The 144,179-nt window shown below is 37.7% G+C and overlaps 2 protein-coding genes across 7 annotated transcripts; both read right to left on the reverse strand.

The window, feature by feature from the left end:
• Window positions 1–6,377: 6,377 nt before the first annotated feature.
• Window positions 6,378–6,900, reverse strand: LOC115564022 (enhancer of rudimentary homolog). The gene is made up of 2 exons (XM_030387834.2): window positions 6,794–6,900; window positions 6,378–6,737 (listed from the first exon to the last, which is right to left on the reverse strand). Exon 2 carries the CDS (start codon window positions 6,714–6,716, stop codon window positions 6,408–6,410), a length of 309 nt encoding a protein of 102 aa, XP_030243694.1. The 5' UTR covers window positions 6,717–6,737; window positions 6,794–6,900; the 3' UTR covers window positions 6,378–6,407.
• A 13,162-nt stretch (window positions 6,901–20,062) lies between these two features.
• On the reverse strand, window positions 20,063–110,550 carry bru1 (bruno 1). Of its 6 annotated transcripts, XR_016196403.1 has the most exons (12): window positions 109,695–110,550; window positions 70,082–70,590; window positions 62,788–62,870; window positions 59,070–59,118; window positions 38,553–38,734; window positions 38,190–38,487; window positions 37,610–37,798; window positions 36,797–36,835; window positions 30,310–30,459; window positions 21,770–22,338; window positions 20,293–20,387; window positions 20,063–20,219 (listed from the first exon to the last, which is right to left on the reverse strand). XR_016196403.1 is itself a non-coding variant. In XM_089257398.1 (10 exons), exons 1-10 carry the CDS (start codon window positions 110,489–110,491, stop codon window positions 22,067–22,069), a joined length of 2,565 nt encoding a protein of 854 aa, XP_089113524.1. In that variant the 5' UTR covers window positions 110,492–110,550; the 3' UTR covers window positions 20,976–22,066. The 6 variants fall into 6 exon arrangements, 5 of the variants coding, with proteins under 5 accessions (XP_089113524.1, XP_089113523.1, XP_089113526.1 ...); XM_089257398.1 differs by lacking the exons at window positions 20,063–20,219; window positions 20,293–20,387 and having other exon boundaries at window positions 20,976–22,338; window positions 36,797–36,832; XM_089257397.1 differs by lacking the exons at window positions 20,063–20,219; window positions 20,293–20,387 and having other exon boundaries at window positions 20,976–22,338.
• Window positions 110,551–144,179: the final 33,629 nt, after the last annotated feature.

The following is a 144,179-nucleotide window of genomic DNA, read 5'->3' on the forward strand; positions in this document are numbered from 1 at the left end:
CACAAAAGTTTACAAAAAAATTCTTCCTTTGTAAATGTTAATGAACCCGTATCTGATAATATTTAAATAACAATAACAACAACAATGATTTTATTAACTGATATTTTGCGAATTTTCAGTGATTTTTGCAATTGATGAAAAGGTAAATTAAATACCCTTAAATGCAGCTTTCGAGTCTCGATAATGTTATATGCTTGAAACACAACACTCTCGAACATGATTAAACCTTATCATTTAACCACACACTCGCAGCAGCCACTCACACACCCGCACACACACACACACACACACACAGCCAGACACACTCTTTGAGGGTGTGTTGTGCCATTGTCAACAGTAATGAAATTTTCCTGTACACGAAACGAAATTAAATCATTAACACCTGAAGCGTGCGCAGCCAGTGACAACGACATTGAAGTTGCCGTCCAGCAATGGACCAAATCGAACATGACAGTATGCATGTGAATATACCCTGTAAAAAAAGAAGATGTGGAAGTAGTTGGAATGGACATTTAGGAGAGAGAGAGAGAGAGAGCGGAAGAAGGAGATAAAATGAATTCATTGCCTGGAAGTCATGCCGATGCCAAAGGCAAATATAAAAGATAGATAGGTAGAATGTTGTATATTTATTATTTCTATTAAATTAAGATAAAGCCACTCTCCCATTTATGATAGTATATATAGTGATATACATATTAAAAGTATAGATTATTATATTATATATTATTATTATAGATTGTATAAGCATTCCATTTTAGTCCCACATCTATCCCATTTTGCTTGCGAATTAACAATGCTTTTGGTTTTCAGTTTTTGTGCTGCCGTCTGCCCTGGACCAACTGTCATTTTGAAGTCGTGTTCACTGCCATAAGAATCAGCTCTAAAGGCTCGCAGGGTATATACATATATTTACACTGTCTGCAGGGGCGACTTTCAATAACATTTAAAATACGCGAACACTTCAGAGGGTTGTTTGTTCTCAATACTACGCATGTATGCGTTTGTGTGTGTGTGGGTGTGTCTCGCTTTTATTGCGCCAATAATGCAATTTGTTGACATTGGCCAGGCCGTGTTAATAAGTCGCGCAACGCAACGGTAATGCAATTTCCAGCTAGCAGCAAAGAGGAAAATGCCTTTTCACGACAATTGAACTTGGCCCCAAAAGGCAATTGCAAAAGAACTTAATTAATTAGCTGCCAAAAACTTTGCTTTGCAAGTTTTTTGGCCACAATCTGATACACTTACCACAGCAGGAGCAGCAGCAGCAGTGGCAGCTGCACTACGTTCTCAATCTAGGATAAATGAAAAACCCCAATGCCCACCCAAGGCTAAAGAACTTTGCGTGTATTTACTGTTTTTCTTTGGGATTTTCGATTCGGGCTGCCGTTGCCGTTTTTCCTCTTTTTTTGTGCTTTTTGCCATTGTTGCTGCTCTTAAGTGCAGGACAAGGACAACAAGGACCTGCTGTAGGAAGCTTTTGTGTTTTAGTTACGCTGCCAGCCGGAAGCGGATGCGGCAGCCGCAGCGGCAGCGGCCCAAGCTCAGGCCCCGGCCAGGCCAGGCCAGACGAAGCCAAAGGCAAAAGGCGGCTCAACATTCGAGTTGAGCCTTGTCCAGCTCTGACCGCAATCGCATTGTGGCATTGTCCACATCAATGTTGTCGCCTTCTACTTTCTGTACCCGACTCTGGATTAATGGTCCCGCCCATATCCATCTCTGCTGCTCTGAAGGGCACAAGAATTGATTTTACTTTTTTGATTCATTGCAGCAGGGCAGGATCGACACCTTTTTTTAGGTAGCCAGCAACAGCTGCTGCTACGGCTTCTCCGACTCCTGCTGCAAGCTCCAACTTCAATAATTGCATTGACAAATCTTTGGCTTTTGGCACTCGCACAGTTTAGAAACTTAGCACAAACCAAGCCAAATGAAAACCAAAACTCACAAAACTTTTAAGCACGCAACTCTAAAGAACTTTGAGCACACACACACACACACGCACGCATTTAGATGGCTCTCAAATTAAATTAAAGTTATTAAATCATCAATTCAATCAGACAATTAAGAAAGTTGGCAGTTGGCAAGTTTTCGGCCACATAAACTTGACGACACATGTGGCAAACCAACAGCTAACCAACTCTTCATATCATTCTCTCTCTCTCGCCCTCCCTCTCACCCTCACTCTGTCAACACTTAGTGCCATTCAGTCAAAAATTTGTTCCAGCTCAAATTTAATTTAGTCGCAAAATTCAATTTGTGGCTGACAGCGAATAAAGTCGAAGTTTCAACACTTCATTACGCTGCATTCATATGGATTTTCAAAATATCAGAATATAAGTGCTTAATACTGAAGATTTTTAAGCTACAAAATATCCTGTAAATAACATTCGAGTTTATTTATGACTATAAAATGTTTATCCGATTTTAGAGAATTGATCAAAAGAAATACCGTTTCTTCTTATGCAATTTTTAGCATAGTATTTAATTGCATTTTAAATATAAGCTGCCCGCCTCTAACCATCGTTACAGGGTATATATAGAAACACGCGCAGTGGCCAACAGTTTATTAAAGTTTCTGTCAAATTCCACTCGGTTATTGGCTCGCTTTGATGTGCGTCTGTATGTGTGTTTGTGTAGATATGTGTATATATAAACATGTGTGTGTATGTACATTGTATATGTGCATGTATATATATTTTGTGTGTTTCACTTGTTATTGATTTAAATTTCATTAACGCTTTGACTTTTGTTTCCTTCGCTTATGCTTCGGCCCTGAGCACAACTGTCCAGCTGACAGTTTCGTCCGTTTGTCCTTCTGTCCGGCTGTCAGCCACTGCCGTTGTCAGAACAACTACCTCCGGGGCATATGCATTACAACATGTAATGAAAGTTAACAGCAAGCAATGCCCTATTCAATTAATGTAAATGTAGTTTAAGCCTGGGAAATGAGACACACCTGAAAGAGTAGCCAATATAATATTTATACCAGGCTCAAATTAAATTCTAAAGTCAAGTAATCAGTGCCAACTTCACCTTTAATCAAACTGCCAAGTCAATAAAAAGTTCACATAGAAATTCTTGGAACTATTTAGCTGAGCCTGAGTTAGTTCTAGCTCTCATTTACTAGAAAGCCGCGCGTGTGTGTGGGTGCTGCGCTTTTCGATTAGCTTAATTCGAAAATTCCAAAGTTCAGGCATTGATTGAACTTGTCTTGCGCCTGGCACTAATGAAAATAACGCAAATGTTTAGTGTTTTCCCTCGTCTTTATTTTATTTTACTTTCCTTCTTCCTTTTTGCTGGCTTCCGTTTGGCTGCCTGGCTTCGAGATGAGGTCAGGGCAGCTGACAGCAGCTGCCAACAGAAGCGTGTCCTGTCGGCGCCTGGCATGATTTTCAATTTGTGATCTTAATCAGCAGGTGTCCTGCATGGCTTGCGCTCTCTTTCATTGCTTTCCTTTGGCATTGCCATTCTTCTCGATTCTCATTTCATTATTTTTTTCGTTTTCGTTTTTTTTTTTCTTTTTCATTTTTGGTTTCCTATCAACATGAACGTCAGCATCATCGTCATCGTCATTGCCTTTTTATTATTATTTTTCATTCGGGTTTTGGCTGGCTGCCTACTAATAGCAGTTGTTGCTTTTCCTGCTTTTGCTGCTGCTGCTGCTGTTGCTGCTGTTGCTGGCCTTTGTTCGCTCTCAACGTTCGACGTTGCTAGGCATTAACTTTTGTCATTTTGAGCACCCCTCAGTCAGTGAACAATGCATTGTGAATGGCCAGGACCTGGCCGAGGACCTAAGGCCTCCGCTTGACCCCCTCCAGCAGCATCCCAAACTAAAGTCTAGACTGGGCTGGCCGGTGCTGCCAGTGCTGCCGGTGCTGGCAGAGGCTGCCCGCTGCTTTTGGTCTGCTGCTGTGTTCATTTAATTAAATTACACCAAATTGTTCGGGTCGTCCTTTCATTCAGCACACAGCAACAACAACAAATCGCATAAAATGTGTAGAAAATTACAAAATATGTTGGCCTGCAAAAATATTTGCTCAATGCCTGTTGCCAGTTGTTCTTAAAGTGTGCGTAATTGTTTTGCCTATACTGCTTCACCCCCACCTGTCTCTCTCTCTCTCGCTCTCTCTATCTATCACTCTCTGGACCTACTCGCCCGCCCACCCCTCAATTGGAAAACAATTTGGTTTTTAAATTATGTGAAAGACATGCAGAGAAAAATGAGCATAAGAAATGCCGCATAAATAATACAAAAATATTTATATTTTTGGCCAACATATTCGAAAGATATGCGTAACAGCTGTGCCAAATGTGTTTGTGTTTGTATTCGAAGTCAAATTGAAAGCACTGAATGTGTGTGTGCTGTGTCTCTGTTGGTGTTTGCGAGAATTGCCGTCAATTTGCTGTTATCAAAATGCAATAGACATTTGAATTGCGCTGCGCAAGTAAACATAAAACGTTTTCTCCTGCATTTCGCCAATGTAAATTTTAGAGAGTATAAATGATTTTACAACCTTTATTTTATATCTGCAATTGCTTAAGTGAATAAACATTAATCTGATCAAATTTGTACTATTTATGTTTCAATGTGTCTCTACTTCTACCTCATCTCTTTGCATTGGCGATTAGCTGTTGCTACGGATTTTTGGAATATTTGGTTATTACAGGCTGTTCCACTGCCAACTCATACGCACACAAATTCGCACGCCAAAGCTGGCGAAACTTTTATAACAGGCCCGACAAATACTTTTCCCTGTACTATGGTCGAGATTCAAAAAAATGTAAACACAATTCTGTTAATTCAAAGGAGAGGATTATTCTATACAAAATAGTCTTAATATGGTGATTGTCCATTCTATGTTAAATGAAATGATAATTCTTATTTTATTTTAATTTCAAATTTGGATTATAAAATAAGCACAGCTCATCTTAAATTTAATTTAATAATTTTACAAAATTTAGAATCGATTTGCAATAACCAAATTTGCATATACAACGTCTTTTAAGGTTTTTATTTTAAGTAAATAATTAGGTCAAGTCACATCGAATCATTATTATAATTGATTTATTATTATTGCTGATTTCAAAATTTCGGCCTCACTTCTTGAATATAAAATTTCCAACCCACAGTGCGTGGAGGGAGTACAGCTGGGCAAATGCTTTACGTTTTTCGTTGCCTACTTTTTGGGGCTGGTGCTTTGGGCACTCCGCAATGCTCGCAATCAAAATCATAAAATATAAGTTTGCACTGCGTAAATTTCGAGTGTTTGCCGCAGCTGCCTAAATATTTTTTAATTTGCATTGTTGTTGTTGCTGTTGCTGTTATTTTGGCGTTGGCATTTGGCAACTGTGCGCGTTAAAGCTCAAGTTATATTATTTTGGCAAAAGTTCTTCATCTGCCAACTGTTGCCCCAGCAGGCGGCGCATAGTGATTAATCATAAACAAAATTCACTTGAAACGCAGCTGCAGACGTAGCCCACAAACAACTGGCACACACACACACACACACACACACACATACCCATACCCATCTATATAAAGCTCTGTCATTCGAACAAGAGTTGACGAAAAAAAAAGAAGGTAAAAATGGATAGAAAAGAGATAAAGGCAGGTAACTGACGGTTTGGTAGCTGCGGCTCTCATATTGATCAATCAATGTCAGTTGGCTCCTGTTGCAAAATCTATAAGCAATATGATAACCATTTGGCAATAAACTCCAACGTCTGACTGTCTGGCTGGCTGGGCATCTGTGCCATTGTCTGCTGGCGTTGTCTTTGCAACACTTTGAGTGATTTGATATGGCGCATAACTGCAGACAGACACAAATACACACACACACACGCCCATTTGCTGCTAAACCTTTGATTGAAACAAATTTCCAATATAACCGAATGACAGATGCGACGAAAAGCGACATTTTGTTTTCGCCGACTCCTCCGGCTGCCTTTACCCTTCACTCGTTTACATCCCCATTTTTTTTTTTTATTTTGTTACTTTGACTACCTTTGGCTGCTGCGCCAAAATGTGTCACTTTTTATGAGCGATCATTTGTATTTGCCGCCCGACGCTGCCTCTCTCCCTCTGTCTCTTTCTACTTATTCTATGCCAATTCTGTTGCACCCCTTTGTGGCACTTGTATTTGTTGTCGCCTGTTTCCCTCTCCCTTTTAGTCTCTGTTCCTCTTTTTGTACTCTGTAATGTTATGTTTTTGACAAATTTACGTTCAAGTGTATTACTTTTTATTGCTGTACTTAATGCTCTTCTCTTGTTGCTGCTGATTAATTAATTGTTGTTTTTTTCTTCTGCTGCTTGTTCGCATCTGATTTGCTTCCCATAGCTGAGACTCAATTAATTCCCAATTGTTTTTTTTCTTGATGAGATCTTTATATATTTTATTCAATCACAATGTTTATTTACTTATAGCTGCGTTTCGAAATTGTTCGTAGATCCTGTCCTTGATCCATTCCCTGCCGTAGGGAGCATAGCTGCGCGTGCTCTTCTGATACACCAGACAGCTTATATCCACGAGGGAGTCGATGAAGTCGAACAGTTGCTTAATGTCATACGTTATGGATGGCATATTGGGGTATTTACGCTTCAGGTGCTCCTCATAGATATTGCAGACAGCCTCTAAGCAATCATCCAGCGTATTGAACTCGCTGTAGGTGCGCGTCTGTGGACTTTTCTTCGGGTGCACCAACAACACGGTGTGCGACATGGCAAACAATTTCAAAATAATCTAGGAGAAATGTATATTAATTAAATTATTTTATAGAAATATAAACACACGCGTACCTTTCGATATCAGATTAAACCACAAAGTGATTCGCTTGATATTTCCATTGAAACTAAATTATCTTTTAAATAATGGCCTACTCTTATTCCTTAGCAAATTTGACAGCGATGTTTAGAGCTGGCAATGAAACTAAAAATATATCGAATTGCAACTTAAAGACGAGTTATCGATAAATCAATAGAAAAGTCTATTTATATTTTACTTGTTTTTGTAAGCTTTGGCGAGATTGGCTCAGAGTGTATATATAGCTCATATAGTGTATTGAGCTGTGGGTGAGAGCGAGATAGCATTTTGGGCTCTTTACCGTGGTGTGTTTTGATTTTGTCAGACGAGCAGTCGGATAAGAACACAGAGAGAATTCTTTTTTGAAATCAGTTAAAAAATATTTATTGATATTGGAAGACAATTAAATTGATCATTGCAAATATATAAAAAAAAAATAAAAATATATAAATCATGTGAATGCTTAAAGCTAAAATAAGAAATATAATTTGTGCACTTTTATTATTTAATCTTTACAATATATTTTAAGTCTTTACAATATATATATATATGAATATTCCTTCAAGTCTTGCACAGATTATAATTGGATTATAAAAAGTCCCTATTAAATCTTTCCACTCAAAAATTCTCGAGGCCCAATTATTCGAATACCTCGTCATGAAATTGCATAACAATAGTTTGATTATTTTCCGATCAATTGGACATCAAAAGTTAAATAATTCCACACTTAACTGTACTTGACTTGATTTTATTGGATGGGCGGAGCGAAGCGGTCTGTGCCGTGCCTCACATTTCGGCTGGAAATCGTCCCAGGCGGACAATTAGAGGAAAGGGTTTTAACGTCATAAACACGTGCGTGCGCTTTCAATTTCATTTCCGTTCTGCTTGACGCTGTCTCTCTGCCCAAGCTCTCGTCACTGCGTCTTAGTCCGTAATATACTTAAGTATGGAGCTCATAAAAGATTTAAGCGTCGTTGCCATTACAAATGCAATTTGCAAAAACTTTTGATTTCGCCAGGAGACCCAGGCACTAGCACCGGCGCTGACTGCGGCACATTGGCAGAGGATCTGGGCTTCAGCCCAGAGGCTTTTATTGGTCTCATTAAACGAAAATGTTTGCGACCAAGGCGCGCTCAAGTTGGGTTCGTCCCCATGCCGAGTTAACCGAGTTCTTCTCCAAAGTTCGCCAAGTTCTACGAGCTCTCTCGCATCGTAGACGAGTTCTCAGTGTCGCTTTCGATTTCTCGCTTCTCGTTGCGCTGTCTGTCATTGGCAAGTCCACTCACGTTTCGCTACCTTTTCAAAAAGGTGCGCGGCGTTGATTTCGAAAAACTTTTTTCTTTTTCTTTCGTTTTTCATTTCACATTGCGAGCTGAGTGCGGCCAAAGATTTGAATGGTTTTTCACTTGACATTTTGTTGAAGTGGTTGTTGGTTGTGTTGCGGCCGACAACGTGATTCGATTTCAATTCGTTTTGGTTACTTGGCCACCGCCGACGCTGCCAAAGACTTTGATATACAACTTTGCAATTAAGCTGCCAATGAAGCGCAAACGAGCCCCGAAATTTTGCGACTCTCAACTTTCGACGTGGGTTTCGGGCCAACTTCAAATCAAATTAAATTTTACCAAATTATTTGCAATTTGTGCCACAGCTCGATTTGTCAAGAGCTCGAGCTGGTTGTAGGCATATTCATATTCATTGAGATTCAATTCAATTTTCACAAATTATGTGCTTGGTTAGTTTTGTGGCTTCCACAAAATTATTTGGCTCCGAGAATACGCAGAAATACATACATATGTATGTATGTGTGTCTGTGTGAGTGAGAGACTGTGCCTGAGGCTTCCTCTTCATTATCTGTGAAGCATTCGGGTAACCATAAAATGGTTTGTCTCTGTTGCCCCTGCCAGGGCGATGCTCGGCGAAACTATGCCCAGGCTACAATGCTCGAGCTCTGCTATTGAGTTTCCTTTATGACAGCCCATAGCAGTGTAATTGAATTGTTGAGCCCGAAATGACGATGACAATTTGGTTCCAGCAAAGAATCAACTTTGATATCAAACACTTCAATTTGCCTTGCATTAGGCCTAACAATTTAATGATAATTAACTTGGCCCAATTAGCATAAAAACTGTACAGAGAATTTGATTTTAATTTAAACTACATTTATGCTCAATTAAGTTGGTTTTAATAAAATAACAGCTTTGTCTAAATTATTAAACGAGTTTTTGATTTCTCTCTGCATATTTATTATCAATTAAATTTAGTTAGGTGCATAAACCAATTGAGCAGAAATTCGGATTCAATTTGCAATAATTATTTCATTGCATATTTGTCTGTTAAATCTTGCCTCAAAAGCTGACACGAATTCGCAAATTCATGCTGAGCAGCATTCGGGCGCATGTCACATTCTTTAAATCGCCAAATCGATTGTCAGTTGTGGGCTTTGTGGCAAATGTTGAGCGCTTTCTGAGCGATTAGGCGCCACATGAGCAGCAAAAATTTGTGGCGTGTGTGTCGATGTCGATAAGAACATGATAATGATGTCTAAGTCGCGCAATCCAATAATGAAAATTAATTTCACACACCGACAAAGTGAAAGAGAAAGACAGAGAGAGAGAGAGAGAGAGAAAGCGAGAGAGGGGAGCAGCTGTAAGCCACAAGGCCCTAAAGCAATTTATGCCAATTTTCACGCATTCACATACACACACACACACACACACACACACACACACACACACACACACACACACATCTATACATACTAATATATAGATACAGACAGAGGCATGCCTGAAATATTTTTGACACCTGCAGAATTCCTATTGACAGCTGCGCCGCAGCGGCGGCGGCGGCTGCGAAATACGCGTTTCAATTCGAAGCGTTTAGCATTTTGTTGGTTTTCAACATGGTGTGCGTGTGTGCCTCTGTGTGTGTGTGTGTGTGTGTGTGTATGAGTGAGTGCGTCTATGTATGTGCTAGTCTGTTCATGCGAGCCGCAGGCTTAGCGACTCTGTGTGCGAGTGTCTGGCATATGTGAAATTTTTGACAGTTATTTTAATGAAATTATGCAAGCGCACTTTCACACATTCAACGCCAAACGATCTGCCAGCTTAGCGCCGTGAGCAAAAAGCTTCAAGTTGTTGTTGTTGTTGTTGCTGTTACGCTGTGTACTTTGGCATCACGTATGTGGGTTAATTATATGCACTGACATTCAAAATTTTCGGTATTTAATTAGCTATATTGCAGTTTGGACTAGGTAAATAGTTTTGAGTTATAATATTGCTAATTTGGTAAGGCATGAAAAAAGACTCGAAATTTGAATACTCTATGGAATTTGAAAAAATAAAATAAAATTAGTATATGAAATTGGTTTAAAAAATATACAAATCTGTGTAGCAGCTCCAATCAGAGAAAGGGAAAAGCAAATGCATATTATTTGATGTCTGCTTGATTTATGCATAACTCAAATAACTTTAATATTTCTTTATTCTTTGTGGATCTATAGATAGCCGTACCGTAAAACCTTTTTAACTAACATCAAATAAATTCAAATCCTGCTCAAACGGAAAATCAGCTCTATGTAAGGTTCAGGCGATCTCCCAGACGTTTACTTTACGTTACGTTAATTTTTTTCAATTTAGCTTTAAAAATGGCTATTGTTCATATTACCTTCATTCTATAATATTGCTGCACCTGTTATCTTTATGATATGTTGCTCCACTTCCCCTTCAGCAACAAGAATTCATATCTCTCTGAAGGATCTACTTCTCTAATATTACACTCTATACGACCGTAAATACAAATATAAAATAAAATGAAAATCTCCTGAAATTTGTAGAAAGAAATCTCTTTACACATTATTTGCAGTAGTAAATAGAATTTTCATTGTTAAAGTGCTTCGAAACAGTAGTGTGACTGTTATCATATATTTATTCTAGCGCATTGTAGTGCCCGCGCTATTTGTTCAAATCTCAAATTGTGTATATGTTTGTGTGTGTGTGTATGTTGCAAGGTGCCCGTTGTGTCATCGGCGCCTCGTCAGCGTCTCGAACTTCAACTCGAAACTCCCGAGTGGCTAAGCAGCAGCACTCGAAAAATGTCGCATTCGCTGGAGCTGGACACGGAACTGCTGACAGCAGCACAGTAACAGCACAGCACATCCACATCAGCTGTACATACTCATCGCATCCACATGGGCTGCCAACACGGAGCAGGAGCGGGCATGGGGTCAGCTGGGCACGTGTTGAGTGCGCACAAAAGTATGCTATGGAGCACACGAGCAATCTTTTATTTGATACGTTTTTGATTTGAGAACTAAAAGTCGCCGCAGCAGACAATGTCAATGTGTGCACCCACATAGCCCACGCCCACCGCCAACGTCTGCTCTTGCTCAGACCCCTCTCCCTAGCGCGTTCGCAGCACACCCCAACAAATCCAAATTGCTGTCGAAAACAATGACAGCAGCCCAGCGGAGCACAGAGCAAAAGAGACAGCGAGAGAGAGTGAGAGTGAGAGATGAGCAGACAGTTGACTGCGCCCAGTCTCAAGTGCAGCATGACACGTGGATTTCTGTTCGTTTCTTTTTATTTTGCTTGTCGCATCCCCGGCAGCCAGCACTCCTGTGGGAGGTGTATGTTTTTGGTAATTTGATTTTCAGATTTTCTCTGATTTGTCAGAGACGCCAAGTTAACGCTACATTTGACGCCATTGGCCAACAAAACAAAAGAAGAAAACCGAGAAAAAAAACTGAAAATCGACAACGAAAAACGTGTGCTGAATTTTTAAATTCAAATTTTCCTCCGCCGCCCCTTTCGCTTTGTTGTTTAGCATGTTGTTTGCTCTCTAATAGAAAATCTTTTTGCAATTTGATTTTCACAATAATTGAGCAGGCTGGCAAAAGAACGCGACAATTTGTTACATCAGCTTTGGGCAGAGCTAAAAAAAATACAAAAAAAAGAGACAGAGCGGAGCTGCCAACTGCCACGCCCCCCGCTGTATGGCGTGGTGTTGATGAGGCACTTTCCGTTAAATTTACTGTCGCACAAATTTTTGTTTTGCCTCGCAGTTGCTGTAGTTGTGTTGTTGTTGTTGCTGCTGGGCACGTATTTGCCGTTTCTATTACAGTTTGTGCTGATTTTGATTTGCTGCCAGCTACATAGATCTAACCGGCCCCACCCACCCGTATGAAGCCTGCATACCCACCCTCTGCCCTGCCTATGCCTGTCATTCAATCTCAAATTCACTCAATCAGTCAGTCCGTCTGTCTGTCTGTCTGTCTGGTCGTCCATCCGTCCTTCCGTCCATTTCGCCAGCCTGGCTGTTTCAGTTAGTCATTGCGTCAACACTTTGACGCTGTAAAGGGCGTGTCACACACACACCCACACACACATTTTGGCCATACATATGCCGCTGGAGTCACGTTTATTGTTGGCAATTTTTTGCGCCGCTGCTGCTGCCGCTGCCGCTGCCTTTTCCACTGCCGACTTATGACTTTTGTGCGCGCATAGGCAATTTCTATGCAGCCCCTGCCACGGTCCCCGCCCCTGCGCGCCACGCCCCTTTCACTGACTCCTCCTGTGCAGGTTAGCACGTGTGCGTGGAACGCATTTGTCATACTCGAATTTAAAATTCAATTTACTTACGTCATAAATTTAATAGTCTAGCTGGCACAAATCAGAGTACACTTGATTTAGGCCATGTGCCCGCAGCTGGCTAACAGCAACATCAACAAAAGGGGTTTGAAAATGTCGGTGAGGCTTATATATACACATATTGATTGACAGCTTCTGGCTGCTTTAATACGAATTAGCTGGGTTGGAATTAAGGCATTTAAATACAAATATATTTTAGGAGGTTGTGTGAGAGAGAGAGAGAGAGAGAGAAAGAGAGAGGGAAGGAGAAAGGAATAAAGCGAGAGAGAGAGAGAGAAAGAGAGGAGATATAGAGGAGAGAGAGAGGGAAGGAGAAAGGAATAAAGCGAGAGAGATAGCTAGATAGAGAAAAATAAATACAGAAACAGAGAGATAGAGATTTAGAGATAAGGAAAAATAAATGCAGAAAAAGAAAGACAGATCAAGACAGCGATAGAGAAAGATATATGCAGAAAGAGAGAGAATAACAGAGAGTTACACATATATAAATTGAGATAAATTCATTTAATTTAATATTACAAATTGATTCTTAGGTTAATTATCAATCTAAAGGGGATTTTTTCCTTCAACAACTATTTTATATTCATAAATCTTTGGAAAATCCCAAAACAGAGTCAGGCCACATATTCATTTGTATTTTTATTTTTGTCTAGCATTTGGTAAATTTAAAGGGACAGTTGCAAAGCTAATTGCTGAGCTTGTTAGACATATGAAAGACTTTTGTGCCAGGACAAATTATCAATGTGTGTGTGTATGTGTGTGTGTGTATGAGTTTTGTGCTAAACAAAAGTGCGCCAATTAGTAGCAAAATTTAGTTTTTAAGCTCTCACAATTCCACACACACACACACACACACACACGCTCGCACTCAGACGACAGCCAAATGTGCGCCCAGCCGCAAAAGCCAGCAAAGTTGATTTCTTAACAACTCTGAGAAAGGAGACCACAGAACCGCAAAAATGTCAGAACGTCAGGCAAACAGGCGCTGAGAATATGGGCAACATTTTAAGCTCAACTCTGGGATGCCCAAAAAGTGTTCGGTACGAGGACCACAGTTTTGAGCTCGAATACGTTGAAGGTGTATGAGTGTGTACATGTGTGTGTGGGTGTGTGTATGTGTGTGTGTGTTGTTAGTAAGTTGTCTGTTAGTTGTCTCTATTTTGTGGCACATTTGGCCAGGATGCTCATCTGTAAATTCATGCACACACACACACACACACATACTTTTTGATATGGCTATGAAAAAGATAAATGCATTTAATATAAAGGCAGCAGAGACAGCTAAAAGAAGCCGCTTCAAGTGGGTAGCATAGCTATGTAGTCGATTATGAAACTGTAAATTAACTAAGCACAGAGTATTCCTTAAATAATTGTATAATTGTAATTTTTAATTGAGCTAAGATGAAAAAATCATTATCGCAATAGGCAATTCTACGAAGAACTAATTTATACTGCACAACCAGGAAAAAAAAATTAATTAAAATATTTGTACGATTTGTATTTAAATAAAGCAATTTTAGAAATTCAATTAAAATGATAATAATTAAATAATGTTTTAATAATTAAATAATAATAGTAAATTAATTTTAAGTAAAATATTAATATATTAATTATATTATAAATATTAATATTAAATATCAAATAAAATATAAAATACATATTAAACAAATGTATCCAGTAATTTTATTTTTATTTTAATATTTCTTCATTTTTACACAACTATATTTTGTTAGTGTATTAAAACTTCGTTTTAGCATTTGCATTGTTCTAAATGTTTTTTTTTTTTTATCAAAAGGAGTCCATATGAGTGTGTTGCCTGATTTGAGCAAGTGTCCAATTTTTTTATTTGCGCTTGGCATGCTGCAAAATTAAACTAAGTCCATTTTAATTGAGTTTTTCAGCATGTGTCGTCCGAGCTGCAGTTTTTAGTTTTATTTGTGACATGGATGTGATTTGATTTCCCATTCACAATTTACAATTCTTTATGCTGGCAATTTGGCAACATTGTCGTCAATGAATTGTGAATGAAATGCAAATTTCTGTGGTGCAATTTAATGGCTGCACGCCAAATCGAATAACCCACGATGAAAAATTAAATTCCACACTTGTTTTTCCCAATTTGTTTACCACTCCCCCCACCCTCCCTTTCCAGCTGCGTAAACAAGAAAAGAAAATAAAATTCGAAATGAGATACTTGAAATTGGGAAAAAGTTTTCGGCGTTATCAGAGGCAAGTATTTGCCGCAAGACTTTTCCGCTGCGTGACGCCTGCTCGTAATGTTTTTGTTTTTGTTTTTCCATATTATTTTTCTCGTCGCTCTACCTTATTTTTCTGTTTTCCTGTTGCTCGGTTACTTTTTACTTTTGCGTAATCGTCAATGTGGCCAGCAAAATAAGTTTTACCGCACAAAGTAAATAAAATTTGTGTTTGAAAATTTTAAACAGGAAATGCGGGCAACCAGTATTGGAAAACACCAACGCGCTTTGGCCAACGCCAGAAGGGAAAAATCGAGCGGTGGAGCGGAGAAGGTGCTGCTGTGGTCTTCACATAATTTAAATTTGATTGGCCCGGCTTGGACGGATGTGATTTAGCTAAACGTAATTTTCGCCCAGCGCCAAAGCTTGGAAAATATAAAAGCTTCCGGTTTGATTGGCTGTCTTAGGTGTTATCTTAGGTGGATGCAGAAGTTTAATATAGCTGACTAGAGGTAGTATTTTTGTTCTTTAATAAACTTCATGTCAATTTCTCTTGTCATAATTACACTTTGCTATTTACTATATAAACATTCAATAAATACATAAGTACTTTCAGCTATTTCCCCGGTTGTTTAGCCAAGCGGAGTGTTTTTCTCTGACAGCGGCGCCCAAGTGCATTGATCCAAATCAATATGCAATATTAACAATATTTGCCGTAGCCACAGGTAACAGATTTTAAAAACTGGCAACACGAAATGCCACTCATAAGAGCTGCACGGCCAAGCCACATAACAATTTTGTGTGTTTGTCTTCCACTATGGGAAGCAGCTCAACCGTAAAAAGCGCAAAACTGGGTTAGCTGTCGAGATTTGCCCAACACTGCGGCAACAACAACAACAACAACAACCGCCAGTTGAGGTATATATGGGAACGGGAATATTGACAGTCCATACCCATCACAGAATGAAGCATTTGGGATTGGCAATGCATTCGGAATTGAGCGGGCCAACAACTGCAACAAAAGGAAAGCTGAAAGAAAAAAAAAAATGAAAAGACAAGCTAAAAACTCACGAGCTGCAGCTGAACGCTGGCAGTGAAGCGTAAATGGCGGGCAATGCGAGCCGATGCTGCCACGCCCTGGCCGGCCCACCGCCCAGCCGAGCATGCTGCTGCATATATGTCAAGTGAACTGGAAGTGATATGGCAGCATAGCGCAGCAGGACGAGCCTGAAAGCGAAGGACGAGCGTGTTCACGTGCAAAATTGCAGCTATTCCCAAACGGTTTGCATCCGTTTCATTTTTTTTTTTTTTTTTTTTTTTTTGTACCCCCATCTTCTGCTTTTCTCTTTGTGCTCTGCTGCCGCTCAAAATCAAATTCACTTTGTGCATGTATGTGCGTGAGTGTGTGTGTGTGTGCGGGTGTGGGTTATTTGAGCGTCATTTTGAGTGTGATCGATGGTTGCGCTGGCTGGCGGGACATGCAGCCAATGGGCCTCGATTTTAATCAGCAACTGAAAGCCGATCGGTAGCCAAGCTGAGCTGTGCCCCGCGCTGCCGACAATGACAACGACTGATATCCTTGCGGCTTTGCATTGCGCCGTGGCAGGCATTTATCTCACGCACACACACACACACATTCGTATAGCCATGCAGCTGGTCATGCACTTCCGCTTCCGCTTGGCGGGCAAAGAAACACCACACTGGACACTGGCCCCATCTTCAACCTCAGCCAATGGGCGGCAAGTGTGCCTCAGACGTAGCGCTGATTGTTTGCCCACGTTGCAATGCCACTAAATTGTTTGTCTTGTGTGTGTATATATCGCTCTCTCTCTATCACTGTATGTGTGTGTGTGTGTGTGTGTGTGTGTTTGCATGCAATGCCATTAACAATACGCCCAATGCCAAAACTGGCAAACGCGCCAAAGCCATTGTTATTTCGGCGGTCGATTGTTGTTCTTCCGGCTTGCGTGAGCTTACCCCAAGCCCAGAGGCCCACCCCAGCCTCCCTCCTCCTCCTCCTCCTCTGCAGCCGCAAATTGTGCAAACAAGCGTGGGAACGAGTCAGAGCGAGTGAGTGAGAGAGAGAGGGAGAGATAACTAAGAGCTCAGCGCGAGGCAACATCGTTCGGGATGCTCCATGCAAAACTTGTGCCACAAATCGCTTCGAATTTTGTTGCGTGTTCGGTTTTTGGGCTTGTTGCTATTGTTGTTGTTGCTATTGTTGTTATCGTTGTTGCTCTATTTGATTGGGAGTCTGTTCTGGGCTAAAGTTGTTTTTTCAGCTCGGTTTGCTCTCGACTGCAATAATCTTATTAGCAGTTTGTTGTTCGAACCTAATCAATTACCAACGTAATTACAAACTTTGCTAATCTGCTTAGCGCCCAGCACATGCACGGCGAGCCGAGCACCAAGAGAATGAGCCACGGCATAATAACAGTTAGAGGAGAGAGCTATAGAGGGGCAGTTTGAGTGGCATCAAGACCCATTGAACCCTATGCCGCGAATATACGTTTATAAACACGATTGGCTACAGATGCCAGAGCTCTGCTGCTGCTGATGGCCAAATTGCTATTAAGCGAGCTGCCTAATGAAAGAATTTCGAAATTCAATTGGACTTTAGCATATCGTGGAATGTGAAACGTGATTGAATATGCAGTTCAATTTCATATAAACTGGGGTATGAAATTATAGGTTTGCAGTAATTTTGTGTATGTACTTATGTATGTGGTTTCGAGTGATTATTTCATGTTATTGCTAAAGTGCAGACTAACTATGGAAAATTCAACAGCTATGTTTACATCTCTGCTCTCCATAAAGCAACCTTCCCTACGTCTTACAAAACCGCTTAACCTCTTCAGGTGACTCAATAGATTTGCTAGTATAGAGATTGCTTTTGTCGTTCCTCTACTCTCTATTCACAACACTCGCTTATTCACAATGCTCGCAGTTCGAACATGGAAAGAGAAACTAACTAGCATTTGATTAGTGCTCTTGCTGTGGCATGAATATCTGCTCTGCTCTGCTAGTGCTCATTGACTCCCACCTCGCTCTCTCTATTACTGTCAGCAGAGCAAATGCATTGTTAAATTAAAACCAAACTCGATCAGTTGTACTCGAATATATTTTGTATATTTTCCTGAATTCTTGTTAGACATTCTGTTTTGCCGTTCAAGCATACTTAAGTTTTATAAACCCAAATCCCAAAGATTCCCATAGAATCTTACTCACCAGCATATAAAATTAATTTCCATCAATAAATAAAATACCAGCCAAGCCTGTCACTTACAATTTTCGAATACTCGATACACAGCGATTCGCATACAGACAGACGCCAGCAAGGGTTTTTGGGGTTTAGTTGGAGGCAAAAAATCAACTTGAATTTTTGGCTGCTCACCATGATTCAATAATTCTGCTTCTTCATCGGCTTTATTTTGTGTGCATTTAACGCTTATCTGACGCCGAAAAAAAATTCATTTGACAGGATAAGAGCAAGTCCTTCGGGTGCCTCTGCTGTTGTTGTTGTTGTTGTCGAACTAAGCATGGCAAAAATGCCAAAAACTTTTGTCGTAATCAAAAGCCAAAATATTTGAATACGCCAAGACAAAATTAATACCGTGTGCTGTGTTGTGCCTCTGTGCCCGCCTCGCCCCAATCCTATCTGTTAGTGGCAACTCCCAAGGCCCACATACGTTAGATTTTCGCCTTTTGCTGCCAACAACAGCAGCAGCAGCAGCAGCAGCAAACTTTTCCACGCATGATTTAAATGGAAATAAATCTTGCGTTAAGATTCGACTTTGGATTTGGATTATGCAACGACGGTGGAAACGTCTGGCCCACACACGCACACACACACATATCCAACCAGAGCTGTAGACGGCAAGTGAATGGATGGATGCTGTATGCAGATGGATCTCAATTCGTTGGCATTTCTTGGGGCGCTGCTGCGTCACGTAGTTGGTAAATTTGTTTACATGATGCCGTCGTCGGGCAATATACGCCTCGTAACTCCCACTGCATATAGACACCTTCTCCCTCGCCCCCACGTCTACAATTGGCATAAACTTTTTCATATGCAAATCGCAAGTTTAGCAAAATATTTCGTTTATTGTTGAAGTTTTCTTTAGTTGCTCGTCAACATTTTGTAGACACACACACATATGCCAAATTCATGTATGTGTATGTTTTCTTGGCAGTGCAAAAGTTAGCTAAAAAGTTTTTCAACTAACCAAAGAATTTGATAAATTGCGCTAGACTAGCGTCAGCAGCCAAATCTAGGTTTATCAGCCAGCAAACGATTCAGTTGGAAAATAATGCCATTTTTTTTTTTTTTTTTAGTATTTAATATCAAAAATTGATGACACCTTTTTATTGATTTAAGTTGTTGTGAGATGTGTGTGTGTGTGAGTGTTTGATTTATACACCAATATACAATAATGCATATATACATCTATATATATATTTATATTTATCCACTTAACTAACTGCGTTTTATCACTAGATTTTACGTTCTCGCTTTCGATTTCAATCGCTTAAATCGAAGTCAGCAAATTATTATTATTATAAATATTAATTTTTTTTTTTTATTTTGCGCACATACTTTTATATAGACTTAAATTTAATCAATTAGAACACACACAGCCTTGCTTTGTTTCTCTAAAAAATTACACTTACAATTTCTAGTTAATTACAATTAATTACACAACGACAAAAACGCTTAATCTTTAATTAAAATTTATATGCGTTTCAAATGTCACTGAAAAAAAGCATTTTCAATTTTTTTTTTTTTTTTTTTTTTTTTTAAAGCCACATTTAGATAGTTACACAAAATGCACACAGAGTTACACCTATAGCTTACAGTATAATATATATAATTAACTAATTACTACAATACTTGATGAAATAAATTAGCTAAATAAATAGTGCAGCCATATATGTAAATATACATCATAGAAATAATAGTATGCTACCTAAGAAGCCCGAATATTATTTCAGTGACTCAATTGGCTTTAGAGCTTGCCAGATGATTAGGCGGCAGCTCTAATGCGAGTGGTATGGCAACTCTGCTCAATTGATTTTCCAAAACTTTGATTTGTCAATGCTTTTTTCTGTATTGCTACAAAATTATAAACAAAACATAACATACACAATTTACGCTAGATTTAAATTACTTTTCTCGTCACGTCTTTTCTGTTTTTTTTCTCCGCTTTTTTTTCGTTTTTTTTTTTTGTTTTTGTTTTTTTTTCTTTTTTGTTTATTTCAATATATATAATAAAAGTTTTTGCTTTGCAAGCTTTATTAAAATGGCATAATGCTGCGCTATCTTACAATTATCCTCTATATAAGTTGTTATCTGATGTGTTTTTCATGCTCATTGTTCAACTTTTTTTTTTTTTTTTTCATTTTTGTGTGTGTGTGGTACTTTTTGTTTTTGTTTTTTTTTACAAACAGTTCGTGTATACAAGGCTATAAAAATTTACACTTGTTGCGAATTTCTATGTATGACAGCAATTTGATGGGCAGCATAGTATGTACAATATAAATGGGACCAAAGTGCTATACAGAACGACGGCAAACAACTGAAAGAAAAGAGGAAATATATAGAATATTCGAATATATATAAATTTATTTTATTTTTTGATCGTCGCTCACCTTTTGACTCGTTAGCAGCATCACTTTACTTGGCCTTCGAAATTGGTTTAAATTAGTCATATTCTAGGCAACTCGAAGAAACGTTTACTTAGATTCTGAATAGAACAGGGAAAATAAAATACATCATTAATAAGAAAAACATTTAAATATGATTTACACCAGATAAACAAATAAAGACACCAAATTGCGTTCATGTGCATTTTGAAACAGAAAACAAAACTTTATTTGTATATTTAAATAAGCATGGGTTATGTGTTCTGCGTGTACATATGTGAGTGTGTAGTGTATGTGTGTGTAAAGTGTAAGTGTGTAAATATTTTACATAAACAAAGCTATGCTCTACATAAACTAATGCAAAATATATCAATTTACTCAATTCAACTACAAAATGTTTAATGCATGAGAAAGAATTTAAGCATTATGAAAATGGAAACATTTTGAAATGAGTACAGACAAAATACACTGATCGAAAAAAAAGTGGGTTTACTATTATAATCATAAGTGAATCAAAATAAATGTGAATTTTAAAAATTTAAATCGCTGAAATTAAAAAAAAAAAAAAAAATCTATGTATATATTGTATTTTTTTATTCTCTCACATTAACACTAAACAATTTTGTAGTTCAGTAAATAAAAATTAAAGCTAAACGAAATATATAATAATAATGATTGAGTAATGATAATTAAGTATAACAAAAACATTGTTTTTTCCATTCAGTACAAATAAAAATGTTGGATAATTTTTGTTTGTTTTAACAATTCAGTTTTGGCATTAAAAACTAAAATATTCATATACGCATTTGCATATAAAAAGATAATCCATTTAACAAAACAAAGAAACCAATATATTAATATATATTTTATATAGTATATATATATAATAATGTTTAGTTGAGAACTTCAGATATTCAACAAACATTCAAAACAACTTGTGACTTGCAACATCATGAGATGAACAAATGAAACAGAGACAAGTATGAATTGTTCAAAATTGATTTAAGTTTAAAGTTTTTTTTTTTTTTGATTTTTTGATTTTTTGTTTTGTTTCTTCATTGTTGTGAAACTTAAAAGCTAACAGTTGAAACAGTTTAAATATATATATTTATGTATGTCATATTTTCGAAAAAGAAAAAGAAGAGAGTGTACAAAAAAATGAATTGTTAAAATTTGTTTTAACTGTGCGACAACAGCTTAAAAAATTAAGATATTGAAATGTGTCGTTAAATTTGTTGCGAAAATAACTTCAAAGCGTAACAAACAGAAAGTGTTTCGACAGAACTAAACGCTAAATTATAGGGTATCTTTAGGTGTAGTAGGTTTTCTTTTTTTTTTTTTGTTTGACTTCAACATTTAACGTGCTAAATATATATTTACTGTCTTTTTTTTTTGGCACAAATTCATGTCTTTTTCCAATTGTTGTTTTTTTTTTTTAGTTTTTGTATATTTTTTGTTTGGATTTTTCATAGGGTATACGTACAACGTAAGGTTCTTGACTTTTTGGTTTACTTTAAACGCGCGCGCTCCACACGGGTAACTCTTCATTGGACTACTCCATTTGACAATTTAGTTCGAGTTGATCTATTTTTTTCAAGGGTAAACATTTCTTATTGTTGCTCTTTTAGCTATAGTTGTTGTTGTTGTTAATATAAGTTTGTTAAGTTTGTTCCTTCAGCGGGATTCTTTTCCATTCTAGTTTTTCTCTTGATCTCCCACACTCTCTCATTCTAAGCTTTATTTTCTGTTCTTATTGAAGCGCTCCTGCATTTCTTCCTCCTTAGTACGGTTTGGATGCATCCTTGGGCTTCTTCAGTTGCACCTTCAAGCGCTTCGTGCCCACCTGGAAGCCGTTCATTGACTTAATGGCCATCTGTGCGGACTCCGGATTATCGAAGGAAACGAAACCGAAACATTTCGAGAGACTCGTCTGCTTATCAATGAACACCTTTGCCGAGATAACGTTCCCGAATGGCAAGAAAGTTGAAGCCAAATCGGTGTCGGTAAACTCCTGTGGCAAGTGATAGATAAACAGATTGCAGCCTTCAGGACCTGGAAAACAGATTAAGCATGAAATAAAGGCAATGAGCAAATGAATAATATATGTTCTCAAACCAAAATTAAATATTACGCAAAAGTCTCATTCAAAAATCTATATATTTTAATATTTTCTACAAAGTAAACTCTAAAGCTACACACAAATATGGAATGCTATAGCTGCAAGCCATCAGGCATGTCTAATTTGGCACTCTATCTAGCCCCAACTTAAAGGCCATTTCATCGCTTGTCCACTGGCTCAATCAACAGTCGTTTTTAGGGGTCTTCATCTCAGGGTCTTATCTTTGCAATGAGCAATTAATTTACCTAACACACGTCTGACTGTCCACACACACACACATGCCAGTCCTCCTCCCTTTGAACACACACACACACACGTAAAGCTCTGGCATAATGACAGATGCTCAAATGAGCTGAAATTTGAGCAGACAAAAGCTAAAATTATATGTACTCAGTGGGCAAGACGAGACCCGGACGAAGGGTGGCGAGCGCACGAGAGGCTGATTGCCAAAGCGGATGCGGAAATGATGCGCCCAAGTGCTGACTGTGTGAGAGTGTATGTGTGTGTGGTGTGTGTGTGTGTGTGTGTGTGTGGAGGCGTGTCACATTTTGTTTAGCAGCACGTGCCGCCAACTGTCGCTGGCATCGCATATTAACAGCTGCGCTCTCGTCAACGGCTTCGTCCTGCTGCGGTTTGCACTTTTCGTGCAAATTACTGTCAATGTCCGCTGCAGCCAGCCAGCCAGACAGCAGCCAGTAGTTGCAGTAGCAGTAGCAGTAGCAGTAGCAGTAATAAGACTCCATGTTGCTGTTGTTGTTGTTGTTGTTGTTGTTGTAGACGCTGCCATTAGGTTTTCACTTTCGAGCTGCTTTTAATGACGCTTTAAGTAGCAGTTGGCAGTTGACATTTTGCGGTCTGTCAATTTGCCAGGGCGCATTACTTCCGCTAATAGCCAAACAATTTGTCAAGAAGTTGCAGTTAAGATCGGCAATGACTTTTAAAGATATATGTATGACCTTATATATTATTCTAAGAACTAAGATTAGCTAACTTACAGTAGATTTAGATTGATAGAAAATTTACTGCAATTTTCTAAAAATTTCCAATAATTTCCAATACCTAAAACTGCATAGAATCGATATTTGTGTATACTTTGACAGGATAGGAATTCTTAATAAAGTTCTTAATTATTAATTATATTTTTAATATAATCTTAGCATTTCATTATTAAATTCTAGCCATAATCTCCTCGTTTACCATATTTTGCCAAAGTTTCAGTAAATAATCAAAAAATATATTTGCTTTCAATAAAATGAAGTAATTATTCTATGCTAAACCTATCATTTAATTATTAAGCATTACCATAAGCTCCTCGTTTAGCATCTATCCATCTCTCTCAATTAAGTTAATCGTCTTAATTTCAATCTTTAAACAATTGTTATTGCAAATTTCTTTAGCTGGCTTTTGTGATATTCTAGAGATAGGCAACCCATGCGGCACCCGTGTCGTATACGTAATTAATCTGCAAAGCCTGCACATCAACGCTATCATAAATGCATGGCCAAGGATAATAACAACAGCTACAACAACAACAACAACAACAATTTGCAATTTATGTACATGCCGACTTGATGCATGTGCCACGCCCACAATGCCCATAGTGGTGTATGGCGCATTGTAATCAAATAACTTTGTATGCCTCCTCCATCCCAGCTGCTCTTGTTGCCGTTGCTATTGTTGTTGTTGTTGTAGCTGCTGTTGTTGTTGTTGTTGCTGTTGAGCCTGTCAGCTTCATCATCGTTTGCCAGCAGCACTATTAATAACATAGATACATCTTTTGTCATCTTTGCCGCGACTAGCAGTGCATCATGCACATGCCAAGCCCAACGTGCCACACCCCAAACACCCGGACGCCTACACGCCCCAAACATCCAACGCCCGAATGCCTACTCCGCTTAGTTTGGTTGAATTTCCAGGCACAAATCAAAGGACTTCGCTTTCGGCCGCCTGTTGACGAGCCACAGCTCAAGTGAGTGACTGATGCGATTATAAAATGAAAGCACAAATTAAGAGGCGTTCGCGCCCGCTCCAACCCCCACTGGGCATATGCATAGGTGGGGCGGGGAGCGAGGGCTTGCTCATTGTTCACATTATATTGCCTGCAGATATGCCCATTCAAATGCTGCTCTATATGCATTAATTGACTTGGCTTGTCTGTGTGCGTGTGCGTGTGCATGTGTGTGTGTGTGTGTGTACTGTTGCTTTGCCATTTTGCACATACTCTGCAATTAATTTGATACACACTCACTTGCCCATTGTTGTTAATTAAAGAGTGCTAAGTAATGCTTAAAAATGCTCCGCTTGCTCCTCATTTAATTAAGCGACTAATGACCTACACGTGTGAGCCTCAAGTGGAATGATACAAAAAGAAAAAGAGAAAATCCACAGCCGAAAACAGAGCACAAATATATACTTAGCAAAAGCTTCAAATTGTCGCTAGGACGACGACGGCAAAAAGTCAGAGCATGGCGAGTGTCAATGTACCGAGAGTGATATAAAATTAAATTTTTATAGCATACTTCTGTGAACGCAAGTAAAACTGCGGAATCCAAGAAAATTTGATTTTAATGTGAAATTTTTGGGCAAATATTTAGATTTTAATGTTATTTAATTTTCTGCACTTGGATTTACAGAATTTATAAATCAGCTTTAGCTCGATTTTATCTTGGACCGGATATTTTATGGGACATCATGGTCTTCTACATTTTCTTTATAATATAATGAATAATCATATAAAAAGTTACTACTATATATCTGCTCACATTTAACTGCTTGTCTGCAACAACTTAACCCTAACGTCTTTAAATGCTTTCTTTTTGCCTTTCCTAAACAACTCTAGCAGCAACAATAGCAACAAGATTTTTCCAACATTTTTCATAGTTGGAAAAATCTGAAATCGAAGTTAAGGCTAGACGAACAAAAAAAAAACATAAATAAATAAATGCTGCAGATTTGTGCAATCTGTGCGTGGAGACGGCAACTGCAGCTGCGGGTGGCACAACAATGTCTGGGGGCAGATAAATTCTCAGCATGTGGAATTTATCAAATGACGACATGAGCATAAGCAGCAGCAGCATAAGCAGCAGCAGGAGCAGCAGGAGCACGAGTAGCGGCAACAAAAGAGAATAACAGAAGGGGAAGCACTGGCAGAAGAAGCAACAGTAACGGAGTAACAACAACAGGAAACAAGTTATAAGCATGTAGACAGGCGCAGACGACAGGCGCAAAATTAAGCAGGAAGCGTGCAAAAGGATGTGAGAGAAATAAAAATAAGAAGAAAATACAAAATAAAATAAAATGCTGCAACTAACCGGCTAAAGCAGTGGGTAGCGGGTGCAACTAGCACTAGTGCATGTAGTAAATAAATATGCTTTAAATGCGAGGCCGTTGCAAAAGACAGCCGAATATGGCACTGACAGAGCGGGGCGCCAAGCGGGGGTGGCGGCTTGCCCCCAGAGGGCGTAAAAGATGGCAACAGCAAGACAAACCCCCAAACGGATGCAGCCGGCTTAAAGTCATGTGCATAAGCCGGAAGTTGGAATATAAAATAAGCAAGTGCAGGCATCCACGGCACACACAGGAGAGAGAGACAGAGACAGAGCGAGAGTGGAACTGGGAAGCTCGAAAGATTTGCGACAAGCTTGACTTTAACTGCGGATTGTCCAGCCGAATGCCACACAGTGAGTTATTATGAGCATAGGCATAGGACACAAGCCAAACCACTAAGAAATATATACGTAAATATATATTATAAATAATATTCAACTTAACCAAGATCAAGCAAGATCTCTTTAAAAGAATTATTTTCTTTTGAATATTTTAAGAATCTTTGCTTTAATAAAGCAGTTTCTTTACCTTTCATTTCACATAAGACATAAATTTCTAAGCAAAATTTAATTATAATTATCTAAGTGACAATGCTTTAAATGAAATTGGAGCAACATTTCTCAACCAGTGCTAATACTAGTGTATGTGTATGTGTCTGTGTCTGTGTGTGTGCGTGGCAATAAAATCAATAAAACTGTGTGCAAGCCAGATGTTATGTTGCCATATAAATTCCATTTGGCTGGGCCATGCCCTTGAGAACCGAATTGAAACGCGGGCAAAAAATGTAAAAAAAAATTGGCAAAAAAGAGAAAATGGAAAAAAAAATTCTTTGCCTTCTGCTTGTTAGCAAACATGTTGGCAGTAGAAAGCGGGAGCATAAAGATATATACACTCCACATATACATATATATACACATATATCTAGTGTGTGACTGTGTGTGCATCAATAGGAAGCATAAGCTGGAGTAGACATGGAGACAAGAACTCGTAACGGATGCGGCATCTTTGCTCAGCGGAAGAGGAAAATGCAATATAGGAAATCGTTTTTCGCACACACATAAAACTACCGCCACACATACACATTCAAACCAAACACAACACAACAAGAACAAAACAGGAAGTTTATTTGTGTATGTGGGTAAAAGGAAGAAGAAGAAAAACTGCTGTAGGCAAAATTTGTTACATATATAATAGGTTTTTTTTTTATTCTATATTTTTGCAGCGGGTTTTTCTGCGGCTTGCAGCGAGCTGCATTGGGGAATAATGTGCCCAACGTAATGATAATGATACCGAGCCAACTGCAGTTTTAAGCCAAAGACGCGACGCTATAATGCATGCAGCAGTTAACGAGCTGCTTAACTCTATAGAGAATAAGGCGAGCGTGAATAATACAAGAGATACAAATTAGAAGCATGTAAACGAGCTAACTAAGGATAGCAAAGCAGAAGGAGAGAAACAATCATAACGTATATTATATACACATATATTCATTAGTATTTAATGAAAGGCAGCGGGGAAAATGATAATATATGCAAAAATAAAACAGATTTAAAATCCTTTTAAAACTGGTAAATTTTTACTTAAGCTAAGCTATTTTGAATGGAGATATATTGAATACACGAAGAGCATGAATGCATAAATCTAAAAAACATTAATTTCAATAAAGGAATTTCTTTCAAAGTTCATCATTTCATTTCTGATAATCTGCAAAAATTTCGTAAATGAAATTTCCACACATTTGGCATACTTTTCTCTCACCCAAATCTCATTCGACATGTCAAAAATTGAAACTTTGTCCACATGATAAAGATATGAATGATACCATATAAATAGAAGAAGCCTTCAAAGTTTGCCCATATCTATAGTATATAATGCTAAATCAATAGCCCAAAACTAAACTTTAACTCAATTAATTTCCGCTTAGTGATACGCACACACACACACACACACACACACGCATGCACACATCGACAACGCTCTCCCACCTGCTGAAAAACTAATATGAGACTAATTATCCCCGCAAGTCCAACTTTTTGCACACTTTATGGGATCAGGGCAAAAAAAAAAAAGCAAAAAAAAATGAATATATAGATATAATGCTCGAGTCGAGGGGTCACATGATGGCATGAGGTGGGCAGTTTGTGCAGGGGGGGCGTAAACATGGCAGCTCGCATGTCGCATAACATGCGCAATTTGTTTGAATGTGGACGACTGATGCTACAGTCATGTCTCTCTGTATGTGTGCTGCGCTTGTTGTGTATTTTTGTTGGCCACGAGGGAATTTTTCGGGCAACATCATGAGTCAGCAAAGCAAACAAGTCACACAGACACGTACACACACACAGAGAGAAAGAGAGATGAAGACGCAGCAGCGGCGGTGGCGGCGGCGGCGGCGGCGGCATCCACAAAAGTCAGTCAACTGCAAAAATATATACATATACATATTGCTCAAATACATATACATATCAATATACATATACATATGTATGTATAGGTATATGCATCGTATATATTTTATTTGGCATGGCGAATGCCGCCAGACGCCAAGCCCAGCGACCTCTGCCCCCTCGTTCGCTCACTCTCTCTCTCTCTCTCTCTCTCTCTCTTTCCATTTCCCTTGTCTCTTTCACTCACGTCTCACATTCTGACGACTGTTGCTTATGTAACCGGAAATATGGCAAAAAGCGCAACGCCAAAACATTTTCCGTTGCATTTTCCCCGAGCAGCAGCAGTGGCATTAGCAGCGGCATCAGCAGCATCAGCGTCGTCATCGTCTTCGTCTTCGTTTTTGCTATCTGCTTAGCAGGGAGTGCCCCTACTCTATTCACACACACACAGCTCCCCCCTTTTCCGCATATCACATGCAACTTTAATGTTATGTGTGCCAAAGCGCAATTCGCTGTTGGCGCTGCAGTTGATCTGTGTGTGGGTGTCAGAGAGAGTGTATGTGTGTATGTGTGTTTTCGTGTGCTTAGAGGGTGGTGTCGAACACATTGCAATATTTTCTGATATCGACATTCACGTCTGACTAATGGAATTGTGTGTCAAGTGTGTAATATTTACACTGTGTCAAAAGCTGATAAAAATTTAAGCTGCAGCAAAATGCCGTTCATATAAATTCGCATTACTGCATGAGCGTGTGTGTGTGTGTCTGTGTGTGTATGTGTGGAAAGTTGGAAAATGTCTAAGTTGATTGATCCTATTGATTTTTCCTATCTTCTCCAACACTTTGGAGTTGAAAAGCGAATAAGGATTTGTATCAGCAAACAGCCTTAAATCTGCTTTTGCCAATCGAAAATGTGAATTGAAAAAATAAGGAGCACAGGCAAGAGGAAAAGAAGACGACGTTGTGTTATATAGGGCTTTTTTTCTCTCTCTCTCTCTCTCTCACTCCTTTTGTTCTAGTTGCTTTCGATGTAAAGTTCATTTTTGGATTTCGTGCAATTGAAAGTTATTTGCTCGTGCATATGCAAGCAGCCTATCCAGACAGCTTTGCTTGGTCTCAATATTCATCTTGGATGAGATGACCAAAATAGCAAATCTCTGGTTCAATTGTAGAGGAATTTTTTCATTTTGACTGTGAGACAAAGACAACGAGAGCTTTTGCATAAAATTAAGCAAATCTATTCAATACGTATGGAAAATTGACAAAGGATTACAGTTTGATGTGTTTACAGCATGAATACAGGATATTTATATCTATTCTGATACAGCATTTGTTAGGGCGTATTAATATATTATAATATTTATTTATTAATTTTATTTTTACCACTCAGCTGGTAAGAATATCAAATATCAATTCTTTAACTCTAATAACTTTGTTTAATATATTATTCTTTATCTGTTTTCTTTTACAAGACCTCTATTCCTCATCATTACCAATCTATGTATATAACTTTTTTCAATAACTTTCCCATAAAAATTTATTGCCAAAGTACGTAAAAATCTACATTTCGTGTGTGCTTTGCATTTGGAGAAACACAAGTTGCATAACATCTGCCTCTTCACTCACCACAACACAGAGAGTACACCCAGTAGTTCACACACATCTATCCACATCCATATCCACCCACATACAGACTAATGAAAGATTAATCCAGCAGCAAATAACTAAGTAGATTGACAACCAAACGGGCTGCATGACAGGCACAAAGGCAGCGAGCAAAACCGCAAAATGGATGCGAATGCGAATGACGCGGACAGCGATGAGCGGGTTAATGCATTTGATGTTGCAACACCAGCAGCAGCAGCAGCAGCAGGAATAGTAGCATCAACGGCAGTGATGGCCAGCAAAAACGGCAACATTTAGTTTTATGTAATGCCAGAGCGAGCGACTGACTGTCCGTCCCTCTGTCTCGCCGACTGACTGACAGAACCGCAGTCGGACATTTTAGAGCATTTATCAAAATGCCTGGCGTTTAGACATTTCTATTTGTGTGCAGCGAGAGCTTCAAACCAAACTCCCCAATGAACCCAATTCATATTCCCCAATAGCCACCCTCCCCCTCCCGCCCTTCTACCGATACCCCTAACCCGACACCTTACCCCTCCCTTTCTCCCAGTCCCCAATTACTCACCTTCAATCTGCTTGCCCGCAGCAGCGGCCGCAGCGGCGCTCAGCGCAACGCTGGCTAACGGTGAGGTGGACAGTGCGGTGGTGTTTCCAAATTGCGGTAAACCAGCGGCTGTTGACATATACGCCGATGCCAATGGATTTGGATCAGACCCTGCAATAAAAAAAAGACACACATACATATAAATATATATATATACCTATACATATATATAGTTGGGTATCCATGCACTTATAGACAGACACACATCTGTATCAGTTGCGTGCTACTGCTGCAGCCCAAAGTAAATTACATTTTGGATAACCAAAAATTATATAACGAAATTAAAATCGCGCTGCTTTCAAATTTTGTGCGTCGAGTGAGATGTGTGTGTGTGTGCGTGTGGGTTTGAGTGTGCATTAGCCAGATTTAGCTAGCGGTTGCCAATAAAACGTTTATGTCGCTCAAAATGCCAGCCTGTTGGATCTATATATTAAGCTGCTGTAAAAGTTAATGTTGCAAATCCTTTGGAGGGGATTATGAGATGAACAAGTTCCTCACTTATATCTATTGCCCTCTAATTCAATTTGTTTGTAAACTATTTATATTTAGTTATAATATTCAAGTAAAAGGCACTCATTCAGCTCCATTCTCTGAATCCCTGAAAATTTTTCTCTGCCTTTACAGCTTTCAATCCGCTTTATATGTCAGCTAAGTAGTTAATCATATTATTATTATTATTATTATCATATTTTGTTTTGCCCTGCAGTAGTTGTTCATTCAACCTCTCTCCGCTGCCAGACGTAATTAATCATTGAGCATAACACGCCGCGAGGGCAACATTTGATTATATTTAACACAAAACACAATAATATTTACAATTAGTTATATGTCTGTGTGTGAGTTGCATTTTCTATATAAATCTAAATTTAATTTGTTGTTCATACGCCATGTGTGGCATGTGTGTGAGGCTGTGGCTGCGCCTGTGTGTGTGTGGGTGTGTGCAAAGTCTGGTTTGTGTTTTGTGTAATTTGACGCCTGTTGTTTGTTATTTAGTTGTTTTACGTCGCCCGCCGTCATGCAATGCAATTTTGCGGTTTTCAGTTGCGCGAATTCTTCTCTTTCCCAGCCCCCTTCTCTCTCTCTTTCTCTGTCTCGCCCTGCTGGTTGTTATTAATGAGTTTTGCAACTGTAAGAGTGCGCACGTGTATGTGTGTGTGGTTGTTGCATGTTGACAATGAGCGTCCAGTGCATTTGATAACTAATTTGGCTAATAACAAAATATGATGTCAGTTCGTCATGGCGACTATCGAGTTAGATTCAGACCAAAAACAGTTTGAGCTAGCGAGAGAGATAGAGGGAGAATGAGAGAGCGAGAGAAATGGCTAGCGACAGAGGGCAAAAACTTTGCATTTTCAGTCAAGTTAAAATTATTTCTATGCCATATAAAATTATACGAAAACTTCTTCAAAGAACTGAGCTGAACTGAACTGCTACTACCATACAAACAGAGAGACACACAGACACACACACATACGCGCACTGCCAAACTTTTGTGAGATTTTACAGATTTAATTTCAAAAGTTTTTACCCATGTGCTGCAAGAGTAGCAACAGAATCTCCCCGAAACCAGCCCACGTCGCTCAATTGTCACGCCCACCTTATGCACTCCACCTTAGGTGTTGCAATCAATTGTCCAAGGGGGCTGGGACGAGGCAGCTGGCAACATTTTTAATTTAACAGCTTGAAATGTGAAGAGCAAAGTCTTGGCAACTTTTCAGTCTGTGTGTGAATGTGTGTGTGTGTGTGGCATAAACAATACACAGGTAATAAGGTTGCTGAGCAAAAACAGAATCGACTGCTAGATACTCTGGTTGAAACAGGGACTGCATGAATATGCAGTGAGTGTGGGATTTATTATACCTTGCTCTATATATTATCTAAGAGCTCAAGGTAGAATTCTCAAATGTTTTTACTCACAATGATGTATTGAAATACTGATTCAAATAATGACTGGATTGAAGCTGTGACTTGCGAAGCATATGTAATACCTGAAGAGCTTTGGGTTTTTAGCCTTGAATAATTTTATTAATTTGACTTAAATGAATGAAAAATAAATATCAATTTATAGACTTTGACTTCTACATTTTCATTAAATATAAATTATTAACTTTATATTAAATTTCTATGTTTATATCAACATATTTTTACACATAGAAATGAGAAATGACAAATACCCAAACATTAATAAATAGTAAACCTCTGATACTATGAGCTTCATTGCCCTTAAAAATTATAAAAATATATATTACCTAAGTCAATAATCTACCTTTATCCCACTAAAAACCAGAGTATTAAAACTGACAAAAAATAAAGAAAAATACAAATAAAATACAGGCATATGTGAAGGCAAAAGCTAAAAGGCAACTCTAACTTCAAAAAAGTTTTGCATATTTGCCAAGAAATTGAAGAAATTGTTTTAATTGTTCGCTCTTCCCTCCCCCTCCTCGGACAGAGAACAGACGCACATGAGCATTGGTTCGACAAACTGCAAACAGTAAGCAAAATATTGTATGCAACATGTTATGGCTAAGGGCTAAAGCTAAAGCTCTTGACCAGGCCAATAATAACAAAGCAGGCATAACAAATTCACACACACGCACACACAGATGAAGGCAGCAACTATTTGGTATTTTTGTTTGTCTGCTTGGCCCCCCTCTCCCCCTCGACCCATGCATGTTGGACTTTTTAGCTGGCAAATTTGTGCAAAATTTGAGGCAAGTTTTTGTATTTTTTTCTGGGATTCTTTTTTTTTTATTTATTTGTTATTTTTGCTATTTCTGTTGTTGGGCAAAGACTTTGCCACTTGCAGGCACTTCAAGACTTTTGGCAGCTGATGTTGTTGTTGTTGTTGCCGCTTCTGCTGCTGCTGCTGTTGATTTTGAAGTGCAAAGAGCGAAAAAGCGTATAAACAAACGTAATGGAGAGCCATGTTGAGAACAGAGCTGAAAACGTGTTTGTTAGCAGAGGGAGGGATAGAGCGTGGGCATGGACAGGAAACGCAACTCTCCCCCAAATGAGAAAAAAGAGAAAGAGGCAGAGGCAGAGGAAGAAAAATGAAACTGTATGCAGCAGTTGAGGGTTTATAAACTACATAGTTTACAGCACTTTACAAAACTTTGATTAAGATTTTCGTTTGTTGCTTTTCTCTTTTCCCTTTTGATTTTGTTCTCTTTTCAACTTTTTGTTTCAATTTCGTTTGCCCAAAAAAAAAAGAAGAAAACTTTGAATTGGTTGCGCTTGAGATTGTAGCGGGATTTTGTTAGATTCCATTGTTTTGATGGGGTCTCTTGAATGCGGGGTTAGGATAATGGTTAATAAAGACCAGCCATGGCGCGTGTTGAAAATGTTGCAACAGCACACAAAAACGGATTAGGTTCACGGTTAAAACTCGAATGCAACGTGAAGATGTTGAAAAAGGGGCAAGGTAAACGAACTAAATAGTTGATTTTTGATTCGGCAAATGCTGCACACCTATGTATGATGTATATTATTAGATAAATATTTTTATTAGTTCTATTATAGTCTGTTTTCAATCCTATCCTCTAATGCGATTTTGCCTGTCAGACCTTTCGATATCGAATATATAAATTCAAACTTCATTTAATCTAGCTTCAGAGTTGGTTAACGCTGAGCTAATAACTATTGTTCTGAGGGTAATAAACTGCAACAATATTATAATAAGTTTTTATCGCTTTCCGCTTTGGGAACAACAGACACAATATATCCAACAAATACCCACATATATCTCTATCAATATCCCACTTGTCGTTTCCCCCCTTTATATATTTTTCTATTTTTAGCTGCAAAAATATCTATAGTCTTTCATTTCAAAATCAATATTACAAGCGTTATCAAAATTTTCGGCTATCTACCAATTACACAAACTTCAATTGTCAATCTACACACACACACACACACACACACACAAATTTTCGCCCATTTATCGATGCTATCGCAATGTGCGCCTAAAACTGTACAATACCAATTTTCACACAGCCAAACAACCACACATACGCATGCCACATAGACGCACACAGACACACAGTATGAGAGCTGGCAACAATTATGAGCCAATCTGTGCGCACATATTGATATTTTGCAACGAGTTTTGCGTTGCGTTTGCGTTTGCGTTTGCCATAAACAATTTGCAGCAAACAAAAGCCTCGGGCGCAATTTGTTTGGCCACTTTATTACAACAACAAAACGATTTCATACAGACACATCGAAACAACAACAACTACGCCAGTTTAATATAGAGACTTCGAGCAGCAACAGAAAAATTTGATTCTCATGTCGAGCTTATGTTGCAGTTGGTTGCAAATGAAAAACAAAAAAAAAAAACCCAAAATTTCTAGCAAATTTTCTTGTACATTACTTTCTTTATTTACGGCAAAGCAGAAGTTGACTTGATGCTGGGCATAAGATTGTGGAGAAGCCGTGGAGAAACTCTCCAAGGAGCGTAGGCGCATCCCAAGAACTAGAAACTTAAGATTTTGCTGCCTTCTCGACCGACGCTCGACAAGAATTTTTAATATTTCATTAAATTAAGTGCCCCGGAAATCGTTCAAGTGGCACACAATGAGCACGCACAAGTGCACAGCAGCGGAGGGGGCGTGGCTGGGCAAACAGAACTGTATTTGTAGTTTAGGCAGACACGAAAAATCCGCTTAAATATCCCTCTGTATGTGTGTGTTGTTTTGTTGGCATTTCTCTGGTTAAGTCAGGCACTTTTTTCCTTTCACGGTTCGTAGCTTCTCATGAAATTAACTTGGTAATGCGCAGCTTAGCCAGCTAAATTCGGTTGGCCAGCCTTGCCAAGTAGATGGGGAAAGGGATTGAAATTGGGCGCGGATTTCCTCTTTTGGGGTTTTCTTGTTTCGTATTAAAAAATTTAACAATAGCTGCGTCAGGCAGCATCTCAAGCCAAAAGCAAATGCGATAACAGAACGAAATTGTGGAGAGCGAGCGAATGGCTAATGACATTTTTGTGTTCAAAGAGGTTTAAAGTACGATTCAAAAGAGGCACTGAACAAGTACAGCTTGTTATCGAATTCAATTGTTATCAAAAGATTGAGAGCAGCAAGAATCTAAAGAGATACGTTTGCTAATTAGGCATTCATGGCTAAAGAGTTTTAAGTATTATTATCGATAAATATCGATACTGTTAACATTGAACTTGAGATAGGTTCTAGCTCTTTAATTTAGTAGAACTATATTTAAGATATTTTACATATCCTATAAGTCTACACGTGAGACAACACTTTTAGAGCTGTATTGAATCTATTACAGCGTCGAATAATATACGTACGACTATGCAATTAGTACTATTATATTCATGAAGACAGTTGTTGTCTGCTATCTCGATTTTAGTTTTATCTATCAAGCAATCAATCAAACGTTTATAGCCGAATATTGAACATTTATTAATTATTGTAAACTATTTTCTACCTTTCCTGTCGCTATCTATACTTTTATGATAAATGATCCACAAACAAAAGAATTTCGAATATTTATATATTCCATATTCTATATTCTTTATATCTACTTTCTTTATTCATAACATACATCTGTAGTGGAGCTAAAGTTATACACAATAAATTTTAAAATGCCTGTCAGCTCCTACAATTGCAACAATTCCTAATTGGTTTTATAACTGTCTGGGCCAGCATTTTCTTAGGAGCCATATTTTCATGGCTGTCCATTGAAAAATCCAGTTGTTGGCCATAATTCTTTCTGCAACTTGTAGTGCAGCCACATTCGTTTTTATTGCGCTGCCCTGTTGAGGGAGCTGTTGCTGCTACTTTATACTGTCGGTCTGTCTCTGGTTGAGTCTGTTCTGGTCTGGTCTATAAGCCTGCGCCACGTGACAGATAGAAAATTCTTAACTGGGGAGTCGCACAAGTGATGCTGAAGCATTGCAATTTGCTCTAAAGCGAAACGCGGCTAAAAGTCAATAAGGCCAAAGTTCTTGATGCGCCCCACTACCCGCTCAAGTCCTGCTGCTGCTACTGCTGCTGCCGCTACTCTGTTGCAATAAGTTCCGTGTTGTTAATTTCTGAAGAGAGTGTAACTTGTAATTTTGTACGCTCCACGTTCTACGGCTTCGCGCTTGGCTGTTGCAGCAACTGCTCCCAGCTCCTGCTGCTGCTGCTTCTGCTGCTGTTTTACAGCCATCAACTACAGCGCGTGACGTAAACGACGACGTAAAACAGCAGCCACGTGAGCGCTGCAGAGCGTAAGTGACGCTTCGTTTGCTTTAAATGTCAAGTAAAATAACCATTATTAATATGATTCTTTTTCATTTCATATAACGATAAAAACGTAAAAAAAGAAGAAGAGAAAATCTACAAAGTTCACAACCGAAAATGGCAAGCGAAAAGCGTAACTGAAGTATGTCAAAATCAGGCAACAGAAAAACGTTTTCATGATAAACAGCTCTCTCTCTCACCTGTTGTTTTAGCAGCCGCCTTTTTTCGTATCAGAGCTGCTGTATATATAATATGCGCATATATTTTATCATACAATATCCCACATAAATTTGTTAGCGTGTTAAAACAAGAATAGGAATAATATATTATTAGTTTTAACGGTATTATTTTAAAGTCTAAGCTGCTTTGGCTTACAGCACAAGCAATTAATTAATCGGCTTCACTCAACTGAAATAATTATGGGAATATTTGAAGCTGTTGAAACCAGAAGAAGAATAAATAATAATCTTTTCAATTAAAATTCCATAATTAAAAGTAAAATAAGCTTACTTATCTGGGGTAGGAGAGAAAAGTAAATCAATGTTCTGCATTTCTAAGAAATCAATGTATATATAGATATATCAAAAATTCAAGAACCCATTAAGTCTTTGTAAAAATAAACCATGAAGCCCCAATATCAACTGTCAACAAAATAAAACAGAAGAGCTGAATGTAATTAGCCCAGTCATTAAACCCGATTACCAAGACAACAAGAAACGGAACTCAACAAATTAGGGGAGTGGGAACAAAAATAATTGGTAATCGAAAGAGAAACAGTGTTGAAAAGAGCTTCAAAGCGAAGCGTAAAAATTGAGCCTCAAGTGGAAAGATTTCCACGGAAATTTTTACTTGGCAGCTGTCAAAATTCAGACACAAATCCATTCCCTGAGTGGGGTGCAATTAGAGCAGCTCAATTCCGTTTAAAAAATAACGAATTCAGCTGATTAGTGAAGGGTTTCTTCCAAGTCTGTGTGTGTGGGTGTGTATATGTGTGTATGTATTAGTAGACTTACATAAAAGTGCCGCTGTATTTGTCAACTGTGCGCTGCCTGGCGAAGTTGCCGCATTGGTCAGGCTCGGTTGCGTCATGGCGGCAATGGCTGCCAAGTTCTGTACAGAAAGCGGATTCAATAGACCAGCAGCGGCGTTCGTTGTGTCCTGCGATGAATTATTTTGCTGAGCGGCACCCAGGCCTGTCAGAGCTGCAAAGGATTAGAAGAGATATGAGTTTGTTATTAAATTAATTATAGATATTAATATAAATTTATATTTTATTATATTATATTATATTATATTATATTATATTATATTATATTATATTATATTATATTATATTATATTATATTATATTGCTTTTAGCATAGATTGTAGGGTTTTCCATTTTACTCAATTTTATATAGATTGGTGTTAAAATTGTGACTAACACTTCTAGATACTGATAATGATTGTTTGATAACAAATTTCGCACATTTAGAACTTGTAGTTCCGAATCTAGTATACCTCGTACACAGCCTTTTTGACAATTTAACACCATAAACAATAACTAACTAATAACTCGTAGCCACAAGCTAAAATATTATTAGAGATATTCACCTTGAAGCAGCTGTTGCTGCAGTCCAACTGTTTGCAGCTGCTGCAGCAACTGAATGCTGGCGGGAGTCAGAGCATCGGCGCCCATTACCGGCGACGGTTGTTGCGGTGGGTTCGGCAGTATCGGTGTGGAAACTGTGGTGGGCGTCTGGCCGAGTGGTATATTAATATTGGTAGCCAGATTCCATAGATTCGCCTGTATCTGCTGTATCTTCTTCTGCTCCTTCTCCTTTTGTGTATCGGCAAATTTAACAACCAGCGGCGATGTGCAGCCCTCCATGATTTTGTTCTGACTCAAGGTCTGCAACAGAGTAGGTAGTGTATGTAATTAGGGATATTCTACCAGTTTATAAAGCTTAGGCTTACCACTTTAATGGCTGAAATGGCAGCGTGTTTGGTCGCAAATGTGACAAAGGCACAACCCTTGCTCTGGCCGTTCTGATCGCGCAGCACTGTGCACTCTTCAATGGCGCCGTGAACTTCGAATAACTTACGCACGTCGTTCTCGTTCAGCTTCTTATTTAGCATGCCAACGAACAGTTTGCGTTCTGCAAGAATTGTAAAAGAGATAAAAGTGCGTAAATTATTAGTGAATGACGGATTATGTTTTACTGTAATTAATTACATCAATATATAGAGTGGGAAAAGTGAAATTTGTAATTAGAAAAGCGATATAATTATGTTTGAAAAGGCGATAAACAATTTAACTTTCATATTTGGAAAAACAAAAAGTACACAAAATCTGTATAGAATTTAAGCCGTGAGTAAACATACAATTTAATTTAAAATGTAATTCAAATTGAGTTCGAAAAGATAACTAGATTGAGACTTTACAAATCAAAATGAAATTCGAAATTCGTGAATGGCAACAAGGTGGAGGAGTGCGAGAAATATGCATCTTAAAGTCCAACTCTTACATCATTATTATTATTACTATCATAATTATGTTAACCTCGACCTTGGTAACATAATCGCAGCATGAAGCGGAATGCATGCGGAAGCGCTAACCACAGCCTTCAAATAGAGCACACACACACGTACACTCACACCCACAGCCACACACACACAGGCAGCACCCGACACACACTCAAGGCGTAATTGAAAACCTCAGTTCAAGTCTGTGTCTGAAGACCGCGAAGCTATCAAATGACAAGGCTTGGGGTTTGTGATATTGTCAGCGTCATGCGCAGAGCAGTCAGCAGTCGGCAGCCAGTTGACCGTCAGTTGGTTAACCCAGTTTCAGTTCGAAACGGAGATCAACGATGCAGAGCAGCGCGGACAGCGAGGCTCGCGTTTACGCAAATTTAACAATGCTCAATTAATTTGGCATAAATTAAAATTCGCTGGGCTGCTGATAAAACTAATTGCTGCACATTTAACATGCAGCCAAATATTTGCTAAGGACACACAGTGTGGGCGTGGCGACGAGCAAACTAGCCAGGCGCCCCTGCAACGTAAAATTGTCAGCTAATTTATTTGCACAAATACAAAAGAGCGCAACTGGCCAAATTAATTGTTATCAAATATGCAATTGGCTGGGACAATTGCAGTTGCAGTTGCAGCAACAATTGCCACTGCTGCTATTGCTGCTGCTAAATAATGAATTTAGCCTAAATGCAGTTCATTAAAATGCAATTTTTTCACACCCTACAATCGGCATTAAAGTTAACAAATTAGCTGTTGGCTAAAATCGACTGAACTTTTAGTCAGGGCAGAGATAAAAGTCTATTAGAGTAGAAAATTGAATAGAATTTATATGTACATATATGCAATTAGATACGATAGCCCATATGCTAGAATCTATTATATAGTAAATGCCATTTCTATGATAGTTATTAGAGTAAACTTGAAATTCATATAGTAGAGAATAGGATAATTCGAATCGATGGCTGCTTATTAGAATACAACTGAAGGAGTATGTATAACATTGAATTCGTATTTTTATTTTTATTTTTTTTTATAATTACCAAAGCTTCAAATTAAGTTACGAAATTGATAGTTTTTTTTTCTACCGATAAATTTAATATTTTTAATGACTTTAAATATCCGGCTACCCTTCTAAAGCTGAAGGTTATTTATAATAATAATTTATTGGTATATTATTTAAATTTAAAATTGCTTAATTCCTCTTTATAACACTTAAATACCATTTTTAATTTTTCAAATCAGTTTCTATTGCTCTAGAATTTTATGCACAAACACTTCAGCCTTATCGTACTCGAAGCCAATACTCTATTTATAATATTTAAAAACTAGCAATACAATTAATTTTCTATAGATAACTCTTGCCTCAACATGTTTCATATTAAATGATGAAACTCTAAACCTTCTTTCTCGATATTCATTTTTAAGCCCCATTTATGTGCGATCTAAAATTTTGCAATTATTTTTGCACACTGCCAGCAAATTTTCAATTGTTTTATCGCTTGGCTAGCACAATACAATTTTTCGGCCAACCAAAATTCCAATTTGATTGTTTATAATTGCCGCAACCAAAAACCAACAACAAAAAACTAAAAATGGCGAAATTATGAATATTATAATAATTATGCACATTTATTGCAACCGAAATCTGTTTTGGCAAATCAATTAAAATTTTCAATTCCTATTGATTATTATTTGCTCACAAATTATGGTGGAAAATAGTTTTCGCTTTTTGCTGCATTTAAACATCTCATCAGCATTAGATATTCAGTTAACAATCTAAGCACCACAATAGTTATGCAATGGTGCATTATATTTGTACTTCAATGCTATGGCACAATTATAATGAGGTGAGCTACAATTTCGTATCTGAAAACAGGGGAACTCGCCACACGCTTTTCTCGTATTACGTGCTGCAATGCAGCAGCCGTAACTGCAGCATCATCATCTATGTGTATATAGAGACGCAACCCCTATCAGCGCTGCCCAACAGCAATTCCTTTCGGCACTTGCTACTCGAATTGCCATTCCGAGAGCTGCTGCATCATCATCGTTATCAAATGCAAACCGCCGACTTTGCGCCCCCAACCAGCAGCAGCAGCAGCAGCAACACCACTTGCATTATTATTATGATTATTGCAGCTGCAATAGCGAAAGCTAACTGCACTTCAGCTATATTATCATAATCCCAGTTGTAGCCAACAACAGCAGCAACAGCATCAAGCGCACGCTTAGAAAAAAAATTTCAAATTCATTGAATTTGATGCGTTTCGATGTTGTGGGAGGGGGGCGGAGGGTTGGGTAGGGGATGGAATGCGGCATAAACTGTAACTGCCAGCAGTTGGCTTAAAAGTGAAGCTCCACCACAGACCCTTATGCCACATTTTGTTGCAATCGAAATAAAATTTGCTGCGGCAATGACTTTTGCGCTTGTACTTTTACTTATGGTGTAAGTATAAAAAGCAAAAAGCCAGATAAGTTAGCTGAAAAAACTGCAAAGCTATAGAAGAATTATAATATGATCTCATATATATATATAGTATATATGCACACTTTATAAACATGGTTGACAAATATTTTGCAAAATTGAAATCTTATTCCACTCAAAGAGAGCTTTGAAAATCTCTTTACGATTTAATCTATCTAATATATACATATATAAGCCCATCCACATCTACATTCAATCATAACTCTCTCTCTCCCTCTCCTTCCCTCTCTACTTTCCATTAAATTTGACCAACTCCTTTGGTAATTTTCCTATCTAAAGCCAACTTTACAAACTCCAATTTAATTTCATATTTAATACTTGGAAAATAGTTTACTCCAACTTTAAGCCGTGTGTCCGGCTGCATATGACCGCCCACCTGCCCACCTGCCACTCGCCACCCACGCTACCTTTGCAACGTGCTTCTAGCATCTTTGGCGCTTCTATTTTAAATATTAATATTGCCATGGGCTATGGCCGGTGGCGTTGCCTCGTCTGGGTCCAAGACTGCGCCAGCGCACCTTAATGCAACTAATCTGCTTCTAGTGGCGCACATTAAGTGTTGCCACGCTTTCGACTTTAATTTGAAAACATAAAGCATGACGCTGCAGCTGCACCTGCAATAGAGCCAGTGGCAGCAGCTAAAGTGCGGCCACTTGTGCACACACACACACACACACACACCCATATAGTCAACCATTTTTTTTTCCTTGCTACCATTTTGCATGCAACTCAACTAACCGAGCGACCACTCAAACCAAACAAAACCCAACCGAACCGTAGAAAAACCAAACGCATTGCGCGCCATGACATCGACTGAGATGATGCTGCTGGATGACGATGCAGGATACGGTGTAAAAAGTATTATAGGATATTACAAAATTTTAAAAAATCCATGCAATACACAAAACTTTGGTTTCAATTGCCATTTTAGTTAAATTTAAATTAGGGAAAAAACAACATATAAAAAAAAAACAATAAAGTTTATAGTTACAGCTCCAAGACAAAAAAAAAATAAAAATAAAAAAATTAAATATATATATATAATATAATAATAAAAAATTGAAAATATAAAAATTAAAAAAATGTATACACTTTATTTTGATTCTCTAAGTTAACAACTTTTTGATTTCTTTATCCATATTCAAATCCTATTTGTTTTACTTTGTCTGAGAAGATCAATTCAATAATCAATATAAATTAATTTTATGAAAATAAATCATTTATTAAGTTGAATTTGAATAATGAATGATTCGGAATCTAGACAAGATTTTCTGAAATTTTCAATATCAATAAATAAATCGCTACTCTATAAATTTTCGCAATATTTTCCCCAGAAGCTTTCCCACAATTTTTATGCACGATTATGGAAAATGTTGCCACTGTGCGGCAGGTGCGACTCTATTCGCAATTGTTGATTCCGTATGTAAGCGGGTCATATTTGCCCGTTGTCGAGGCAAGAGGCTGGGCCCGTATGGACGGAAGGGGGGTCGAATGAGTAGGTTCCGGAACCGGGGCTTAGCTTATTTATGTCACAAATATGAGCAGCGAGCTGCAAAGCGAGCGAGTGAGCGCGTCGTACGCAATGCCACGGCTGGTTAGCCTCGGCTTGGCTGCGTTTTTGCCTCTGGTTGGATGATTTCGGGCTGGATGCTGTTGGGGGAGTGCTCCAAATGAAAAACTTAAGGGTGAAATGAGGGCGAGCGAGCGAGAGAAAAGAGAGAGAGAGAGAGTGGGAGAGCGATGAAGGTTGAATGGTTGGCCTGGCTGGTTGGCCACTTTGCATGCATCGCTGCGTGTTTGGCATATTTAACAAATTTTCACAAAAATAATGTAACGCCCGATGCCACCACGCCCACATGCCCACTACTTGTTGTCGTTGTGGTTGCTGCTGCTGTTGTTGTTGTTGTTGCTCGGGCTGTGGTTTTCATTTCTCACATATGGAGTGCAACTACGTAGAACTGGTTAGCTGGCTAAAATCTAATCAAGCGCTGCGGGCAGCAGCCAGCAAACTTATCAATAAACCACACACATACATGCACACACACACAGTCAACAGCAGCCCTCAGCCATCCCCGATAAATTTGCTAGCAATTCAGGTCTGGACGACCAAAAAAAATAAAAATATATATATATATACATATATATCACCTTGCTACCTAATGAAATTTCAGCGTTTCGGTTTGCATTATTAAATTTAATTTTGAAACAAGCGCGAATGAGCGCGCTTGCCATAGAAATTATGGCAATATTCTTATACTCTCATTTCATTTCAACTTTTGCCTCGTCTCTAACGTTCGTCGTATATAAAATTTAAATTTTAATCGCAGGCAACAATTTTTTTATTGGATTTAGCTTGATGTGTGCGAGTGTCTGTGTGTGTGTGTGTGTGTGTGTGCACATGTTAAGTGCGGGTCTTGGAATCTGGAGTGCGAGGGACAGGCTCTCTCTGTGAAGTGGGTCGAGCAGTGAGCCAACCTTTTGATTGAGGGTTCTGAGAATTCGCTGGGATAACAAGCCAACCAAGTGGTTGAGGAACAGCTGCTGTAGGAAAACTTGAACCACAACAGATAAAGGAGCTGCTGGTTTGGAAATTTCATATAGTTTCAATAGACTATGCTGTGCTGGTAACTATAGTTCCCATAATCTAAACGTTTACTTTATATGCAGAGGAGTTTCAAGTACGATAATTCCTTAACAGTGTATAAGCAAACAGGCACACATACACTCTCTAATAACTCTAGAGTTATTAAAATGTAACAAAACTTTGCATAAATAGTGCCAGAGTCTCTGTTAAGCTATGCAAAGCCACACAAATTGATGTTCAATGCAAAATTTCTATCTAAAGGCGAGCAAAGAGAAGCCATACTAAAAATAATATTCGCGCGCTATCTAATGCGAATTTCCTCTCCATATATATAGGGTTATATGTACTTCGATTCGCGCAGCTTTCGCAAATTCCTAACCCAGTCTTCTACTATCCCATACCCGTTCACCCCTCGGGCTCTACAACAGTTTTGCCAATGCCATCTTTTGTGTAAATTTCTATTTTTTCAAGCGTTTTGGCTGCCGCTCGACACTCGATTTGGCTACACAGCGCACGATGGTGGGGGACGAGGCTAAAAGAAAGCATCCTTAGCATATCCTTTGGCCATGGTTTCGTTACGCTGTTCGCTCTGTTTCTCCAGTTCTTTCGATTGCATAAACTTTGGAGCGGCAAAATTTACATTTTAATTGCATTGAAATTTGTTTTTTGTCTCTGCATTTAATCTATTTCCAAAATATTGAATATCAAGTGGTGCAAAAGGTTTTGCTTGCTTCACTACACACACACACACACACATACAGTTCGCCAATATATATCCAGTATAATTGCAAGGGTTGCAAGTTTTGGCATAAATTTCCATTATGCCATAACTGCCAACACTTTGGGCGTCGTCTCCGAAGGACATCATATCACACACCAGAAGAAAAGAAATAAATTCAAACACTAAACCGAAAACGAGCAATTTCAAGGAACTAAAACACATTTATCACTGGCAGAAAGTCCCAAACGAATCAGAGAGAGGGGCGAGAGAAAGAGAGAGAGATAGACATACAGAGAGTGAGGCAGATAGAGGGAGTTACTATAATAGAAACAAGACAATAGTTCACACAGGTTAATAAATCGATATGACATTTTGAGCCCTCCAGCTACCAAAATTGTATATATATACTGTATGTGTGTGTGTGTGTGTGAGTGTGTATGTGTGTTCTTCTGCAACTACAACTAATACAAGCAACAACAAGCCAATAAAATGAGCCATTCTTTTTCCTCCAACATGCACAAAAAACCATTCCATGCTCATGTGGATGGAGGAGGTTCTCTCTTACAAGTATACACAACTACATACATAAATTTCCATGTAAAGGCAATAAAAAGGACATGTTTTCATACTTTACTTGCCTTCATATAAGGCATTGCACACACAGAAAGACAACAACATAATCAAGAGCATAACAATAACGAGGCGAGTCCAAAAATTATTTGCATTTTTACACATTTTGAGGGTCAGCCAAAGGACAACACAAACACATCCGAGTAAGACGGGGGCGAAAAAAAAAAAGGAGAAATAAATGTCCTGCACGCTGTCCATTATGTGAGGGGTTAAAAGTTTTGCCCAATGATCGGACAATGCGTGCGTATGCGTGTGTCCGTGTGTGTAACTGTGATAATGGGTTTCTGTGTCGGAACTTTCAACTTCCTTTTATTGCATTTTATGGGCTCTGCTCATGGTGGTGGGGTTACTCTTTTTGTGGACTTCGCTTAAGGATATTAGGATGTCGGACGACTACTGCCCGGCCCGGCTCTAGGTTATGATTATGACATCGACTGACGATAAGGTCGAACTTTTTTTATTATACCAAAAAATTGAATTATGCGTCGCATTCTCAATGCGTAAACATGTGACATTTATGCAAATAGAGTTTGCTTTATGGCCAATGTGAGGGTTCCGCATGCCAATGGGTATGCTGGATAAAAAAGACTTCAATTTTTTATTAAAATTGATGTTATGTGAAAATATTTCAGTAGTTCAGTTGAGTGGCAGTTGAACTAATATAAAAGAATTGCTAAAGCCCTTAAATGATTTACTATAAATGTTAAATGGATGAGTTTTATTGACGAGAGAGAGAGAGAGAGAGCTAAAAGGGGAGAACGAGGGAATGAAAGAATGAGAGTAATTTAGGGACGAACTTCCAAGGGACAAGCCCAAAATTTAGGCAGTGCAAATCAGAGACGGAACTATAGATAAGTGACAGATCGTAAGAGATAAGATCATTTAAAGAGAGAAGAGAAAATGTTGAAAAATGAGATTGTTAAATATCAAAAAAGCTGAAATTATTATGGTAGCTATAAAGAGCCAATTTGCTTAACATAAAAATGAATATCAGGCCTCGAAAAAGAGCAGCCATTAAAGGAAATCTCAGCCTCTATATCAAATATTTCAGACCTCGTGTAAGAGTAGCCAATTCATTCAACATAGCAAGGAATTATATAATATTTAATTCAACAAAACTATAGAACACTTAAAATTTTCATGAAAGAGAGAATGAAAGAGTCTGCTCTTCTGGTTATTCTACAATTTGTTTTCCCTAAACAACACAAAACCTAAACATTTGCTGACTGGTCACACTGCAAACAAAGCTGACAGACAGGCCAAAGATAACGGCGAGTGGAGCCATGTGGCAGCAAACAGACGCCACTCAGTTAGTGAGTGAGTGAATCAGTCAGTCAGTTGGCCAAACGTCAGTCAGGCTGTGGGCCAGGGCTGTGAGTCATCCAGTGCTTCGGTGAGTGCCACAATCATTCACTCAGACTTGCGCCGTCTGCCACTCAAAGCCAGATGCCAGGCGTTCAGTTGCCGTTTCTGTGGTCTCTTCTAGTGTCACGCTGTAGCCCCAGCGGGCCAGCGGGCCAACGGGGGCGAAGAAGTGCATGGCTAAGGCGAGGCAAGTCGCGCGCTGGCTGCACGCGTTGTGCCAAACAAAGTGTGAAGTATTTCCAGTGTAAAAACCAATTCATTTGCATAAAATGGCAACTAGCCGGGACTGGAAATGCAAACGGAACCAGGAGCACTGTCCGCGTCGTCGTGAATTAGAAATGGGACATGGCAGGCGCCGCCACACAACTATCTCAGATACACACACACACACACACATGGCTACTTGTATATGGGTAAATGGCACACGCGCGCGCCCAATGTGAATGTGAAAGTGCATTAGGCAACTGCAACAACAACAACAAACACAAAAAACAATATTAAAGAGACGAGTTGTGTTTTTGGGGTTAAAAACTTTATGCAGGCCATAGGCAATGTGGCTTTTGTGGCCAGGGCGCGCGCACTGCTGCATGGCCCATAACCCAGAATCAGGCAACCAAATCCAATGAATGCCACGCCCCTCCAACTGCAGCTGCACTAGCCATGTCGCCCGCCTGCTGCGTTTTTGGGTCAAAGCAATTAAAGGTTATAAATTTGTGTGTGTGCGAAAAATTACATTTTTTATACGCCTCACACAAACAGCAAGAGGGAGAGAGAGAGAGAGAGAGAGAGAGAGAGAGAGAGAGAGGCAGAGAGCTCGTTTAAATAGCACGAGAGATCGGCTCCTGGTAATAGTTTGGCATATATATATATGTGTATATATATAGTAGGGATGCCTGTCACGTGCTGGTTACGTGGCCAGTTCATTTGCCGTTTAATTTAGCAGAAAATTAAAGTCCAGTTAAAAATTTGCATGCCAGTTTGCCAGCGAAATTTATGAAGTGCATGCGCGCCAGTTGCAGCTGAGAGAAATGAGTAACTATGTATGTATATGTTATAATAAATACAACCCGCGACCCGTCAACTGATTAATTGGCAAATTTATGGGCGCAAAATGGTAAGCAGTGCGATAAGAAGTGCTGATAGATGCCGTTAAAATAGCGATAAGTAGAACTAGAGTAGCCTAGAAATAGCAAAAGAGCAACTAGCAATAGAAATGAGTACAAGTTAGTGAGGGAATACCACTAGTGTACTCGTAATTCGACTTCCTAATAAAGGGACTTTAGGTAATGGATTGACGGAGAATTCAATTAACATAACGATATAAACAATTATCATCTCGAATTAATAATATCCACAATATTGGTACGTTAGCTCCAAGGTGTTACAATATCATTATGTTATGGTTCTAGGGGTTAGTTAAAAAAGAAATCAACAAAAAAACAAAAACAAAAAAAAAAAAAAAAAAAAAAAAAAAGAGAATTTGGAACTCTATGTCTAGAATTGGAATTATCAAAAATTTTATTAATTAAACTTTTTAATAATTGACCAAATGTTTATAAACATTTTTCTCTAATTTAATCATGGATTATTCCTCTGCTAATTTTAGCTACAATTCAATCCGTTTATAGCCAATTTCACATCAGAATCATAGAGCTATATACCACACACAAGTGCAATAACTTGCTGTTATAAAAAACTTGAGTTGACTTCACTTCAACCGTCACGCACTTTACTTCACCCGCCTTATTATAACATTTTCATGCACTTATCTCCTGCACGGCCATTGTGTCAACATGCTTCCGGCTCTGTTTAAAATTTTAATGTCAATTACCCGGGAGCGTTTTTTTATGTACTATACGAGTTGATGACATACTTTTGCCAAATGACCCTCGCAGAGCACATGTGTGACGACTGTGTGCAACCTCTGCCTGCTTCCTCACCACCTGTTCATCTGTTCTCCTGCAATGTTTATCAGTTTTTCACCTTTCCGCATTTAAAGACAAAAGAAACAGATGCCAAACATATTAAAAACCATGTCAATGGTATTCGCTTGCCCGCACCTGACATGACGGTACACGCAACGTGCCACGCCCACAATTTACACTTGACTTTAACGTCATTAACACACACACACACAGACACACTTATCAGCCTGCTGCAGTTGTATTTTACTTCCACTTTTGTTGGTTTATGTCAACAGAAAAAACAATCTGCGTGCGAGCGAGAGCTAAATAGTGAATAGTGTGTGTGTGTGAATGTGTGCGTGTGTTTGTGTATGTGTGCATTGACATGTGCGTGTGGCTGGCATGACACTTTGGCTGTTTGAAATACTCAGGATCAGAGGCGCCAAACAGCTCAGATTCCTCACTCAGGCTGAAGCTCAAAAATTCAACTCAATTTTCAACTCCTGTCGCAGTGTCAACATCCTTGCCATTTGCTGTTGCTGCTAGCAAAAGTGAGTGCTTATACATTTTACTCTTAATGTTGTGTGAAACAATGCGTGAAATATTCTTTCAAGTGGCATACCACACTCGATAAACCTCTGTGTGCGTGTGTGTATGTGTGGGAGAGTTAAGAAGCAAATGAAATGAATTTAAGACGTGAGAAATGTTCGTATAAGAAGCGAGAGAGTCAAATGCAGAGCATTATTATTATGTGAAAAAGAAAAATATTTGAGAAAAAATATTGAAATAAGTGTTATTAAAATTCTATCAAACAAAAATATATATTCACAATATACAGAGTTAACTTTTCAGCGATATTCCTCAGCCTGTCGAGAGTCTTTCCCGTTTTTCCAATCAACTATTTAAATGCCATTCCCATGATGACATATACCTGTGCAATCATTTAGGCCCTAGCCAAAAGCCCATCCGAGAGCCCATTTGCAACTTATTTGGCAAGCGAGAGCTCAACTCAACTCAACTCAACTCAACACTGCGCGCAGTTTTGGCCAATTTACTTAATGACAACTGCTTGGCAGTTTTGGAGGCCAATAAATTGCTTTAATTACCCCATTTTAAAGACCAATTCAATGAGCGAGCAGAGCCAGTGGCAGAGGCAGACGCGGAGCAGGAGGAGGCACAGCAGGAGGAAGTGTTGGGATTGTAATGTGCAATGTAAGTTGGCGCCAGAGCAATTTGGACAGATGCTGCTCCTGTCCCTGGGCACTGAAACACGGTAGATAACACTCAACATCAACAGACCATCAATAAGAGGGATGGTAGGTGGGGTGTGGGGGGGATGTAAGGGGACACTGATGGACAGACAGAAGAGAAGAGTTGAATGAAGATGGACAGCGGCTGTATAAGGCTTATATATAGAGTTGGAGAAAGGAGTAGGACAAGCAGGAGGACCCGACCCTCTTGCTCCCTGGCTGCTGGCAATTGAGCGACTGTTGCATACCTGGCACTGTGTACGGTGATGGATGCGACGATGGCAGCCAATATGCTGAATTTATTGGCGGATAGGATTTATGCGTGGCATGCAACCTGGAGTTGGTTGCCAGCAACGATGACGACAACGAGAACGACGACGACGACGGTGACGATGACGATGACGATGACGATAACGATGTCGCAGCCGATGCTGATGCTGCTGCTGATGCCGATGCCGCTGCCGATGCCAATGATGTGGAGGACAATGCCGCGATGTCGCTATTATTGGATAAATTCTCAATTATTGACGATAATTGACTGCTGCTGCTGGCGTTGATGTTGCTGGTGTGAATGTTGTTGTTATTGCTGCTGCTGTTGCTGCTGGCAATGCCATTCTCTGTAGCGCCGCCTTCGCTATTTACGAAACCAATTGCAGTTGAATTATTTATCATGTCAGTTGGCGGAGATGGCAACGACGAAGAAGAGAAAATTCTTGAAAATACTTTACACTTATTTACACACACACACATACACACAGATATAGAGAAAGAGTGAGAACACACACACACACACACACACAGTGACAAGGGAAACACAACAATTGTAGTGCTCGAAATGTCTTTTGTGCAGTAGTAAAAAGAAGTGCGTATAAAAGTATCTCGAGCGAGTGGAAAATTCGTTAAGTAAATATCATAAATATTAAAGACGACTGCGTTGACTCTCAAACAATTAGCGTCAGGTTAACACTTCTTGCTGTTTATTGGTTTTTCCTTAGACTCGATTCGATTCGATTCGATTCTTGATTATTATTTATTTATATATATATATATTTGTTTGATTAAAAACACGCAACGATTTTGCTCAACTTTTGATCAATTTTTAGCCACGCACAATAACAACTTTTTTGTTCGACTTGTTCATTCGAATATGACGTTTAACGTTTAACAATTAAAGAGCAACAAATAATAGATATATTTTGTTTTTTAACTTTTTGGTTTGCTATTTAACAACAATTAACATTTAGTTTTTGCTTTTGCTTCTTTGTCAGAATTGCACTGCGTTCGCACTTTTTGCGTGTGATGTTCTTTCTTTTTTGTGGCTTTTTGCTCTTGCTGTCTGTCTGTGGCTCTAGACAGGCGCTGGCATCGAGTTTTCCTTCGGTTTGCAGGCCAATCGCTAGTCATGGGCTGCTTTTATAGATCGAATAGATCGATTTGACTTGCAGCTATATATAGGTAGATACGCAGACTGGCAGATAGACAGACAGAGAGACAGCAGGCCGGCTGGCTGGCAGTCAGGCAGACAGATGTCAGAGCAGGCGACAAAAGGCGCTCGAGGAATTAAAAGAATTGATTTGTAAACTGAATAAATGAAATCAAATGAGGCATTCGGCATTTAATTGCAGAGAGCCAGAGTGAGAAAGAGCGAGCATTTTAGAGACTTTTGGCTTGGTTTTTCATTGAATAGGATGGGTCATGGTTTCAGTTTGCAGCCACAGCCTCAATTGCCAAAGTTCGGAGAGAGAGACAGAATAGGCAAGAGCCACACGTAAAAATAATAAAAAATATATATAAAACAAAAACTTGTATCAGAAATGTTTCGAATAAAAACGAAAAATATACCTTGACTACATTTTGCCTGTAATAAATAATTTAAAGGAAAATCTCTTGAACTTTGACTTCAAATAGCTAATTAAGAACATGGAGGGAGGCAATAATATCCAATTAGACGTTGCTTCTGCATATAACAAGAAAATTCTTATGTGAAATGAATTTATAATGAATAATTAGTCAAATTCTCTTTGGAATATAAAAGAAAAATGTGTTTTTAAATATTTTCCATAATGAACAATTCTAGAAAAACTGTACAAATATCAAAATGCGAGTCTCTAAAAATTTTTATCATAAATAAAATACTACAAAATTAAATACCAAATTATATATAGCTAAAGTACATAAAGTACACCAGAACTAAATAGTATATATTATATAGATAACGTACATAAAAGTACAGCTTTATCGCTAAACTTGTCTCTCATGCTATTGCAATCATAAACTGAAATCTTAATTGGTTTGCTAGGTCTAAAGTTCGGTAGAGCACATAGACTTTGTGCACTTAGTGTAGCATAGTCACCGAGACTCGGCAATCAATTGCTAGTTTCAACTATCCATACTTAGGTCTATAAATATTAATAGTCTCTAGACTATCAACTCACATGGGGGGTTCAGCTCGCCCTTCCAATCACGCAAACGCTTAATTGCTTTTGCATTCAAAGTTCTTTGCACGAGTCACCCTGTTGATTGGGTTTGCTTTTGTGTTTGGCTTCACTTTTGTGGCATGCGTCGTTGCACAGCGATTAAAATTTAATTTCAGACTAAATCGATTTATTTTTGATTTCTCTTCTCTTCTTTTTTTTTTTCAATGTATATATCTACATATACTATATACGACACATTGTTTTGCACTTTTACCCAGCGGCCGACGAGCACACAACAATGCAGTCGATGAGCATAAAAAACGCGTAGTATTGGCAAAAATCAAATGGCTAAAAATAAATTGACATCCATCAGCGGCACGAGGGGGTCGAGCGGGGCGGGCGAGCGGCGAGCATTGGCAGCAATGCAACTAATTAAGCGACGTCACATGCAACACAAACAACAACAACAACAACGACTATGACAACAACGAGAACGACAATTGAAACATCGAATGGCTACCGTCGCGTATTTTTGGTATTTAAATATCAAACAAACCCGGCGTAAAAAACAAATGTGGAAAAGAAATGGAATTTATTGCGTGATGCGGCGATTTGAACCGTTCGACGCTTTGGCTGCAACTAACGAAACAGAGCGTTTTATCATCGACTTTGCTCAGCTGAAATGCAAACGCAAACAAAACAGCTCATCTTGGCTCAAAGCTCAACTCATCTCGCAGCTAAATCTCAATATGAACATCATCTGCTGTTGCGGCTAGATGTCAAAAAGGTTCTGGGCGGACTTAACTGGAAAAACTTGATTTGCAACTTGTTGTCTCTAGTATTGCTGTTGTTGTTGTTGTTGTTGTTGTTGTGAAATTGTTGCGCTCTTTTTTAAATGACTTTTAATGTTAGTTTCTTGCTTTGATGTATTCTTTTTCGTTCATTTGCAAGTCTCTCTGTTGTTGTTGTTATTGCTGGTGTTGCTGCTAATAAGTTGATTAACACATTTGGCTAGGCTATTGCTTAAGGTGAACTTCGTAACAGTTGTTGCGTTGCGTGTGCGCTAATTATGATTAGAATCAAAATGCGAGAATGCGCACAAGAAAGATTCAGATCAATATAATAATATATAAGCGGAGCTTAAGAAATATATTTGGGTGTTGCCTTAGATTAAATAGGTAAAAGACATTTTTGCAGATTTAGATGGAAATCTAATAATAATAATGTGAGAGTATAGCCAAAATAGACAAGATTGAAAAGGGGAAAATAAATTTACTCTCTTATTCTATGCTTAAATTATAGAAACCAGCTGAGCTTTGGATTATATGGGTAAAATTAGATGAAATGGGTATCTCTTGACTGGAAAGCCTTTTTACAAAAGTTGATAGAAATATATCAGAAGGTCGTTGATACTATTGAACCAATTTACTATGTATATTCTTTTAGGCTATACAGATTTATTTTTAGTGTACCTAAATTGTTTTGCCAATATATGATAAACAAAAAAACAGATATTGTGGAGTTCAATTAGAGATGCTTCAACTCAGCACGAGTGCGAACTAGATTGACTAACTACTTACAACACAGCTCATAATGAACATGAATACATAACACTGTATCTGTCAGCAATTAAGAAATTAAGAAATAGAGATCTATCATTAGATACAAATAGAAAGTCAGGTCTTCAATCTACATCTGCTACTTAATCTAGTCTCATTTCAATCATTAACGATTGTCATCAACATTTGCTTTAATTTAGCCTTTGTTATTAACTTTAGCGCTCTTCCTCTCTCTTCTCTTACATATTTCATTGATTTCCGTAGAATATTAAAAAAATAAGGAAGCGACACAACCAAGTAAAAATGGCAATGAAATATGCAAATAAACATTTTATACAAAGTTGGCTCAAGGTTTCTGAAACGTTGACGGCTTCTTCTCTTCTTTTTCGTCCTCTTCACAATTGCCTTCCGGTAATTTCTAGCCACATTTTACATTTCAACGCGACAACACACTCACACACTCACACTCGCTCATTTATATGTACTTGACTTGCCATAATGGCTAATTTGAATTTTTATCATGTTTACAAGCAAACAATACGTGCATCATCATCGCAGAGGAAGTCAAGAGACGTTCCTTCCTCCCAACCCATTCCTACCCCCTGTGTCGCGCACTGTTATTCAGTTTCACTACTCGACAACATTTGCATATCGATTTCATATGCGGCAATATACCCCACTCTACGTCAAATGCAAATACAATCCATTTTGAATATTTTCTTGGGAACGCGCGAGCGACAGAGAAAGAGATAGAGCTACAAACAGAGAGGCAGAGAGAGAGAGAGCGTGCGCGCCTTCTCAAATTGTGTGGAAAAACCATGAAAATGTTAACATGTCTGCCTTTTTGCTCGTTTTCCAGTTGCTTACTGCATTTCTGGCGCGCCCTCAAGTATGCAGCGCCAAAATTCAACAAGATCCAACAAAAAAGCACATTTGACATTACGTATTTGCAAATTTAATAACACCCAACCAAAATGAATGGATGTTTAGAAAATGGGCAAGGGAAATCTAGCTGACTAAGACAATACGCTGTTTAAAATGGTTATAGGGAAGGTTATTAAGTGGAGGTTTGTTGAGGACTTAAAGTCGATGTAGTAAATGGGTTTCAGGATTAGCAGGAGAAATTAATTAGATATAATATATAACTATTGTTATTATATTATGTATTAAATAAAAAAATAAATCTTACATATGAATAACTTACATATGTATATAATATAGATATTTAAAATGTTCTAATTTAATTTATAATATTTATGTATATATAAACATAGCATACAAAAAGTATATTAAAAGCTGTTTACCAAAAATATGAAGAATTAATATTCAAATAATCAAAAAAAGAAACTAATTATAATCTAACCTAACCAATCTTGATCAATTTTTTGTATATCCTAAATTTTCTTTAGACAACTATCTATCTCTTTCCCTTATTTCACAGATTCACTCAAAATATACCACAAATTCAATCCACCCTCTGTCACAGTCCGTACAGCGTATACAAAAACTGACGCCAGCAACTTGACATCGTCTCTCTGGTGGCGCTTCGTCGTTGTCTGTTTGAAGTTTGCTCGCATGCAAATTGCACTGATTACCGCGTTGCACTTTTCTTCAGTTCCCCATTTACTGCTGTTCCTCCCATTCCCCTATTTCCCCCATTTCTCTACTGTTCTTTGCTTACACATTTGATTTGGTTGCATTTTGTCTGGCACTTTTCATGTTTTCTACTTAAGTAAACCTAACGCAAATCGCCTTCATTGCAGACACTTTTTCTTCACTCTATCGTTCAGCTCTGCTCTTGCACCCTCCTGCCCAGCCATTATATTTTGGCCAGTCCGCGCTTTTAACACTTGATGTATTTATGTTAGCCTGTCCCTAGCTACAATCGAGCGTTCTTTGTTTTGCTTTGCACTTTATGGGGCAGGGTCAGCGTCATAAAATTTAACTGCATTTATACTGCAATTCAAGTGGAAATGAGGCGTCATTTGTTGGGCCCCATAGAATACTAACAGAAATTTGTAGTAGCGTGTTGCCGCTGCGTCTTATTACAAGAGGGTGCTTCGCATTGTACTTGACTATAATAGTTTTCACATGGAGGGCGGTTGATAATGATCTACATACAATTTTTGATAGCTTTATGGCCCAGAGTGAAAATAGAATGTTTTAAGTACAGAGAGTGCAAATTGCAAACGGTTAAAAATGGAAATGAAATATAAATATAGTAATTATAGTAGTTAGAAGTGCATAAAAGTTATATATAATTGTGTATCGAATAACTTTGTCATATTATCTTTTATCAGTAATCAATTTTGCAATTCAGACAGCTTGAACTCTTGCCTCGTCGCTCTGCTCTATATATACAGACATACATACATATATGTATATATATATATATATCCACTTTTCAAACTGCAAAGCTCTTCAGTGGAGCCCTTAGCCCGTGCTCAAACTGAGAACAACAACAAGCATTGCACACAAAACCCAAAAACCAATCAAAGGTTGCTGCTGCCTTGCCGCCTGCTGCTTTTGCGACGACTGCCAAAAAGTATGCTACACTTTCAGCGACAGGAGCAGGACTAGGAGCAGCAGCAGCACCAGCACCAGCAGCAGGATCCACAGCAGGAAACAAAACTCGGCGACTCACTCAAGCATTTTATTAAATTGCCACCTTCCGCTTGTTGTTACGTTGGCTCCAACAACTGTTGTCTGCAACTGTCTTTTATTTTCGATTTCTAGGCATAAACCAACACACAGTTACCCGTCCCTTCCTTGGCCCACCCAAAAAACAGAAAAGGAAAGCAAAGAGAGGAAATACCAGAGGAATATTTCTGCCATCTTTTTCTATTATATCGTTTCCGCTGTTTGGCATAAATTTCTGCGCGGCGGTGGCCAAAGTAAAACTTTTTTTTTGTTTGTTATTTTTTATGCTTATTGCAAGTTTTCCTTCACTTTTTTCCCATCATTTCCATCTATCTGTTATTTTTGAGGTTGAAGTGCCAAAGCACACGAATACCAAATACAAAATACTAAAAACAATAAAAAATCAACTTCAAGGCAAGCGGAAAAAATATAAATAAAACAACAAAAATCGTCTAGTTTTTGGCTTTGCGGCGATATTGAAATGCGATTGCGGCAGAGACTTAGTATATGCACAAATACATACACATATATACCAATATATAGCTATGTATAACTGTATATATATGTATATACATGTCTATAATGCGGCAATTGTTGGAGTTAGTCCAAAATGCATTTGCATTGCCATCGCTTTAGGCGCATTGCGGGCGTTTTGCCTTTTAAGCTTATCTAAAATTGAAATTCAAACACGACATAGCAATCAGAAAAAAAGCTTTTAGTTCGGCTAATTATATAGCCGCAGGAAGTCAAGCTTAAAGCGGATCAACTTAGCAATGCATTAGCAGGAAACTATTCATTAAATACACACTCGCTTCTTTAGGTATCATAATAACAATTCAAATTTAATCATATATTCATTCCATCTACATCATGAGAATTCATTTTGCCAATTGGCATTCGCTCTATAAATTATTCTAAATCTAATTAGTTAAACTTTTCGCGCTTATATTCATTAAAAATCTACACAAACTGGTATCAAAAGCAGCCAAATAATATAACGATATTTTGGGACGAAAGAATTAAGCATACGCCATGCTGAACAAGCGTAATTACACGCATAGCAGCAGAGTGAGGGAGAAAGAGAGAAGGGGAAAAGAGCAAAGCGGATGCAGCTGGCAGAAGCCGCATGTCAAAGTTTCTTTGCGCTTTTCATTTTCATTTTTTTCACTCTCTCGTTCAGCTGGCAGCAAACGCTACAACTTGTTAACAATACGCGCCGCTAGAGGTCGCCAATTAAAAAATTTGCCAGCGCCCATTGCATGCAACATGCTTCACTGTATGTGTGCGTGGGTGTGCGAGTGTGTGAGTGTGTCGAAAAGTCAACATTTTTGTGGTCACTTAAGCAGATTAATTTCATGGGTATAATTAAAAGAAGAAGCCGCTACAAGCGAGATGAATGGAGAGCGTACGAGAGAGAGGGAGAGAGGGAGGTATATATATATATATATATATAGAGAGAGAGAGAGAGAGAGAGAGCGCGCGGTTAAGCTGGCAACGAAAAAAAATTAACATATATTAAATTTTTGTGCACAAAACTTTTCTTTTTTTGCCATGTTAAACAATTTTGCAACGCGGCGCACATAATTGATGGTTTTTAATTAACTGCCAAGTGACCGACACGCAACTGACAGAAGGCCAAAAAAAAAAAAAGAGTGAAAAGACTAAAGTGGCATTAAAAAAAAAAATCCGCTGAAATGTTTAAACTGTGGCCCGTCCATCGAGCCAGACACATGAGTGGGGAGTGGGGAGTGGGATCAGGATGCTCGTGGCATGCCACGCCATGCCCCCATACATTGACTGCTGCAAACAAAAGCTGTCAAATACAGCTGCAGTTGCAGTTGCAGCCGCTTTTAGGCCGAGTCAAACATTTGACATACAGTTTTGGAGCAACTGCAGACGCACAATTCGAAGAATTACATATACATATGAAGCATATTTAAATATTAATCCAACCCTCTGACAGCTGAAACTGATGAAGTTCGCATTGAAATGCCTGTTTCAAAGTTCAAAGTTGCCGTCAAAGTTAAAATGCGTTGACAGGCGCACACAAGCTGAGCGTCTAATAATAACGAAAACACTTGACGTCAATTAAAAGTCATGAGCATTGTCTGTTAACTAATTTAGCTCGTAATGTCAACATTTTTCATTGACTATTATAACATTTATACATTTAACTTTCAGTCAAAGTGCTTGTTAAATATCAAGAGAGAATTATTCGAATTTTTTCGGCTTGACATTTAACTTCCAGTCAAAGTGATTGCTAATTATAATCGAATATCGATTTCCCTGCCAGGAAACCCAATACACATAAAAATCTTTTCGTTGACATGCAGTCAAAGTGCTTGTTAAATATACACGGCCTTATAGTATTTTACTTTGATAAAATATATCTTGAACTTACCATTGCGATTTTCACTATCGGCGGGCTTCATCTGTATGGGATGATACATCTGTAAATAAAGAGAGAACGAGTAAGAATATAAGTATGTACAAAAACTTCAAAGAAATTACAAACAATTTTTATTTTTAGCATATTTAAATTACTTATTCTTCATTTCTAAGCTCCCCTAAGCTCACATATTACTTATTTCGACTTCATTTATATTTGATTTTTTCTTTTGTGCCATCCTTTTGGGGCTTTTGCCTTTTACGCTTTGGCGAGCTGCTAACAAAATTCCAAGGATTTGGCCAACCTAATTTGCCGTGTTAATCACATTTGATATATTGTGGCGCTATATAAACGACGCAGTCTGCGATTAATTTGGCCGGCTCTTTGGCGCAGTGCAACCAGCCAAAATTGGACAACTTAGTCCCAACAGACGCGCGCTCTACACAAACACACACACAAACACACACACATACATATAGATGTATATATGTTTGTGTGCGTGTAAGTAAAGTCCATTTAGTTGGCGCTGCAGCAGCGTATGCCCCTCGCTTCACTTTTTTTCCCCCTCTCTCTCTCTTTTTTTTTGCTTTTGATAGGCGCTTAAGCTGCATAATGAATGAATGCAGTAAAGAGCCGACAAGCTGCTTCTAACTGGCCGCCAAATCCTCGACTAAAGCCAAACACATTTATTCAGCGGTCGCCGAGAAGCAGCAGCAACAGCAACAACAACTTTTACTCTTTTTCGCACTCTCTCTCTCACTCCTCTGTGTATCTCAGTTGTTGCCGTGAAAATCCTAAAATATGCGTTCGCATTTCCCTATTTTACGCCAAGTTGCAGCAACGTTTTAAATGTAATTTTTCGCACAGCGTCTTCTAATTAAAACAAGCTTAAAGCGCCCGCAAAACGTGCCGCAGCACGAGGTCAGGGGTCAAGCAGTATGGTCGAGGGAGCCCAAACGAGGCCGCATGCCCGAGCACTTCCGTCGCCAAGTCTGCGCGGCTAATGGCCCGTGATTTATTGGCAACGACAACAGTTCACGTTTATAAGGCGTGCGGCGCGTCCTTGTACGCAACACCCTTTCTCGCATTTCTCTCTACCTATCTCTCTCTCTCTCTCTGCTCTTTCACTCGGTTGCCTAAGCCTCCTAGGCGCTCATAAATAATACACGCAACGCGACTTCTTACAAATTGCAGTCCAAGTCAACCTGTTCCCAGCCATGCTGCTCCGGCTCCTGCTTTGGCTTGCCCCTTTTACCATTTTTTATGTCCCTGCCACGCCCCCTTTTATTTTTACCAATTCCTTTATTTTCACTCAGGAAGTACCAATTACCAGGTCAAGTCAAACCCTCTAAAAACTCCTTTGGGCATTAGACCTCAGACACAGTGCAATTTTGGCTAATTAGTTCGAGTATAAATTGTGGTTGCTATATTTATCTTGATATTCAACACTAGTAACACTTGCCGAAGTCAATTCAAGCTTATACGTATAATGCATAGTATTCATAAATTAGCTAAAGAGAATACAAAATTTGATATCATATCTAAGCTTAACTATCAGTTCTCGGGAGTATTTTTATCCTACACTAGCAGTGTTGGAAAATCTGTTGGTTATTCCATTGACTGTCAATGTTGTATAACTCCATTATTCAGCAAATATGCTCTATCTATCTATACACGTAGTAGAAGTATAAGGTAAAATTTAAATCTTGCCTACTGTGTAGTGTTGTAAAGCACAATATACATAGCTAAATGCTGTGCTTTATACTGAATATTTTCTTTGTCTATCCTAATAAACATTCTAGCTTTAAACTAAACTAATTAAAATAAACTTGCTGCTAAATTTACTTATTATATAGTTAGACAGACTAAAGAAACCAATGCAGTGTTGTTAAATGTTAAAAATATCCATAATACCTATATGTGTTTTATTCCACATGCGAAATACTTTTTAAAAGCGTCGTAAGAAATGTTCGAATCTAGTTTTAACGTCTGTCAATTTGGTAAATTTCCATGGAAAAATTGTCAATTGCTGCACATGCAGAAATGTTCACAAACCAAATCGAAGCCTCTGCCAATTTCTGTGCAGTTGTTTAGCTTCCTGCAACCCGTATAATTCTCTAACCTTTCCGTACTTTTAGGATTTCAGCTGTGCCTTTCAATAACAATTTTGTAAAATAAATATCGTCGCGCAGCTGCACAATTTCTTGTGCTTCTCATCGGTTTCTTTTTTTTTGGCAGCGCCAACGACATGCACAAGTTATGTCAGATTTTGAGCGCCCGACACAAAGCATTGTTATGTGTAGCTTTGCATAACCTAGCTCAACATACGTACCCCATTTTTCTTCTTATCCAGCCCCTTTGCCCCTTGGAGCTCCTACATGACATACCAAATAATAATATTCATGCTGATTTGATGGCGCAATAGAAAATGCGAGAAAAAAACGCAGCAACTCGAAATGTTGTACGTTTTTCGCTGACGTTGTCTATTCTAGCCCTCTATGCACTCTACCACTACCCCTAACCGCACCCTTACCCTATCTCTATTGTTGCTTTAGCTTGCAGCTCCCAAGCGCAAATTGACATTTTTGTGCCTGTGGCTTTGGTTTCTTTCCTTAGCATAAACTTTCGACGCGTGCTAACAATTTTTTCCCCTTTTTCTTCATTTTTGCTATTATCTTTTTTTTTCGCAATTTTTTGTTGCATACTTTTAAGCAGCCAGGAGGACACAGGGCTAAACTTGGAAATTACTTGCATTTTATATTGATTGAAAGAGGAGCTGAAAGGGGGCTGGAAACTTAGATAGTATTGCAAAAGAAAAAAACTGCATTGCAAAATCGCAAAACAAGTGCAATGATTTGGCTATGCCCTGTAAATGAGAAAAGGGGTGTATGCATAGTATGGGCTCGTTTGATATTTTATAGAGTTACTATTTATGTATTCAACTATTCGTTTAAAGATATTAATACGAAGACTTTATTGGATCATAGAATAAATCTAAGGAAAGGCGTCGTCTACTTCACTGACTAATTCCTGATTATTGCACAGTTCAAAGTTTTAAATAGGTGAGGAACTAAAATAAATGGCAAATATATGTTTCATTTTATTTTAAAAAATTATAAATAAGTTCTTATGTGTCTAAGCGAAGCTACTTAATTCTCTTAGCTCAACACATCTCCCAAACTGCCCCTCTTCTTTCAACTTTATTTGCCAAAAATATTCTAGAGTTAAATTAACAGGGTATTACGTCAGTTCTACCTTTCCATTAACAGCTATTTTTTCTTTCTATTTTTGCTTCGAATTTTTTGTGCCGCGTCATGACTGTGCTTCAGTCTGAGCGCCAGTCAATCTGTCAGTCACGCAGTCTGTTAGCCATAATGAAGGCAATGCGATGCTGAAATTCCAGCCAGTTTTATTTCACAGTTGTTTTTGTTGTTGTGTTGCTGTCGCTGTCGCTGTTGTTGCTGATGTTGCTTTGTTGCATGAATGCGTTTATGATAAGTTGATGTGGCAGCCGATTTTTCGTGTTGCAGCGTCAGCACGAAAAAAAAAAAAAATGAATAAAAATGTTTTCCAATTAAACCTAAAATGCCGTCTAAAATATAAAAATAGCTCTCGACTCCCTTTTGCCCTGCTTCTACTCTTCTTCTGGCTTCAACTAATCGCTAGCAATAAATGTTGCAAAATGTAAAAAATATGCTAAAAATAAAGCTGGGAAACACATTCAACTTACCCCACTCAGCGTTTTCACATTGTGCAGTGCGTCCTGAGCTTTCAGTGCGGCGCGACGCGTATAAAATGTCACAAAGCAGCAGCCTGCAAGAGAAAGAAAGAGAAAGACGGAACGAGAGTGAGTGAGCGAAATATTGGGATTAGCATAAGGGTTAAATTGGAGTTTATTTTCAACGACGTCAGAAAAAGGTGGCGAAGAAATTATGAAAATTATTATTATTAGCAGGCAGGCAAAATAGCAGCAAGCGAGCAGGAAGCAGCTGTAGAAGGAAGGTCGGTGAGAGGTGCGGGGGGCAGTTGGCACAAATGTGGCAACATGGCAACACTAAATTAAACATTATGACCAAAGCCCCTCGACCGTTCGTACGCCTTTCCCCGCTCGCCGAGCAACAAATCTGTCGCGGTGGAAGCGTTGGGTTAGGGTTGTGTGTGTGTGTGTGTGCGTGGGTATTAGTGGGTGGGGTCTGGGGCAAGTGGTTTAGGTGTTGAAGTTTATGTGGGGTTCGTTCCGGATTGCAAGCATATTTGAGCAGCCATGCGATACCTACTAAGCCAAGCCACAATTTGTAGCGCTAACAAACGCAACAATTAAAATATTTTTGGGCTTACGAAAAAAAATGTATATTTTTTTTATTGGCCCTAAAAATTAATGAATTATTAAATTTATGCTAATACACACATAATTTTAATAGAAATTAATTTTTCATTTGTAATTTAATTTAAAAAGCATTTTTTAATAAATTTGCTTTTATTAAGGGTACTTCAAAATTTTAATATTTTAATATATTTTGATTTTTAATTTTAAAAGCATACTTAAATAAATTTAGTTTATTAATGTCTTAAAATACAAATATACAAACTACGTTTTTATATATTTATTAAGGATTTTTTTTTTAAAGCAGGCGACAAATTTTAATCAATATTTATTTATTTTTTATTTAAAGACCCCGTGTTTCCATTGCCTTTTTATATGTCACATTCACTATTCATCTATAATCGAACCACTTTTGTTTTCCTCAATTTTCTTTCTTTTTTTGCGATTCCCACTAAAATCTGTGGCCCAGACTATAGAAAAGTAAAATAAAACCCTAAGCGTCAGTTGAATTTCATTTCCGGCTCGCGCTTTCGCACACATACACATATTCCATTTAACGTGGCTTGTTTTGCAGACCCGCCCCTAGTAGCCAGGCCTCCAGCCAGCCCCTTTGTAATGGAGTCCATTTGATATTCTGGCCGTTGGATTCTGGGATTTTGGCCAAGCCGCCAAACTGTGAGTGGAAAACTTAATATGGCAATAGTTGCATAATGCAATTACCGGCCATATCGACTCGACGTTCGGCTTTACCCAAGCGTAATGCGTTGCGGTGGACATGGCTCGCGCAGCCCCAACTCTCTCCCTCTCTTTCTCTCTCGATTTGCATGTGGGTGGGTATTTGTCGCAGCATACATTCATGCACACACACATAGACACCTGCACCAACACTTGGGTAATTCAATCTGTCGCAGTTTTTATGCCGTCGCCGTCGTCGTCCTCGTTGTCGCCACACACGGCCGTTTTTCAGAATTTTTCACATATTCGCAAATATTTTCATTTCTCGTTTTGCGTTTTTTATATCCGGTGTAGGTTTAGAGAATGAGAAACAGAGGAAGGCAGAGCAAATGCCGACGCCAACGGCGCCGCAGCGGATGTGTGAGAATTATGTGTTTTTCTTTTTTTTTTTCTGAAACTGCACTGAAAGTTTAAAGCTTTTAAAGTGTGTGTAATGCAAATGCGAATTTCGTATTACTGCGATCTATTAAGCTGATGTATGGAAGCTTTTAAGAGCGAAAGCTTACAAGATGCTCAAAAGCTCTGTCTGTTATGCATTAGTGATCAGCTTTGAACTTTTTATAACATTTCAGACATGATTACATATGAATGTCAGCGCAGCTCAACAGCTATAGCAAAAGAATGTCGCTAAAGCTTAAAAAAAGCTCTTTTAATTAATTTATATTCCGGCTCTCTATGATTTAGTTAAGTATTTGTTAATTAAAACTCATAAATTTGTTTATTAAACGTCAATACTATTAATAGAAGCTAGCCATTATGAAAGCTTTTTACTAGTCTTAGTCTTACTATAGACTATAAATACTAATTTTACTCTGTACATAACAAATTTAGTTAGATTCATTTCCTATCATTTCATTCAAGTCCACTACACCTAAACTTAAAAGCTCACTTGATGATTAAATTGCAGGAAAAGCAACAAAACTAATTAAAACTAAACTAACTCAAATAAACGCTTGGTATTTCTTTTGCTTTTTAATCTTCTAAGTTTTCTGCGCTAAATCAAACAAATATCGCATTTCACTTAGCTCCAAACGAAATGAAATCAAAGGCAACAGAAAAGTGGAGAGGTAAGAGAGACAGACAGAGACAGAGAGAGAGAGAGAGAGAGAGAGACGAAGAAATGTAACTTGTGCAATCGCAGATTAAATATCACTTAAAATTAAACTAGCGTTAAATGTAACAAATGAAAGAAAATCGAAACGATTTCCAAATGCAATAAAATATTGTGCAAGCGAAACCAAAGACGAAAACCAATCGCGCGATAACGAAGAAGCAGAGAATAAGAGGAAGACGACCGTCAGGCTAGGCAAGTCAGCTAAAGCTGAGCAGAGAAGAGAAGCGAAATCTCTCAATTCCCATTATGTGCATGTCAACTGCAGTTAGCATCAAAGCGCCAAAACAAGACGCAAGCAGTGCGAGGGAGAGCACACGACGAAGAAGCAGAAGAAGAGGCAGAGAGCAGTTGAGCTTTCGCTTGCTTGAGGGAACAATGCGATAAAGTAACAACAAAACCGGCGGCAGAAGCTGAAAACGACATCCAGTCACGTTTTTGGACAAAAACTTAATCCAGGGCCGTGTGTTAAGGGGGCGGGGGGAGGGGCGTGCGTGCGTGTGTGTGTGTGTGAGAAAGTGGGTTGGATTGGATTTTAAGATGTGAAATCGAGAGCCGTCGCTGCCGCTTGGCCCAGACACACAACGTGCCAAAGTCCAGAAAGGGGGAATATATACATAAAGGATGTGCCGGTCGCACACACGTAGACACCGAGAGACAGAGACAGAGCGAGACAGAGACTGGGACATGGACAGAGCCAACAGGAAACGAATTAATCGAAGTTAAATAAATCAATGTCATTAAACTTTGCTGCAGAGATTTACTAGCTGAGTTGGCATGCTCACTAAACTGAGAGAGAAGGCAACACACCCAACCAACTGCACAATACACAACAACAACAACAACAACAACAGCAGCAAAAGGAGTAAAAGCTGCAGCCAACTGCAATTGCAATCGAATTTAGTTTATGGCTCTCCTCTCTATGCTCTATGGTCTCTCTCTCTCTCTCTCTTGCCCTCGCCTTTCTCTCACTTCTTCTTCTTCTTCATACAGATAAAGCTCGACGTAGCGAAAGTGACAAACGTTTAGCAATAGTTCAGTGGGCGCCAAAAGTCATGACCAAAAACCACAAAAAGGCTGCAAGGATAAGTAACAGTGTATGGTCTAGAGTGAGTAGTCGACTAGCAAATACCCTGTATAGGCATAAGAAAAATATTTTAAGAAATATGGAAACCAATTTTTTTTCTAAACTTTTCATTTTTATTGACTTTTTATATTTATAACCAACTTTGCTGACTTTTGCTTTCTGTTCCATCACTGCCTAAATTTTTAAAATTCACAGGGTATCTAAACACAAAACGGTTCCTTGAAATTGAAATGCTCTTTGAAAATTAAGTGAAATTTTATGCATTTTTCACGCTCCGCAAGCCGCTAAATAAAAATGTCAAGCACACAAAGTAGGCGAGCATTAGGGGAGAGAGAGAGAGAAAGAGAGAGAATTGAGAGGAAGACAGACACAGCAAGTCGGATGAAGTCGGCAGATAAGTGCGTTTCTTTTTCTATTTTAGGTGACAGCGGACAGCTGGCCAAGCACAGTTAGACGCAAAGCTTTACACTGGCAGCCCCGTGAGTGTGAGTGAGAAGGCGAGCTTTACAAAATGAAGTTCTCAAGCGCAGTAGGCGGAATCAAAAAAGAAAAAAAAAAATATCAAATGGCCAAGAAGAGCATATTTTCTCACTGCGGCTGAATTATATTATTTCCTGCTTTTTTGTGTGATTTGGTCAGCGTTATGGTCATAAATCAAACTTATAGAAAAAGATATTCAAGGACTGAATGTAGAGAGAGATAATAAAATCACTTTAAAGTGAATGCGAAGTAGTCTTAAAAAAAATTGTAGAATAGTTGGTGTTACATAAAATTATATTTAAATTATTTATAATCATATTAAATATATATCTATCAATTAAATTACATCAATTAATTACAGTAATTTCCTTTGGGCTTTCTAATTGAGTTATATTCCCCAAAAAATTAAAGTTTAATTTATTTCCAATGTGCATAGTTTGTCATTCATTGACTAATTTATGGCTGACCCTTTTTCAGAATGCCTCTCGACCCACTCGAGAAACTTCACCTAAAAACCCACAAATTTTAAACAACTTGTGAAGGTAGGCCCAAAGTAGAAAGAGAGAGAGAGAGAGAAAAGGCCCATCAAATTAAACGCTTTGGCCAAACAAAGCTGTAAAAGCGCTTTACACCTGAACAAACAGAGAGGAGCGAGCACATAGCAGTTAGTCTATCCCTCACTCCCTCTCTCTCTCTCTTGCTCTCACACTCTTCCAATAGCTGCGTTTACCGCAAGCGCTAATAAATTATGAGTGGAGAGCTTAAACCTTTGCACAAACCCACCCTTCGCGCTCGCGTTAGCTCTCTCTCTGTCTCTCTAACGCACAGCGAGTGGAGAGGAACCACAGCATAACCGCAATAACAACACCCGCAAACAACATAGAAAATCCACTCGAAAAAGTAACTGGCCGCTAACGAAATTTAGTGTGAAAGAAAAACAAGTTTTTAGCCAAAAGGCATTAGCCCAGAAATAATAAAAGCCGAGTCCAAACTTTTGCCCAAACGAAAAGGAAATTTCCTTTTTTTTTTCCCCAGTTTGTTGTTGCTTTTTTTCTTCTTTAGCGGGTGAGGTTATTTACGACTTTCTGGTTCAGAGGTCATCGTCGCGCTTAAAAGTGTCATTTCCCATTTTTGGTAGCTGCAGCATGGCCAAGTCCTCTGCGCTCTGGCTTTTTGGCCAAGCGCTTCGCCATCAAAATGCAACAGCAAAATCCAAATTTGAAGCCATTGGCAGCAGTGCAGGACTGAGAATGGATGGAGGGGGCGGGGGTCGGCGGATGGGATAGGGGAACTCCACTGCCAACTTTTTGTCGCAGCACAAAGGACCAAGGTACGAAACTAAAACTGGCCAAAACTAGGTTACAAGTCAGGCTAAATGGAAATGTTGTAGCAGGAAGTTGAAGCCAAAATAAAACTGCACATGAAAAAAAAAAGGAAACGACTAAACAACGAAACATTCTGCAAGTGGCAAAGAAAGTACAAAAAACTTTGTCCCCTTGGCTTACAAATATACCCTACTATAAACGAGTAGAAGGTACATATATTATGATCTGACTTGAGTTATGAAGGTCATCATATTAAATTGGTAGAAGGTCTATCAGTCATGATATGATTGCTTGAAACGTTTTTTTTTTAACATAAAACCTTCAAATCTAATAATTTTATTTCACTTTTACTTATTCTTCTTTTGAGCATATTTGATGGGAAGTTTTTTAGCACTTAAACCTGAATTCTATATACTTCTCCGTTTTAAATATTTTGAATTTTAAATATCAATATATATATATACATATTTTTTTTTTTTTAAATAAATAAATAAATATTAATTTAAAATTTTATTTTTTAAAAAACTTTTTACGTGAGAATATACCAATTTCAATTCGAATCTACAGAGTATTTCCTCGCCGTTATATCGTTTCTCTTGCTCTTTTCTTTTGGGTCATCGTATGCCCCTCTCTCTATTTTTGTTTGCTAGCATTTGACAGTTGCCTGGCATAAATAATAACTTTCAAATGCAATTTGTGTCGATTTGTGTTTGTGGCATGGCGCGCTGCTTTTAAGCTCAAGTGATAAACAGCAGGACACACACACTCACACACAGATATACACACATATGTAGGCAGGCACTTAGCCGAAAGCTTCTACTTCCATTCACACTCTCAATTCCAGTCGCTCTCGCGCTGTCTCATTGTCATAAATCATCAACACAACGCGCCACTTAAGTGCGTCCTAAAACTGTTTGCGCTTTTACTTTGTCACACATACACACACACCCACAGCTCCATACACATATACAGACAAGCACGACAAACATAACAGCCACGCCCATCGATGACAAGCTGACCATGCACACGCCCACATTTCCAAGCAGCGGACGCCTGTCAAATGCAGCCCTAACAAAATGATATAGAGAGCTGGCATGTAAGAGAAAGAGGGAGCAAGAGAGAGAAGGCAGAATAAGATATGATACAAAAGCAAACAAAAAGTACAATAGGCGGTGCCTAAATAAACAAATGTATAAATATATATTTATATATAAATAGAAAAAGAAATGAACATAAAAATATGACTTGACAAAAGGCCATCACAATTGAAAGTGCCGCTGTGAATGAGAAGAAGCCGCACTGTGGTGCATCAATAGAAATGTGTTTGGCTGCCGTTGAGAGGCTTTTAAATTGCCTGCAAATGACAAAAGCAACAATAGAGAGCAAAGTGAGCAATCGGCCAATCATCAAGAGAGTCGAAATCAACCTCTTCAATTTAAGAGCTGCTTTAATACAAAAAGAAACTCGAGATCACATACTGAGTTCTCTTTTTTTTTTCTTCATATCTTCCTTCGTTGACTATTCAAAGTTTCCGTCTCAAATGGCAGCTCCCAGGCAAATGGCGAACAAAAAGCAATTTGCTGATGAAATGAAATGGCAAGCGCTTGACATGCAATTAAAATACACGCACACACACACACACACACTCAAAGCACACAATATGCAAAAGCAATGTAGATTGAGAGAATATCTGATATTTCTGTGTGTGTTTATGTGCATTGAATGGCTAATTTTATCTTATTTACTTTAAGCAGTTATTCGTGCAGAGAAAGAGCGAGAGAGAGCGTGTGTGGGAGTGTGAGCTAGCTTCAGCATTTACCGTTGAGTGTAGGGTATTTAGTATTTGAAAGGACATTATGCAATTGTCATGCATTTTGTAACATATTAAATAGATGGTACGAATAATTTTTGATATTGTAAGGAATTAAATAATATAATATTTTTTTTCTCTTTCGCACTTACCTTTGCTTATGCCTGTGGCCTTGTCACGCAGCACATTTATCGAGTGCACTGGGCCATATTCCTCAAACATTTCGCGTAACTGCGCCTCGTCCATCGATTTGGGCACCTGGCCCACAAACATCTTAATGTTATCCGGGTCGGGCTCCTTTTCGCCGTAGGTGACAACGGCTGTGTCTGGATCCAGGCGATAGCATGAATCGTCATCCATGCTAACAACAACATTGCGATTAGCGCTGCACGAATTGTTGTTGTTGTTCATCAAGCTGCTTGACATGATGTTGTTGTTGTTGCTGCTGCTGTTGTTGTTGTTGGTATTGTTGGTGTTATTGCCGTTACCAAAGGGGGTGCCTGCTAGCGAGTTATTGCTGGCCACCAAGTTGGCGTTGTTATTGCTGTTGCTGCTGTTGTTGTTGTTATTGAGCAGCGACGAATTGTTATTGTTGCTATGTATAGGACTATTCGGTAGACTATTGGTGGCGCTGCTACTCTTATCGCTCATACCAAATGCACTGTAAAAGACAAAGAGAGGGAGAGAGAGAGAATGAGAATATGTTGAAAATGAGTAAAATTACAGTTATAACAGTTTTCTGTATATGCGCAGCGCATAAGAAGGAATTATTTTACAGTTCATTAGATATTTTAAGAAAGTTCATTTTAATTATATTTTTATCTTCATACTCACTCCAAATACAGCTCGTTGTTTTTCTCAGAGAAATCAAAAATCATGCAACGATTGCCCAAAAACGAAGTGCGATTGCTAAACATTGTTTTTCCTTTTTTTTTTGTAACTTTTTTTATCCAACACTTTCGAATCGATTTACAACAAAGAGAATCGTGCACTAGAGGCAAACAAACGCACACGGACAATTGTCAATTGTAAAAAATAAACTTGGTAATTGTAATATTTGGAAAATCAAATTGGTTATTAAAATATTTCCATGTAAACACTGCAAACACTGCGACTACAAAATGCACTAATTAAAATTTGGGCACAAAATTTATCACGCACAGCGTCTTCCCACTTCCTTTATTGACAATCGTCGAAGAGCAAATGAACGATCCAAATTTTTGTGAACTGCGAGGAACCACAGTGTAAAGCGGTGAAACAGGCCATAAAGGACTAATGGAGTAAGAGTGTAATAGAAAAGGAATCGCAACATAGCGTGAGTAGTCGAAAGAAGAACTAGAAGGAGAGAGCGAGAGCAGATCTGAGGCCAATATGCAATGCACGAAGAGAGCGCGAGCAAGACATTCATGCGGTGCTCGGATATAATGTATTGGGGTACTGGCAGGAGAGAGAGCCAGCCGAGCTTAAACATATGTATGTATATATGTATGCAGGTCAAAGAGTAAAGAAGACACAAAAAAAGAAGAGAGCGCGAGCCTAGCTTTGGCATAGACTGCGAGCAGAGCTTTTAAGCTCTAATTGTCTACATCAACACAGAGCGCCCACCGTGAGCAGAGCAGCAGGTATAGCGATCTTAGCGTGTGGGAGGAGTTGGGCTATATTTAACATCGCCTGTTGCTGCGCGCTTCCTCTCTATCTCTCATGACTGGTGCGCCTGATGAGAGGCAACAGAAACAAAAACGAGACGAAGCCCTACATATACATAACTGTAGTTGCTTATATTTTGGCTGCTATTCGCCGTAGAATTTAAGTGAAATTAAGTGTATTCTTAATTTTACGTTCAATGTTCAACTTTCAATTCAAGCACGCAAATAACTTCAAAGCTTTCCTAACTACGTTGCAAAAATAAACAGCCTTGCACACGCCCAGTTATCAATTTAACTGCGCAGGTGCCCACCAGCCTTTAATCTAGCTGCTTTGCCTTAATTGACCCATTTGTCGCTGTCTATTTACGAATGGCCGTTGAGCAAATGCCGTTTGTGGTTTGCTCGAGCTGAAAGTTCACTCAACTCCAACTGTTTTTAAATTTCCACAAAGGTCTCTGCTTAAGCGCATTAGCAGCTTAAGAGATGACACCTGAACCGGAATGGCCATAATCAAAGTTAAATAAACCATAACTATCATAAAATATCATGTTATACTTGTAATTAAACAAAACAAAAGGCGAACCCCATATACACACATATTTTGATATCCATATTCATCTAACGCTATAATTACTCCAACTGTTGTTTGCTCACTCTCTCTCTCTCTCTCTCTCTCTCTCTCTCTCTCTCTCTCACACACACTCTCGCATTGCAAGTGCAATTTTCTGCTCATTTCATTTTGACTTCTAACTTCCTTACAAGTTTCACTTTTGTGTAGCAAATTCTTTGTCTTTATTGTTGTTGCTCCTGCACCCCTCGACTTGTGCTGGATTTCTTTGTTGCATTTCGTAATTTGAACTTTTTTGTTGTTTTTGCTTTCGCATTTTATGCACAATGAGACAAACTTGGCGAAACTTCCTCTCTCTCTCCCTCTCTCAAGCTCAAACTGTCTCATTTAACCCGCTCTTAGCTTTTGCACTTTCCTTTGTGCTGTATTTAGTTACGGTTTGGTATTGTTCTCTCTCTATTTAAATGTGCCGTAGAGGGAATGGTAGCAACATTAAGAGCGTACGCCCATTTGACACAATTATTGCATTTCCTTTGACATGTTTCGCCCCAATAAAACATTAAATTGCAACAATTTTATTAAAAACTTTGCAGCAACTTTTGCTTCAACTGCAGCGAAAACAACAAAAACAACCAACTTGAGAGAGAAGCAAAAAATAAACTACACAAAGCTTGTTGTGCATTTCTATCAAAGTTCAAACTGCAATTCATCTTCATCATCATCAAGAAGTAGAAAATGAAGAACAAGAGCAACAAGCAACAAAATTGAGATCAACAACAGCTAAAACTGTGTGTGTGCACATACAGAAAGTTTTTAGTTCGACTATCGTTTTATAACAAGACTATCGCATTTATTTCGATACGAGTTACAGTTTACAAGTTTAATACCCTGTAAACAAATTTCATTCAAAAGGTAGATCGCTTTCAGCAAACATGGGAATGATTTGTATAAGAGAACGAAAGTAAAATGAAAAATCAAAATTTTTGGTTCAGTTTAAAATTTTAAACAAAATTACATAGATAATATTTTTTAATTTAAATTTTAACAAATATATATGTATTTTATTGAAACTACAAAATTAAATGTATTTATTTACTTTATAGTAAATAATACAAATTTATTGCAAAGTCTCAACTACCCCAGCTGAAACTTTTCGCCTTTAAATTTCGATAACTTGTGCATAGGAAATTTTTAAAAAACTTTTTGCCCGTTGCTCAGTGCACATTTATCTTCATTTGTCTACGCAGCAAAATGGCCAAAAAAACAAAAAAAGAGGACAGAGGAGGAAAAAATATATAACTGTAACCCAAAGCTGTCAACAATTTACAGCTCAAATTATCCTGGGAGTCAGCCCAAAGGCCAAGTCAAAAGTTGGCATCCAATTCGGATTTGGGTCTCGCGCGCTCTCCCTTCATCTTTCCCTCCCACTCTCTTTCTGTTTCCCTTTGGCTCCTTTGCTATTGAGCACTAATTTGCTTGATTACTCTAGAGATTATAAGAGTGGGATGCGGGCAAAAATTTGAAATCTATTAAAAAAGTTTCAAGTTGTATGGGAAATACGAATTGCGCTATCGGGCAGAGAAATCACTTGTCACTCGTCGCTCGCCCTCGCCCTCGCCCTCTTCTACACTCTGTCTCTTTCATTGTCCTTCTGACAGACAAAACAGAACTGAACAAAAGTCAAAGTAAGAGACAACCACTAAAAGGTAGTAATAAAAGTGGAGTAGGTTGTTTGTGTGTAAAAGTAGTAGAAAATTTGTTGCACAACTTTTTTGTCTGTCTCTGCTCTCCTTCTCCGTCGCTCTCTTCTTTTCCATCTTTCATACTTTTTGTTTAGCCAGGAGGTAACTAAAGGTAAATTTGAAGCGTCTGCTACACAAATCAAGTGAAAAACTGAACAAAAAAAAATGTAGTCAAGTAGCAGCTGCATTGTTGCTGCTGCTGCTGCTTGAAAGAACTTGATTCTTCTGATTTTGTTTTGTGTCTGTTTCTACCTCTCTTCTTTTTTGATCTTTATTATTGGGACGCATGCTTCATAATATCAATTTGTAAGTGAACTTGAAAGCTATGAGTGAAGAGAGGGCGGACGGAGAAGAGAAAAATTGCAAATCAATGGAGCAACTTGCTTAAAAGCTTTAAGTGCAGATTTAGTGCACTTTAAGAGAGGCAGCGATGAGCTTGCGGTGGTATAAGAGTTGCCCATCACTCTTTCAAGCAATATAAGAGTAGTGGAAAGATTGGTATTTTAATTTTTTTTATTAACTTATAAATATAAGAGCTTTTCAGCAGAAATGATAATTAATAAGCACTCTTCACTCATATTTAAGCAAACGCCCGATAAGTTCTTTATTACCCTAGTGTATGACTAGGGGTATTTACTTTTGTCCAATTAGTTCACCTTTAACACTAATGAGACCTGCCTTGCCTTTCCCAGCGACAATTTATTTTGTCTGCCTTTGCTAAATAAGCTTTCGGTAAGCCGCTTAAACTTTGACCCTAACCAAGTTCGACTGCGGCGACGGCGACGATGACAAGGACTTTGATCTCAAGGACCTCTTGAGTAGGCGCAAAAGCGTTTGCCTATAAATTACTCAGCAGTAAGCAGCATTGCGCCGCGCTTATCAAAGATAATTTTAAGCCGCATTTAAAATGATTTCTTTGCCTTCCACTTTTTCCCTGTTTTGCTTTCTGCATCGAAAATTTACGCTGACTGTGCGTTGTCTGGCAACGCTCGGGCAAAAAGTGCAAGTTGGCGCGGCTGAGGGCTGGGAGAGTGGGGAAGTCGGATCTACGGCGAAAAAGGGCGCCAGCCATGTTGACAGTCAGTGAACCCCGAAACCAGTTCGCCGCCTCCTGCTTCGCCGCCTGCGCTGCGCTTTTTGTCAATGATAAGCTACGTCCAACGGATGAGCTGCAAAAGGGTAACGGCAAAAGAGAGCGTGCGAGCGAGAGAGAGAGAGCAAAGAGGGCTGCTTGGACTTTGTGCAAATATTTGACATGGACACAAAATGGAGACCGGCAAAGGGAAACGAAGAGAGAAGGGGGCAGAGGGGAAGGGGAAAACGAGAGTCAGCAGCAGCGCAGCTCATTTTTTGGCTGGCAAAGTCAAAGCGAGACAGTGAAACGGGAATTCGGGAATTTTTGGCTAGGATTTAGAGAAGGGACAGGAGGTGGACGGAGGCTTGGGGCATAGACGGCGCTGCAACTTGTGTGTAATTAAGCAAAAATGTAAAATTGTTTGTTGTTTTTGTTGCTGTTGCTGTTGTTGTTGTTGTTGTTGTGTTAATAATTGCTTGTAAATAGATCAAAGTTGGCATTTGTTTGGTTTTCGAGCCAGAGGCGGCGGCTGCAGACGACAAGGGGGTGCGGCTGCCGCTTAGTTGGATTATGTTGACTAATTAGAGGTTGTTTGACATGCTCCATTGACAAAAGTAGTTGAATGTGCGCTCATTTCATAGAGACAGAGACAGAGAGAGAGGGAGAGTAGGAGAGTTAGGGTAAGCCCCAATGGGTAACTCCTTCAAAGTTATTCGAGTGGAACAAGCGAATGCTATCTCCTTTTTCGTCTGGCATATTACAACATAATTAATTATGGGACATGGACTGTGCTTAGGAGTGGTTTGCAGTGAGGTTACTGAAATATATCAAACAGAATGGGTTGACTTTTTTCAGAGAAAAATTTATGTTATATAAAATTGTAAAAAGCTAAAGGCGAATTCTGATAAAAACCAAACTGGGTTTACATTCGGTATAGCAAGGCAACCGCAATGAAATGAGAATGAATGAAACACACACACACACATACATTCTGTCACACACACACATTTGCGCAGTGTAAAAGACCACCTTTTTGGCTGTCCTGCATGGGGCATTTTGATCAATAGAGAGTTGCCAGACCCACAAAAAAGTAATGGCAATTTGAATATAACGCGTGTCGCCAAGTATTCAAAAAGAAAAAAAAACATTCTGAACAAAGACATTAAAACAGCAGGAAATTTGCACATGGAGAGGGAGTGGAATACCCTTTCTGAAAATATTCATTAATATCTACAAATAAAGTTAAATATAAATATATATTAAAAAAAAAATTTGGGAAAATGAAAATTAAATAATAATTTTATAAACATTTTAAATGTCAAAATAATTTTTATAAAAAAAAATATATTAATATTAATAAAAAAAACAAATTTACAAAATATAAATGTAAACAAGTAAGAAAGCTCTAGTCGAGACTGCTCGACTACGAGATCCCCTGAACCCTACAAGCAACTGATATTTCAATAATAATTAGCACCCACACACGCACTCATGCAAACAAATACACGCACACACACACACACACACACATATACAGGCGATTGCGCTTGGGTTGCGCTACAGTGTAGGCGATATTATGAGAACTTATTTGTGGAATAATTTAATTTCTAGACGTACGATCGTAATGAAACTTTCAGAACGTAATCATGATGTATAAATGTATGTGTATACCGAAGCTCAAGTCTCTAGTATTTGATATACGACTTTTACAAAGATTAGGGTGAGGGGGTGGATTTGGGGGTGGGGGTAAATTTTAACAAAAACCGAAATTGTATAAAATTCATCTTAATATACATTTTAAATTTGGAGACTCTAGATTGAAAGATGTAGGAGATATAATTTATTAAGTGATCTTCGATAAGGTTTTTTATCGATAAAAAAGTATCGGAATGAGTTATCGTTTTTTAGTGATAAACTCGATATCCGCGTGATATATACGGACATTTTAAAAAAAAGTTGAAGTCTCTAGCTCTTATATCTTCTGAGATCGACGCGTTCATACATACGGACGGACGGACGGACGGACGGACGGACAGACAGACGGACAGGGCCAAATCGACTCAGCTTGTCGCCCTGATCAAGAATATATATACTTTGTGGGGTCTGCCACGCCTCCTTCTGCCTGTTACATACATTTTAACAAAACCATTATACCCTGATTTCCCATTTTCAATGGGTTCAGGGTATAAAAACAAATAAACATTTAATTATATATTACGATTTTATTTACAATTTAATAACTTATATATATACATATATATGCTATATGTTGATTTAAAAATATCTAAGCCCTAATACAAACTCCCGAACTTCCACTTAGGGTATTCCCTCAAAAAAAAAAGAAGAGAAAGGGTCGCACAATAAAAGCCGAAAAAAAAATGGAAAAGAATTTTGGTTAAACTTCTTTTGCAAGGACTAAAGAATTTATTGATTCATTTTGAAAAAACCAACGACAAGGACAATGCCGGAGAGTGTGCACAGGACGTCACTTCGTTTGTGTGTGTGTGTGTGTGTGGTGCCCCCGGGTACAAAAAGGAAAAATGATTTGCATGGCTTTTGCAGTTGTGTGCGGAGGAACAGGAGCTCCGCTAAAGCCTGCTGCCACACCAGCGCGACTCGGCCCGGCCAGCCAGTGTAAAATTGAATCAAATGATTTTCATATACGCACACACACACACACATACATATGTATTTCGTTTTTTAATGTGGCTTTTTCGGCGCATAAGTCCTCCAACTGCCAGACAAAATAGTAAAAAAATAAAAATAAAATAACGGCAAAGATATATGTATATAAAGAAAATTATAAATGAAAATTCCAGAGCGTCGGGCATGCATGAGATTCCGGCGACTCGGCAGAATTGTCGCCACTTTTGCGCAAATTGTTGTTTGCCAAGCGAAATTGAAACAATTCACGCCAGGGTTGCCACCCCGCTGCAATTCAGACACTCACGCACACACATACACAGTAGTGTGAGTCCTTGTGCGAAAACTCCTTTACTATTCGATGCAACTGGCGCATAAATTTCATTGGTTTGATGCGCATTTCGCGTTAAGTGTGGAGCTGAAGGGGAATCGGAGAAGTTCAGGGGGGTTGGCCGAACTGTTAGGGGTAGCAGGGTAAGCCCACACGTAGCTGCCCATTTGCGCCTTTTCATTTTATTGAATTTTCTGCAGTGCAAAGACTTTGCTTTCTCAATGCTTTTCGTAATACGAATGGACATGGACAGTTCCATAAGTTCCATAATTATTTATTGATTCACTTTAAGATGACTATGAGGGGAAATTAATGAACAGAAAGGTCAATCAATCTTACAAAAAAATATGATAAATATGTATGCGAAACACGTGTGAATATAAGGAAATAAATATGTAAAAAGTTTTGTGAATCGATTAAACGATTTTCATAAGGCGGCAGCACTACTACTGCTAAAGATTGGATAGAATGTATTTGATAGTGATTTAGACAGAGAGGCTTAAAGCATATGCAAGAGGCTCCCAAGTTTCTTTAAGGTGCATTGATAATTTTACAATATCTGAATAATATATAAAAATTGTTAAGAAGTTACGAGACCACCAAAGAAATATTTAATACTTTTCTAATATCTAGCAAATATCTATTAATTGTTTTTCCTACACATCTACCTATTAATTCTAATTTTTCAATAAACTCGCAAATTCTTCAAAATTGTTCCACACAAAATTTATCGCTGAATTGCCGTTAGGAGCAACAACGACGACGACAACGTCGTAACGCCATCTTAGATTGTTTTTCAATAAATTGATGTCTTGGCCGAGCGCCTTATCATTATCCTGGCCGCTGGCGTTGCACCTGCCACAAACTGTGGCGTCTTGATACGACAGAAAGGTCGACTGTTGCTCAGTTCCCTGTGTTTTCTGTTTTCTGTTTTCCGTTTCTGTTTGTTTTTGTTTTTGTTTTTGTCTTGGGCAATTAGATACTGAGACCCGGTTTCCTGCCGGAGGGGCGTGTCCCTAGGGCGTCGTTGGCAGAGGCCCATTATAATGATTATCGTTGCTCGTTTGTGGCTTGTATGTGTGTGTGTTTGTTGCTGTTGTTGTTTGTTATCCTTTTGCTTTCGCAGCTCGTTTGGCCCGTTTGCCGAGTTGACAAAATCATAAAAATGTAGTCGACACAACAAATTATACAAATGTCTCCCGCATGCCAAGCCAAATGCTGAATTTAAACTGAATTTATAATGGGCTTTCCCTCTCACTCTCCATCTATCTCTGTCTCTCTCTTTCGCTCTTGCAACCTTTTTGTCACCATTTCTCGTAATGTGCCCCAAGTGATACGAACTGGAGCTCGGCTCGAGTCGGTAAATGCTTTAAAATATCATCCATTCACTGTGCCTTGAGATGCTGTCGCAGTTGTGTCTAGGCAATAATTTTTTTATAGGCTTTACGGGAATTGAAATAACAAATTAAAAAAAAAAATGTGAAAATGTGAGAAAGTAATGCCAGAAGCTAAAAATTTATTATATGTTAATTCTGTGCTTAAGAGTTCTGAAAAAATTGCATAAAAGATCACACGGAAGGCTGATCTGGATCTACGAAATCCAAGAAATGGCGTTATAGGTGGGGGAGTGAAAATCCCTAATTTAAATTTATTTAAACATTAATTATTAAAACTTTCAGAGAATTTGTGGCAATAAAAGTTAAAAAAAAAAAGAAGTAACAAGATAATTTTGATTATCTAATAATAAGATTATAACAATAAAGATTTTATATATTTCACATATTGTACTTTTATCCAACCCTACTCCAAGCACAATCAAAAGACTGTCATTCTAACAAATCGCAAATATATCAACATTATATAACACTACACCAGGCACACACTCTCACACACACACACAACCTCAGAGTCACACACAAAACGCAAACAATTTAAAGTGAAGCCGAGTCAAGGAAAAAGCCACGTGTAAGAGACGTTGTCTTAACGCCTCGCTGCAATCGCACACAAAGCGAGACGTGAATCTAAAAGACAGAGCAACAACAGCAGCAACAACAACAACAATAATAACAGTAACGTGGTACATGTATTTAGACAAGTTGGCAGCCTCGTCGCGTAGTTTGCCTTTTGAGGACGAAAAAAATAAAATAAATAAAAAACTCGTAAAAGTCACCCGAAACACACACGAAAGCAAAACTGGCAATAAATATTTAGACAAAATTCGCATGTCAAACACAACACACGACCAAGACGCGAGAAGAGTGTAGTGCGGGGAAGCAAGAAAAAAGAAGGGAAACCAAAGAGAGGAACGCAGCCAAGTCACGTAAATAATTAAACACGTGACATGCGTGGGGCGTCATTTTTATGGGCTGAGCGCGCGCGACGGCAGTGCGAGCGAGAGCGCAAAAAAAAACAGGCCAAAAACCGTCGCGGCTTTTAGTTGTGTGCAAAGCCGGTCACAGCTGCGCGCAAGCGAGACAGCAGGTAAGAGAGTGCTGCTGCTGCTGCTGTGGTGGTGGTGTGAGCGTGCGAGCTTTGATGTCTCGACGACTTGTCCGTTTGCATAAGTGTGTGTGCGTGATTTCGCACAGTAGGTGAAGAGCAACGGTACCAACACATTTCTCTTTCTTTCTGCTGCTAAAAATAGAATTTTAGTGCGAGAAATTGCACAAGCATAAATTGGTGAGAGTGAAGTGTCTCTCTTTGAAGCAGGCAAACTAATTAGGATGTTTTGTTGTGGCGAGCAATTTGTTGTTGTGTTGCGTAAGGCGCACAGTGTTGGCAGAGCTTGTCAGAAAATAAAATGACATTATTTATATACGATGTTATGTGTTATTATGTTACGTTACGTTATGTTACATTTATTAAATTATTAAACAACACATAGCCAAACAATGCTAATTGTGACAGCATGCAGATTGCCCTGTCAAGAGCTCTGCCAGCTTGTCAAGAAAAGCGTTGCAATTTTAACGTTTTCGGCAATTTGATTGAATTTCAATTTATTTAGCTGTCAATCACATACGAGGTATGTATGCATGCATGCAGTCGGCAGCATTTTAATATTGATTAGAAATTGCTTTGCTAATTGTTTCGATTAATAATTAATAAAGAGAAATACATGGGTATGTTTGCATTTGCAACGCATTTTGCAGCCTAACCACAGGCAACTTAACAAGCTGCGCCAAAAGCACAATTGAAAAGCACAAAAGTAAACACAAACGCCGTCAGAGCGGGTAAGTGAGAGCAAGAGAGAGAGGGAGAGAACGCAGGCAAATGCCAGGCACACAATTAAAAACACAAGCAAAGTCATTAAAAATTTAAGCAGCTTTTAGGCTTACACACGAGACACCCAGTCCTTCTCCCTCACACACACACACACACACACACTCATTTGTTGGTTGAAGCAACAAAATCAAATATAAAAACAAATTTGTCTGAGTCGTTTGCCTTTTCCAGGGTTGCCCTACGCCTGATTAACATGCGTAAACAGACCAACACAATGTGGTGTTGCGTGTGTGTGTGAGCGAGACAGAGAGAGAGGGACGATGGTGTTAGCGTGGGTCGTCGACTTGATCAAATTTCATGATTTAAATGAACACGGGCAGAGTAATAAGCAAACATTACAACATTTTAATTAATTGAGTGTGATAAAATGAAGAAAAATAAAAACGAAATTCAATATAATAACAAACTGTATTAGGTTGGATCAGTTGATAGGGTTTAGAGTCTTGAAGTCATCAATTCAAGAATTAGAAGAGGTCTTAATATGGCTATATAAGTTATGACTATCGGATATTGTTATTTCATTATATCTATTAGTATAGACTACATATATTATAAGGTTTTCAGATCAGTATAAAACTAAGCATGGGTTTAATCATTTTACGTCTATGGTAATAAAAGGGGAAAATTGTCAAAATCGTAGAAATTACATGGATAATAAATTATATATTATATTATATTTTGTAAAATGTCATCGGATTCGTGCATTTTAGAAAACCTGCTTTTCATTTGAAATATATAATTTCGAGCCCGCAAACACAAACCTTTAATTAAAATTTCATTTAATTGCGCCACATTTCAGCATCGAAAATATGTCATATATCAATGGAATAAACTTCAAAGTTCAATCAAAATTTGTGCACAAAGTGAAATCCTTTTTTTTTTTTAACTATTTGTTATTGACATTTCAGCCTTAAACATTTTTCGACCACTTGACATGTGCTTTGGCACATCCCAAAGCGAAATTTTATTGTTTGGACATGTCAAATGCATATTAAAATTTTGTATATCAAATGATACGACAAGTCGCCCTCTCTCAACTGTCACTCAATCTATTTACACGCCCATTTTAATAACAAATAAAAAATAAGAAATACTAAAAATATTGTTGATGTAAATAAATATTTTTACTCATATTGTTCAAAGAGTGAATGGAATATAAAAACTAGACAGGACGATGTGATCGGGCATGACTGACTGGCTGATACTCGTTAGAGGATATAACAAGGGGCAGAACTTTTATAGATATAGCAGGGAAATAGTGATCCATTTGAGAAATGTGTTTTAAGAAGTAGAGAGTCCCTCTATTACCCATTCCAATTTACCAGGAATTTCAAAAAAACGCAGTAGCATGAATATTGCCAAAAACCAATATACTCTCTCTTTACTCTCTTCATACGCATAAAAAATTCAGTGTAAAAAAATTTTAGTTTGCAAATGTATTTTGTTGTTTTTGTTATTGCTGCTGCTATTGGTCTTAAAATATGCAACGTTTTGCAACACGCAGGCCGAAAGCCCATGTTGTCCTGCATCCTGTGGCATTATGTGGGCTCAAATGCGATTGACATGGCACTAAAAACAACAACAAAAGAGCGCGAATAACCAAAAATACTTGTATTTTATTTTATTGAATATTTGTTGATATTTTTTCTTAGAACTTTACCGATGATCCATAAAAAAGTGACCCACATTTCGTATTAAATCCACAAATTTATATTTTACGTTTGCTTAACCCGCGCGTTTTGCCAAAGTGAAAGCCTCTTTGCATGAATAATACACAATTTTGATTTGCTCTGATACACACACACACACATATTAATATTTATTAATATTTATATTTTTCCCCGTTTTTTTTTTTTATTCACTTTTACATGCGATTTATTTTATTTTTTTATTTATCAAATTTAATATGGCTACAATTCTAGCTGACAATTCAATGTGCATAAATTTATGCAACAATCTATGGGCTACAATGCGATTCGAGCAGCAAAATTGATGCCATTCTTATGAATACCCTAGGTGGGTATAGGGTAATGGGTATATAAATGAAGGTGTTGAGCCTATGAAATATGAATATACGTTTTGCTACGAAGGAAATACAATGAAAGACATGAAAATGATATTTGGTATAGTCATTTTAAACTTAATTATAATATATATTATTATTTATTATCTGATTTTATATTGCATTTTAGAATTCGAATATTTTATAATATACTAATACTCATTAGCAAACGTATCAATATTTTAAAACATCCCAAGTTCAAAGCTAAGCAGAGTTGTTAGTTTTAGTCGCTTAGGATGTCAAATATAATGTAATTGCTTGAGATCAGTTGAGTTGATCTCTACTGCTTCCATTTAAAATCATATTAAAATATCTAAACATAGTTTCTGCTCAGGTTTTCCTAAGTTTACAGGATATCTCTTAGTCAGCTCACTCTCACTGACTTTTCCGTTTTTTATTACAATATTTGGCCGAATTACGTATACGCCAGTTGGGCCGCAGGCTTGGCAAATGGTAAAAACTGGCAACAAGGTGAGCGATAAAAGCTTTCCCACAATATCTGTATACCACTGCATGCTCTCTCTATCTGTGTATGTGTGTGTGTGTGTGTGTGTGTGTGAGTGACACACTTATTGATGTAATAACATGTGCATTAAATATTTATTGTATTGGCAGACGACATGGCACTTTCCTTCTTTTCCATGTATATATGTATATAAATATATGTGTGTACGTATGTGTGTATACAGGATGGCGAGCAGCAAGTGCCTGGCGCCTCTGGATTGTCAAGATTGGCTTGGTTCGAGTTTGGAATCGAGCAGAGTTCCACAGTTCGGCATTGTGAAAGGCTGTGGGAAACTGTGTCACAGCCAAACGGAAGCAATTGCCTTGGAATTGTCTATGACAGCACACACACACACACACACACACACACAGCTTCTATCTACACATCCTTTGAGTGGGTAACAAGAGCAGTTGAGTGCGTGTGTGTGTGTAAATATGAGAAACTAAACCAGAGGGAGAGAGAAAAAGAGAGGCTGAGCATTTTAAACTACGTTTAACTTTTTAGAACTAAATTAAGTTTTCATTTTCTAGCATAATATAGTAAATATAAATATGAAATTCAATCAATGGAAAAGGTGAACGATAACAGAGTTCTTGAAGTTTGAAGATCTAATATATTGACTGTAATATTTATTACACTACACACACAAATATAGAGATTAACGGCTAAAACGAATATATATTATATAGATAATAGATCTAGATGAAGTCCTTCAAATTCATTGGCTTTCATATCTTAACAAACCATTGATATATAACAATATCCCATCCCAATCATTGATATATAACAATATCCCTATCATCGATTCCCGAACCACATTGAATAGTTACAAATAAATCTTAGTTTTGTATCCATCAATCTTTTCAATCAATGATCAATTAAATAGAGAATCAAAGAGAGAATGATAGAATGAAAGAGATATTGATAGAGACATAAGCTAGAGCGAATGGATAATGCCTTCCCACTCTTACCACGCTCAGCAAACCAACAACATGACTTAAAATCACATTAGGTTTCTCTATCAACTATCCGTTTGCTCAATCATAATACAATCAAACAGATTTCGTTCAACTTACCTAAATATATCGAAGCAGCGCACATGAAAAGAGAAGAAAAACAATAGAAAATGCATTAGTTTCAGCTGAATTTCGGGAAGAGAAGTCGTACAGAACTATTAATTCTAAATAACAGAGAAACATTGAAACAGAAATACAAGAAAACCATTTAGATTTGCGAGTCATGCTAAAGTAATTTACAGCTAATGTTTTAGGGATAGCTGAAAATGCAGTTTCGACTTGCATAACTCGAGCAATTTCTGTGTAATTAGACTTGCACTTAAATGGTCAACAAGGAGCAATGGATGGTTGGCTAAGTACTTGCTGGCAAAGGCGGCGGCAGCAGCAGCAACAACAGCTGGCAGATTAAAGAGTGGAGCAGTGAGAGGCGGGTGGGGGGACAAACTAGCGCTGCTCAACATAAAAAGTACGACAGAACCGCAAATAAAATGGCTGGCAAATTGGTCGACTCTTTGGCTGGACGAGACAGAGTTAAGAGTGTGAGAAAGAGAGCGAGAGGGGTAGAGTGAGGCAAGCTACAGCTGAGGTAAAGCACAAGTGAAATTATGTGTGTGTGTGTATAAATGCTTGAGACATGTGTATGTGTGTGTGTGTAGACGCCTTTAAACGCCTTTTAACCCAAACAACAACTTCATAACTTTTATGCCACAGCCCAAGCGCAAAATGTTTCATGCTGTTGTTGTTGTTGTCGTTGTTGTTGCTGTTTTTTCTTTGTTGCAACAGCTCGTTTTGACTTTGTTTAAATATTTGTTGCTGGCTGCGGCTGCTGCTGCTGCTGTTGTTTGCCTTGTGAATATATGAGTATTTGCCTTAACGCCGTCGCCTGTCGAATTATATTTTATAAGCGCCGCGCAAAAGAAATAAGTAGCGCATAGCTAGGCGCAGTGTGTGAACGACTAGCAGATACTCAGTAACAGTAACAGAACAATTTGTATTGAAAAACAAAAAAACATTTATATATTTAAATCAAAAGATATTAAGACAAAGATATTTATATGAAAAATATATAAAGATCTTTAACGTAAACATAGATATTTTTATTTTCACCACGAATTTTAATATATTTTCTATTTCAGTTTTACCATCTTATACGCCACTGCATACACCCTCTTCATGTGCCTGCTTTTGCAGGGTATTTAAACGCAGTCAAGCCGCCGCACGCGCTGCAAAACTTTTGTAGCGCAGACATTTTTTATGCGCTCGCCTAAAAGCGCGCCAGGCGCTGCTGCCACACATACATATATACACACATATAGGTGTGTGCGTGTGTGTGTGTCGCTTTGCTTGTATGCGGTTTTGGTCGCAGGTGCCACTTATGTGGCAACAAAGACAACAACAAAAAAGCAACAACGGCGACGTTTGCGCTTTTTGCCAACTTCGCCGCAGCAGTTGCCGCCGCTTATTATAACGGTACCCCCAACGCTTTTTATTACTTTGAGAAAAAGCGAGCAAGCGAGTGTGTGTGTGAGTGAGATGGCCAGAGCAAATGAAAACTTTTTTATGCTGCCCAGACTCTCAGGCGAGTCAGTTCTGCAGGCTCCAAGTGCCAGACGTCGCTGCTTTTAAGCATCTTAAAAAAAGTAACTGCGACTGGAATATAACTAGAGAGAGAGAGAGAGAGAGAGAGAGAGAGAGAGAGAGAGAGAGAGACAGCGGGCATGCTGGATAAGGGCAGTTGGGCTGTTGTCCTTGTCTGCCGCTGGCTAAATTTATTTTCGTAGCCGCTTTAATAATTCATCTAGCACTATTTATGTGACAGGCGATAGCAGCTGAGGGTCCTGCCCACCTGGCCAGAGTCCGGCAAATTCTTGGCTGCTTTGTCTAGACTCGGCGAGTTCAACTGAATAATTGCTGAATTGCTTTTTATATATATTTGTGTGTGTGTGTGTGTGTGTGGGTGAGCTCCACTTAAGTCCTCTGGAATGACATGGCCCTTAGGCATTTTATTTCTTTTTTTTTTCGTATACAGGCGCATTATAATGTGACAGCTATTTTGACATGTTGAGGTCTCAAATTCATAGTAAAGGATGTTTTTTCATTCCCCTTCATAACTTAAACTTTAGTAAAGAGATTCATAGCCCAAAATTGGTTGACTAAACTAATTTAAAGTAGATAAGTATTTCATGTGGATAGATGATAAAGCATATACATATATTTTACTATATATACATATAAGTCTTTCATAAGAAGACAGGGCCTATAGACATTATGTGGGTGGATAGATATTATAACAATCATAGGCCTTGATCTCTACATAAATTCACTGTTTTCTCTTCTTAAATTTTGAAAAATAAAATGTTATTTTTGATGCATAATGAGAATCCACTAACTAAAACGAAAACTACATACAATATAAAAGATCCCCTCTGTTTGTGCCGATCTCTATCTCAACATCCATGCAGTTGAGCAAGTGTTTAGGCAAATTTGAGTGCTAGTAAAACGCCGCTGACATCAATAATGAATTTTAATGATCCATTTTTTCTCACTTTTTGCGTTGTTTTCGGGTGAGATTGGAATGTGCCTGAACTCAATTTTCGTACACTTGACTGGGCTCATTTACTTTCTCTTTTTTTTTCGTACTGGCTTGAAATCGTGCTGCCATTTTTTTTTTTTTTCTCATTGAATATTCAAACAGCTCCGCTGCGAACTAACCCAATCAAGTGCTCATTAATTTTTCCTGCCATAAGGCAACGCTCCACGCTACGCCACGGCACGGCACGCCCCTCCCACGCCCACACAGCCTCTGTCAGCCACGAAAAACTTGATGAAGCACCGCAAAATTTGCTCATATGCAAATTTTTAAGGCTCTACCCAAGAAGTTCAACAACCAAACACCCACAGCAGCAATTGTTGTTGTTGTTGTTGTTGTTGTGGTTCGTGTTGGGTTTCATTGTGGCTGTGTGAGAGCTGCCGCCGCCCACATTGTTCGACTCACCCACCCCCACCCACTCTCATTGCCGCTTCATTAGACGCGCTCTCTGCCTATCAACAGAAGCTTGCCCCAGAAAAAAAAAGGAAAATTTGTTGCAAGGATATGAGTTGTTAGTTAATGTTATGGTGCCACATTTCCGGCAGCGTTGACGAACATTTCAGACCGGTTTTCCTTTTTTGGCACGTCCTTGTCCATTCTACGTTCATCTTTTTCGCCTTATTTTTTTTTTCTTTTTGGCTCTTGGCAAACGCTTAAACTGTCGTTTAGTTAATGATGTAGCATGTAGTTGTTGTGCTTTGGCTGTCCGCCAACCGCCAACCACCTAGTATCAGCCTCACATGCCTCATCTGGCACAATTTCCACTTTCTTTGAGACGTCGACTAAACTTGCCTCTGGCCAACAACAACAACAACTACAATAACCACAACGGCCAAAATGTTAGCTGCCTGGCAGCGCACAACTTGTCGCCACATGATTTTCGTTTGCTTTCTCACATTTTACTTTTTAATTTTCTCAAGCGTATCACATTTTTCTTTCTTTTTTTTTTCGACTCGGCCTCGTGTATTAAATACGGCGCAAATAAATGTTGTAAACATGTCAGCGTGCTAGATATATTAAAATTATATTTTGAAATATTTTTAACAATGGAGCTTGAACAGAGCTGGAGGAATGTAGCTAAATCTGATAAGAATGGCGTGGAAAATGACATAAAAAATATACTAAATTTTCTTTTTATTTATATTATTTTTTATACCTAAGAATCAGTATAAGTTTACTGCATTTCGCCCTGACAATCTACCGTAAGTTATTTAAAAATAGATACTAAGTTGTAGCATGTAAAAATATTCAGTAAAAATTAAATATAAATTTCAACTGCAAATCATTTAAATTCTTAGTCAAAATATAAATCTTAAAGCCAAAGTTGATCAATAAAATGTGAATTATATACATATGTATATATATATCAACTGAAATATGTATAAAATTTCGATGTTACGAGCACAATTTAAGGCCATCAAGAGAGCAACAAAAGTTCATTTGAATAGCTCGATGGCTGCGAAGCATGCAACAGTGTTGCAATTGGCAGCAACAAAATGGGGCAACAACAGCAAAGCCAACAGAGAACTGGAAATTTTAATTGTCACATTTCAAGAACCGCAAAGGCACATGAGACCAAGGGGAGGCGAGTAGGGGAGGCGAGACACGAAGCGTTGCCTAATTTTGTGCTAGACAATAAAACGAGCAGACAGAAATTATGAAGGCAAGAGGGGGCAGGGGTGGGGGCAAAGACAATGCCCAGCCAAATGTCTTCAGCCACATTTATTTGCTGTTTGTATGTACGTGTGTGTGTGTGTGTGTTTGTGTGTTTGTATATTATTCCTTGCTGCGCACTTTTATGGTCATTTTAATTGTCGTCTGTGTTTAGAGGCTGCAGCTGTGATAAAATATGCTGGCTGCCTTGCAAATTAGTTTCATTGATGGCCACCTGATGCAGACATACATATATATATATATATATACATACACACACACAAATACATCTACTCCAGACAATGGGCAAACTATAGTAGTAAGACGACGCTACCCCTTTGTGGCAGCATCATTAAGAATTATGATTATGACAAGCGGGGCGGGCAAACAATTAAAAGGCATCAAGTGCAGCTGCACGAAGGACACAGCTGATGATAATTATGTCGAAACAAAGGAGCAAACAACAACAAGAAATGCAAACACACTAAAATTCTTTTGCTTTTGCTTCTGTTCTCTTCCTTTCCCTATTTTTGTTTTTTGGTTGTTTTTTTTTTTCGTCAAATTGAATGCATGTCCTTGCACAGGCCAGGCTTGGCTCGGCCACAATGAATGGCAAAATAAAGAGGCCACGCCCACAATAGAGCAACGCAGAACAATTAACAAAACGTAGGAAGCACATGATTATGATTATGAGTTCACTCTCGTCATCGTCCTTTCGCCTGTCCGTCCCGCTCATTGCAGGACGAACGACTCCTTCCTTTCTTTGCCATTCGCATTCACTTCAAAAATGGCAACTCGGTTGTTTTAATTGTTGTTGTGGCTGCACTTGCCAACTCTGCTCGCCTGTGCGAGTGTGCGTGTGTGTGTATGTGTGTGTAGCTGTAATTATGCTTGCATTATTGTTGTTCCTTTGGCTGTTGCTTGTTTTAAGTGTTTGGGTGGCATGAGCGCCTGTTGATTACGTCTGCAATGCGACGCAGCGCAGCAGTTGAGCATTTACTATTGCATACTTCTGTGGGCAGGCTCTTTAAATGAGAACTGAAGTCTAAGTGTAGCTAAGGTGAGACGGTTTCTACGGTTTCTAAAAGAAACTTTAAAGAACAAATTGATTACAGGCACAGCTAGTAAAGGTGTCGAGCACTTGAATCTTTAGACTATAAATTAAAACATATATTAAAAAACATAAATACTTTTGGTTCACCCAAGATTTTTAGCGAGAAAATTATGCCCCAGGGACTTTAAAAATAATTTTATATGCAGAAATACACAAATACTAATAAATAAATTAGGAGTTGAGGCTAAAATTTCGTCAGTTTCATTAATTTTTGGAAACAAATTTGAATACTGACAATTTTAATAGCTTTTGTAAAGCATTTTATTATATTTTTACTTAAGTTTTTTATTATTATATAGTATAAGCTTCTATATGAATAATTTGTATAATTAAATTAACAGTTGAAGCTTAAATTTCTAGAGTTTAATACATTTTTGAAAGCCTAATTGATTATAAAATATTAAAAATTAATTGTAAAATAATATATTAATATATTTACACGATTGCCAATATTTTTATAAAAATAATCATATTTTTTATTACTTATTTTAATTTTTTTTAATTTGTTTTTATAATTACTTTATATAAACTTTTCATATCTAGCCAATATTCAAGGAATTTATCTATGTATATATAAAAAAAATATTTTTACTTTTATAATATAAAACGCTTGTCAAACTTAACCTACATATCGAAAAAAAATAAATAAATAAAAAATTCAATTTTGCATAAACTTGTCTAAAAACTCATTTGCTCAGTGCGCCCAATATAAAGCGAAAAAATAACTGGTTTAATTATCACATCAAGCGGATTATTTGGGTTAGCTAGAACAAAAAAACAAAAAATCACACACACATACTCACACACGAACTCCCACACACCCGCATTGACAGAGCTGGCATGGCTAAATGCATTTGAAAAGGATTCTTTTTTCTCATTTCGGCTTTTTCAGCTGCTTTATGAAAGCAAACTTTTCTCTTTTACTGTTCTGTGAGCCACAAATAATTCTCTCTTTATTCTTTTTGCGTGTAAAATGTAATTAAAGTGCTACACAGACTACTTGGCTGGGAGGGCGGGAGGCGCGGCTTGGCCACAAATGATGCCATACAAACAACAAATAAGTACCAGGCCAAGTAATTTCACTCGAGGATTAAATAAAATGTGGCTAAAAGTGGTCAGAGTGCCAGGCCAAAAACCTCTATACCTATCTCTACTAGAGGTGTTGCACAGCTGCAGCTAACCATGTTTGACTTTAACTTTACATGTGTGTATGTGTGTGTGTGTGTGAGTTGGCTAAAAACCAACAAAAAAAATATGTCAAGAGAGCGTTTGCACACGCACACACACACGCGTGTAATTAGGAAACTTGCCACGCACTTGACTCGCTTCGGCTTATTTAGGGGCGTGTTAGTTGTGGTTTGGGGCGTGGCATAGATCAACTTAAAAAGTAAAACAGAAATGCGAAAAGTCTCCCCTCAACGGCCGCGGCTAATCTAGTGCAGGTGTTCAGGCATGTGCATAAATGGAAACTAGGTTAATGTAAGTAGAGGCGGGGGCACAGCTGCCAGGATAAGAGGCATAAAAGAGAAGCTAAATATTTTATGTATATTTCAATATTGAAGAATTTAAATACAGATTTCAAATGTATTTAAATAAATGTTAAATTAAATGCATTTGCTTAACAGAATTTACAAAATATTAGATTTTTTTTTGTCAAGAATTTTATAACATTTTTTTATAATGCAATAAAATAAAATTTATATATTAAAAAATTTGTTTTATAAACATAAAATTAAAACCAAAAACAAAATTATTATACTCTTAACATGAAAACCCAGACAATCAGTGAGCTCGCTAGCGTGCCATTATATTTAAATCCTTTTACATTGAGCTGAAGGACCTTTCCCTTGAAAGGGTTGCGAGAGCGTCGCCGTTATTTTCCATTAAACGCTGCTGCTCTCAGTAACAACGGGGCCAAAAAACCCGAACAGCATAATTGATGCCTCTCGGGAGCTGCGATAAAAACAAATCAGCGAAGCAAACACACACACACACACAGATACACTAACACCAACACACACGCGCACACGTAAACAGCATTTAATGTGTGTGCGTTGGCTTGGCACACACACACACAGACATATCAGGCGAGCCATCAGTGCATGCCCCTTAACGCAGCTGTCTCGTCTAACATACACAATCACACTCTCGCTCACTCACACACTCCCTCATTCTCACTCCCTCTCTCTCTCTCTCCCTCACTCTTACACAATTGTTGTTGGCAACGCGTCGCTTAATATAATTCACACCATTAAACCAAGAGCTGCGGCATTTGCCCGGTTAGACATAAATTTTTATAGACAACACCCCTTTTGTGCAGGGCGTAGGAGGGGGTCGGGGCAGCAACAACCCCAGCATGAGCAAACGAAATATGTTAAGTGTATATGTGTGTGTGTTTTTTTCTTTTTTGGGAGCAACGCACAGGGCAAGCGACTGACTCGCTTATCAGCGTTGTTTTGGCATTTTAGACAGTTCATTTTTTGCCTTTTTTATGCAAGCACTCACACACACACACACACACACACACACACATGCACACATACACACCTAGCCAAGTTTCGCCTGCATATGTGTGCGCTCGCTTAGCCTTTTAGCTTATCAACGCGTTATGGCTAGGCAGCGTCGTCGCCGCTTGAGTTTCAGTTCAGGCATATCCCTAGGTAGGCGCGCCCGAGAGCTTTGCTCAGGGGCTGATTATTGTGGTTCGGGTTTAGTGTTTGGCTGCGTCTGAGAGAAGGGGGTGGGGCGGGCGTTTCGGCATGTGCGGCGCTACTTAGCCTAATGTAAACCGTGTGCATGCCTCGCTGCGCAACGCCGGCGTCGGCGACAGCGACAGCGACAGCCAAAGCAAGAACAAGCAACTGAGATAGCACCAAAATGGGGTGGTTTGATCTGGCAGACACCCTGTAACGGCAGAAATATGCTTGAAGTTGAAGTAGAATATAAGTATTTTGAATGCATCTCAACATTTATGTGTTTGTTTTACAAGTAAATGCAAATTTTTGAGAATATCTGCTTCGTTTATTCATTTTCTTCATATGTGCTTATGCATTAATTTATTTTATTTTTTGTTTGTGTAAATATTTTTGTATTTATTTATTGTTTTTATTATTTTTTTTTAAATTAATTTTTTTTTATTAATTTATTTATTTATTCTTATATATCATTATTATTATTATTTTTTCTTTAAATCCGCTTGATTGATAATCAATTTAATTTTTATTTGTTCATTTATCTATTTAGTTTTTATTTTATTTTTATTGTTTATATTTATTCAATGATCAATTTTTTATTTACGAATTAATTTATTTTTATTATTTTTGTTATTAAATTGTGTTTTTAAAATTAATTTTGTTGTACATACATTTCGTTATTATTACTATTTCTTTTTTATTGAGCTCCATAAATTGAGCATTAAAAACTCGTCTATATCCTTTCTACCTATCATGCCCTTCTCCTGCTGCTGTCTGCTACAGGGTATCTCAAACAGTTGACTGTGCAGCGGTGCTTGGCCTCGTCGGTAGCAACTCTAAACATACTTTGACATAGAAATTCTGCGAAGGCTGGCGTGAAGTTAAAGCTTTAGCCTTAGACAAAACTTTAACCCCTTTTAAGCACCTATAAATTCATCAGAAAATGAGCACAAACAGTAGACGACTGAAGGGCGGGGCAGTCAAAATAGGTGATGAAGAAAAGAGCAGTTGGCTTATTAGTAAAGTGCAAATGCTGCACGTGCCTTCATTTAAAGAGTTTCTATACATAGATATATATATTATATATACATATGTATCATCTGGGCTCACCTCGTCTGGCTTCAGTTGCATATTTTAAACTTGTTGAGCGAAAATTAAATTTTTAATGAATTTTGTGCGCAAAGTTTTCACGTGAGCTCCAAAAACTGTTGCAGCTAGTTTCCAGCTTGAGCTCTGGCACCGAAGGGTTTTCATTTTCTGATTTTTTTTTATACTCTCTCTGCTCCTTTTTTCGCTTTTTTGATTTAATTAAAACATTCTTTGAGCTGGGCTAAAAGTGTTGAAAATGCTGTAAGCGCTTGCCCAGGCAGAGTTAATGCAACAAAGCTATTAAAAAGTTCACCTTGATTTTTCGGCAGTTTTATTTTTTGCATAGGAAAACTATTTAAGCTGCAGCAGAAGACGGCATTTAAATTTTCTAGGAGGCGCTCAAATGTAGGCAATAGATTTTTGGCAATTTTTCGGCTAGGAGTAACAAAAGCTGCGCCTCCTGGTCCATTTATCAAAGGCGTTGCCAAGCCATTGCCTGATGCAGAGCGTTCGCTTAAGCACACACAAAACAAGCACAGAAAGAGAAGGGGAGAGAGAGCGAGAGAAAGGGAGAGAGAGAGACTGGCTCCAGCTGCGATGGCACTTCAGCCCTATTGATTTTCAATTAAAAATGCACAAACTCCCAGCCAATTAGCCCAGTTCTGTGTAGGGCCATTGCCGACGTCAGCGGCGTCGACAGACAACCTGGCAAGCGCCAGCCTAAAATGTTGCAACGGAAATTGCTAACAACAACAATTACCAGCACAACAATGGGCATGGCGCGACCTGACAGCCCAAAGGATATGCAGAGTTACCAAGTGAATGGAACGTGAAGCGGCATGAATAACTAGGCAAGATTTTCTACTTGAGTTAATTCAAAGGTGAGTGAAGCAGTAGCAAAGAGATTGATTGTTGGCATGAAGTAAAAGTAGCTTGATATATTTTATTACAATTATATATATGTATATGATGTATATGTAATAAATAACATGTATCATATATCATGTTCAGTGTGTTAAATATAAATGAATAATATACAAGTTTTGTATGCATAGAATACTAAAAGAACTTTTTACAATACAAAAAAAAAAAAAAAAAAAAAAAAAAAAAAAAAAAAAAACATTATGATAAAAACTAAGTTTACTCTATATAAAATATTAATTATTATTTCTGAGTAAATTCTGTGATATAGCAGCATATAAGAAAGACCACCATGATTTAAAATCCTTATAGTTCGCTTAAGTGCTTTAAGATCAATAACATATGTATGTATGTATGTGCATATTGAAAAATATCAAAATAAAGCTATTAAATACCAAATTATAATTAAAATATATATATACTTGATAAATAGAATATTTATATGTATATTTTAAAAAAATATAAAAGAAAATAGTGTTTCTAACTAATTGGTTAAAATTTGTATTAGACATTCAGTCAGTCATTGCAGGGTATTCAACAGTTCATCAACTTGCAGTCACGTTTACTGTCGGCTTCCACCTCTCACACACACTGGCTAAAAACTTTTTTGGCAGCAAAGGTGTTGACATTGTTGACGAGTCAGCAGCGCAGCGCCACTTCAGCTGGCCACGCCTCTTAGCCGTTGGCTTAAGCCTTAGCCCATAATTGCAAGCAGCTGCTAATTCACACAGACCAACCAGACGACATTTTGACAGGCATATGAGAGGAGTGAGAGAGGGCGTGCGACGCAAGCGTGTTGGCGTGAGGTGAGCCATTCAAATGAGTCGCTGATTGCTGAGCGCGGGTTGCAGATGTTTGATGGACGGAATGACGCGACTCGACTCGACTCGACTCCACTCGACTCGACTGGCTCGAGTAACTTAATGGGGGGAGGGAAGGGCGGGTGAGCTATGCAGTTGGTTTGGTTTGCGCCGTCTATTAGCTGCAGCACTCGAAGCAGCAACAGTAGCAGTGGCAGCAGCTGCCATAAATGTTGCTAACGATACTTTGGCTGGGCCCAGACGACGCCTGTCAGCGTCTAGGCATGGAATTTCGAATGCAATTTTCGTTTTTAGCGCTCCTGTGTGTTGTCTGTGCGTGCAGCAAAGAATGACAGCTTTAAGGCTGGGGCACGACCGGGGCATGGGGGTTAAATTCTATGTGGCTGACTGTTTATGTCTAGTTTGTACCCCACGCCACCATTCCCCACACTCTCCAGTTGTCAGCCATTTTGCAAACGCATTTGCCCGGAAATGATATACGTTGCGCGTGTTGAGCTCGCCGCTGCTGTTGCTGTTGTTGTTGTCAAGTCGTGTCGTGGTGTTGCTGCATTTGCCGCTTCGCTGCACCTGCGATTGGCAACTCAGTCTTTGTCTTTAAAGCGGCAAACAGGTGAGAGACACTGCGCAGCAGCTGCTGCAAACCAACTAATGTTGCGCTTTGTGCAAGTGTCAGCTGTGCGCTGAGTTGAAATTACAATAGACAATAATTGTGAAATGAACAAACATAGCATAACAAGAACTTTCACAAACAATAAAATCATCTTAAGAAACCCTCAAGCATGCTTATATATCAACAATAATATAATATTAATGCTTTCGCACACATCTATTCATATTTCTAACATTGCAGCTGCCAGCCGCAAATTGCCTTTTTACTTCACGCACAAGAGCCATATAACCAAAATGTTAATGTCAACAATTGCTAAGACTTTCGGGCACATTTTACAGGCACTTCACAGACAAGCAAGCGACCCACAAAATAAAAAAATGCCAGGCGCACACGCTGCGTATGCGCAATGTGCACAAATTGCCAGCAAAGGCACATAAAAGCGATTTAGCGCATTAAAAAATAAATTTCAAAAATACAAAATAAAAGGCAGAACCCCAACAAAAAAAGAAGGGAAAACCGCTTTTAATTCTTTTTTAAGCAAGCAAATAAAATTATGCAGCCACGGCATAAACACGGCAAATATTAATGCACAGCGAAGACGAAGACGACGACGTCGAGGGTGGGTGGGAGTGGGAGCGAAATCTTTTCGGGTTGCCATAAACTCCCTCGAGTGCCCTTCAATGACTCGCGAAGAGGAAAACATTTCACATTTCGGTGGAAGGCAATGAAAAGCAGAATACAAATGCCAAAGACACTGCCAGAGAGTTATGTCTGCTGCAGACAAACGGAGCACGGCAAATGGGGCGGGAGAATTAAAGAGCAAAAAGTTGAGCCGCTGCCTTTTTTTTTGCGTTTTCCTTTTATTTTTCTCTGTGTGTTTAATGAGCTAAGCGGAAGGAAGCCAGTCAGCGGGAACACGAAGCAACGTCAAAGACGACGACGACGACGTCGTCGTAATATTAAATAAATAAAAACAAGCAAACATTTTTTAAAGTCTTGCATTTACGTTCCCCCACACATCTCCCACTCACCCACTTCTCCATCATTCTCCCTTCTCTCGGCGTTTTCATAAAGCAAAGCTGAAAATTAGCGAGCGTCTGTCACTTTTGCTTTCTTTTCTTTTCGGCTTGCCAAAAGTTGAATTTTGATTTAGCTTCAGACAGCAACCAGATGTTGTATGAACTTGTGCAAAAGATTGGGGCAGCACAACAACACAGCACAGGGGGGCTGGGGCTCTGCTCACAAATTTGAAGACTCCAACTCAAACTGTCAGTGGAGGCCAAACAACAGCTGGCTGCTGTCTGGTCGAAATGTTTAACAAGACTTAATTTCTTTAAATAAACATTTCGCCAGAGCGAATGTTGAAAAAGCGAAGAAAAAATTCAATTGAGAACAGATTTCTTCATTAAAAATACTTTGAAGTAAGATATGGGCATTGCTTAGCTAAAATTGTAAAGAATTGAATAAAATGTCTGAATAAATAAAAAGAATAAAATTTAATAAAATTTAGTTATTCTTAATAAAAGTTAACAGAGTTATGTTATAGTTATATTACGACAAAATTCCTAAGCCCCAATCAGTTCATATATCACCCCAGCTCATTTCCCATGTTTATCCTCAGCAAACTCCAACACTATTGATGCCCCCTCTCAATATCTACAAGGTATTACCAAATATCCCTCTACAGTTCAAGATTACCAATAGGCATAAACCACTTTTGGCATTACCCTCGCCAGTTGCGGAAATAAACATTTATATCCGAGCCTGATCTCAAATGTAAAACACGTGCTAAATATGCCACACAATAGTAATGGGAACAACGGCAACTACATGGGGGAGGATGGCAAAGCAAGAACACAAACAGGTAATAAAACACCGCCGTTTAGATGTTTGACTAAGATTTTCAATAAAAACGCCGTGGCAATCCAACACAATCCACAGTACTAGCCCAAATCTATGCCATAAGCCCAAGACAATCTAATTTTATAGCGTTCAATGCTTAGCCCAGCTGATTTGCCAGTTGCCAACGAGATGGTCGACAAGTGGGCGGGCCGGAACACAGCCCAAATAAATTGCGGCAGTCAAATTGTAAGCCAAACCAGTCAGCCCGGCCCGTGGAGGCTCGAGAGGCAGGCTGCGACGGCGGCTGAGACCGTGTAATGCGCTCAATCAAAAGTCAAATGTCTAAAAATATTATGAAAAGCCTTTTTGTGCTGGCTAGTACGCAGCCCCAGCCCAACCAGACCAGCCAGGCAGCCAGCACAGCCAGTCGATTCCCTTGGGGTTGGCTTTGGCTAGAGGTTTTGTTTACGTTCAGCTGCTGGCCAACGCCTGTTTAGCATTCATTTATGCTGGCCCCATCGGGTGGAAGCTTCTCTCTTTTTTTTGCGCTGCTCTGCTGCTTATCGTGCTGCCTACAACTCAGACAAAGTACACTGAGTGAAAAAGGGTGTAGATATTTAATTTTCTTTCTATGAACATTATCAGAAAAATGATAAGTTTAATATGATATTTTATCATTTTAGTATTTAAGTCTAAATTTAATATTGATAATTATTTCATATTTATTTATTTTTTTTTAATTAACTTATTTAAAATTATGAAATGGATAGACTTCTTTTTATATTATAATCAAAATTATTCATATATTTTTTAAACTTATACATTATTGTTATATTTATTATTATTTATTTTTTGATTTGAAAATTTCATTCTTTATATATTTTTGATATTTTCATATATACATTTTTTTATCATTATTTTTATTGTAAATATCTGTATGAATTTATTTATTTATTTTTTATTATATTTATTATTTTATTTATTTTTTATTATTTTTATTATTTTACTTATTTTTTATTTTTTTTTTAATATTATTTCTAATATTTTTTTTAGCTTTCTCATATTATAAAACACTTCTAGCCAATTTTTCTCTCAGTTTATATTTTTATAGACGCTTGTGTGTGTGTTTGTTCATATATTTGGCTACAGCAATCGGTTTCGATTTCTTTTCATTAATACACTTTCCTGTTTGGTCTGCCAACTTGTATTCTGACCTCACTCCGAACAACCCAAGTCAACTTCCTTCTCTCACCTACCCTTTCACCTACTCTGTATATGTATATATGTCTGTATATATCTGCAATCTTCTTACGTGTGTATGCTTTCTTCTCTCTCTCTCTTTCTATTATTGGCTCCATTTACTTTTCGCAGTTGTTGGCTGGCGCTTGGCTCTGCGTTTGTTTGTTTATGCTTCATTTTGATTTTCTCGGCTTAAATTGTATTTGTTGTTTCTATTTTCGTTAGTTATCCGAACGGTCAGCGGGTGTTGAAGTAGCAGAGCGAAAAGCGAAGCAGCAGCAGACGAATCACCAGCAGAAGTAACTGTATTTTACGTTTACACAGCCTCATCTCCCCACCCACTCAGTATATGTACCTATCTCACTCACTAACTCACTCACTCACTCTTGCTGCTACTCAGCGGCTTTTGGAACTCTTTCTCCATTTTAGTTTTCTCGTTTACCCTTTGTGTTTGTTTTGTTAGTTGAGTCGTCGCCAGTAAGTTTATTTGTATTTTGCTTTATAAAGCGTTTCTTCTCACTCTCAATCTTTTGTTGGCCCTCGTCTCTTCTAACTCTGTGTTTTTTCTTCCTATAGCTCGTAAGTTCATGTCTAAATTTATGTGGCCGCAATTTATTTAAATTTATGTGGCTTTTGTCAAATTGATTTCAATGCTAAGAAGGGTTGACAGGCTAAACGGAGTGGGCGGTGGAGCAGCGGACGTACGGATATGTGGAAGGTTGTTTTTCTTTTTTTTGAGCATTTTACAATACTGATTGAGTTAGCATGGCGGATAATATGTTGAAATGTGAAATGAAATGAAAGGCGGATAATAAAAAGCGGATTAGATTTAAGTAAAAAGGTGGAGCAAAAAAAAATATATATATATATTTGAAAATAAATCATGTATAAAATATATTTTCATTAAAATAAAAAGGGATAATCTAGAAAACATTAATTCCATTTATGGAATAATCTAAAACTTTATTATTTATTATAATTATTAAATTATTTATGATAGTAAAAATTAATGTGTCATTTTATATTTATAAATAATAAGAAGCTCGAATATAACTAATTAAACATTGTAATTAGGTTCTCAAAATATTTCTTACAGAAATAAATCTTAAGCAGAACATTATTGACTTTGCCATAAATTAGCCAAGTAAACATAATTACGTAGGCAAACGAAAATAAACATGGGAGCATCGATAAAACCCATATAAAAATAGACCCAATCAATGGAAATTTCTCACAGTTTCATGTTAATCATTAATGGTAATGCTCAACTATTTATTGCTCGAGGCCCTGTCATTGTCAGCCACTTGATATTGATGAGCCAGGGCACAAAAAAAAAAAAACAAATCATTAGTTCAGCCTTTTATGACAGCCCAAATAGGCGCACACAAGACCCCCATAAAATGAGTCAATACCTTCCCGTTCGAACCAGCATTGGTGGAGGATTTCTTGCATAAAAAAAAAACAAAAAATAGAAGAGAAGGTTTTCATATCAAAATGGCAATAAATAACAAACAATGCAGTCTGCAATTTTCCACTTTATAAAAGAAGGAGCCATAAACAAAAGGCACAGGAGGCGGCTAGCCAGAGCCAGGGCTACCCAACCATCGAAACGAGCCTGAAAATTATCATCCTGTTGTTCGAGTTTTGTTGTTTATTTATATTTATATTTTATTTTTTCTCCTGTTTTGAGTCTGTTGGCGCTTTCATAAATGCAGGCGCAGGAAACGACCGGAAATGACTGACAGAGCTTGTTGGAGCAGTGGAGACTCCTCGCCCTAAACCTTGTAGCATATTTTTGTGCATTGCAATTAATTAATCTCCAAGGTAATAACAAAACAGCCAAAAAAGAAAAAAGAAAAGGGAAACAACAAACGACGACCTCGGCAATTGTTTTACGTTTCAGGTTTTATTGTTTTCGAGCTTCCACTCTGCTGGCAATGAAAAACGAAGCAAGGTACTAAAAGAAAAGAGAACAAAATATCAGCAACTCTTTTGACGTTCGTTTGGCAACATATTTTCTGCATTTGCTACTCTGTTTTCTGGTATTTTATTTTTTGTTTTTTCTTGGCGTCGTTTTAATTTATGAAATTGTTGACAAGCGACAGACGATAGAGTGTGGCTTGCAGGGGGTGAAAGACGAATGGCATAGCGTGAGTGAATCAGATTTCCCTCTCAGTGCTTTCACATTTCATTCATATTTAAAGTGGAGGCTCAAAATAGCGTTAAAATTTGATTGAGAGGCTATTTTAAGGTGGTTAATTTTAATTTGTTTGTAAGTATGAGCATGGAAAAGGAAACCCGAATAAGAGTTAGATATACAGAAAACTGATTCCATATAAGTTTGCTTTGCTGAATGTTGAATCGAAGCGGATTGATTGGATTATTTAAATTATGTTAAGAAAAATAGAGCAAACAAAAATTTGTTAAATAAAAGAAGAATTAATTTATAATTATAATTACTGAAAAAAAGTTCATCATAATTTAAATATTGAATTAAAGAAGGTAAACCACATATAAGAATGCAAACACAAACAATCAGCTTCTGACTGCCCCACAGAGCAACGTTTCCACACATTGAACAGCTATTACCTGCCAGAGAGCATTATCATTTAATGTCCGTAGCTAATTGAGGGGCTAATGGTAGCCACATACTAAATTATGCAGTCGCAACAAATAAATAAAGCCGAAAACGTGTGCAAATGTTAATTTCGATTATATACATACACATCTATGTATGTATAAAATTGAGTCTGGGGCAATCGCATAAATATTGCAATTCGATTTTAATGAGCGGCAATCGCATAAACAAACAACCATTGATGGAGAGAATGGGGCTTCGTTCGAGCCCAGGAAAATACATTTAATTTGTTAAGCACAAAAGTGAAAATCAATGGACGGAGTCGAACGCCAGCCAGTTGCCTTTTATGCCCAGCGACCATTATATATATATATTTTTTACAAATTCTTTTATTTTTCTGTGCCTGTCCGTTTTTTCAAGTGCGGTTTGTGCCCGCAAAATAACTCAGCTCGTTAACTGCACAAATAACATGTCAGCACTTTTGCAATGGAGCTTCAAACAGGGTCGAGAATGCGCCGCAAATTTGTGGGCAGGCGGAGCGAGACGAGGTGGGTAAGGGAGAGACGCACGGTCTGCTGCTGCTTGGTCTGTTCCATCATTACTCAAGTGTCCTTAAGGTTCGTACAAAATAAAATGAAAGAGCCCAAGCACACACACACACACATGCATAGAAAATGAAATGGCTCGGCTGTTCAAATAAAACACAGCCCGAGTTTTCGGCTTAATGTCTGACCAAAAGTATTAATCACACACACACACACACACACATGCACATGCACACTTTTGCTGTGGCAACCCTCGCAGCGGTCTGCAAAGTTTTTTCTTCCATATCGATGAACCTTCGAGTGTCGAACACAGCAAACCAATAACTAAAACCGTTTCCTGGCCCCAACTACACGACCCCAAAATTAGTGCACGAAATGCCAAAAGGCAGTCGACATAAAGAGTCGATGCTGCGGTTTCTGAATGGCCAAAAAAGCAAAGTAAAAAACTATAAGAAATAAAAAAGTAAACATAAACTAGAGAAACAAGAGAGGGACGGCTAATAGGCAGGGTATATTACCCCATAGAACTGGCAGCCAAAAGGAGCTCAACAAAGATTGTGTGTGACTAAAAAATTTTACGACTAATGTGATATAAGAACAATATTATATTTGATTTTTAATAGCTTAAAGGGACTTGAAGCATTTAACTATTTATAATAAAGCTGGCTGTGATGTCTATAGAAATTCAAGAAATCTGAATATAAATTAATGTATTCATTTATACATTAATTATAATTTTAAAAAATATTGAATTTGTATTTCACGTTTATCAATGTTAAAAATATATATTTGTCAATATATCAAATAATTTAGTTAAAAAAAATAATAATAATAATAATTATATGCCTTAAAGAACTCTGATGTGAAAGTCAAACACAATATGAATAGAATTAAAATAAAATGATTTCGTAATTTAAATATTATATAATTTCATATTTCAAGCTTTTCATGTACTAGATCGCTTTAAATACAAATAAATAAAATATACCTTAAATATATAATGCATATAAAAATATTTATATACCCATCTCAATTCTTGAACTTTAATGCTGTGGCAAGAAAATTTGACGCCCAACAGTTGGCTGGCCCAGGCAAGCCCTCTCTGGCCACATAATGTAAATAAAAACACATACATATACATATACAAAATATAAATGTTTGCATAGAGCAATAAAAATGTGTATATGTATTAAAAAACAAATAAAAGTTTGTGCAAAAAGTGAAAACAGCATGAAGCATTAATAAAATAAGCAGCACCGGCACCGTTTGCTCTCCTATAGTTTATCTCCCTCTTTCCTTCCCTCTCACTGTCCATCCGCCAACCCTCACACTGTCTGTCCCATAGCATTTTTTTCTTCAACTCATTTTTTACAATTTCTTTTTTTGGTTTTTCTTATTTCTATTTCTATTGCATGCAAGCGCCTCGAAAATTGCGGTTAGTTTTGTTCGGCTACCCTTTAGCTGCTTTTGCAAGTGTTTGGCTGTGCGCGTGTGTGTCTGTGTGTGTGTTTTTGTAACTGCGTTGCGGTCTCCTCTCGGCTACAGTTGGCTGACTATAGCAGCCATCAGAGGAAGGGTCTGCCAGCCCCGAAACCTCACACTGTCTCTCCCTCTCTCCCTCTTTCTGGCAGCGACCCTCTTTATTCGCCGCAATGGCAAAACAAAAGCTGCAAAGCTGTTACCCATTTTCAGTGGCTCCTACTACCCCCAGGCTAGACCCACCCCAACAAGCTTTGCCCTGTCTGTGTCTCAGTTGGCTCTGCTGTGTGTGTGTGTGTGTGTGTGCCGTCGCCGCCGCTTGGTTCATTGATTTTGGTGTGGAAATGAACTTTGCTAGTTTTTGGTTTCTGTGGCAGCTATTTTTTTTTTTTCTGTTTCCCCCATTTTCTTTCCGCTTTTGCTTAACTAGATTTTCGGCACTTTGTAAGCATTATTTGTTTTCGCTTTTATTTATGTTGCGGTCTGTTTTGCTTAGCATGCAATTTTCTACACGCACCACAAACAAATTTAGCCAAGCAAATCAAATATGGAAAATATGAAATTTATAACAAAAGTTACTAGCAGAAAATACAGAGCTTTTACATCTGTTCAGAGCATGTTTTCATATTAAACATCTATTTGTTGTATAAGAGCTGTTAGATCTGTCTAAAACATGTTCACATGTTAAAAATCTCTTTATATAAACATTGATTATAGCCATTAGCATATTATTCCAGGACATGCCCATAAATATTTTCATATTTTCTAACAACAAACAAGCTAATACATATCGCATTTCATTTTCTTTATCGAAAAATAACGAACAAAAATATATGTTAGTTGCAGAAAATATTACGTATACGTCAAAAAATAAAAAGAAAAAAACATGTGGCTCATTCAAAGTTTGCTCATGCATGTGATTTATATGCAACTGTCGTAAATTTTTTTTATGCTTATTTGCTATTTCTATTCTATTTAAATAACAAATTTTGCAAATAGCTTTGAACAATGAATGCGTATGCAAAATAGACACGCCCCTCACACACATATAAATAGAAAAAAATATATATATATACATATATATATGTTCCTGCATTTATGCATATGAAATTTTTAGAATATAATAAAGATGCATAGCACATACATATGTTTAGCTAATATATATATGTGTATATAAATGTGTCGAAAATCTATGCAAAAACCGGGCTGAGTTATGTTAAAAATTTTCCTAAAAATAATATTATAAATGCATCAGTTTTGCTCAGATAAAAATATGCTGTTGAATATTTTCAGGCAAGTAAAAACTTAGTTTAGCCATGAAAATATGCTCGCTGCCAAATTAGCTTGGGCAAGGGTCAAAAAGAAAAAACTATAACAAAAGCAACTTAAAGCGAAGGTTGCAGCTGCAACAATTGAAATTGAAATGCAACACAGCAGCAGCTGTTGCAGTTTCTCTATGTATATGTAGGTTGCCTGTACAGGTGTGCGCGAGCATGTGTGTGTGTGTGTGTGTGTGTGGGTTTGTTAGCAGCACTCAGTGGGTGCTGTGTGGCTGTTGTTCTTGTTGCATTCGCATGCATAATAGAGAATGCAAAGCCAAAGCCAAAAGGCGCCAAGCACTCAACTAAGCTGAGGGTTGGCATTTCTTCGGATGAGCAGAGCAATATTTATATGCAAACGTATCTGACTGTTGCTCTAACTCACAAAGGGCATATTCGCTGTGAGTTGAATATGAATCAAAGACAATAATATTGAGATGAGCAGACTGTGAAGCTTTGTGGAAATCTAATAGTGTATATTGATAATTAATATTTGCAGGTCAAATTCCTAAAAAAAAACATATATTTAATAGTTAAATTTATTAATATACAAAATTTAGTTATATAATATATTTTAATATATACAAAAAAAGGTTTTTTTTTCGATAAACTTAATATATTATTTCAAATATATATATTTTTTCTTTATTCTCTTACTCTGTAATTTTATGTATTTATTAGTATTCTATATACTAGTTTTTCTATAGATACCACATTTATACTTTATTCAGTTAAATAATATATTTTAATATTTATAAAAAAATTTTTTTTAGATAAATTTAATATATTTTTTCAAATAGTATTTTTTTTTTTTTATTCTCTTACTCTGTAATTTTATGTATTTATTAATATTCTATATACTTCTTTTTCTATAGCTACCACTTTTATATTTTCTAAATAACAATAAATTACGACCGTTGCAAAAAGTCAGCAATAAACATATATAAGAACTCGATCAATATCAGGCCCATTCTTAGCTTTAATCAACGATCTCATAACTCCAACTCATCAACTCCACCTAACATTAAGCCACAGCTATTAATGACATCTCTACACATTTACCATACACATATCAACATGGAATTCATTGCAGCATATATTAGTGTATGAATTTAGCTATGGCTAAGCCTCTCGCATGAACACACACATACGCTCGAACATACACACATCATTCTCATATGCAAATAAATGCACCCCCAACAATTTCTATTCACAATGTTTGCTCGCCTACGTGTCCAGAGCTCCGCTTACAACCACCCGCATCCACTCTCTCTTCCTCTCTCCTGTGCCACATTTCTAGCCACTTTAATAAATGAAAAACCATCCACTTTTTGTTTACCTTCAAGTGTTTGTTCATGTGTGTTTATTGTTGCTGCTTTTTCTATGCATTTGTTGTTATTTTGATGACGCTTTTGTCACTGCCTGACGGGCTTTCACTTTCCCTAAAAATTCCCCCAAGGCCTCTGGACGCCTCTCATTTTGTATCGTGCCGTGGCGCTTGGTAAATAGAAATTTCACGTAATTATTATGGATAGTCAGTCTGTGCCTCCTATCTGTGTCATCAGCTCGTAATTTATTCTCGCTCTCTCTGTCTATCTGCATTTGCTGTCCCTTTCGGTATTGCTAACTAATTGGCTGTTGGCCTCGTCACATGCGAATCCCTCGTTTCTCACTGATTTCGATAGCCCCGAGACACGGGTGACTTTTCTCTATTTTTTTTTTTTTAAGGCTAATTGCATTACGGCACGCGCTTTAAAGTCAATGAACGCTTAGCTCGACATTTCTCACAAAGGCTCAAGCACGCAAATGTCAACAGCAAATTGCAACAAAAACCTAAAGGCAATAAACAATAAAAATGTCATATGTGGCATTTGTATTTGCATTTGCCTGCGCGCAGCTCTGAACATTTTTATCTTGTGCATAAAAATAAATGAAAAGTTTTGCGTTTTCAGTGCAATAAATAAACGAGACGTGGGTAAAGTACACTGGGAGAAAGACGAAATGAAAAAATTAAATAAAAAATAAATAAGGAGTGGAAAATAAATCTAAAAATATATACATTTGTTAACTTTAAAAAAATTCGTTTTTTTTTTATCGATTTTTTATGAATTTTTCCCTTATTTTACTATTAGTAATAAAATACAAGACCATTTTTATAAATATAGAGTATTTGAAATTTCATTTAATATATATACACAGATTTTTCTCAGTGTAATTGCTTTAGGTGCGCAAAAGTCAAAGCGTCGCCTACGCCCAATCAACCAAAAATATTTGCATGTGTGAAAAAAACCTAGCGAAGGCAACAGCTATACAAGGACAACTACCTCACCTTGGTACTCATAAAGCTAAAGGATTGTACACACATAGACACACAGATATACACAGCCACAAATAAAAGCGAAACACGAAAAACAATATGTCAAATGTTATTATACATTAAATTAGTTAAGAGTCATTGTAATAAAATGCACAAACAAACATGTGTAGGTATAATAAAGTTAAATGTCATGAGTGTGTGAGTGGGTGTGCGTGTCTGCATGTCACAGGCTTTGTTTGCTTGCCATCTCCTACTAACTCACTCTTCTCATATTGTCTCCCTCTCTTCTTATTTCATTGCTTGAGACGTTGTTACAACATTTGCCCAGCAGCAATTTGTCACGTGAATTTCACTTAGTTGTTGCTGTTATTGTTGTTGTTGTTTTGTTGTGTCACATTTTGGTTTGTTACTTTGAGCCCAGGCAAAGCCAACAAATTACAACTGTTTCGAGTCACACAAAATTTTGTTGCATGCTTTGAGGCGTTTCCTGTTTTGCTTTTGGGCGTTTTTACCTTGTTTTTTAGCATTTCTCTTTTGTGTTTACATTCAGAGCACAACAAAACATGACAGAATACAGCAAGATTTGTAGATACTCGATTGAATGATTGAATGGAATATTGAGAGCATTCCATGTATTGAATATATTCAACAAGTGTTTGTTAGCGAAGATTCATTTAAAATGTTAATGTGTGCTTAAAATGAAAAATTCATTTGTTAATTTTTTATAATTATTTTTTAACGAATTATTTATAATATATTAGAGAAGTTTAAAGATTTCAAATTATATAAACTCAAATTTATATAAATATTTGATAATTTCACTGAATTTTTGCATAAATATTTACAAAGGAAATTTTTGAAAAATGTTAGGTAAATAAATATAAATATATTTAAATTTAAAAAAATAAATATAAATATTTTAAATTAATAAATCAGTTTTATAAAATATGTTGTATGTATTAAATGTAATTTATAAATATCAAACAATGTGAAATCTATCTTATCAACTGCAACTTCGAGCTTAAGCATGTCTTTATGTATTCGTGTGTGTGTGTGTGTGTAATTAATAATCATCATTGATTTACTACAGAAATCCAATGGAAGCTTAACTCATAAATAAAAGCTATGCAGCATTTAACTGCAAAATTTATTTACTGTTAACATTGAAGCATTTAACTCACAGTCAAACAATGTCATTTAAATTGTATTAAATCATTTGAACGCTGAGCTATTGAAAACACATGAAATATTTGCAATGCTATTTGGATTTGAGCTGCTTAACTGAAGGAAGCACTTAGGGGAACAAAATGAGACCACTGTCTTTGTGAAATATAAATTCAAGTGATATTTAAGACCATAAAATAATAGAAATAATGGTAAAATTATAAATCAGTTTTGAATTAAATTGTATATTCAAAATGAATTAATGTGATTTAATATACCATACACAAAATATTATATAAAGCCCTGTTCTACCTCACAGCAAAATTTCTTATACAGCAAGAATATTTAAATAGAAATTAACAGCTAATAAATGTTTTAGCTAATGAATGAGCTATTCGAATTGCTTTTTGATTGCAAGTCGACTCCCTTTAGATACAAGCAGTACCTGGGGAAATGTGAGTGCACTTTATACACCTGCTCAGTCATGTGTATAGCATGCAACTCACTGACTACACACGCATACATGCATATATTTGTATAAATGCATTTTTACTGTATGGCGAAACAACAGGCAGCCGCAACGCCCTCACCAGCCCCTGCTTGTTGATTTTAGTTAATGAATTAAGTTTGTTTTTAAAACAATTTTTTTCTCTGTTTTTTAATGTGAGTGAAGCACTTGCAAGCATGCAATGTCTGCAATAAATAGAAAACAACACAAACAGCATGGAGTCAGAGGGAGAGAGCGAGACACGTTGCTTATGGCTTATTAAAAAGGTTACTAATTAGCAAAGGGCGTGGGAGACGACAACTTAAAGTGCAGCAGAGTGAATGGGGATATTGGATGGACATATATAATTGTGTTTCTTTATATTTTGGTTTTATTGGTTTTATTTGTAGTCTGTGGGCGTGTCAGACACTCACCTATCCCTCAGGCAAATTTTGAACTCATGCTGTGAGTCGTGGTCGCTGTTGCAGCTATCATTATAATTAACGGCAGCCTGACGTTCTCTTTCCTGTTGCTGTTGCAAGTTGATCAGCTGTTTGTGGAACAGTTCCTGCTGTGATTGCAGCAGTTCCTGATGATGATCCTGCAGCGCGGCCAAATGTGTTAATTGTTGCTGATATGGCGATTGCTGCTGTTGCTGCGTCTGCGGACTATGTTGCTGTGATTGTTGCTGTTGTTGCTGCTGCTGCTGCTGCTGTTGTTGTTGCTGCTGTTGCTGTTGTTGCTGATGCTGCTGCTGCACCGCAGGTGAGACTGGCCGCAACGGTCGCTGATAGGGATGATGATAATGCTGCTGCTGATGTCTGACAGGCGCATGACCGTTACTCGATTTGCCCGCCTGTGCACTATGATTGAGCAGGTGCACATTTTGGCTGCTACGTCGATGCGTTAACAGTGTTAAACAGCTTTTCGTATCCACATCGGCCAGCCCGAACTCTAGCTCCGCTTGCGCCTGCTGTTCGTAAGCATGCTGCGCCTGCTGCAATCTTTCACGTTCGCTGCGCGGCGAATTGGCCAATTGTTCGGCAGGTGGTTCGATCTCAACAGCTGAATAGTCATAGTCCAGCTGGTGCCGTGTACCATGATGATGCTGATGCGCCGGATGGTGTGCATTATTTGTTGGCTTATTGCCTGTGGCATTGGCCGTCACGGCGCCGGTGCCCGGCGTCGCTTTGGCTATTTTACCAGCCAGCGCGTCCAGAGAGCTGAGCATGATCCTCTTGTTAACCAATTGCGGTGCCTGCTCTGCTTCGCCGAGAGCTCTCTAGCTTTGAGTATTTATATATATATAAATGATTATATATGCAGGTGAGATATATATATATATATATATATGGTTGGGTATATATATATATATATATATACCTGGCACACTCTTGCTGTGGTTGCTAAATGCCTCTATTGAATTCTCTTACGCCCTCCAATATTTTGTAAATTCCACGCAATATTTTTATGCTCTTTACTTTTTTGTGCCGCTTCCCGTTTGATTGTTGTTGTTTTCTTTATTTGTATAGAAGGATAGATATTTTTTACTGCGATCAGAGATTTCTTCTATTGTTGTTATTATTGTTCAATGGAGTTTCTTTTATCTCTTCTCTTTCTTGCTTTTGCACTGTCTCTTTGTCTTCTGCTTAGCTATATTTGCCCTGTTTATTGTTTACTTGCCTGAGGGAGAAGTTGGGAGGCAAATTGCAAATTGGATTAGTACAAATAAACGCCGAAAAAAACAACGTTATGTTATTAGTTAAAGATGGTTGTGCTGTGACGGCGACCTTGACAATCATTACAAACAAATAAAACACACACACACATACATACATGTATATATATAGTACACATAAATTGTCGTAGTTTGCATACTTTCTTTCTCTTTCACTGTGCACTGACATTTGCGTTTCTCATTGTCCTTTAACTTGCCTACGTGCGCTGCTTTTTATCACAAGTGTGTGCATGTGTTTGCATTGCATTTGTGTTTATTTTGTAGCTTAGGTCAGCTACATTTCACTTAAGCTGGTGCTAGAACCTCTTCTACAAAATGCCAACGCACAAACACAAAACGTATAAAACACACACACACACACACACCAGCTGCTGTCTGTGTGTGTGTGAGAGTGCCTGCAAGTGTGTGGTTGTAAAATGCAAACACTTGAGCCATAGAAACCTGACACTGAATGCCAACAGCACCAGCAGCCGCAGTTGGCAGTCCCTACAGGCACACAGAGAGCCAGAGTTTAATGGTCAACATTTTGAGAGATTTTTGAATGATGCTGTCTTTGGTTTCGAGCAGCAGCAATATATCTGGCAAATCAGGCAATGAAAGGCATTTGAGTGAAGGCCTTCAATTGATGGAATATTATGAACTCGAGAGGCCAAGAAGAGAGAGAGATAGATAGATAGCAGTTCGATAATGCTTAGCATGATTTATTTATGTAGCGTGTGAAATCTACTTCGAATAATATTGAAAATATATAAAGCGGTAGAAACATATGGGATATGTGATATGGGAAGCTTAAGCCTTGTAAAAATATCAGACAAAATATATTTATGGTAAATTATTTCAGAATCTTATATAAGTATTTTAATGATATGCTAACAGTATAATAAATTTTTAATACATTTATCTCAACCCTGCAAATTCTCTCATACATAGAACCTCACCTAACTTAAATCATTTCAATCTCATTATGCCAGATGGAAATATCATTTTACACCACATTCCTTGCTTAATATTTAATTATCTCTTAGTAGCCGTTATACAATCTCTTTTTCACTTTGGCTAATTAAGCGAAAAAGCCTCGCCATGGGAAGCAAGCAAAAGAAATAATCAGTTTGTTACTCTTTCAGTAGTTTCCTGAAGATAACTTCCTGGCAGGCTGGCTGGCTGCTGTGAGGCAAACAACGTCCTGCAAGGAACAGCAAACGTCAGCAAGCAACTACTTTATGTACATACCTATATATACATATACATATCTACGACACGATATAATGCCATGTAATAAGAAAGCAACATTTACAAAAGCCAAATGCATACAATACTTGTGCATATCAGCAAATGCATGTACACAGAATGATATACTATATACGCATACATACATATGCACTTGTGTATTGCTATAAATATATATATAAGTATATGGGTGTTTGTGTGCGTGTGTAGTGGTAAAAGTGCGCGGCGCGTGTAAATTGCAAAGAGTAAAATCTTGTAAAGGCAAATTCTTTTCAAATGCAAGCATTTCCTTGGCACCAACACACACCCAACTACTTAAAGTTGCAACAGTGTAGAAAGAACACACACACACAGATGCTTAGAGGCAGCAGTGAATGCTGGGTGGCTAAATTTACACAGCGCATTCAAGTTGACTTTTATATGTCATACAACAAACAGCAAGTCCTGTCTGGGCGGCGGGGGCGTCACTCTCTCTATCTCTCTCCCTCTCTCTCGCGCTCACTATGTTTGTGGCACTGTTTGTGCTCGTCGAGTGGCATGCAAAGCATGCACAAACGTACGACTAGACAACAGTCCGAGACCAGTTATCCAAGCTGCACCAAATGAAAGAATGAAAGAGCACCCAAGCCATATATATATGTATATATAAAGAGGGAGAGGGAGAGCGGGACAAAGAGAAAGAGAGCCAGCAGCAGCTATTCTCAGACAACTGTGCAGCACAGTGTAAAAGATACTAAACAAACATTCTAGTTTAGATACTTGCAACACCAGCCCAGCAGCAAGGGCTAGTGAACTGCCAAGCCATTGAGGCAGCTGTCAGTGGCAGGTGTGTGTGTATGTGTGCGTGTGTGTGAATGAGACTTGACCAAACTACTTGCTTGCTTGTAAGATGCTTAGCCATGTGCCGTTGCATTTGTGGTCAACTTGCAACTACTTGAATAGCATCATCTGACCACAAAATTATCTTATAGATTCATTGGAAGCCATTGAAATGCGCTTTAAGATAAGCTGTCTTGCAGCTTGCAAGCGTCGATTGATTCCCTACGATAGCTCATCTTCACATTTAGCCACAAAATAAACTACAGCAAATTGAATATCTGAGTCTGGAAACTAATGCATTTCGAGAGTATATTCATTAAAATAATTAACTAGGAATTATTTGTTGGGAAATAATGTTGGTAACTGTTCAAGGCTTTGCGCTTTTGTAACGTAAGTAAAATAGTAGTAAGAATTTTCATATTTAATTTAAATATATTAATAAAATTAATATAATAAAAAAAATAAAATTAATATAAGCTCTTACATATTAATATAGGAGAATACATCTATGTACAATAATTATAATTGCATATAATTTGTATTTTATATTTATTTACTTTAATTTACTCATTTATTATATTTACTTTATAATATTGATCATACTCCCTAAAATTCTTTTTGTGTTCAAAAAATGTATAAAAAAAATTCAACTTTAAATTCTCTACCGTTTGTCTGCCTTCGTTTTTTGCCCTAATCTATTGTCAAAACTATGCCAAGTCTACAACTTAATTAGGCAAAGCCGCAACCAAAACAGCACCAACTAATTATATTAAAGAAGATGAAGAAGAAAAGTGCAGAAGCAGAGGAAGAAGAAGAAACCCCATTTGTGAATTGCTCTCCAGCGCGCTGCTTGTCTTCATAGAACTGAGCAGACGGCATCTTTTATGGTTTATTTTCATGTTCTTATATTTTTTGTATTTTTTCTTGCCAGTCTTCCATTTTTTCATTAGTCAGCAGCAAAGCTGTCGCATAATAGAATTTGAAAAGGCTTTAAAAAAAACTAGCTAGCTGCGCGCAGCGTTATCAAACTGAGGCAGCAAATGAAAAATAATGAAAAAATTGTGGAAAAGCGAACAAAACGGCGCAGTGATGAAAATAAAAATGAGAAAAATATATATAGCAACATCAAAGACAAGCGCCATAACCCAAAAACATAAATCCCATGGAAAATAAATAAAGCAAATGGCAAAAGAAATGAATATGCTGCAAGACTTCGCGAGTTGCCAGATTATATAGAAGCTTTGTCTCAACCAACACATACAGAGCTATGCTCTCTATGTGGCTAAGAAAAGAAAAGCAAAATGAAGTTGATAAGCGGCCAACGACGAACCACTTTCTAACACCCAGACTATAGAGCAGCCAGTGGAGTGTCGACTGCTTCTATTGAATGCATTTGGCACTAGGTTTAGGTTAGGTGAGCGCAGCTACTGCTACTGCTACCCCAAAGAATAGTAGTCAAGCCAGAGCAAGCTGTGGAGCCACAGAAAAAAAAATAATGAGATTTTGCTGCATGAAAATGACAGAACAGTGCATAAAGAACTGCGCGAAATGAAAGTAAGAAGAAAACAAAAAACACTGCACTTTATTGCACTCTTAAAGTTTTATATAAAAAATGCAAACAATATTAAAGAATATACAGAAAATACACTTGGTTTATGATGCGTTAAAATTTAAAGATTCACTCAAAAGATTTAAAGTGGAAAACACTTTTATATATTTGGTTTGCTTATAAAGGTAAGTGGATTAGAGGAGACTTTCAATCTGAGTACTGCAAGGGTGTAGAAATATCTTTAAATAATTATAATATATATAGAACTTCAGGGTAAAATGCAGAGTTTTAAGAGAAAGAGCAAATGAAGCGAGCAAATATCGCAAATAATTGAAGACCTTTTGACGAATAAAGGGTCTCTCACTCAGACGCTGAGAAAAAACTCTTAGAAGAACCGATTGCCGACGAGCTACCTTCTATTCGCTTTGGTTGCTCCCCAATAGTTTACTCAATCAAACAAGTTTTTAGTGTAGGTACGCAAGGAGCTGGCTTTTAAATTAATTTAATATATGCGGCGTTGCTTCACTCAGACTTCAACCTCTCAAAAATTATAAGTACAATTCTTAGTTCCTATTTATCTTTCTATATCATCATCAAAAGCCTTGCGAATTGAATCATCCTTAAATCAACATATGCAAGGAATGAAATTGAAATTATATTAATATTTCAAAGTTCATTGATAATCAATTCAATTGTAAAATTTGTAAGAACTAATACAACAAAACCCAATTAGACAAACATCTTTCACAAGTACTACTCACTACTACTGTCTACTTATGCATTTATTGTTTTCCATTGTAACTCATTCTATTATAATATTTACCAATTTATCTGTGGACTGGAGAATTAAATCAAATGAAGCGATTGTTTATTTCAAAACTGTCACAAGTAGTCAGTCGTCTGGAGAGGGCAGGCAGGCTGCACATAAATTATCAGCTGACAATTTAATAAATAATGCAAGGCGACTCTGTGCAGGACGATAATTAATTCAAGGATCCAAATCAGCCAAGACAACGTCAAGGAGCAACTGCTTCAGTGCAAACTCAAATCAAATAGGCAATGTGCCAATTACTATGCCCCAAAGACGGCACGTCTACAGCAGCAGCTTCTGTAAAATGTTTATGCACCATTGAAGTGATTGCAATTATTATTATGAATTTGCTTGTTAATGCTCACAGAGATAACTGTGAGAATTGTGTAAGCGAGAAGTACATGAAAATACACTTTACAGTGTGGAGAATGAGGAGCGGATGCTCACTGCCATTGATTTGCTCAGAGTCGATGAATAAAACATATTGCGCCACGTGTGTGTGTATGTGTGTGAGTGTGTCTGTCTGCCTGTGTGGGTGAGGACTAAAATATTTATAAAGCACTAAAAACTTGAGATGTTTCGCTATTCCCCAGCTCGAACTTAAACAATAACAGGCCTAAAAATTAAATATAGCCAACGATGCGATTTTCATTGTGCGTCGCCTAATGGCTGCCAGGATATGGCTGTGGGGGCAAGGAAGGACGCAGTCGCCATGGTCATAACCACAAGCAGCATAGTCATGGCATTCACAATCTCTGTCTCTCTCTCTCTCTCTCTCTCTCTGTCTCTCGCTGCTGGCACATAAAACGAAGCACGCCAGCAACAACAACAGGCGACGCCAAGGACACACAGGATGAGTAGCAGAAAGCAATTACTTCGACTGCTGCTGGTGCTGCCGCTGCTCTTGCTGCTTGTTGCTTCTTCGTGCAGTCGAGCAGAGCCAAAAACGGAAAACTTTGGTGGCCCTGCCAACCAGCGAGAGCCAGGCAGCAGCAGTTCATGCTACACTTGCTTCGAGTCAACTGTCAATATTTTACTTTAAGACAGCGCCACATCATTGCTATAAATTTACTTGCTGCTTGCTGCTCGCAACTGCCACGAGCCAGACGAGAACAGTCAAGAAGACAACAAACGGGCTCAAGTTAGCCGCAACCAAGTTACCAAATATCTATCCTTTGGGTTGGTTGTGTTCTCATAAACTATTTCGCCGGGATGTGAAATGGTTTAATAATGAGTCAAAGGCACTTGTTGAAGCGATATGATTTAATGAGAGCTTGGATGGCAGATCTTATGTTAAATATTTGATATACTGTGCGGCTATACTCGGAACGGATTTCATTATCATTATAGAAATTATAATATATTACTATGAAGATATTTTATATAAAATCAGAAGTTCTATTTTATGAATATTAGAATAATCATTGAGCTTGCAGTTGAATCCTCTGATTTTACTATTTACATATCTATGGGCTATCCAATATAACTATATACATAATACTCAATATAATCAGCAGCTTTTTCATATACAAAATTTACATAAAATAAATGAAATGATAATATTTCATCAAAGTTCATTTATTTTTCAACCTGCATTCACAGAGTTCACTCAAAATATTTGTCGAAATGAGAGCGAATTTAATTTTAAGCTTGGAACCAAGTTATGCTTACATATTTTTGTTAGGCATAGAACAAGCTAAAACTTTGAGCTGGCCTGGCTCTAAACATGTGTTCTACTTGCACAGTTTTTGACCCGCCAAGAGGGTGGAGTGAGAGCACCTTCTTCCTTCAGGCAGTCGGCAACAAAATGTTGAGGTCACTTTCCAGCTGCTTGGCATAAATCTGTGCCGCCTCCTCGACTGTCTTGGGCCATGGCGCACAAGCTCAGCCGACAACAGGACGCAGACACGGACAGAGGACACCGCCTAAATATTGTGTTAGATGGCCTTGGCCAAGCTGTGTTCTTTGCCGTCGTCGTTGTTGTTGTCGTCGTTGTTGCTGGTAATCAAGGCATTAAGTGTGTTTACCGTTTATTTGATTAGACTTTCAAGGCTAAAACGCTTATTACGCAGCATTTTGGATGTCATTGTTTGCCGAGATATTCAATTAAAGTCAATTTTTTGATTTAATTAAAAGTTAAGCGCCGTTTTCAGCTATGAATTATTTATGTCATCATCAGCCGCGAAATGCAAAAAACCAGCAGCTGCTGCTCACGCAAATAAACTGAGGAAAAACTGAAGTTTGCAAAAGCCACAACCACAAAATGCAAAAAATAAGGCGAAAAACTGATGGAAGGAAACTCTCTTACACTCATTAGCAAAAGTTTTGCTGGACTGGACTTGCTGCCAGCTAGCGCAGCTAACCTTTTCTGGTGGCCACAACTTATTTTAAAATGTACGCACCGCTCAAATGGCCACAGTATATGGCAAATATATATATATATATACATACATCTACATATATAACGATGTATATGTCTATGTATGTATGTAGCATTCTCTTTCTTTTTTCAAGCGCTTGCAAAAGTTTTTCGTTTAACTTTTCTTAACCCAAACCCGAAAACGCGAAGTTTCTGTTGTCGCATTCTCTGCAGCATTTTCTTTTATTTCTACTTTTAGCACTTGCTCAATATCCGGCAATCCGAGTGGTTCGGGTTCTGCAACTTTAACGACGTGTCCGAGTGGCAGCAGCGGCTGCTGCCATCGACTCGAGCGTATTTCTGCCATTTCTACTAACAAATTTATCGCGCTAATCTGTCATTTTTTTATTTTTATTATTTTATATTTGTTTGTTTAGTTTCTTTTTTTACAGTGGAAAATTGAACAAATTTTGCAGCTGTGGTTTTTCATTTTTATTTTAAAAGACACGACCGTTTTTTGTTTCTATTTGCTGGGCAGGACAAACTTGCTGAAGGCCTCAATTTCAAGTTTTTTAGACAAGAATTAAGATTTGTGACGAGAGTAAAAACTGTAGACAGTTGACAAATTTTTAAGTGATTAAAATAGAAACTATATTCTGTAGAAAAATATTTTAAATATTTTTAGACATTTCAGACAAGAGTCAATTATGAAATTAAATTTTGACTTGATTTAGAAAGAAATTCAATTACTATTTGCTGCACTTATTTACTTAAGCTACAATCAAATTTGCTTTTCAGTTATTACAAATAGAAATATTTCTCATGTTTGCCATAGTTTCACTTTGTCTCCTCCTTTCTCCCTCCCTTTCTTTATATTCGTTTCTCTTCCAATTTCAATTGCCAAATTTCTGGCTATCAACTATTAATTGTAGACTGTCTGTTATTGTTATTGCCTGATACAGCTTATGGCTTACAATAAATGTACAAAAATTGTGGCTGCCTGGAAAGCAAACAGCGACAAGAACAATTGTTACACAACTGCGAAATTAGCAGCAACGAGCAACCGAGAGCCGATTGCAGCCTGCATTGCAATTTTCATATGCCAATATTTATTGCTTGCCAAGGATCAAAACAAAATGCACAAAAATCTACACGGAAACAGGAGAGAGATATCGCACGCTATAAGGAAATGAATGACTGAAAAATACCCATTTTTAGTCATAATATCTGCCTAATGAATGAGCCAATGAATGACCGAAAGATACCGTATAACATGTCAGAAATATTTTGATATGATGAAAGCAGATCATTTTATGTTTATATCAACTTTATACTTAAATAAAATTATATTTGGTTGTCTAGAATATAAATATATCTCAATAAATATTGAAAACAAGTTAGAATTTTTTACCGAATTTCCTCCTCGTTTTACGATTATTTATTATCCATATTCATATTCACACCTTTTCAAACTCCAAAATTCATCTACCACACACAACTTCGCCCAGGGTATATACACATATACAGCCGCACAGGTAACTATGAATACACAACACGATGCATTCGCAATATAAATGCAAAATGTAATTCCCAAAACATTCGCATGGCCATGCACATTGACTGAGAGGTAAGCTAGCATCGCCTAGCATCGAAATGATATTTCACAATTTATACGCACGACTTTTTTCCACTCACTTGTGCCATATCAATGCCAGATAGCCAAATGAAAAAGCAAGCAGTGAGGGCAGCCAGGAGAAGTGACAATTGCGAAATGCTTTGCACAGGCAGCGCAATAATTTATATTCCTTTATTTGCTGTTATCTAATTGCTTCAAATACTGCAACGTTGATGGTCTGCAATATCTCTCACTCTATGTGGTGGTGGATTAGTGTGCAGCTGTGGATTGTCAGTCACGGGACAACAAATCTCAATTGTGTCGTAAATGCGAATGAAACACAAATGTGGAAAGATATTGGATTAGGTAGGTCGACTAGATGATGATTGTCAAAAGAGAAAGTAATTGAAGCGTTGTTATATTAAATTTCAAATCAAAGCAAAATATATTTAAATAATAGAAGTAGGTCATTGGAATAAAGAGGATTATATGAAATTTGAAGTTAATAAATTGCAAGTGGAGCAAATATGTTATGAAAAACAGTGCAAGGGAAATATATATTTTAATTCTAATTTAATTGTTGAATTGATTGAATAGGATTATTTATTCAATTTGAAATTGAAACATATATCAGAAAAAATTTATTTATTTCATATACAAAAAAAAAAAAAAAAAAATAAAATAAAATAAAATTCTAGTACTGTTAGGAGAGTCTCTGAAGTCCTAAATTTACTTCCAAAAGCACAATAGTTCCATTTGTTATAAAAAGTATTATTTAATAATAAGTCAATAATAATATTTATTGCTTACTCATAGAAAAAGCTGAATCTTTATAATCTCTATACCAACACAAACAAATACTGCTCCATATCAAAGCTAATTAGTTTAGCTTCAAAGGAAATGCTCAAACGCTTTAGTTATCTCATCAGTTAGCAAAACAATCTAATTATCTTAATGCCCTTCTACATATGATTTACCCAAACAAAAAAGTAAATAACTTAATACATAAATAAAAAAGTACTCATTAGCACACATTAACGTTCGCATATATAGACATATACAAAAAAATCAAACAAAAATTAGAAAATTAGCTCATGTTACGCTTTAATTAGTATTTAATTGCTTAATAATTTATTTATTTATTTATTTGATTTCCAAGGCTTCGAGTGAGCGAACATTGTATAAATTAATAAAACATCAACGGACGCCATTAATTTTATTACATACAAATATTTTTGCGTGCGATCGCTACTAAACGATGCTGACATAGTCAATGCGCCCACAGCCCCCCAAACGACCCGCCAACCCCTATGTATCAACAAGGCAACCCCAAGCACGCAATGGACGGGCGAGCATAGCTGAGGGCAAGTTTGGACATGCCAAAAGTCGTAAAAGCGCACAAATCTCATAGCGCAAGTCAAACCAAATAAAACAAACAGAAAAGTCGAAGTCGAAAGAAAAACGAAATTGATTTGTTCAGAGCTAAAGTTGGGGGTCAAAATTTAGTTGTTAAATGGAATTTCGTATTAATTAGCAAATGGCCGAGGCAGTTAAATGAGAAATGTGCCGCGTGCTGCGTGCATGGGCCACATAAATTTCGACTCTCTGAACTGGAGGCAAACCATTTCGACTGCTCTCTCCCTCTACCCCCGTCTCTCTCTCTCTATATCTCTCCTCTTTACAGGTGGGCCAATAAAAGCTCAAAGTCAGTTGGGCATTAAAAAGTTGACTTTGCGAGTATTTGGCACGCAAGTTTCGTTTTTAGTTTCAGTCTGCCGAAATGTTTAAGTGTTTTTGGCATTTCATGTCGACATTTGGCAGACGGGCGCATTAAAAAAGTGGACAATGTGTTAATTGGTTCGGACACGTCGTAAGCAGTTTGAGTGTGGCTGTGGTAGGGTGGTATACTAGGAAGTAGAACAATTACAGTTAGGGCTTGGTTGTGAATGAACTAGAACTAGTTTTATTATTCTTGTGCTAAAAATCTGATATGATAAGAGTAGAGTTCGTTGGAAATGAGCTCAGGGGGCATATAAATGAAGGCGTAGTTGGGAATACGAGAATTGAGAGTACTCTCTAGTTGGGAGTGCCCAGGAGATACTAGGAAATGTGCAGAATGTAGCCAAGAGCTGATATTATATATCTTATTAGAATTTTAGGAGCTGCCATGTAGATATAAGAAATTTATAGATCATATAAAATAAATACGTAATATTTTAACAAATTGAAAATTTTTACAAAACTAAATTAAACAACACATACATAGTATAGATATTAGTATTCTTTGCCAAAAAATTTCTAATTTATTAAATTTATAATTCTTTGCCAACTTTGAGCTGGAGTAGCTTTAAACAAACTTATCTAGCATTATCTTAAAATGAAATGATGTCTACGATTTTAGCAGCCAGAGTAGACAGCTTTAAATATCAAATTCGCCAACATCGTGTGGCAACAAAATGGCATCACAAATTCTATATGGCTAGACACACAAATACACACAGCTTGCGACACATTAATTGCCCCGTTGTGATTTGCATGCATTGTTGGGCCAACTGTATTAGAGTGTATGGTGAGTGAGTGCATTTAGAGGACCGAGCGAGTCTACCACAAACAACTGCAGCATTTCAGTCTGTCTCGACTCTCACAGTGTGCCCCGCTCACCTCCTGACTAATTACAATGTGTTGAGCTGCAGACTGGCATATAATACGGCCAAATTTTTCGAATTCAGAGCGAGCAGAGAGATCAAAAGCAGAGCAAAAGAGCAAACAAATATTCTCAAACGCTGATAAATTCAATAAACTTTTGACAATATGCAATGTCAATTGTCATTCATTTGTTTTTGAACCGCGTTTGTTGTGGCCGCTGATAAAAAATGCATATAGAGAGAGAAATGCGCTTCGCTGCTGCTGTGTTTTTTCCGACTCTATCTATATCTGTTTGCTTTTTACATTTTCTCGGCTCATTGTTATTTTTTATATAATTTTTTTTTTCTGATATGCTCTGCTCTGTTGACATGTCAGTCAAATTGTGTGGCGCGCAGCCATGTCCAATTTCTCGTTGCGTATTCCTGTTGTATTTCATATATATATTTCACTCTCTCTCTCAGTCCATATTTATATATGTGTGTATATATCGTATCATAATCTTTACTGACACGCGATGCGTTTACTTTGCGCTCGCCTTCTGTATTTGATGTGCGTTTTTTAATGTTATCTGCCAGTGGGTCGAATATTTGTGTCTGTCCTTGTCACTCATTTGTTGCGTCCATCAATTTGATGTTGTCAATTTTCTGAAAATTTATCGTTTACTGCTCCCGAAATTTGACATTGTCATGCAGTTCGTTAGCTATTTGGTGTTGTGATCTATTTAAAACCGTTGACAACAGACAGCTCAACGATAATAATTGACAACTCAACAAGAATATCGCGTTTAAGCATTGAAGTTTTCAAAAGAAATAGGAAATATATTACTGCTATTAAATTTTTATGTTGAGTAGAAAGTGCTATTGATTGCTGGACTGTATAAGACTTCTTATTGGAAGAAATACGGTTTCTTATCGCTCTCTCTTTTTATATTTTTAGTATATTTTCATCTTTTTTAAAGTTAAATTAAATTTTATTATATGTCTTCAGTTATATTGATTGATTTATTTACATTTTTATACATCACCCAAATAATTTATTGCTGCAAAACTTAAAAAAACAAAGTTCAATTCCTAACGCCATTCACTCTTACTTTTGTAGCAAAAATTGTTGCAGTACTAAGAAATATAATTCAATGCAGATACACTTAAAATAAAAAAACAAAAACTCGACCGCAACTGCATGCTAAAGGTATTGAGGAATTGCAGCAGTCAATGACCGTAAATAAATTCCAACCCAACTGTAGTATATGCACCGCACATAGAGCGCTAGTATGCGGCGCGCTGATAAGCCCGTCATAGATTTGCCATAAAATGCACAGAACAAAAAAAATAAAATAAAAAAAATCAAAATTAAACAAAATAATTTCAGCCTGTGTTTCGCCTGGTTGCATTCAGAGAGTTTTTACCTCGCTCCACCACAAACGACGACGACGATGACGACGAAATGCAACGTGCGCTGATAAAAGTGCCATAGGGTTTTTCGGGCAAATAAATGTGGGTGTATATATACATGTATATGTATATATATATATATGTATGTGTGTGCAGCAGCCGCATAAAATAGACAACAACAAACCAAAGCCACAAAAACAAAAAAAATCCAGTGGCATAAGAGATATGGGAGCAGAGCAAACATGAAACTGGCGCACAAAGCTGTTGACATGTTTGTTGGCCTGTGTGTGGCGAGTGAGAGTGATACGAGACACACACACACACACAAAGGCACAGACACGAATGCAAATACAGTTACAGATACAGACGTATAGATAAGTTGCGACCCGTTGCTTGTTTATTTATATATTTTGGACTCAATGTTAATTCGTGTGTAATAGACAAAAAAAAAAAAACCGAAAAAAAGGTCACACAATATCAAAATCCCTTTTATTTTAAAGCAAAGTATTATTCGGTATCTTTTTCTCATTTCTTTTTTCTACATCACACGCTTATCGAGGCTGCGCCCACTCAAAGAGCATTTCAGTCCACCCTTTCTTTTTTTTGTTTAAACCATCTGCAGGTGTTTGACTTGTCCCTTGTTTTTTAACTCGTCCCTGCTCCAGAAATATTATCTGACATTTCCGTTTGTTTGTTTAACCTTTTTATACAATTCGTTTTTTTTTTTTTTTTTTTTCTTCGCTTTGTAAACTGTTAAATTGAATTAAGTCGGTGAAAATGTCGAGATTTGTCTGTCTTTGCGAATTGGATTTAATTCTAGATTTCATGGAATGTGTGTGTATTGTGCATTGAATTTGCTCGTTCATTGAGATAAATTGAATGCGAGGGACAGGACAGGACAGGACACTATGCCGGTAAAAGTGAAGGCAAAATTGAATGGACCAACGACAAAGCCTTATTCTGTAAATATCAGATAGTCGTTTATATAAATATATGAAAGGGCTCAAAAGCTGGCCCGGAGCTTAAAAATTGCTGGCATTTTATATTTCAAACGTATGAATATGAGCGTAATCCTGATTCAATGACAAAATGGCTTGGACATGTAATAAATATAATAAATTGACTTGTATGGGTAAAGTAATAAAAGAATTTGTTTGAATTGAATTGAAAATATGAAAATAGGAGCAATTGGAAATTCTAAACAATTATAAGTAATCCATGCTGGCATGGAGCCTGGGCTCTGTCTTTTACGACCAAATCTGCATATAAAGTGAAGCATACGAAAAAATCTATGAATACTTCAATATTAAAACAATTCTTACAGTTGAGAGCATAAAGTTGAAATGAGCTGAATAAAAACATTTAATTACAGCAAAACTTATCAGAATTTTATTGGCGGAATCCTATTAAAATAAACAGTTTACCAACAGTTTTAAACAAACTTTGCAGACAATCAAGTGTCAGTTTTCATTAAGCAATTCAATTTATAAGCTTTGAGTAATTAATTTGACTCGATGGAGTTAAAAAAGAGTTTACGTAAGAAATAATCGATTGTCATGTTTGTAGCTACGGCCTTAAATTGTTTTCACTGTGAAAATGATGTACTTTCAGGGAGCGCACAGATTTACAGTCTGTTTTGAGGCGCATCAATTATTAAATATAATAAATATGCTACAGTGCGTATGAGTTATGTAGTTCGAATTGTTATATGTGAGCTGCTCTGTTTGATGCTGTTGCAGTTGTTGCTGCTGCTTGTGTGTCGTGGCATCGTTTGTCGCTTGTTAATTTGCCTCATAAATAACACATTTATGACACAGAGCAAAGCACATACTCTCACACACACACGCACACACTGGCATTCACATTACAATCCAAAACACACGCACATTGTACGTTTGTTTCCCTTTCTCTTTCGCTCACTCTCTCTCTCTCTCTCTCTCTCCATAGCTCTTGCTCTCTATTAGCTGCTTTGATATGCAAATTTACGCCACTTTTATTTACGTTTGTACGTTTGTCTACATAATAAAGTTGCGCCAGATTTTTTGCATTTATTCATGAGGCAACGCACGCACACACACACACACACACACACACACACAGCCAGTCACACTCTCATGCACTCTCCCGTAATAGTTTAATACGCCTATAATTGTTAGAAAATTGTTGCCGGCTTTTTTCGCCAGCTGCATTTTAAATATTTGATTAATTTCATCTAAATTTTGCGAGACAATTTAAAAATTGGCCACGTCTAGCGCTGATTGCATATGACGGCCATTGTTTGCCTGATTCATTCGCTCTCGCGACCTCTCCATCCTCTTCCACTCTCACATTTAATCTGATTGTCTCTGCAGCGCTCTCATTGATTTATGTTTAATGCAGTTTTTCGGGTGGCGCATTTAATTTATGTTTTAAACTGATTTCACAGCTTTTTTTTTTGTGTGTGTGCTGTTTGCCAGTTTTTGGCGGAAGTGGCGAGCGTTTGTTTGGTTTTCCAACTGGTTTTTGTTTCGCATAAAATTCTGTTGCATACTTTTGTGCGCATGCATGAAAGATCAAAGTGTGTGTGTGTTTGAGTTTGCATTGCTTGTATTTGCTTTTATATTTTCCTGTTAGCTATTGATTTTCGAACCTACTTATCTGCCATAAAGTTTACCGTTCAGCTAAATAAAGTTCGTCTGCTGATGCAGCCAAGGAGAATAGCAAAAACAAGAGAGAAATCTGTAACAGAAACTTGAATATTGAACTACAATCAAACATTTGTGACTTTTATTAATTAATTCATTTCGCACTTCTCATTTTGCCCTCAACGCAAATCAAATTTCTCTCTGACCCACCCAGCGTAATGCCTATTAATACTTTTCACACGTACACACAATTTCTCAGCATTTGCTTATTTACGTATTTATTAAATGCGTCATCCTGGCCATCATTAAGTAAAATCTCGCAGCTGCAGCTGCAGACAAATGAGAACAATAACAACGGCTGCGGCAGGCATAAAAATGTCCTTGACATAAAGATGTAAGCATATATAGCCGGCGCCACGCCAACCACACAGATCCTGAGGACTTTATTAAGACATTTTACGTTGAAATTTATATAAAAGTAGAAAACAGCAGAGATGCACACACACACAGACACACAGACACACACACGCGCACAACAGAAGCAGAAACACCCACACCGGCGGCCATAAAGCCAGGCGCAGCTGAATTTCATGCAGGAATCGTGAGATTTATGACACTGCCGGCAGAGATAGCAACAACAACAACAACAACAATAGCAACAACGACAAGCAAGCACAAGGACGTAGCTTCTTTGCACAGGCAGCACACAGCAAGTCCTCACGTTTCGCACGTGGAGGCTACGCTATGTTTGCCATAAAAGCCAAGTTAAAGCAGGCCTCGAAACCAGGCCACGCCGAACCATAACAAATACGGCCAACTTTCGGCCGATTTGCGGACTTAATATGACAACTTTTGATATAATTTGGCTAAGTTGTCAGGCTTTGCTTGCAGACAGTCTCAATAAATGAAATGTGAAGAGAAATTGCTTGCAGCATATAACAGAGATAGCTTGATTTATGATACAATTATTATATAAATATTTTTATGATTTAATTTCTTCAACATATAAGTATATTTTAAATTTGCTTAGCCTTTTTATATTAGAAATTTAATTAAGTTTCCCCACTCCAGCTAAAATCTAATTCTAAATCAGCTAATAAATATTTTTATGATTTAATTTGTTCAACAAATAATATATTATATTATATATTTTTAAATTTGTTTTGTTTTATTTTAGAAAATTAATTAACTTTCCCCCATCCAGCTAAAATCATTTGCCAAAAAAAGAACCGACTTTATGAGAGTTTAATTACTTAAGAATTACGCCGGCAACTCGACGAATTAAAAATTAATTTGGGATATGTTTGCTTCTAGCGCGCCTAAAGCTTGAAAATTTAATTAAAATAAAGTTAATTTATGCAGGCTGCGAGGAATTTCGTGGCACATACATAAATTTAAATTGTGGCTTACAATTCGCAAAAGAAATTTGTAAGGTTAAATACGGATGTCGATTGTTAAATGTTGGCATACAAATGGCAACAAAAGCAGCTGCTGTTGCAGTAAACAAATTAGCTCCCGTTTCAACTCGCGAAACACAAATACAAATACACACGCACACACACATGTTGTAAACAAAATATATGGTATATATGCCATTGGCAGCTGACGCGCCACAAAAAAAAAAAAGGAAGACCAGAACCGCAGAAAACTGCGAAAAAAAATATATTTTAAATTTGTATACAGTGAAAGCTCACTTAAAGGAATACAGGAGTTAATGTAGGAAAGATGTTGGGCAGAACCTTATTTTTTTTAAAGGAAATTAGAGAAGTATTTTGGTGGCATAAATTGAAATCAGAATTTCCTTGAGTTAATACCAAACATTTTGTTAAAAAACATAAAATTATATCAATATAAAAGACTTTATACGTTTTCCAATATTATTTATGTCGAAAAAGGTTTCCGTAGGTTAAGCATAATACATACATATATAAAATTGCCTGTATAATAAAAAAAGAACACCGCTCAAGCCAGCTTACAACAAAAGCGTTTACTGTACATACGCACTTTACAAAATAAAATGAAAACAAATGCAAAGAAGCGAAGTCAACAAATTGTGCAGCATCTGAGCAAAATAAATAACAGTACAAAAAGTATATATTATACTTGTTATTGTTGTTGGCAGCAGGCAAAAAAAATGTGAACGCAGCAATTTAAGGCAAAGTTGTCTGTCAATAAACGACGCGGGGCTTAAATGGTTATTTCTGGTGCAGCCAGCTACCGCAGCTTTAAGCACAACTGATGGAGGCCAAGAGGGGGAGGCGGGCACGCTGGAAAGTATGCTACATGAATGCATAACCTGTGGGTCAGCAAAAATAATGTAGCCATGCTTCATTGAGCCACGACGCTGACTGGTCTGAACTGAACTGTGCCGGTCTGCCTGGCTTGCCTGGCCCGACCCCCTCTGGCTAGCTGGCTGGTTGACTGGCTGAGTGAACTACCTTTTGTGGTGGTATGCTGCTGCTGCGTTCATCAGCGTCAGCAGCTACACAAAAAGGCAGTCGACCAAAGCCAGCCACTAGCCGCCAGCAATAGTAACAATAACAGGTTCTCGTAGGTAAAACAATGCTGCACAACATTTGCCACAATTGTAACGGCGAATCAACGACAATCCGTTGACCAGCTGGGTCAGGTGAAAATTTAAGTTCGCTGCGCGCCACAACCACAACGCCAGGCGTTTTTATTTACTTTTCTTGCGGCTTGCGCTGCTCGCTTTTGTTTTTTAAAAGCCGGTTTTAGGCAACCGAAATTGTGGGCAAAATAAAGCAAAGAGCTAAAAAAGTATTGGCAACAAAGGCAGGAAAAGTTGGCAGAAAAAATGTGGAAAAATAGTGCAACAAAAATATTTATTTATGTGTATATTTAGAACACAACTTTATAAAGTCGATACACATTAATATATTTATTAAGACATTTCTATTTATTTTTTTATTCGATTTTAATATTCATTTTTGAAAATATATATACCATTATTTTTTATTTTTGTTAATATTTTATATTTTATCTAACTTCTATTTAATTTTTAGAAACATAATAAAAATATATTTTTTTTTATTTTACTTTATATAGTTTACTTTCTCAAACCCAATAATTCTATTATATTTTATAAATATAATTTTTAAGAATTCAAGCCTTATACCTATTTTGTAGCCTCTGACCACATATTAATATACGAAATTCCTAAAGACACAGCCTAACGTTTTTTCGTACAATTCCTTTAAATGAAGCCGCAAATAAAACCAATGAAATTTTACATGTACTAAATATAACAAATATTCATTATCTTTATTGCGCTGCGCCCGTGCTTTAAACGTCAATTAAACCAGCCACATAAATATAAAGAAACAATTTGCCAGCTTCAGGAAAAAAAGAAGAGCGAAAAAATGCTAAGGAAAACGCCCCATAAAATTAGCAATTTCCATGAAAATATTGTCGCTTTAATGTGAAGAAAAATGCGAGGCACATTTATACAGCAACGAGTCCTTTGAGTACAGCCCATGCGGGTCATAATTTAGAGCTACGAGAAAATACACACACACACACACACACACGCACATAGTAGAGAAAGACATTTGGAGTCATTTGAGTGCCGCCTTTGTTATAAATACAAACATGCCATATAAAATGTATGTATATGTACATTTATATAGATATATACAAATGTATGAATAGCATAATACTGTATTCTTTTTCTGTTCTGAAAAGCCTGGGTAAACAAGAGTAAACACATGTCTGCTGCTTTGGAGCATCAAATAACGCAGCGCACTGTGCAACAAAGGCCACTAAAAATATTATATCTAATAAAGCAGCAGGCAAAAATATAAAGCAAAACAACTGCCAGCCATGAGAGAAATGTTCTCAGCAAAAAGAAAAACAAGAAAAAAAAACGAAATGTATATAAAAAAAAACACAACAATAACAAAAGGCATCAATCATAAGTCAGAGCACATGCTACATAATCTGCGTCCACCCAGACTCCTCCTCCTTCTCCTCACTTGGCTAACAGCTTTCCGGGCTTCCTATCTGCCTTGGGGTGCTCTTTGGCTCTACAAGCATTTCGCCCTCTATACTTTAGTCTTTAAGACAGCAAAAAGGCATTTTGAAAAATAGCTGGAAGTGCTGCAATGTTCCTCGTTTCACCTCCCCTCTCTCTTTAGATATGCCTGTCCTTCTCTAAGCTCTGACATTCAACGCATTGAAGTCTATTTGGCACGCCTTGGGCATCTGTTGGCTGCCGGCGGCATATGTTCATTAAATTTATTAAATTACCGAGACACACACACACACACACACACACGCAGCAGATGAGAGAGCAAGGACAACAAGTGTCAGAACATATTCGATATATGCGACACGAAGCGAAACAACAGCAGCATCTGCGCAGACATTGCAGCATTTAATAAAGACATGCGAAATTCTAACAAAGCTGTACGCTAATTGGCTGCTTAGAAGGACGAGACAGACATCATTAAATTAGACAACGATGTGAATAGAAAAGCAAGAAGTCTAGAAATTTCGAATAGAATTAACTAAGCAAATATTGTTTGCCAAAATATGTGACTGCTGGCAAAGACATGGCTTTCATGGAAAACCATATATGAGAAATCTTAAATAAACTTAAAAAATATATTTAATCACAAGTTCACAAATAATAATAGAAATAGAAATACAAATTGTTTTCATAACATTTTTTTCTTTATACTTTTTATATGCATTTACTTTTTCGTTTTTTTTTTTTCTATTTATTAATCAACTATAAATAAGCATTTGAGCTGCCCACAATCCGTTTCTATATTGCGCCCACTTTCACTTTTGTGTGTGCCACATTGAATGCTTCAATTGTTATGCACACAAATGAAAATTAAAACAATCAAATTAATTTTTATGGAAAACTGGTGCAAAAAGCAAAATACAAGTAAATGGCAATTAGTAAACAATGCAAAGCAATCGAGTAGTAAAAAATAAAACGAATATTATTCAGGCTGTTAGTATGCTAGAGCGTGGACATACCTCTTGTTGATAAGAATATTTAATGAAATAAATAATTTCAAAATTACCAAAAATGAAAGTCCAAATATATAGCAGATAATAATAAATTTATCGATTAGGTCTAATAGAGCCTTGCATATTGTTAGTAATTTTTTTTATAAAGAATAAATAATAATATTAATATTAAAAATATTTATTTAATTAAATTGAGATATATAATTATGACAAAAAGTATGTATGTAAATACTTCTTAAACTGTTCGGCTCAGTGACGCTTACAATCCAACACGAATTTAAAGCAGGGTATCTATTATAAAAATTTAAATAAATATTAAAAAAAAAAAAGAGTTTATCGCGTTTTTAACCAGTTCAACCGAGCGACCGACTGGCCAACCAACCAAATAAAGCTTTTAATTGTTGCCAATGGATTAAGGTTTATATGCGTATACTTAATATCGCTGTGAGCTCGCTGCTCGCTCGGTTTGTTTGGTCGGAGAGAGGATTGTGAGCACTTTTTTCCGAGTGGCTTTGCATCTGTGCTAATAGTAATTAAAACTATAAATTTTCAAGTAATATTATTCAACAAGCAAGCGTAAAATAATAACAACAATGCACATATATATATGAACGCTTGTGCATATATGCCATTTAATCGCTTTTTTATAACCAATTAATTGAAATATGATTGGTAATTAAATGCATACTTGATGGCCAGTGGCATATTTTCATTTTTTAAACATAATTAATGCCACTGTGCACAAATAAACGTAATAAAAATATTAAAATATGTAAGTGCGCTCAATTAAAGTTGAAAAGCGGCCAGCAATAACAAAAGGCACAACAAAGCAAACAAACAAACAAAAAACTATAGCCTACTTTTCAGCGTTCGATAAATGTGAATGAAAAGTGCGACGGCACGTGCCACAGCGTCTAGTCTCGAAAACTAATTGAAAGGCAGACAGACGACAGTCAAGCGACGTCTGGGCGGACAGCAAGAAAAAAAGAAGTGAGTAAAGAAAACACACAGTAGGAAAAACAAATTTGCATACGGCGCAAAATGGCCCACAGCCGGCAGCCTACACACACAGAGAGTGGCCAACGAAGAAAGGAGCAAGGCAAAGGCAAAGGCAAAGCTTCAACTGGAGCACAGCTGCTGCTGCTAGCTTGGCGTCCTTGCCATCGTTATTATCCTGTTATCTCTCTAATAATGCCTCAGAGAGTTTGTAATTAAATTTTTTCAAAAACTGAAGCGCCCATCGTTAGAGCAGCCCGTAGTCATAGCCACAATGGCAGCGGCAGCAGCCGCCGCATCAGCATCAGCTACTCATCTCTGAGATGCAAAAAAAAAAAAAAAAAATTATAGAGAAAAGAAAATAAGAGAAGTTTCAGATACAAACGATGAGATACAAGCTGGTAGCCAACAGGCGGGCTATCGGGGGGAGGCGGCGCATAAAGAACGTTACGCGCACGAGTGCCACTAGTTAGTCAGATAATAACGCTCAGCGGAAGCTGTTCAAAGCGGAAACGGAAGTTAAGTTAAGCGCACTACTAAACAGATACTCAAGACCAGCTCAAGCCACACTACAGCACTACAGCAATGCGACAGACAAATGGACAGAGAGAGAGAGCGCATTGCGTCAACCGAATGATGAAATGAATCATAGATAATAGAGAGCAGCTGACTGAAGTAGAGAGCGCTGCAAATGTGTTCCACTAAACGATTTCGCTGAGATTTCAATTCTATGATAAGGTAGTGAGATGGCGTGACAGATATGAGAAAAATTCTTGTGCTCCAAGTCTAAAACGTTAGAAACCTGAGCGCTGCAGCTCTTACAGATATAGTGAACCTTTCAAAAACCATGAACGAACAAGTTTGCGCTCAGACATCATTAGCTTATTTACAGTCTGTGCTCACAGATCAAAAGTTGAATCTCATTAAGCCATGCTAGGCTCATTAAATGTTCACCTTCAACGAGTATTAAATAAGAGGCTTAACACTACTATTCTACTCTACCTATTCAGACCCACAACACACAGAGAAATATTCTGCCCCGTCCACAGATATTTCAATGAGCAACCCTAAAAAGTATGCTACAATTTTCATTCTTTGCGAAATCAGAACGCAAGAGATTTCGCAGCATTCAGAGTACGTTTTTATGGCTTCTAATTATGGTTCAAGCGCCGTGCTCTGTTTTGGTCTGATGCCGCTTTGCTAAGGCAACCTGCTCGTTACGCCCACTAACACAAATTAGTTACTACGCATAGCGCATAAAAAGCATAACAACAACAACAACAACAACAGCAGCACGAGCAGCAGCTACAAAGTGGGAGTCTGTCTCTGGCTGGGCACTTGTGTAACCGCAGACAGCTACACACAGTCACGTCAAAGGCTGTTGAATGGCAGGCGGCGGCGACGTCGACGTGGGCGTGGCCAGTGTATTTCATTTCACTTTGTTGAAATTCGTGTGATGTCTATTTAAATGGTTACGTAATTGCATAATTATATGGCTGCCCAGCAGAAGAAAAAAAAAACCACACAAAGCGAAACGAGCACCCAGAGCAACTACGCTTCACACAAGAGTTTGTTTTTTGGCCTAATGGGACTGTATGGGCCAGGCAAGTGGGAAGGCTACAACTTTTTGGACACGTGCACAAAATAGATAAATAATAGAGAGACAGAACAGATAGGCAGATAGACAGCGAGCGAGCAGTAGGATTTAATTAAATGCCATAAATCAGAGAGAGAGCTGACAAGTTCAAGGAAATCATTTTGAAAACTACACAACAACCGAATGGACTGTAAATGCAAATTGCATTTAATTAAAACAGAATCAACTAGAAATTGAGGAAGTACGAAAAATGAGAATAAAATAAAAATAAGAGACCAAAAAAAAAAAAGTAAGCAAACGCAAATCAAGAAATTTCGCATCCGCAGCACGTTTTTCAATTAAAACCTCGTTGCGGCAAAGACTTGCAACTTCTGTTGGCTCCACACGCACACAAGCACCCAGAGCCAAAAGCAAACTGTCAACAAGCAAGCGAAATAATATCTATATATATGAAAATTTTGAGAAGCGCGTGAAAAATCGCGCTCGCGTTTATTACCGCTAACCGCTGCTGCACGTGATTTGTGCGCGATTTTTTTCGGTATGCTTTAACCAAATGGAAAACATTTTCGGACGCACAAATACAAACATACATACACACATACACAGCATATAATTGCCAATTGAATTGCGGTTAAATATTTGAACAAAATTTGCTTAATTTTGTTATCGCACAATTTTTATTGAGTTGGTGTCAATTATTATTATTGTTGCTGTTTATTAAATATGCTTTTGCATATTGTTGCTGCGCATTTAAGCCTTGCATAAATATATATATATATTTTTTTTCTGTTTGCTAAATATTTATAAATCAATTATTTAAGCAATCAAATTAAAGGTAAAAGGTAAAAACATTGCATAAACAAGAATTTATTTTTATTTTATTTATATATATTTTCATAAATATTTAAGAGTAAAGATCTATGCATTTAATATTAAAATAAAGTGCAAATTATATAAATTTACACAACACTTCTTTGATGAAGCAGTACAACTTTTATTAAGGCAATTATATAGAGAGAGTCAGAGCAGAGAGAGAGAGAGAGAGAGAGAGAGAAATGCAAACCTTGTATAGCTTTGCTGTCCATAAAAGCATTTAAAGCATTTTGGCAAATGCCAAATGAGCAAGCGTGTCTAAGGTTGAAATCAAAACATTTATCAAATATGCATTACGCATATTCAGAATGAATTAAATATTTAAGCACTCAAAGTGACTGCAATAACAGCAACAAAAACAACATTGAAATGGCAAAGCACATAATTTGTTGAAGAAAAATTATTGCGAGAAATTGTAATGTAATTGAGGCAGAGACAAAAAAAAACAGGAATTGTAGAGAAAAACAATAAATAAAAGCAAATGAAATTAAAAATTTATTATGCTCAGCAGCTGCGCTTTGTTGTTGTTTTTGTCGCGTCGAATGAGAAGAGACAACAACAGCAGCAGCAGTCAGAAACGGAAATGAATATTGCTGTGAAAAACACACAGAGACAGAGACGGTTCGAGTGGGAGTACAATGATGCTGCCTGCTTGCTGCTGTTCAAGTTTTGCATTTCCGGTATGCAAACAGCAATAACAATAACAACAAAAACAACGACAACGACGACGACACGCAGACACATGCTCAAGACATAAAAAATGTGTAATTGTTGTTGTTTACCATTGATAAAGCTTAACAGTCAAGGCATAGAAGACCGAGCTGAGCAGGCAGCCACGCAGACACTGGCAACAGACAAAAACTCATTCGCATTTAACACGTTCACAATGGTGACGTGGCAAACAGCAATAATGCAAGTACATCGAGCGCTTACAGTGGACATTAACTAAGAGCACTTCAAAGAGGCCTTTAATACAATGAAAAGATTTAATAACAATTTATATAAAATTGAGCGCGAATTAATTAAGGTGTTCTATAGGACTGTTTAAATGTTCTTATTTATTTATGTTTATTTTATAGTTTATTTTATTTTTTATTTATTTTATTTTTTGTTTTATTTATTTTATATTTTATTTATTTTATTTTTTTTTTTATTTTATATATTTTTTATTTTTAATTATATATTTTTCTATATAACTACTAATCAGTATTTTTAGGTATTTTTTAAATTATTACAAAGTTTTCTTTTATAATTATTTGCTTGTATGTGTTTTTATATATTTAATATATCCATAAACAAAAGAATAAAAAACTTTCTTAGACTTTTTGATACATATACAACAAGTAAATTAAAGCAATAAAATTGCTAGAGCTTCAAAGTCTGGACAAAATTTTAATTGATTTGGCTAATCCAGTTTAACGGATGCCGCACAAAAACTTTGCTAGACGTCTGTAGATATTTTTTTTGTTTTCAATATATTTTTGATTAAATTATAACTTTTCAATTTGCTTTTATGAAAAGTTTGCGAACAAAGCGGAGATTAGGCAAGAGCTCTCGACTTTCAAGTCTAATTACACAAATTTATTGAGCAGCTCAAGCTGGCAATAAAAAGAAAGTGAATGCTTATGAAGTCGTAAATATTGACAGAGAATTTATTTAGCAATAGATCCTTTGTTAGTTCTTATGTCACATAGATGTAAGCAAAGGAGAAATTGTCGAATACTGTCAAGGAAAATATGTATAAAACTAAGTATACATATTCAAAAAATAAACAATTATTTTTAGTGTTTTTTACGTCAAATAAATGTTTAATTTATTTTAAATGTTAGCTTGCTAACATTAAATTTAAACAATGAATATATGTGAAACCCATGACACCTATACAAATTTCATTCAATTATATTCAAAAATACCTTCACAATTTTCTGTGAATTCAGTTGTGACAATAAACATGAAATGCAGCTCTTAAGCCATATTTACTGTATCAAAATAAAAATACTTGCAGATTCAAGCACACAACTTACTCACACACACACACACACACACAGATACAATCAAACTCACACACTCATCACGCACACACACATGCACGCCCACACACTCTCACTGGTTGCCGTCACAAATTTAACAACAATAAAAATACCTTTATTGTATGTCTCTTCTCCTCGCTTTTTATTTAAAACTCTTTAATTACGCTTAATTATTTATTAAGCAGATTGCGAGCTGCGTTGGAATTTAATTTGGTCGGCGCGCGTATTGTGTGAACGGCTGAAGGATATGATGGCAATGCAGTGGAAAGTCGGGCAACCGGTTGTTGCCTTTGCCAGGCTGTCATTACTTTGGTCCTTGCTCTGGCGTGTGCCCGGGCACTTTGAAGTGCCGCAGCACTTTTTGGCATACACTTTTTATGGCGGGCCAGACTTTTGGGACTCTTCTCTATGTATATATATTTATTTATTTTTTTTTTTTAGATTTTCGCTTTAGCTTTGGACTGCTATTGAGAATGTGCTTTGATGTGCCCGAGCGAGGACAACGAGTCCTCCGACGCGTTTCAGTTATATTTAATACAAATACTCGCGATTTATTGTTTTGACTGCTGCTGCTGCTCCGATTGGTGCTGCCAAAAAGCAACGCACACAACAGAGAAGAACGCTTAACGTATGCACGAGTATAACGAGACGACAAGGATAACGCGCATCCGCACCGTTTGAATGCACGATTTGTACTAAACTCAGCCACGCACAAATCGTGCCAAACTACGCTCGGCTATCGCCAATGGCAAATTGTGAATTCATCGCCCGTTGTGCTGCCGAGCCAGGACTTTGCTCTCTGTTTACAGGCGGCAATGTGTACTAAAACCACGGACATTTTGCGCTCGTCTCGCTGCGAGAGCAAACAAACATTCGTTTCGGGCTTCGCCAGGCGAAACGGTTCGTGTGTCCACATGTTGCCGTTGGCCAGCAACCTGTTAGACATCGACACGAAACTGAAGCCGGGCTGTATGAATGGAAAGTGTAGCAAGTCTACGGAAAAGCCTATAGAGGGACGCTAATTCTAAACGGAATTTCGCAGAATTTATTAAGAAATTTTCGTAGAGGAGGATGCTGAGAAGACTTTTTTTAGTATAAAATAATTATTAGAAATTCTTGAAATTAGCATTATTTTGTAAATTTGTTACTATTTTCTTAAAAATTATACTATTTATTTTTATTTTATTGTTCTAATTTTTGCTTATTTTTTAAATGTTTTTTTTTTTTAATTTTTTCTAATAAAAATTGTTTATTTTAAATTATTATAATTTTCTTGTTTGGCTTTATTTATATCTTTGTTTTTTTAATTAATTTTTCTTCAGTAAAAATAAAATATTTTTCAATAATTTAACAATTATATATGACTTTCAAAAACCTCAAATTGCATTACAAACATTTATTTCAATCCTATACAATATTTTCTTTGTTTATGCCACATTTAACAAAGGACTCGGCTGAAGAGTAAAATATCCCAGTAAGAGCGCGCAGGCGCATTGCAGCGAAACGGTTAAGGGGAACAAATTTAGTAATTGTTAACGGGTAAAAAAGAAGGGCTAAAAACAAAACCCAAAACAAAATGTAAACAACATTAAGCTAATTCAAAAAAAACAATACAAATCGAGTTAAACTGTTAACGAGCCAAGCTGACGAATAAAGGCAACTATAAAGAGAGAGAGACAGAGAGAGAGAGAGAGAGAGAGAGAGAGAGAGAGCAACTAGCGTGGGCCTTGCTGACAATTAAATTGAAGTCTTTGCCTTTGCTCGTCATTAGCTTAAGCTAATCCGCTTGCCTGTGCACATACAGCTCCTTTGGGTACCACAAATACCAAACTAACTAACCAACTAAAAAACCAAACTCGAACTAACTGATGTACTGATGCAATATCATGCCGCTCGACTGCGGCAAGCAGCATGTCTAACAAATGCCAGCAACTTTAACCGCGACAAGCAAACAAAAAAAAAAAACGCTACGGAGCAGCAATGTCCCCGGCAACAACAAATACGAATACAACAACAAATAACGGCGGGTTAACGTTGGCCCGCGCCGCTATGGTCGCCACCACAAGGACAATAAATACGCAACAACAGCAACAACAACAATAGCATGCGAGCGCAACAGCATCTACGGAGTCTACGACAAACAGGCATATCAACAGCATCATGATGTAAAAAGTTTTTGCATTCGAGAACCTTAAACCACCTCCAACCAGCTAACCGCGCTGCCCAGCCCCTCCACCCACACCGCTGACTCAAACAAGCCCCCGTCGACCTACGCCACCCGCAGCCGAGACCCCGTCAACAATTTTTGTTTACAAACTTTTGCTTGTTTGTGTATTGTGAGAAGCGTTTGCTGCCAGCAGAAACAGAAAGAGAAAAAGAGTGGGAGAGAGAGAGAGAAGCAATGTGGACAGCTCAAGAGAGCAGGTGGGCGAGACGGCAGCTGTTGCTGTTGCTGTGTGTTAGCATTGTCCACAAAGGACTCCGCAGGATTTGCCGCTCGCTCGTTTGCCTTCAAAAACGGCGCGACGCGCGCCAAAAGTTGCAAAAATTTTTTTATGTTTGGTTTCGCTTTATCCTCATTTTCTCTCTCTCTCTCTCTTTGCTTAACAGCGAAATTCCTGATGCGATTATGAGACGCCTTGTTAAGTCAAGTCGACGTAGCGGCCGATTACGTTGGCAATAGATCATATGACAAAGATGCTAAATATTTGTGGCTTTGCGGTCAGGTAGGTTCACTTCAAGTGCAGCAGGAAAAACAAAGAAAATGGACTTAAAAAAATAAAAACAATTTTTAGGAAGGGGTTAGGTTGTGAAAAAGGAAGACGGTTAGCTTATAGGGCTATTTAAAAAATGTTTTTTTAAGGTTTTGTACACGTTTTGATCTCTATCAAAGAGTATTTACGTATTTCTTATATTTCAGAATTAGTCTATGCTTTCACTGAAATCTTGGAAAGGTCGAAATATTGTTAGACTCTGACTAGTCTAAATTAAGGTTCTTAGTGATTGAAAAGAATATATAAATTCATTTTATGAAATATCACTATCAGCATCTTCATGCATGACAATAAATTCAATACAAGTTAACAAGCCTGTCAAGATTTATCCCTTAACTAAGGCTAACATTGACATGAATTGTGCCGAGGTCTTTGCAGACAACAGATTTGTTGTCAATTATGGGAAAAGAAAGAGGACAAACAGCATATCAAATATCCTTTACAGTAGCTTAAAGCAGCTCAGCATATTATAAATTTCTGCCCTTATCTCAAGCCTTGCAGTGCAGTGTCCTAGATGCTCTACAATTTCTACACCCTTTGCTGAACTTACGCTTAACAGATACAAAGTTGAGCTGAGCGCACTTACCTGCAACGAGAGAAAACAATAAAAAATGAAAATCAATTGGCTGTATCATAAACAGTGCTTCAAATTGATTATAAAGTCGTAGAAGCTTCTAAGTAAAGTACTTGAAATCCACTCTTAACAGACAGTCGGACAAACAGGCAGGACAAGCAAGCATACACCCACGCACACACACACCCTTACATATACACACACAAACACAAACGTAGAGCTTGAAAAGGCCTCGACCACAGCGAAGTGTACTCAGTGCTTTCCATCAAACTATGGAGCCGCAGCTGCAACCCTCTTCGACCTAAGACCCCCTCACTCGCCACCTCCTGGCCGACCCGCAATGCAATAACGCCGACAGATTACAAAGTGCACATGTGGTGCGCCATAAAGTAGTGGGTTGTACAATGCCAGAGCAGCGAGCGGAAATCCATGTTGCAACAACAACAGCACCAACAATAGTAGCAACAACAATAAGCTGATGTCTAGGAGACGAAACGCACTGACTGTGCCGTGGCCAAAAGCCTTTGCCCGCTGCCATGCCTTCTCCTCCCCCCCCCCCCCCCCTCCCCTTCGCCCTTTTCCCTGTGGCCTTTTGCCGAACTCCATTAAGTTTACGCGACCAGCAACACACGAAGAACTTTATTTCTGTGGTCGCTGGGGTTGCGCAAGCAGCTTCTCTTTGCTTGTTCTCGTTGTTGTCCAACTGTGTTGCTCTGTCTATTGATGTCTCTCTGATGTGTTGCCCTTGGCCACTATGTCAGGTCTATATCATCGCATGCACTCTGCATGAGCAGCGCAGCCTCAGCGGCGTCCTACACAGCACACCCAAAAACTTGACAGCATTCCAAAATGTAACTAGTTTTTCGGACAGGGAGCGAGCATCAGTAACTAAGTCTATAGCTGCATCTATTTCATTATGTAGATGATTTCATGATGGAATATTGTCAACACGTGTGTGTGTGCGCACAAAGTGTTTGACGAACAATTGAGAGGTTAGTTAGGCCTAGGCCATAACGGGACAAGAGGTAGGGTGAATAGGTGATAGGTGGAAGTGTTTAATGTGCGAATGAAAAAGCTTAGATTAAAGGCAATATATTGAACGGGAATTATATTTATGGGAACTTTAAAAAAACACAATATTTATTATATTCGAGAAGTTTTGGAGTATCGTCAGGGAATAATTTGTGAATAATAAAAATAAATATAAATGTAAAAGAAATATAAATATAAATATAAATATAAATATAAATATAAATATAAATATAAATATAAATATAAATATAAATATAAATATAAATATAAATATAAATATAAATATAAATATAAATATAAATATAAATATAAACATAAATATAAATATAAATATAAATATAAATATAAATATAAATATAAATAATATAATATAATATAATATAAATATAAATATAAATATGAATATGAATATAAATAAAAATCTAAAATAAAAATATAAAAATAAACAAACATATAAAATATAAAATTATAAATTTTACTATAAATAGAAATATCCTGAAGCAACTAGAGTTTCGACCCACACACACATACTAAGGCGATTTCTAATACAATTTCGATAAAGCAAAAACATTTCTGGCGAGTCGAGTTTAGCACTCCATTTTGTATAGACTTGCTTGCAGCATTCCGTTAAAGCAACTGCCACAGTGGCTACGTGCCACAAACATGAACGACAATGCGACAAAAGGAAGTTCATGCCGCTTTGTTGTCGCTCCAAGACACAAGACAGAGACACAGAAGACAGTTGCCCCATCAAACACCGTCCCACAAATGGCTGCACAAGACGGGCTCATACCCAAGGCCTTTAAAAAATATACAAAAACCAAAAACTGAGCTGCGGATGAGCAGAGAGAATTTGAAGTGCAGCGCACATACAAAACAGATAAATGGTAGCAACTTTTTAACAAAACCCACGGACGGGGCCCAGTGCATTCAGTAGACAGCAACCCCCAGAACCCGACCCCCGAACGATTGCTTGCCCAAACCCCATGCTAAATTCTTCTATATTTCCTTTTCTTATTTTTTCATTGCCCCTAAGCAGCAGGCATTGGGACGAGACAAAATGTAAAATTATGCGGCAGTTGGAAGCAAAAGTTTATGGTTGACCCGAGCGCATAAAGAGATGGAGGAGACAGCAGACAGAGAGAAGGAAAGAGAGAGAGACAGAGAGAGGAAGAGTGTCCAAGTGCATTTATTGTCTTTGGGTAAGGCAGTCGAGCAGGCAAATATGCTGCAAGCCTGACTGATGCTGCTGATGCCCCCAAGGAGTCGTACATACACGCACACATTGCGACAGCAAACAGGAAGTACGCATTTCCTGCACTCGAAAACAGGCACAGAGAGCGAGCTGGAGTGTGAGAGAGGGCAGAGATTTCTCTGAAGCACAGAGACTGCTGCTCAGTGCGAATGTCGCGACAACGTCGACAAACAACTTTTGACGCAAAAGTGCTGAAAACTGTTTTTCTTCTGGTCTACAGTTTTGCCCACGTTGCCAAATTAATTGAAAATGACTAGACCTGAGGGAATGAGACCGAAGGACAGAGATAGAGATAGTGAGAGAAGAGCTGGGTAGAGCCTCTGCTATGCCAGACAATTTGGAGAAGTATGTGTGCCTTGATCTTGACGCTTGTCCCTGAACTTGGCGCCCACTCTATTAGTGTGCGTGTGTGTGTGTGTGTGCTGGGCAGCGGCACAAATGAGTTTCGTGTCACAAGTTGACCCAACTGAGATTAAGTGGGCGTTTAATTTGCCAACTCTCGCTGGGGTCGCCGCCCTTGGCTCACAGAAATTGCGTTAATGTAATCCCCGCATGGCATATGCTCCCGTTGTTTTTTCCGCTGTCTCCCCAGTTTAGTTGTTTTTTGTTTTCCTTTTCGATTTTTTTTTTTTTTTTTTTGGTTTGGATTGTCGCTTGGCTGGCGCCGTCGCTGGCTTTTTTCGTATTTTGGGTGGACTTGCCCCGTGCTGTGCCTTGTCCTTGAGCAGCAGCAAGCCCCCGACTTACTGGCTGGCTGGACTGCCCGCCGGCTGATCTCTGCGCGGTATTTTAACTTAATCAACAGAGTAAATAACACGTCCACTCCTATATATGTATATGTATATCTCTTTTTTTGGCTTAGCTATGTTTTATGAAGTCGTAGCATCTTGTGGGTTATTAGTTATGACACTAGCTTAATGTTAATCACTGACCATTTTTGTGGGTATGGCAGTATTGGGTTATAGCTGTGGGAAAATCATATGGGAATCGAATAAAGGTCGATTTGTCTACAATAGTATAGGAAATATAGACTAGTAATTGCAAGGAGTCCTTTGTGAGTCTATTAATTTTTAGCTCTCTCTCTTTCTCTTCATTTTACCCTTTGTTTCTCTGTCTAGTATTTCGTTTCTAGGCTTGCTTTCTGATTGTTCTTCGCGCACTCCCTATCTACTTCTCTATTTATCTATCTGTGGCTATCTCTATCTCTCTCTCACTCTCTGTCTCCGTATTTACATACATTTCTCTTTTGACTTTCGCAAAAAGCTTACAAATTTGAGCATATAAAACAAAGAAATCAAAATAAATTTAATATTTCCTAACCCTTTAAGCTATTCCAATAAATGTGCCAAACAGCTTAAAATTTCATAAACAATAATTTATCATTTAATTAAAGAAAATCAAATTTATTTATTTCATTTAACTAAAACAAATCCAAACTCAGCTTAGGACAAGTGACAGCAATTTAAATTAAAGATTCATTGGACATACACAAAGATTTTTCAGCTCGATTTTCTTGAACCGAACAAGTGCGTAGGGATTAGCACAGTTTGGCTAAGAAATTCATTACAAACATACGAATTGTTGGCTAAAAAAATAAATAAGAAAAGTACAAAAAAAAGTCGAGAGCAAATCCCCCAAAGTAGCTTAGCTTCTGGCTTGGGTTGGCTTGGCTGTTCTTCCGGCTGATTGCAGCAGTCAGAGCTGGACTGCGCGCAGAGCAATTAATGTGAAAATTTCAAAAGAAAAACCAAATATATATGTATAAAGAGAGAGGGAGTGAGAGAGCTGAAAAAAAGCTGCTTCAGCGGAAAAACACAAACAGCTAAAGAAATCTGAGCGCAAAGTCCCCAGCCAACTGAAGTGATTTTCGCACTAATTAACTGCACTTAGTTGACACATACCAATCTATTCACACACACACTCACACACACAGACACATGCACATGCTTAGCGTTGTTGGCATAATCAGAAGCAGTGCAGCATTTTAATTGGTTTCCAGCGCTGCCAA

The sequence above is a fragment of the Drosophila navojoa genome, chromosome 3 (genome assembly GCF_054131105.1).
Source record: "Drosophila navojoa isolate 15081-1374.11 chromosome 3, UAZ_NAV_1.0, whole genome shotgun sequence".
Lineage (NCBI taxonomy): Eukaryota > Metazoa > Arthropoda > Insecta > Diptera > Drosophilidae > Drosophila > Drosophila navojoa.

What these genes read in the sequence shown, in the direction of transcription:
- LOC115564022 (XM_030387834.2), bottom strand. Translation starts at nt 6,716, where the DNA reads ATGTCGCACACCGTGTTGTTGGTGCACCCGAAGAAAAGTCCACAGACG.
- bru1 (XM_089257397.1), bottom strand. Translation starts at nt 110,491, where the DNA reads ATGCTCAGCTCTCTGGACGCGCTGGCTGGTAAAATAGCCAAAGCGACG. An exon ending in GGCGGCTGCTAAAACAACAG is followed by an intron (nt 30,460 to 36,796) that starts GTGAGAGAGAGA and finishes TTTTTATTGCAG; the next exon opens with GGTCTGATCCAAATCCATTG. An exon ending in TGCGGGCAAGCAGATTGAAG is followed by an intron (nt 22,339 to 30,309) that starts GTGAGTAATTGG and finishes TCTGTTTTCCAG; the next exon opens with GTCCTGAAGGCTGCAATCTG.